Source organism: Amphiura filiformis, chromosome 6 (genome assembly GCF_039555335.1).
Source record: "Amphiura filiformis chromosome 6, Afil_fr2py, whole genome shotgun sequence".
Taxonomy (NCBI): domain Eukaryota; kingdom Metazoa; phylum Echinodermata; class Ophiuroidea; order Amphilepidida; family Amphiuridae; genus Amphiura; species Amphiura filiformis.
Window position 1 is genome coordinate 68,480,856 of NC_092633.1, and position 144,179 is coordinate 68,625,034.

General features: G+C 36.8%; 5 protein-coding genes across 5 annotated transcripts in view; 3 read left to right on the plus strand and 2 right to left on the minus strand.

Moving 5' to 3' along the window:
- Positions 1 to 5,515: 5,515 nt before the first annotated feature.
- Positions 5,516 to 59,060, minus strand: LOC140155910 (conserved oligomeric Golgi complex subunit 7-like). The gene is made up of 24 exons (XM_072178927.1): positions 58,911 to 59,060; positions 54,453 to 54,545; positions 53,930 to 53,974; positions 52,761 to 52,901; positions 52,152 to 52,241; positions 51,598 to 51,666; positions 50,857 to 50,892; positions 50,419 to 50,539; positions 49,809 to 49,891; positions 48,726 to 48,836; positions 47,763 to 47,915; positions 47,203 to 47,254; positions 46,562 to 46,689; positions 45,691 to 45,765; positions 44,166 to 44,231; positions 42,601 to 42,751; positions 24,374 to 24,494; positions 19,476 to 19,576; positions 15,090 to 15,220; positions 13,937 to 14,014; positions 13,108 to 13,222; positions 11,191 to 11,331; positions 7,747 to 7,837; positions 5,516 to 6,969 (listed from the first exon to the last, which is right to left on the minus strand). The coding sequence occupies exons 1-24, from the start codon at positions 58,911 to 58,913 to the stop codon at positions 6,891 to 6,893; spliced, it is 2,274 nt and encodes a 757-aa protein (XP_072035028.1). The 5' UTR covers positions 58,914 to 59,060; the 3' UTR covers positions 5,516 to 6,890.
- Positions 25,915 to 41,634, plus strand: LOC140154112 (uncharacterized). Its single transcript, XM_072176719.1, has 6 exons — positions 25,915 to 26,086; positions 27,542 to 28,390; positions 36,020 to 36,280; positions 36,779 to 37,613; positions 39,182 to 39,207; positions 40,796 to 41,634. The coding sequence occupies exons 2-6, from the start codon at positions 27,562 to 27,564 to the stop codon at positions 41,632 to 41,634; spliced, it is 2,790 nt and encodes a 929-aa protein (XP_072032820.1). The 5' UTR covers positions 25,915 to 26,086; positions 27,542 to 27,561.
- A 294-nt stretch (positions 59,061 to 59,354) lies between the features above and the next one.
- Positions 59,355 to 82,686, plus strand: LOC140154720 (uncharacterized). Its single transcript, XM_072177287.1, is given in 11 exon segments — positions 59,355 to 59,698; positions 67,253 to 67,622; positions 68,142 to 68,261; positions 69,316 to 69,340; positions 69,343 to 69,505; positions 71,220 to 71,285; positions 72,256 to 72,375; positions 72,775 to 72,897; positions 73,575 to 73,698; positions 75,110 to 75,487; positions 75,520 to 82,686. Coding segments are annotated over 11 exon segments (8,730 nt in total). The 5' UTR covers positions 59,355 to 59,477; the 3' UTR covers positions 82,540 to 82,686.
- A 13,513-nt stretch (positions 82,687 to 96,199) lies between these two features.
- On the minus strand, positions 96,200 to 113,069 carry LOC140155911 (trimethyllysine dioxygenase, mitochondrial-like). The gene is made up of 8 exons (XM_072178928.1): positions 112,996 to 113,069; positions 108,538 to 108,849; positions 107,700 to 107,815; positions 106,613 to 106,872; positions 105,038 to 105,186; positions 104,148 to 104,168; positions 99,852 to 100,076; positions 96,200 to 98,378 (listed from the first exon to the last, which is right to left on the minus strand). The coding sequence occupies exons 2-8, from the start codon at positions 108,846 to 108,848 to the stop codon at positions 98,105 to 98,107; spliced, it is 1,356 nt and encodes a 451-aa protein (XP_072035029.1). The 5' UTR covers position 108,849; positions 112,996 to 113,069; the 3' UTR covers positions 96,200 to 98,104.
- Positions 113,070 to 113,164: 95 nt separating this feature from the next.
- The window catches only part of LOC140155912 (tetraspanin-7-like), a 34,600-nt gene continuing 3,585 nt past the window's right edge, over positions 113,165 to 144,179 (plus strand). The window contains exons 1-7 of the mRNA XM_072178929.1: positions 113,165 to 113,388; positions 127,109 to 127,297; positions 131,086 to 131,160; positions 131,789 to 131,887; positions 134,012 to 134,206; positions 137,052 to 137,135; positions 140,251 to 144,179. The exon at positions 140,251 to 144,179 is cut by the window's right edge and continues 3,585 nt beyond it. Coding sequence (XP_072035030.1) covers positions 113,308 to 113,388; positions 127,109 to 127,297; positions 131,086 to 131,160; positions 131,789 to 131,887; positions 134,012 to 134,206; positions 137,052 to 137,135; positions 140,251 to 140,319 — 792 coding nt within the window. The 5' untranslated portion in view covers positions 113,165 to 113,307 and the 3' untranslated portion in view covers positions 140,320 to 144,179. The remainder of the gene's footprint in view (positions 113,389 to 127,108; positions 127,298 to 131,085; positions 131,161 to 131,788; positions 131,888 to 134,011; positions 134,207 to 137,051; positions 137,136 to 140,250) is intronic.

A 144,179-nucleotide genomic window follows, 5' to 3' on the forward strand; every position in this document is an offset into this window, starting at 1 on the left:
GTTTTATGTAGGCCAAAGGAGTTAAGTTGAGCATAATAAGTGCTCACATCCAATTTTTCTTCAAAACAGAGTTTTTGATATTCTCCTGTTATTTTACATGTGTATTGATTTTCATGATGAAGTGATGTTTTATAAATTGATTTGAACAGGTTTTCAAATTAAACCTATTGTTATGGTATTTTGTGTTTTGGCATATTTTAGATCATTACCAAAATTGATCCAATTTGCATGCAATTGTCAATCCAAAATTATCATCAAATCATCTGAATATTTGTATTTGGCATCAGTTATTTTAACAAAAGGTATTTTTCATTTCCATCATGATACCATCCTGAGTAATTTGCCAACCAATTTATTTCATAATTTATTTTTCTTTCAACATGTCATTTGATATGAGCTAAGTTATGAACCTTAACATTGTGTTCTATTATTGTGTTCAATAATCATATCATAAAGATTATGGTTTGCTAGGATTGTTTATTTGGTTCACTCTTTTGTTTGAGTAGTGTAGGTTTTATAAATTAAACCTATATTTTATTAATTATGTTTTTGGCATGAAGATCACAGAAAAAGATGATCTTAATTTGCGCAACATGTCATTACATTTTTTTTTTTCCAAATAGCTACTCACCAATGTTTTATTATTTTATGATATCATGTCTCATTCATCATCATGATATTGATTTTATTGGTTTGTCATCTACATGAAAGAGTTATTTGTAGAAGCACCAATCATTGTTTTCTATGTTGTTCTTGATTTAATTGTCAGGAATATTAATGATTTGTTAATTATGTATCCTCCATCTTAAGTTCATTAAGTTCATAATTATCTTGTCATCTTATAACTTGTTTGTTTTCCATCATGATCATAGTATTCATGTAAAGTTATTAACTTATTTATTTTTGATCTGTGTCATTTTCACATGACTAAATTAAAAGTAGAATCTCAAAAATATATTCTACATTGATGTAGGCCTTTATTTTCTTCCAAATTTAAGTCTTGTATATCATGTTTAATTCAAAATGAGTCATTGCATTCATACATTGCGAAGTTTTGTATCTTCCAAAGTGTTAATTGGTTTATCATGAAAAGTTTCTTTTGATTTGTAAGTCAGGTTTGGATGTGGTCATGAAAGTCATAAAAGTTGAAGTGTGGTTATTGATTCTTTTCTATTGTTTGGTATTTACCATGTTTACAACAAAGTGTACCTTTTGGATTTCATACCAAATTAGCAGGTCATAATGCACTTTATGTTGTAAAGAGATAATTGCATCACTTAGTATGTACATGTATTTTATTATTATGTTTTTGTTGAAATTTGTAACATTCTTCAAATTATCATCTTCCAAATTTCATTTAAAATGCCGAGACGTCATTTTCTCTGCAGCAGGGGTGAATGTAACGGGCACCAGAATGGTCGGTCGTAATAATAAGGGTAGGGTTTGAAATGTTAGGACTTAAGGTAATATCATTATTTACCATATTATTTTGATTTTGCCATTCTTAATTAATGTATGTAAATTATATTTCTATCTGTTGTGTAATTAATCGATCATAATCATCATCAAGTAAACTTATTTTCCATCGTAATCATCATTGTCTTTAAAACTGTTTTTAATAGATCATGGTTTATCTTTAATTTGGAAAGGTCATTCACCTCATGCATTGATAATGAACATGCTGCATCCTTTGATTCTCAATTTTATGAGTGCATCAAATGTTTTATGTCTTCATTGTTTATTGTCTTCCATTCATAGAAGTTTTAAGAGCTCCTTAGCAATTGTGTCCTTTTATATGAGTGTGTATTGTTATCCTAAAAACTTAGTGTGGTGTAAATTATTGCCACTTATCTTTTGGCTCAAGATGGTAGGAATTATTCATGAGAAAGTTTTATCTCTTTAACGGGTTGTGTATTGTTAAGAGTAGTCATTAAGTAAATGCTTTGTTAGGGATATTATTTATGCTGTTGTAGAGATGGTACTTAAGTTGGTTTCCAAGTGTTTTTCCCATAGGAACTTGTCTCTGATAATTTTACTTCACTTCCATCCAAGATTCCAACTGATAAACATCAAAACTTCCATCTTAGCTGCCAACTGGTCAACATCAATTCAATCGTCATCATATTTATATTGCATCCATCTTCATTTGTTCTATCATCATATATTAAAGCCGGAACATAACATTGCACATCTTCAAGTTTTCCATCTGTGTGTATTTTATTTTGTGTAACGGTATTGGACATTTATTATCGCCCGAGTAAGTCCCTGAATCCAGAAGTTGAACAAAAAGAAAATCACCCTAAAAATCTCTACCGTTACATTGGCGCCCACCGTTACATAGTAAATAGGCCTCCAGGAACAATCTAAGCCTAAAACCGCATTTATAAACCACGACGGTCTGTATGAATTCAAAGTTCTGCCTTTTGGTCTTCATAATGCTCCCACAACTTTCCAGCGAGCGATGCAAGAAGTATTGCGTATTTGTATTCTGTTACTTATATGATGTAATTATCTTTAGTAGAGGTTTTGAAGAGCATTTGGATCATTTAAAACAAGTATTTGATTGACTAAGAGAAGTAGGATTAAGGTTACAACCAAAGAAATGCACTTTTGGACAAACTGAAATCAAGTATTTAGGGCACATCGTTAGCAAAGATGGCATAGGTACAGATCCCGCCAAACTGCAAATTGTTAAGGATTATCCTACTCCAACCAAGGTTTCTGAAGTTCGTTCTTATTTAGGTTTTTTTTTGGTGTATTATCGCAGATATATCAAAGATTTCTGTAAAATTGATGATTACCTCACAAAATTAACCAAAAAGGAAATTCCTTTTCATTTGGGATGCAAAATGCATAGAAGCGTTTGAAACTTTGAAGCAAAACCTGCTGGAGCCTCCAACTCTGGCCTATCCAAGAAGGCTCCAAGATATGATGTTACTCAATTCATTCTTCAAACAGATGCCTGTTATGTGACCTGACACGACGAATCAGCCGTAAAGTCGGCCCCGGTCAATTTTGTTTTATTCCGTGTTTAGAAAATATATATCATAGGCTTTAAAATGGCATATCATTTGACTTCAAACGATATCCAGAAGCGGGGTTATGGTGTGTTGAACTCTGCTCCTTCTATAGAAATAGGTAGAAGCTTATTATCCTCTTCAGCAATAGGATTATTGATTGGTTTAAACGGTGTTCAAATGAGATAATTGTCGAACCAAATTAAGGTACCTATGAATACGACCTTCACGCACATATTACACTGTAACTCAGAATACAATTTGCCGACTTTACGGCTCATTCGTAGTGTACGTCCACATATATTAAATCATTAATAACATGCATCGAAGCAGCATCGAAGTTCGATCCAAAGATCGAACGAATTTGTTTCTGGTGCCTTTGCAGACTTAATTATGCATATTTAGACAATTGTACTTGCTGTTCTCATAGTCATTCCCCTGAATCCTTACAGTCAGAGTGGGGAAGGTCTGATGTTGATGACATGGCAGATAATGTTTTGCAAGAACCACAGTACGATTATGTTCATCCTCAAGTTGATGCCATAAGAAATTTGCACTTCAAGCATGGTAAACGGATGAAGATTGACGATGAAACAGCAGCACAAAAGGCCCCCTCCATTCCCAGTGATAGATTTCGGGAAATTCAAAGAGGCATTGCTGACGAATGGGTTTGCTAGTTCAATGTTGGCTTATTTAGATCGTGATGAGTTGCCTAAAGATGCATCAAAGGCTAGAGATTTTGTTCTACAGTCAGAACAATATTTTGCTCTCGCTGGTTGTATATCACATATGGCACACCTTGGCGAAACAAGGAAATGTCGAACGTCTTCATGTTCCCATCATATTTATTGATACAATTTTGAATATTGTCACGACCATGTACTCGCCGCTCATTTTGGTTTCCAACCAACTTATGATCGGATCCGTCAGCAATATTTCTGGAAGCGATATGTACTGAGATATAGACAATTGGGTTAGGTCAAGTATTTCTTGTTCACATCAGAAACACATAAAGTTTTGGCACCCTTAATCACAATGAAAATGCCGGGAGCATTTGAACTGGTTAGTGTAGATGTACTAGGACCATCTTCGTTCCACATCTACAGTGACTAGAGTTTCCTTTGACTATGTAATTTGTGAACATGGCTGCAGCTTTCTCAGTAAACTGGTACTTGAAGTATGTCGCATTATGCATATACAGAAACTAAATACCAGTTCATATCACACACAATGCAATGCAATTCAAGAAAGGTATAATGCAATGACATTAGATACTATTTCACATTATGTGAATCAATTTCATAAAGACTGGTATAAATACTTATCAGCGATACAATTTGCATATCGTACCACTCCTGCAACAAATTTTGTTGGTTTTAGTCCCTTCTTCCTATTGCAAGACTTCCTATTGATGTTATTTTACTGAAAGAATGTCAATATCCTGACAAGTACATGAGATTAGGCTTTTCCCCATTTCGCCATGAATAGGCACATACCCCAACACTCATTTCAACAAAATGTACCTTGATTATGGCCAACAAGGCACCAGTATGAACAGAGAAATGGGGCAATATATAATTTCACTCATATTTGACGATCTCCTGAAGAGGAAATCAATTGACAACCACGTTGCTGAGTAACCTGCACCTGAGACTATTATAATCTCAGCCTGCACCATCTGCGGTAAGCAGAAGGTCGTCACAACAACATCAGTGTTGAAAAAGAAAACCCGATTACATTTCAATACTACCATAGTAAGTGCTTTTTATTGGAGTAGAACAATGGATCTTTAATTTTTGAAGCCAGTATTGATGTTAGGCAATTTCCTCGAGGTGACAATAACTCTTGATGACTCCGGCTTAGATATTTCAGCCTTCATGATCAGATGGCAGGCTACCTATCATCCAACGTGATTTTTGATATCATGTGATTACTGTTCTGAACATTTGCCAAATCAAGGTTGTGGTCACGATTGTGGGTAGGACCCACCACAACCTGTGCAATATTTGATGGTGTTAACAGGTCTAGACATGAATGAGTATTTTCGAGGGATGGAAGAGGTTTTATCAGATTCTTTGAAGAACATTTTAGTTTTTAGTTAAATCTTTTGGGATGGTGGTGGTCTGTAGATAACAAAAAGTTGCATGGACTTACTCCTAGAGATTGGAGTAATATCTATGTGTTCAAATGAAGAGAACTAAGCTTCTTTCTTTGATATCAAATCTTTTGTCCAGGATAACACACTCATCACAGCTTGATCTATTGACAGGTGGAATGCGGTGTATGATGATATCTGGTAGAGCATTCTCAAGGTCATTATAAACTATTGTCCCATCCGTTGCCCTTTAGTAGTTTCTGTCAAGATGAGGTCAATTATTGAAATCGGTTTGGAACGACTTGCACCCTTTTGGCAAAAAAGAGTGCTTTGAAATGCAACAGCAATGAGACAATGTGGAGGCATTTCTGTTTGGGGAAACACTGATGTATTTGCATAACTTACATACTGGTATATTCCAAAGCTAGGCAACACATATTTATTGATTGACAAATACACAATATTTGAATATTATATTATATACATTATTTTATTTCATTAAATAATTAATAACCAGAAATTACTTCTTTCATATCAGAAATTGAAATAATACATGTGTCATTAGATTGTATTAACCTGTCCAAGTTAACCTGACATTCAGACCCACATTGTCCACAAACTTAACATTAATGGTTTCTTAACAAAATATTACAAAGAACAGTGGAAAGTGTGTTGCATTTTCATGTACGAAATATATCACCAACAGAAAACAATTAATTCCTTCTATTTTAGTTAGACTTTGTGTTTAGTGTGAAACTCTCAAGAAGAATATGACCAACTGCAATGAGTTTATCCCAGGCCAATGACACTCTATAGCAGGGGTGAGCAACCTTTTGGAAGCAGAGTGCCTGTGTCATGGATCTGTTGCTGTGAGCATTGGTGCTTCAACAGTTGCTGAACATAGTATTGCTGTATGCCAGCAACTAAAAGCAGACACTTGCGGTTGACAATACTCCTTCTATGTGTCAGTGAATAAAAAGATGCAAGGAATGAACTGGTGCTTAATTTAGTCAAACCTTATAGCTAATAAAAGGTGATTGAACTGAATTGAACGTTTAATACCAAAAGATTACACCCATTACCAAAGTCCTTCCACATTTTTCCTCACAGAAGTTGGGTTCTGATTGGTTGATTGAATCACATCATGCAATATTGGCAGATCACTTGTTGAACTAGCTGCATAGCACTGCATGCCCCTGGCATGAGCTATTTATTTTTCTTTCTGTCAAGCATATCTAGACATAAGCAGCTGAAATCTAGGAGATAATCCTGACTTTGGCTGGCCAGGCACAAGCGACCTGGTGAGGGGGTCACCGTGGCATTTTTTCCAAGTGTAGCCAAGAATCGGGCTTATTTACCTGATCAGAACCAACTGTAACAAGGTCTTTTATCAAGGGTCATCTGCCTCGCCTTTACCAGATGAGCCCAAGGGAGAGTGGAATTACAAGATTTCACATGATAAACAGGATGCATGCATTGGCAAGTGAAGTTCAAAATGACCTTGCCAAGGACTGTAAGCAAATCAAACAACTCACAGCAAGGGATGTAACCTGGGTGGTGAAGTGAAGTGGTAGACTACTCCTTAGAGAAATATTTTGCAGCAAAAAGCTGGATATTCTTAAATCAACTCTTATTGGCTACTGTTCCCCCTCTCAATGACAGTGACGGAGCTTTTGCTTCCCTATGACGATGCCTGATTCACAGGCTGTTGGCCAAATCAAGAATGTACAGAGAGCAAAAGGACAGAAGATTCTAATCCAGATAGTCAATTATCTACTTCACTTCTCTTTGGCACTTCTCATGGTGCCGATGGCATGAACAACTCTGTCTGGAATCTTGCCTTTTGTTTCACCATACCTGGAAAAAAGAAAAAGAAAAATACAAGTCTTTTTAAGATTTGGTCTTGACCCTTTGTTTTTATACATTGACTATTTACACACCATCTTGCTACCAAAGCGAGGTTCTACATGCAAATGTATGCCCAATATAGTGATTTTTTTTTGTTGCTTTATAAACACTTCCCAACATAAAATTTTATAGGGCATACACACTCACGTTCATTTTGGGAAGACCATGCAAGGAGGAGCAATGGAGTTTCATGGATGTGTTTTTATCACTTGTGATATGAGAGGCAAACTGTGCATAACAATGTCCTATTGAACAATTACCATACAATTGTCACATGATCACAAAGGTAGCCAGACAAGCTTGTTAAATTAATGTGTTTTGCAGGCTTATAAATTTTCTATTTCAATAAGGTTTAACCTGTAACAAATTGACTGTGTAACGTGTACCACCACATGATTAAGATAATGCAACTTGGTGGGTGCTTATGGGCTTGCTCTTGGTGACAATTCTTAAGGATTAACAGGTGCACTTTCAGCTGATATCTGCTCAAATTCAACCTTGCTATTGAATATCGAGTTAATAAATAATTATGCTAAACCACTTTTGACACACCTTAATTAACACAATCTAAACATTTTTTGCGAGATCAAAAACATGAATGAAGTATTTTATCAAAGTAGTGTCCATCCTTTCTGAGCAAAAGCATTGGATACATAGCAAAAATATGAATGTGGTTAAGATCTACACTAAAATCATTGTGAGAGCACCTGACAGTGTAATACTTACTGTGACAATGGAAGCTTAATCAGTGTCTCTACATCTTTGAGTGGCTTGGATGCATTGATACCTAATGCATCAAATACATTACACAAGTAGTCTGAAATACAGAACGAAAAAAAGTTGAGTCAAACATTCTTTACAGTTGTGTTTATATATAGTTTGATTGTTTACATGGTTACTGCCATCATCTGATTTTCATGCCCTGCCCAGGCCTATTAGTGGTATATAACTATAAAAGAAATAATTATGCTATACAGGATGTCCCTGAAAGAACTGTATCGTCTGAAAAGCTAACATTTGAGCCTTTTAATGGCCTGACTGAACAGAACTGAAACATGTATGATATGGAGCAATTTCGCAGCTATCAAAGGTTTTTAAAATTTTGGAAATTGGCCTTGTCATTCCTGAATTATAACAATTTGAAAATTACACCTCATTTTTCATCCATTCCACAAGTCAAAATTGCATTGAACAATTCATACCTACTTTCAGTAGTCGATTATTCAGGTACAGGTCATTGCTTTATTGCCGGTGAAAACTTAATATGTGATACGCTTCACCAGCAATCAATAAAAACCATCGATCCTCAAAAGTGTGAAATTTGATTACAATACTGAAAAATATTAATCTTGATCAAAGGTTAAGACCAAATTAATCGATGTTACTTAATCCCAAAATTACAATTGACGGCAGGTTTTTTGAATTACAAACAAGATAACATGAGTTCAGTTTCAGTCAGAAGACTGTTTTTCAGTAGCAAATAGATAGAGCTTTAGAACTGTTCAAAATGGTAACTCGACCCCAATTTCCAGTAGAACACCATGGGTTCATGACAAGAGTCTATTGGGAAACGCATAGCCCTGTGAAAGTTATCCAACGATTTGCACTTGAGTTCCCTAATGCACATAGAATTCCTTCAAAGGGACCAGTCACGTCCAATGCAAACAAGTTTGATGAACATGGCACAATCAGGAACAGGCAGTCTGAGGTGTCTGAATGCAGGAGAGAGGGAAGATCTCCACAGAACATTGATGCGGTCAGAAGGGCTTTGGAGCAAGATCCTACTATTAGCGCCCGTCGAAATCCAGTTCATCAAATAGGCAAAACAACTTTTAAAGCGGATTACCATTTATGATCTAGAGTGGTATCCATACAGGATCCAAGTACGACATGCTCTGCCGGGTGGTGATGCACAGCGCAGACTAGATTTTTGTCAGTGGTTGTTGACACAACCTAAAAGGATGCTATCGGACACCTTCATAGTCAGTGAAGCCAACTTTTACATGAATGGCAAAGTAAACACATCGAATGTCCACTGTTACTCCCCAAGAGGACAGCTTCCCCGTGGACTTGTGTACGATGTACCTTCAGACAGGAGGAAAGTTACTGTTTGGGTGGGACTTACAGGCAGAAACCATGTGATTGGTCCCGTGTTCTTTGACCGTAATGTGAATGCACAAGGTTAATTAGATATCATCAACGATGCAGCGTTTCCTGAGCTGGAACAAATTTAATGGTGCTTTGAGGAGAGTGTGGCTGATACAAGATGGAGCTTCCATCCATCGCGCTCGTATTGTACGTGAAAGGCTACATGAGAGCCATATTTCCCGGTCGGGTTGATGGCCTCGACTATGATGTGGAGTGGCCACCTAGATCACCTGATCTTACCCCTTTAAACTTTTTCCTGTGGGGTTATTTGAAGTCTAAGGTTACAATGGAGCTCGAAAAGCAAGAAAGTAGAAAGGTGTCAGTGCTTGACAAGTATACCAGTTCCAAATAAACAAAGTAAAATAGATGTGTAACCGTTTGCAGTCTTTCCTTTTGTAATGCGTTTCCTTTATCTTTTCCAATCCATATGTATTTGGTATTGAATTCGTGGAAAGGATGCAAAATGAGGTATCATGGCCTGGGATCATGGCATATTTGTGGATATTTTAAGAATGGAGCAACAAATTTTCAAAATTAAAAAAGTATAAGATAGCTATTGTATAGCTCAATCGCATAGGTTATTAACGCGGCAGTGTACTCTAGACATTGTTTCTTTCGCAAAATTGAGTTTTTTTGATATGTTTGTACTTTGTTATGTTTTTTATAAATACAAGGAATAAAAATCCAGATTTGTAAACTCCAACTGTAATATTTTAAGGATTTTATTTCCCTATTCCACTCGTGTTTGAAATTGAAAAGGAAAGAAAATCTTTGTTGTACCAGCAGGGTATTATGCAGCAATAACAACGCATCGCGTTGAGTATCGAAATGCGCTTACTGATACTGTGATGCTTATCTGCATCTTGTGGCGCATCTTATGGAAACACCACGGAAGCACTGATTTCACAAAAACCTAGTGGTCAAATGGCTCCTTTTAGCTGATAAAATGTGGGTTTTTCAAGTTCTTTCCCCGATTTAAATATCAAGTTATGAATGGATTTCGCTCAAACTTCTCAAGGGGCTGTGGATTAACCCGATGTTCCCGTAATATAAGGTAGAAAAACAAAAACTGTCGCATTCTCCTGTGAGATTCGATGAAAGTGCAAAATATGATCACTTTAAACTTCAATGGCCATTATTTCAATGTTCATTTTCTCAGTAAAATGACGATTTAGGTACACGATAACTCAATAAATACAGCATCTATAGGTAAGCAAATATGATCATCGTAAAAAGCATGATCGACTCAAAAAACAGTTTTCTCATTTTTTATATTTTGGTCTATTTCCGATTTTAGGCATCATTTTGTGCAAATAGGCCTTTGTTAATTTCAAAAAGTTCAATTTGATGCCTTATATGGTCAATATCTCAAAAACTAAGGCCGATATCAAAAAAATAAAAAAAACGTTTTTGGAATGGAGCCTCAAGATTGAGCTAAAAACAAAATAAAATATTTTGGAAAGAGTGTTTTTTTGTTATGAATATTGCCAAAAATTCACTTTTTTGTGATTTTCTTTATAATTGTTGTTTTTACCCCAAATCTGTATTTATATTAAGATTTATTGATGTCTTGCCCTTATAAAAATGTATACTTTTGTATGTTTTGCGCTAATAATTACAAAGTTATTGCACTTTTACTACATGCATGTCTGAGAGTACACAGCTGCCTTAATTCGTCATTAAAATACTCAAAAATTGAATTTCCTCATGATATCGTTCTTTCAGGGACACCCTGTATATGAAAGTCAATCTCAGCTTTTGATTGTCATCACATTTGCTAATTATTCGCTGTTTATTACATTTTAGGAAGGGATCATTTTGCAACAAATGTTTTCCACTTTTTCTTAACTAAAAAAACGGTTCGAAATGATTTGCTATAGCTACGCATGCAAGTTTTTTTTCCTTGGTTGATGTTTATGTGGTAGGTAAAAATAGTCATTTTTTACACCCAACACTGACACAAAATCAAATTCAACAACTTGGCAGCTTGACACTTTAACACAATAAATGGAAATTATTTACCTATATCTGTTGCAAGTTGCCTTGCTGCATGTTGTGTTAGTTCAGGTATTCTCAAAATGGCTTCTGAATAGGTGTGCATGGTTCCCCTAGCAACAGCCCCAAGCCAATGGTCAGCAAGATGATCAGACTCTTCCTCAGATCCTACATACAAGTGAACATCAAAGGAAATATTAAGGTTATGTGTGTATCTCACACTGTAGTTACAATGGTTTCAGGCTAGTCCTCCAAGTCATACCCCTTCATTTCTATAATTGCTGAGCCTACATAGTATTTTGGTTAGAAAAACATGGGTACTACTAGTACTACTCAATTTATTAGACCAGAGATTGCAGAACCTATTTAAAACTTGTACTCAATGTGTTATATTTTCTGACAAGTCATCAAAAGTACATATTGTATAAGTAACTCAAAGTTACTTTCTAGATCTTTATAGAATAACTTAGTATGACAAGGTAATTATACACATGTTTGCATTATTTTGTTTTAATTAAAGAACAGGATAGTTATCGGATGTAAGGTCAAGACAAAAACAAACTTGTTGTCAATTTAATGTTTAATAAGTACAATCAACCTCTCTTATCCGGACCTCTTTTATATCAGAGATGTCACAGGCTGACCCAAAAAATCCTGAACTTCTATGAGGCGTAGTGAGTGTAGCGGCGGAGCTCTCGCCCTACGGTGTGTGGTCCAGGGGCCGCTTAAGGGCCCCTGGTGGGGTCCAGGGGCAACGCCCGGCGGGGGTCGAGGGGGCGGTGCCCCCCTAAGCTCATGGGTTTCTACACAGAAAAAAACCCTCAGTAAGTCTTCTGGAAGAGCTAATTTGGTAATACATGTAATATTCTTCAAGGCTGTTATCTTGGCTTGTTTTCTCAAAATTATACCGTAAAATATGCAAATTAGGTAACTTAAGCCCATGTGATTTTAGCCGATTTAGCACCCCAAAAGAGACCATTTTTGACATTCAAACCTGTTTTAAATTATTTTGAAAAAATGCTTCCTTCATCCTAAAAAAAGTGGTTTTAAATGTTCAGTTTCCTATACTTTTGTACATAAGAGACATTCTTCAAATGTAAGCCAATAACATGGCTTACATGGCTGAAATTGATATATATATATAATGTGCAATATAAAAACGATGATTCATCAAATTTTTGACACCCACCCCCTCTTCGGGTATGTGGGAGGGGGCCAACAACATCCGGGGGCTTAATGTGCAAGTCAGAGGGTTTCTGCACATTTTGCACTGCAGAAAATGTTGGCCTACAAAAAGGGAAAAAAATGCTCTATTAATGATTTTAAAATGTATTGAATTTGTATCCATTTTGAAATCATTGATGCTATGACATGAACACAAATTATCACTTTGCATATTAAAAACACAAACAATATGTTTTGTAGGTCAACCATGAATGATCCTAACATTTAGTTCTTGGTCCAGGGACCAGACCAGAGACACTCCAAAATTTTTTTTTTTTTTTTTTTTTCTAAATCCGGAGCACATAAAAAATCTGGAAATCCGGATAAATCCGGAAGTGTGACATCTCTGTTTATATGAATCTCTCTGTTATCCAGCTGTGAAATCTTCATAGGAAAACATATTTTTGATGATTTAACACCTTAATTCCACACTCTGAATGCTTAGAATGACATATATTGCATGAAGCACTATAAAAGCTATTTTGTAGTGTTATTACCCAATATTAAAACAATCTTGTTGTCACAATTTCAGTTCTTGGGACAGTCAATGCAGAATGACATGTAATTCACTTTTCTGGATTTTTCACTTGTCTGGACAATGCTTAGTCCCATCATGGCCGAATAAAAGAGGTTGGACTGTACTTTTAAAGCTATATCAAGATAAGATCGACATGTTCCTGGTTTGACCGACATGTTCCTGGTTTTGTGTGTAACATTTACCTTCCTCAGGTGGGTATGGTAATTTGCCAACTTGCAGTGCTTTTTCCAAAGCCGGGTTTTCTTGAGTCGTGAATGGTTCCAATTGTTGTGGTAATGTCATCACATACTGACCAATCTGAGAAGAAATCATGAGATAAAAATGCTCTAAAATACTGACATACAAAGGTAAAAGTAAAGATCATCCCTTATGCTTATTTAAATGCTTATTTATTTATTACCCCTGTACTATCAAATCAGTGAATGCACCCAGGTCTTCTGTGTTACATTTGCTATGTGGAGCTCATTACAAGAAAATGCAAGAAAAAAAGGCCAAACCTCACCGTCAAAATGAGTTTGAACCTTAGACCTAAAATCACCATACAATTACAAATTTCCACTGCTGTTCAACGGCACTATACTTTATATAGCTACTAAACTGATGTTGTCAGGGGTATACTGTTATTTTTTCATTATTTATTACTTAGTGCATTCCTGTTTTTATTTTGGCAAAGTGCTTGCAACCATAATCACCAAATACATCCAATCTGATAAACATCTCCCACAAGTTTTTAAATGTCTGCCCATGGACCAAACAAAACAGGTTATATCTCATACAGTGGCATAGCATCATAGGGGTATGTGCCCCCCCATCCATTTGAAAATTGAGAAATTCCCATAGTAAAAAAAAAAAAAAAAAAAGACTTGTGCCCCCCCTCAAGCCTGGTGCCCCACAAATCATGGCTGGTGCCCCCCCCCCAGGATGAGTCATGCTACACCAATGATCTCATACATAATTCTCTTTTGCTTAAGATATCTCAGGAATGTCCCAAATTACACATGAGACTCTTACTTTTGTAATATATTCCAGTGGTGATAAGCTGAACATGGGAAGGTCTGCAGATAGCATGTCTCCTTCTGTTTGCCAAATCTAAACAATCAAATCAAAGATATTATGTCAGTGATCATTTTCAGAAAACACATGCATTATATTACATTTTAATTACAATTGAATTTAAAATGAAATACACACTGACTGCACTGGAGTAAAAGTAGTACATAATATATTATTTGCGCTTGACATACCCTTGGAAAAAAGTGTTTTCTATCCATAGAGAGAAAAACAATAAAAGTAAAATCTTGAAGAGGTTCATTAGGTTTGTAGAAACTCAAATACAATATTTCATCTTGACAAAACCAATTTGTTTTACTGACCTGACAGTTTCGACCATCTTGGACGATGGTCATCTTCAGAGTGATGTTTTTTTCGACTTCTGTACACCAACAGAGGGTGCACCAGCGCCCCAAAGTGGGTCGTACACATGACTAAGGTAATGGGCCCCTCGTCTCTGTTCATGGTGTTCAGTGCTCTCTTCCTTATCCAGATTGCTTCACGGATACGGCGGGCTCCCAAATTACATTCTTTCTCGAGGACTTGGGCATCTTTCCAATTGATAACATGATTTTGTTGTGCGGCGTGGTCCACAATCGCTGATTTGGACTGTTCACTGACCGATTGTTTCCTTGTTTGTCGAGTGAAAGTTCCTTTACTACGCGCTATTTTCTCTGTCTCTTTCTTATGCTCGTTCAGTCTTGTTTCAAAGCGACACCCAGTTTCTCCTACATAAGTACTGTCACAATTTGCACAGGGGATTTCATAAATGCAATCCGTAGTACTCATAGATAAGGAAGAGAGCACCAAACACCATGAACAGAGACGTCGGCGAGGGGGCCCATTACCTTGGTCATGTGTACGACCCACTTCTGGGCGCTGGTGCGCCCTCTGTTGGTGTACAGAAGTCGAAAAAAACATCACTCTGAAGATGACCATCGTCCAAGATGGTCGAAACTGTCAGGTCAGTAAAACAAATTGGTTTTGTCAAGATGAAATATTGTATTTGAATAAAAGTAAAAGAAAAAGTTTGCTACTTTTGGTACTGATCAAAGTATACCTTTGACTTGAGATATTTTATTCTTTTTGTGATGGGGCATTATACAATACATACCTCCATGTTGGAAATCTGAGCTAGCTGCCTTGCCAAATGATAGAACACAATTGTAAATGTAAACTTGTGAGCATGCTCATTGACCTTTGACATCTCCATCATCACATCCTGCAATAATGATGACCCTCCATCTATAAAAGAATGAATACAGACTATTTAACTATTGCACACCAACAAAAGTGTATTAAATTAAATACATAGTTTTACAATACAAGTCTTATGGGTATACACTTAGGCCTGGACAATGCCAATGCATGAAAATATGATGAAGAATTATTTGTTTATATGCCATCTGACACAGCTGCTTTAAATATCACTGAAAAAAATACCACAGCACAAGTTACATAGCACAATCAATTGCATTTTGGGGAATGATGCTTTAAAATGGTATGTTTTCTATATCTAGTTTGACTTTTTTGCCAAAACATTCATCAACACATTGGTTTAAGTAAGTTTGCTCCCCTGCCCAGTGCAACTCTCAGTATCACAGGTGAACTGTATTTATAGCTTAGTGTTAAAACATCTGGCATTGTTGGCTTTTAACGGTGAGAGTTCTGAATATGGGTAAGTTCTGCACCAAATTGGCCATTTTTCATTGACAATTCTGAACTAGGCAATTAGAAGTGTTTAACATTATGTGTGATCAAATATTTTATACAGAATGAAGCACAAGCATAATGGGGCCACTGGTGGGGGTGTATCTCGCATGTAAGTATTTTGAACAGCACAGGGGCACGGTGGCGCAGCCGGTTGCGAGTTTGAGCCCCGATAGTGCAATCATGTTGTGCACATGGGCAAGGCGCTTTACCTAGTCCAGGAGCAAGATCCCACAAGGGGCCTAAATAAGGACTTGGTTCACCCTCCACTACATACAAGGTTTGACACCATAGGTAGTTAGTATGGACCCTCTAGATCACTGCTAGGTAGGTAGTGGACTCAAATTGGGGAAATATAAATTATAGTTGTGAAATTTTAGGCCAGTTTCAAACCTCACACATGGTTTAGAAAAATCGGGTATCCACTCGATTATGGACTATATACTCCCAAATATGCTCAAATGAAACCTGTTTTGCTTAAAAATAATACTAGAAAGTTAGACAAATCAATTAGCTACATATTGATACCAAAATGAATTCAATATCATGAGTAAAAGTGGAGTTCTTGGAGTTTATATTTCCCCTACCCCTTAATTTTGTCCTATTTTTTGTGATTTTATGCGATTATCGTCCATACATAAAATGACCTGTAAAAAAAAGTGATACCACAATTTGAGTCCACTACCTACCTAGCAGTGATCTAGAGGGTCCATACTAACTACCTATGGTGTCAAACCTTGTATGTAGTGGAGGGTGAACGAAGTCATTTTTTTGAGGTTGCTGCTCCTGTACTAACCTGACTTGCCTATCTCTACCCAGGGGTAAAATGGGGAGCTGTTAGGAATATTGTCCATTGAGCGCAGTCCAAAGGTATGAGCATGTTTTGGGCGATGTATGGCAGCTGATATATTCTAATGACAGCGGTATAGGGCTTTGATACATGTCAGTTCGGGGGCACTGCTAATTCAAAGACGTCTCTGATATCAAAGACTCTTCAGTGCCGAGACACCTGACAGTATCATAATTCAGAGACGTCTCATAAATCACATACTCCCTAGTTTCAAAACCCAGCCGCAAACTTTTTTAGTACATGTTGGTGCACCGTGACCCGGCGCAGCGTCCCTAATTTTTCGAGTAGGCCTAATCAGGGTCATAGCTAGCCCAAGTTGAGTGTCTGCTAATTTTACTATCCAATTCATGAATTAAAGCGCAGGCTCAGGGTACACTCTTTATAGTAAACGTAAAAAATCGGGGAATGCCAAAAAAATTGTGTTGCTCTTTTTCATAACTTGAGCTTAAATGTTGCAGAATAACTTTTCTTCCTCGACGACATTTGGCAAACTTTCAATTCTCCGTACACATCAAAACTCAACATGTGGTGATGAATGCACCAAACTTCTACATTAATATTTCATAGATAGAGTATTATACTTGAACTGCAACATTATATGGGAGTAGTAAATTAATTGTTCAGGCCCAGACTCATGGAAACAATTTCAACCAATACCAAGAAGAAACTAGAAGCATTTTTATTCACTATTTCATTAAAACATTTTTATTTCCTAAAATTATTATCATCGTTATTATTTACAGGCATTTCTAGAGTCCGAGAACTGAACAAAATTTCAAAATGTTGAACAGCGGCGCGGCAGCGCCGCTAGGGTTGTCTGAGGCGATATGCCCCTCACCCCTCAATTAGACAATTTTTTTTTCAATGTGAAGGCCCAATGGAGCAATTTGGTGCAACATGTTTATTGGTTATTTTTCGGAACAGATACTTTTTACAGATTTCCAGCTGACCCAAATTTTAGTTTTAAATGAATCGTGTGCTCAATAACTCCTACAATTCAGCCTAAGTGTAGCCTTTTTTGTTTTAGCATGAAGGGGTGCTTGAGGGGATATGCTATAATAGGCTTATAGGCATATGAATGATAGGCCTGTAATTCATACAAATTTCCTGCGGACCTGACTTCTGGGCCGCAAATGTTATGGGTATGAACCTACTCAATTAGGCCTATATCATATGGATACTTGCAAGTTAGCCTTTTCTTTTTGACGGAGAAGGGTACCTGAGGGGGATGTGCTCCCTCAGATGTTGGGGAAATTTCAAAAAATTAATGAAAGGCACAATAAAGTAATTTTGTGTAAAAGTTTAAACTTATTTATTGGTATTATTTTCGGCATAATAGATTTCAACGGACCCGAGTTGTGAGGGGGGATATTATCCTCAAACTAAAAACATTTTATATTAGGCCCCTATTATTAACTTATTTTTCCGACCATCATGATTAAGCATAGCCTATAGGCCATATCATCATGTCATGATAATGCATAATATGTATTTTAGAACGGATTTCCAGTGGATGCGATTTCCGTATCACAAATTTCAAGCATGAACATATGATGCGCAATAACTCAGAACGTACTCTTCTTCTTTTCTTCCTTGTTTTCTTTCCACTTTTCTGCCTTTCTTTTGCCTGAAAATGCCCGGACATTGAAATGAGGCTAGGTGGCTGTGGCAAAACAAAATTTTCATCCCAGTTTTGCTAATATTTTGTGCCGATTTTTGTAACATTTTCGTCCCGGTATTGGTATTATTTTATATTTGTTTTCAGTTTTTGGTATATTTCTTTCAATTTTTGGGAAATTAGACCGAAAAAGTAGGCCTTTTCCTTTTCCCTCCCTTTTCCACCCCTTCGATTTTTTAGGGGGCACTGTCTATATACCTTACTGCCCCACTGGCTTTGCCAAGGCCAGTATGAAGGGGGGGGGGTCGTGAGATGTAAAAAAAGAAAACAAATAGGTTTTTTATGCTTTTTTAGTCAAATAAGTCTAAAGTTTTGGGTAGAAGGTCCACTTTTTACAAAATTGCACCACCCCCTGGAAAAAGGTTCACCTTTTAAAATCAGCACCCCTAAAAGAAATACTGCGTACAGGCCTGGCTATGCCACTTCTCTGTCACTCTCATCCCCTTCCCTCCCTCTCTTCCCTCTCCCTTCTCTCTCTCTGCCTCCCTCTTTTTTTTAAGACCCGGGGGCTGCAGGCCCCAAAGCCCCACCCCCTGGGCGCGCGCCTGGTTTACCGTAATTTGTTGATCTATTTTGAGCCACCTGATCATAACATAACCCCACCCCTATTAATAAAATACAAGTGTCCATATTTATCCGAATCCATCCCCATGCACGTGTGCAAGAAGAGTCAGGCCACGAGGTTAGGCCTGAACGTTTCCATAGGGGCCTACCATTTTTCCCCCCAAGTCATTTTTGAACATATTTTTGAAAAGGTGCCGCCAGCATGCCGCCACAATGCGTGCCAAATATCGCTCCCCTCCCCCCTCGTTGACTGGCGAAAAATTCCTTGTCCCCACATTGTTTTCCTTGCCAAATATTCACCCCTTCCACGTGAATTGGGATTTTTTACTTCAAAACGTTGGATTTGGGCCGTAAATGGCTCGATTTTGCAATCTAAGTATTTTCTGAGACCATTGTCAGAATTTGCACAGATAGATATGATGTTTGCACAGATAGATATTTGCTAAATATAGGAAAGCATATTCTGATACATTCACCTTCGTGCCGAATTGCTGCATCTAGCGCCGAACTGTCAAAAAAGCACGGCGTATGTGATATCCCAGACCCCCGTATGTGAAATCACTGACCCGTCTTTGATATCAAAGACGTCTTTGAATTAGCAGTGCCCCCGAACTGATGTGAAAGGTGCTGTATAAATGTTATTATTTTATTTAACAGTTGAATTCATTTAGAGGTACACAAACCTTTTTATGCCTTACCTTGTTTAAGTTTATTGATGATATCAATAAAAGCTGCATGTTGTACTGGGTCCTCTTTCACCAAATAATTGTACTCTTGGAATGGATTGTTGGCTGTGTGACTGTGGAAGAGTTTAATACAAAAGTTAGTATCCATCTCTGATACACTTTCATTTCAAAATATGTTTATCAGTCCAGAGTCCCATGGGAAAAAACAAGTAAAGAAAGAGAATTTTTTCAGTGTCAAATGTGATATCAAGTTCTTGTTTAGGGTATAAAAAACACCAAATATGAGATAAAACGTATCACTTTTCATACGAAAACCTGTTTTAGTGTATGAAAATTACAATGGGAAATAAAGAATAAGAAAAAGGTATAAGAGTGAAATGCAAATTTTTACTATTATTTGTTAAACATAAGTGGTGTGATCAAGCAAAATCAGTCTGAAGTTGGTCATATTCAATTTTCAGTTTCTTGTTGGATAGCAAAAAGCATTTACAAAGCTGCATTTTGCAGAAACCACATTGAAATTGAACAACTAGTTCAAAAGATATAAGCAATTAAAGAGTTTCCAAACAAAAGAAACAAAAGGAAACATTATTTTCCTTTCAAACTGTGTAGACTCTCATTCATCTGGGTATGTTAAAATTAAGATTTAATTTAAATCTGGTCAACCAGACATACCTTTTTGACTGACGAACCGGCGTTGCGACTGAAACCTTCAGTCTTCAGCTGGGTTGTGATGCAAAGCTGTCACACGGCTGGGACCGAATCATAAAGACATTCCTCGTCGATTGTCATCAATACCGGAAGTGTCCGTACTCAGGTCATTTGCATCACAACCCAGCTGAAGACTGAAGGTTTCAGTCGCATAGCGTCGGTTCGATCCGTCAAAATAGGTATGTCTGGTTGACCAGATTTAAATTAAATCTTAATTTCAACATACCCAGATGAATGAGAGTCTACACAGTTTGAAAGGAAAATAATGTTTCCTTTTGTTTCTCTTGTTTGGAAACTCTTTAATTGCTTAAATCAATATTTCTGACTTCAGACTGATTTTGCTTGATCATATTATATTCAAAACATATCATGCAGATCATAATCATACTTGGTAGGAAAAACAAACAGCAAAATACTTGTTTACAGTATGCTTTTCATACAGGGAAAGACTTAAGGGTGCATTTTGTGAGTGCTTAACTATTATTTGAATGAGTAGTGTGCAGAACATAGTTCAACTTCTACAGGGTAGAAAATACATCAAAATACTTAGGATATGCTTTTCATACAGGTAAAAAGACTTGTGCATTTTGTGAGTCCATACATGTGAATGATACCACATTGAATAACAGGTTTTCCCAGGGCTGTGCTTCATTCATGATCCATCTTCTTACCCTGATGTGATGCTGGTAATGCTTGTTGGTGAGAAGACTTCATCTAGATGGCACGAGGCACGATTCAGTAGACTACTTACCCTGATGTGATGCTCGTATAATGCTTGTTGGTGAGAAGACTTCATCTAGATGGCACGAGGCACGATTCAGTAGACTACTTACCCTGATGTGATGCTGGTAATGCTTGTTGGTGAGAAGACTTCATCTAGATGGCACGAGGCACGATTCAGTAGACTACTTACCCTGATGTGATACTGGTAATGCTTGTTGGTGAGAATACTTCATCTAGATGGCACGAGGCACGATTCAGTAGACTACTTACCCTGATGTGATACTGGTAATGCTGGCTGGTGAGAAGACTTCATCTAGATGGTACAAGGCATGATTCAGTAGACTACTTACCCTGATGTGATGCTCGTATAATGCTTGTTGGTGAGAAGACTTCATCTAGATGGCACGAGGCACGATTCAGTAGACTACTTACCCTGATGTGATGCTGGTAATGCTTGTTGGTGAGAAGCCTTCATCTAGATGGCACGAGGCACGATTCAGTAGACTACTTACCCTGATGTGATAATGGTAATGCTTGTTGGTGAGAAGACTTCATCTAGATGGCACAAGGCACGATTCAGTAGACTACTTACCCTGATGTGATACTAATAATGCTTGTTGGTGAGAATACTTCATCTAGATGGCACGAGGCACGATTCAGTAGACTACTTACCCTGATGTGATGCTAGTAATGCTTGTTGGTGAGAATACTTCATCTAGATGGCACGAGCCGCGATTCAGTAGACTACTTACCCTGATGTGATGCTGGTAATGCTTGTTGGTGAGAAGACTTCATCTAGATGGCACAAGGCACGATTCAGTAGACTACTTACCCTGATGTGATGCTGGTAATGCTTGTTGGTGAGAAGACTTCATCTAGATGGCACGAGGCATGATTCAGTAGACTACTTACCCTGATGTGATGCTGGTAATGCTTGTTGGTGAGAAGACTTCATCTAGATGGCAAGAGGCATGGTTCAGTAGACTACTTACCCTGATGTGATACTGGTAATGCTTGTTGGTGAGAAGACTTCATCTAGATGGCACGAGGCACGATTCAGTAGACTACTTACCCTGATGTGATGCTCGTATAATGCTTGTTGGTGAGAAGACTTCATCTAGATGGCACGAGGCACGCGATTCAGTAGACTACTTACCCTGATGTGATGCTGGTAATGCTTGTTGGTGAGAAGACTTCATCTAGATGGCACGAGGCACGCGATTCAGTAGACTACTTACCCTGATGTGATACTGGTAATGCTTGTTGGTGAGAATACTTCATCTAGATGGCACGAGGCACGATTCAGTAGACTACTTACCCTGATGTGATACTGGTAATGCTGGCTGGTGAGAAGACTTCATCTAGATGGTACAAGGCATGATTCAGTAGACTACTTACCCTGATGTGATGCTTGTATAATGCTTGTTGGTGAGAAGACTTCATCTAGATGGCACGAGGCACGATTCAGTAGACTACTTACCCTGATGTGATGCTGGTAATGCTTGTTGGTGAGAAGCCTTCATCTAGATGGCACGAGGCACGATTCAGTAGACTACTTACCCTGATGTGATACTGGTAATGCTTGTTGGTGAGAATACTTCATCTAGATGGCACGAGACACAATTCAGTAGACTACTTACCCTGATGTGATACTAATAATGCTTGTTGGTGAGAATACTTCATCTAGATGGCACGAGGCACGATTCAGTAGACTACTTACCCTGATGTGATGCTGGTAATGCTTGTTGGTGAGAAGCCTTCATCTAGATGGCACGAGGCACGATTCAGTAGACTACTTACCCTGATGTGATGCTAGTAATGCTTGTTGGTGAGAATACTTCATCTAGATGGCACGAGGCACGATTCAGTAGACTACTTACCCTGATGTGATGCTGGTAATGCTTGTTGGTGAGAAGACTTCATCTAGATGGCACGAGGCACGATTCAGTAGACTACTTACCCTGATGTGATGCTGGTAATGCTTGTTGGTGAGAAGACTTCATCTAGATGGCACGAGGCACAATTCAGTAAACTACTTACCCTGATGTGATACTGGTAATGCTTGTTGGTGAGAAGACTTCATCTAGATGGCACGAGGAGCGCGATTCAGTAGACTACTTACCCTGATGTGATACTGGTAATGCTTGTTGGTGAGAAGACTTCATCTAGATGGCACAAGCCACGATTCAGTAGACTACTTACCCTGATGTGATGCTGGTAATGTTTGTTGGTGAGAAGACTTCATCTAGATGGCACGAGGCACGATTCAGTAGACTACTTACCCTGATGTGATGCTGGTAATGCTTGTTGGTGAGAAGACTTCATCTAGATGGCACGAGGCATGATTCAGTAGACTACTTACCCTGATGTGATACTGGTAATGCTTGTTGGTGAGAAGACTTCATCTAGATGGCACAAGGCACGATTCAGTAGACTACTTACCCTGATGTGATGCTGGTAATGTTTGTTGGTGAGAAGACTTCATCTAGATGGCACGAGGCACGATTCAGTAGACTACTTACCCTGATGTGATGCTGGTAATGCTTGTTGGTGAGAAGACTTCATCTAGATGGCACGAGGCACGATTCAGTAGACTACTTACCCTAATGTGATACTGGCTGGTGAGAAGACTTCATCTAGATGGCACGAGGCACGATTCAGTAGACTACTTACCCTGATGTGATGCTGGTAATGCTTGTTGGTGAGAAGACTTCATCTAGATGGCACGAGACATGATTCAGTAGACCACTTACCCTGATGTGATGCTGGTAATGCTTGTTGGTGAGAAGACTTCATCTAGATGGCACGAGGCACGATTCAGTAGACTACTTACCCTGATGTGATGCTGGTAATGCTTGTTGGTGAGAAGACTTCATCTAGATGGCACGAGGCACGATTCAGTAGACTACTTACCCTGATGTGATACTGGTAATGCTTGTTGGTGAGAAGACTTCATCTAGATGGCACAAGGCACGATTCAGTAGACTACTTACCCTGATGTGATGCTGGTAATGCTTGTTGGTGAGAAGACTTCATCTAGATGGCACGAGGCACGATTCAGTAGACTACTTACCCTGATGTGATGCTGGTAATGCTTGTTGGTGAGAAGACTTCATCTAGATGGCACGAGGCACGCGATTCAGTAGACTACTTACCCTGATGTGATACTGGTAATGCTTGTTGGTGAGAAGACTTCATCTAGATGGCACAAGGCACGATTCAGTAGACTACTTACCCTGATGTGATACTGGTAATGCTTGTTGGTGAGAAGACTTCATCTAGATGGCACGAGGCGATTCAGTAGACTACTTACCCTGATGTGATGCTGGTAATGCTTGTTGGCGTAGAAGACTTCATCTAGATGGCACAAGGCACGCGATTCAGTAGACTACTTACCCTGATGTGATGCTGGTAATGCTTGTTGGTGAGAAGACTTCATCTAGATGGCACGAGGCACGATTCAGTAGACTACTTACCCTGATGTGATACTGGTAATGCTTGTTGGTGAGAAGACTTCATCTAGATGGCACGAGGCACGATTCAGTAGACTACTTGATAACTGCAACTCAAATTCCTCACCTTGAAGAAGTAGTTCACCTGTTAACAAATACCGACAATGATTGAAAGTCATTTCTTGCATACAGACCCATACTTGCCTTATACATCATAGCACAACAGTAAAGTGTATGTTACTAAAAGGTATCTAAAAAAGGATGCCTATAATATATTTTCAACAATTTCTTTACTTTTTTCTTTTCAAATTGTTCAGGTATTAGTGATAGATGATGCCCAAAATATTCACCAAAAATATAAGAAATGGAGGGGGAGTTGGGACCTGCACCAAATCAAAGTGAACATTTGAAAACTCCCATTGAAATGCAGCAAAATGGCAGGTGCCCCCCTTAATCAGTGGAATAGCTCGTGTGAATGACCTAAACAAGCTAATGGCAGCTATTGAATGGTTGTCTTCACATGACAAGCTATCCAAAAACATCAACAAGAGTAATCTATGAGGCTAATTTCCTATCAATTGATTCCAATAAGCGGATATGAATTTCCTGCTCCAGAAGTATTGGCCAAGATTTGACAGTATACCAAAATGTGGTCTGATAATTTTAATGTGTGGGCTAAAGTTGATCAAAGTTCAATTTTACTAGATTACATGACATGATATATGTGTGTAAACCTATTTTCTTACAGTAGTTTTGATCCACGGAACCTTATATTTTAAAAGGCTGTGCAAAAACTGTATACCTGTCATCATTATATTGATTATAATATTATTTTAAGAGAGTTGATCAAAAATATGAATCACTATGAAGGAGAAGTAGCACCAACATTGATTTCAGGGAGACATGTCAGATTGATTTCAGGGAGACATGTCAGTATATTTTTCAGTACAGCGACAAGATGCTATTGTCTGCTATAATAGATGATCCATGACAGTAATTTCCATAACAAAATCATGTTTGTGTGTGATTACCAGTGCTATTTTTATGTTTTCTCATCTTCTCTGGATCGTTAATAACCAAAGATATTCAGTTTAGTTTCAGTGTGACTTGGACAGTCATGCTATCATGAGGAAGATGTGGCTATACTGTTTGAATTTGTCTTTGGTGTTTACCCTTGATTTCCCAGCAGCCAATCGAAGGTGTACAGCACTGTGATATCGCAATGAAGTTGAACAAGATTTATCTCTTAGTGATGAACTGAAATTAATTGCATGATGAAAATATTCATCATGCCGGTTGTAAAAATGTGGCTCTAATTTCTTCGCAGATGAGATATTGCAGGCAATATCTCGGCTGTGATGATATACATTAGACTTAACTGTAAATTTTTCAGCAATTTTCAAACCCTTGATCCACCCCTGTCCTTTCACCTATTTCAACATTAAGTTTTGAGTTGATGAATGTTACCTTTAAAGGGTTAAGCACACCAAGTACCAGGATATTGCTACCGGAAACCTCCTTTCACCCACAAGTTTCTAGCTATAAGCTACATCCTCTTTAGTATTGGTGTAACTGCTATTGGATCATTTACACATACACTTTGGTTGTTATTAACTGAGAGAAAGTTTGCTTCTTCTATGTAACGTTGGATTTCATAGTTGCTTAGTTATTTCATAGCGATCTAGTGTCTGGAAGCTATATACATTGTATACCATTATACCAAATTCTTGCTTGCTGGTAAGTACTATAAATAGCTAGTAAGAATTGCAAGTTATTGCTATTTTTCTTTCTTCCATTTTATTTCCTGGATTTCTCCATAAAGGGGCATATTGTGATGTGGCATTCCTTCTGTGTGTGTGCATGTATGTAGGGATGTAGGTGTGTATACGGTGGATGTAGGGGTGCATTTGTAAATGCCTCCAAACAAGATCCTACATATGGATACACACCATAAAATGAGGACACACCTCCAAACGAGGACGTCCTCAGTTTGTTTCTATGACCAGGATGACGTAAATTATGCAACTATGCATATAAGATAGCATATAAGAGGGGTTATAGGACGGGTCACAGTTGGATAGTAAGTTGTCTGGTGTGTCTGTGTGAGGTCCACGGTGTGTCGATTAAATACAGGTGTGCGAGTCCTCGGTTAGATCCTCGTTAAGTCGAGGTCCTCGTTTGGAGGTATTTACAAACAGGTGTGTGTGTGTTTGTTTCATTTTTGTTAGGTTTTTCATTTTTCCAAATATCTAGAGATACGTAGGCTATGTGACTAGTGGCATTTGTTAGGAGGTAGCAGGACAGATGTTCTCAACCTGATTTTCAGTTTAAATTCAAATTTATGTATATATCTTTTTCTTCCCCCCCCCAATATCTGGAAAACTATAATGGGGTAGCGTTAACTTAGTAGGGGTAGGGATCAGGGGTTCTCAACCGGATTCCATTATCAGCACAAAATGTGATTTTTGATTTTTTTTTTCTCTTTTTAGTTCAGTTTTTTTTATTTAATTTCTTTTATTTTTACTAACTACAAAAGCCAGATTACAACTTGCCAATTTTCCCAGGGAATCACTCGCAACAAAACAAGTAAAAAGGGGTGTTTTTTTATGCAAAGCAAGTTACGCGTGTGATGCATTTAGGGTCTAAAAAACACTGATTTTAAGGAATAAGGGTAATTTCTGTAAAACATAGAAGGCAAAATGATCTAAAATTATAAATATTACCCAGATAAGGATATTTTAAGTTATAAATGAAATTCCACACTTTAAATAACAGCCTTGCAAAACATAAACAAATTGTACATATATATGTTAATTGATTTTCTGGTTGATTCCACATTGGGGGACAGGTGGGACATACCCCCACCTTTTAGTAAAATTGCCCATTTTTTGTTCTTTTCAGCCACTTTTTCACAATTCAGGCCGAGTGTCCCCTCCCCCCACATTTCAAGTCGGATTGGCACCAATGCCCTCGGGTGCTAGACACCTTGGCAGGCCCAGCTTTTTTCGTTCCTGTATGTCATGTCATGTCATGTCATGTCATGACGAAATTGGATATGTGGGATACTTACGCTTGCAGTTAAATTGCTTTGTGCATCAAGGGTTTTTGATGATTGGCAGGGATAGGGTTCCAAGTGATATTTATTTTGTGTCTAATTAATTTTCACCATTATTATGTTTTGTTCATTGACAGGACCAGCACAGCTCAACATCATGTCTGTCTTGCGTGTTGTCACCATTCTACTATTCACTGCAGTGTCACCATCCATTGGTACCGTTCCTGGTACCGTCACACCTGATGAAGGTCAACCTTCAACTATGACCTGCAACAGCTGCTGTCAAGGCCCTGCTGGCGCAAATGGTGTAAATGGTGTACCCGGCATCCCAGGCTCCCCAGGGGGCTATGGCCCTCAGGGGCCAGTTGGCCCAAAGGGAGAAATAGGTCAGCCTGGAATACATGTGAAAGGTGAAAAGGGCGAAGTTGGCATTCCTGGACTTCCTGGGGTAAAAGGTGAAGTAGGCATTAGAGGGGCCGCAGGAAAAGTAGGCCCTGTAGGAATCCAAGGGCCCCCTGGTGAAGATGGATTAGACGGAGCCCCCGGAATTGCAGGACCAAGAGGAGAGAAAGGAGAGTCTGGAATGATGAGATTTTCTGGATTCACTGTCGCTAAAACAAGTCCCCAATCTGGTATTGGTATTGTGACCTTTGACACTGTTATCACTGATGTTGCTGGGAATTTTGACACCAACAGTCACAAGTTCACCTGTCAGATCTCTGGCTATTATTTGTTCACATTTGCTATATTTTCACTTGATAATAATAGGCCTCTAGTGACATTAATGAAAAATGGCGAGAAAGTTGTTGCTATTTACACTCATCCATCCGGAACAAGCAATTATCGTAACATGGGAAGCAATTCTGCCTTGGTAATGCTAGCATCTGGTGACCAGGTCTGGCTATACAACCATCATGACACTATAGTACAAGGAAGTAGCTCATGGATGTGGACAACATTTTCTGGAATTTTGCTTCATGAGATATAGAGACACTTTTACAATGTAACAAAATCTAATTCAATCAGACCAAAAGACTATCAAAGTTGGAAATTGTACACATTATTAATGATTTAAGTAAATTATACCATAATTCACCATTTTGGGGTTTCAGTTGCTTAGAAAATGAAGTATAAATAGTCAAACCAGGAGTTAAACTTAGTACATATCGAGGGTTGACAAACGGAACGCCTTAACTCAAAAAGTGCCTTTTTGAGAAAAATGAGTAAAATAATATTTTGCATTGAGATGTGACCAAGTATTATTGTGTTATAGATGCAATAGGAAGTTGAATTGAGTTTTAACTCAATTCAACTTCCTATTACTATCCTTAAAAGGCTTTATGAATTTAAGAATCTGTGGGTATTACTAGTACAAGGAACTTATACGATGTCCTCATTCACAAACTGATACTATCTGTCCATCGTATAAGACTGTTACCGCACGGCAACTGGTTGAAGGAATATTACACAGTCAAGAATAGGCTCCATCATTTTTTTGTTCTGAACCCTCCCAGTCTCCCAAAACATCAAAACATCAAAAGCGTTGCACTTATACTTACTTAAGACTGTCCTTTTTCATATAACGCAGACAAAGTAGGGCCAACTTGCCTAGAAATGGTCAAATTTTGGCAAGAAATATCTCTGTGTAATCCTATGTAAGTCCCATCACATCGTTATCGGCGATCGAGGTTTTTTTCTTTTTCTGAAGTTTGGTTGGTACCCACCAGCGTCATGCATGTGACGTGACCCGGCTAAAATAAGCGACCGGCAATCGGGGATCGTTAAAACGTCAACAAATTTCAAAACATAGAAAGCAGTAAACTTATTGGCGACCGGTCCGAATTTTGAGCCATAAGTTTACGTGGTGAACTAGGGTATTACAGATTAGTTTGGTACCAAAATCTCAAAATGGCCAAAAGTGAGTTAAGGCCTTCTGTTTGTCAACCCTCGATATTTTGTCTTTCTGTAAAGTGCCATGCATTACGAATCCATATGAATTCCCCGTTTGATGTTTTATGAGAATCTTTGCGCGAATCGAATCGTGGATTCCCGTCGGATTACTGAGCCTGAACTGACACAACAGCAAAAGGCACTGACATGGAACAGCTATCTGGAATACATTCGCAACCCAATAAATGGCACCCAGCACAAGACGCAGCCACAGAATGACTGGCGAAAACAGATTTCACATTGCAGCCGCTACGGCATGGAATTCACTACCCGTGGACATAAAATCTGCTGCGACCACATCCGCGTTCAAGTCTATGCTAAAGACTCATTTGTTTTCTTGAACTGTTCTCTTGTTATTTGGCTTTTTGTGTATATTTTTGTAAGCGCCATGGTATCTTTGTGAATGGCGCCATTAATGCCTGTAAATGTAAATGTAAATGTAAATGAGTAAGTGGAATAGTGTAGAACAAGACCTTCTTGAAGAAAGTGTGTGGAAAGCAGAAATCGCCCGTTCCACACTATTTCACTTACTCTTTGAAAATTGTCATCTGTGTAAGGCTCTTATACGCATTCTCACAGATTTCTTGTGCTGGGTGCCAATTATTGGGCTGTGAATGTGGTCCTGGAAGCTGTTCAAAGTCAGTGCATTTTGCTGTTGTGTCAGTTGCACAACTGCTTGGTTACTGACATGTTAGAGTATTTGGCTTAGTGTATATGCTTTCTTGGATAAAGATGATGTGACCCCAAGGGATAGGCTGCAGTTAAGAAGCTGGATGTTGACATCCAACCTCTTCAACCAATATCAGATGGCCATTTCTTCTTTGACTTGTATGCCTTTATCCACAAGAGCCGTTGCTCTCTATCTTTGCAACTGTTCCAGTCTTACCATTTACAAGTGGCCGAAACTTAAATTTTTAATGCTTACATCGACGGTCCTTATACATAAGTCCTTCATACCTCGCCCAATTCCAACTCCAGTTTTACTATTCCCAATATGTCCAACTTACTAAATATTTTGTAATTCCCCCTACTTCAATTTGCATTCATTAGAGAATGAACATCTTTAAAGGTAATTATGACAACAAATAATGTTTCTTCTATCAAACAAGACCAGGGGCAATAGCATGTTGGGTACTCCATTCTCCTTCAGTGCCAATGAGGTTAAGAGAAGCTTTGGCCAACAAAATGCTACTCAATACAGTGAAGTGTGCATATGTAACAAAAATCATGTAGTGCAAGCTGATAATGCTTCGCATAAAAATCAGGGCCTTAGTAAGAGGGGTGGCGGGGATGCCATGGCCACCCCACTTTTGAGAAATTTGTTATGTTTTTCTTTATATCTTTATTTCAATTACGGCATATATTTGTATTTTGGCCGCCCCACATTTTTCAACCTTGCTACGGCCCTGTAAAAAAAGGCCTTACGTCCAACGCTGGTTAAGAAAATTGCAGTTGTTCCAAATCCACATTACATAAAAGTGTGCTGACATTCAAAACTCAGATGTCTCGTGGACAAACATTCAAACTGGGTGTCACTGTGTAAAAGGTGTGATATAAACAGAAGGGTAAATGCAAATTTCTTCATTTTTTCACACAAGGTCACAAATTAATATGTTTTAAAACTTAAACAGTTCAACCTGGTTCTAAAATAAAGATGGATTATTTGTCCTATTGCATTTTATTTTATTCACCCTGTATATAGCTACAAATAAATACCTACCACCCCAAGAGGGTGCAGACAGGGGTGCTAGCCTCTGTCATATCAGCAAGATAGTTAACTGTAAATTTTCTTCAAAATTTCAGCATTTTTCAAACCCTGGATCCCCCTTTGACACATTTATTGAATGTTTTCCAAATGAACATTACCATTATTAGGTCAATCACACCAAGTACAGGCAACCTGTAATATGATGGTTGGCATCCATCCAATCTTTTTCATGTTTCTTGCCACAATACATAGACTGCTTTGAAATTCCCTTTTTGATAAACAATTAACACCACCTATGCCATTCTATAAAACACACTCCCTGGCCAGTGACCACTCTGTCCAGAGTGTAGTATTTGTCAAAGACTATTCACGATTGAGGGGGGACGAGCAGCAAAAGCCGAAACTGTGACAATGGTGCCCCTCAAATAGCGAAACTCTTGGTTTCCAAGAGTGAGTGGTTCCCAGTAGTTTATCGCCCTATGAGTAATAAAGTTACATGGTCTATCACACAGATTACCTAGAGTGTTGCAGTTTTTGGATGGGAGTGGTTCTTGTTCTGAACTTGTAATCATTGTAAGATGAGTTGATATTCAAGTACTATAATTATGTACACCTTCCTCAGTAATTTAGATATTGTTTTTTTATTGTATCTCTAAACATAATGATGGTATGAATATAAAAGTATACATTTGCAGAAAGGAAATGATGCAAGGAATCAACTAAGATAACAGATTCCTGCAAAAATAAGCAGTTTCCGAGCGTAGACCCTGAGAAAATTTGATTTTTATTATTTTCCTCGAGGAATGCATACGGAATATAGTATGTATGAATTTCCAAAAGGGGCTATGAAGTAGACTATGTAATACATGTCACAAGGTTATAAACTGATCCTAGTAATACATGTAGTATCTAATGCTGGAGATCTTATTTCACCCACAAGTTTCTAGCTCTTTTGGTGTGACTGCTTTTGGATCTACAGCTAATGCATAAAGGTTGGGTGTTATTAACAGTGAGAAAGTTTGCTTCTTGTATGATACTTAGGATTTCATAGTGCACCATCACCATAACACAAGTATTCACTTGAAGTAGGTAAAACTGTAAATGGTAAGTTTTGGTGTTGTAACTTGCAAGTTACTCATTTCTGCTGACCATGAGATGTTTTCAGCCTATATGTGACATGATCAAGAGGAATGAGTCGGATGTCGCTAATATTGTTTTTGAGATATTGGCAAAAACAGTGTTCAATATTCTTTTGTTTTATATTGTTTTCAGCCATTGATAAATTGCTCTTAACTTGGTAACCAGATGTCCAATTTTTATGGGGTTTGCATCAAAATGTAGCATTCATACACTGCCAGAAAATGAGGTAAAAAACTTCTAATTGAAAATTGCCGACATGTGACTCATTCCCCTTGATCATGTCACATAACATTAGTCTTTCTTGCTTGCATTAACCTTTTTGGTCTTAAAGGTAGGCCTAAATATCTCGAACCTTGACATGAATAACAGAGTGACATGTATTGTCACTCAACTTTAGAAGTGACAGTATATGGCCTGTCATTAGGCCCCCTTTTTGAAGTCAAATATATCTGACGACCCCCCTTTTTTTAAAGTCATACCCAATGACCCCCTTTGAATGACCACCTTTTATTCTAGAATTTTATCAACACTATGCCAACAAATGTGAAAATGTTTAAATTTGTATTGTAAATTTGGCAAATTTGGAACAAAAAATAAAGTTTTGTTCAATATTTGTTATATAATTTTCTACCCAATGACTCCTTTTTCAAAAATTTTATACCAAATGGCCCCTTTTTTCATTTTGTTACACCCAAAGACCCCCTTTTATAAAACAACATTTTATACTGACAGGTCCTAATTCCTGATGTCAGTAGGCACATACCATATAACCCATCACCTATAAAGTTAAGTTAACCTCCCCCTGGACATGTTACTTTACCATGAAATTAGCGTTGGGACTTGCAAAATTACTTGCATCATTGCCATGAGGCAGCCATTTGTATGGAAACATTGTTGAAGATTAGAGACAGCTGCTCTCTGTTCACTTAGCACAGGCCCTGACAAAAACCAATGAGAGATGTAAGTGCATCTCTGACAAAAAAAGAAAGAAACAATCAGAAAGGCAAAGGAAAAGAAAAAAGGGCAAGGAGCCCATTTTTAGCCAAATGTCCAGTGGCGGCGCCAGGGGGGGCATGGGGGGGGGCAAATTCCCCAGTCAGAACTCTTGCCCACCTGTTGCCCCCAGAAAAACCAAAAATTACGAAAATTTCCACTTTTTGCGGTAATTTTGCCCAAAATTTGTTGATTTTGCCCCCCCCCCCCCCCGAAATTCACTTTGCCACCCTAATGCCCCCCCCCCAAAAAAAATTTCCTGGCGCCGCCACTGCAAATGTCACTCCGATCATGGCAAATATAGTGTATTATACGAAAATTTTGCATGCTACATGCACACATTGTGTACCAATGAAGCCTTTTCACCCTGATCAATTGCCAAAATAGTGTAAAATACAAAATTTTATAGAAGCTTTTAGACTTTACATGAAAAAAAAAGGTAAAAAAAATACATATGTAACATGAATCTCATCGATAATACCAGGTCAAAATGTCCTGATGACACTTTATTAGATTGTATTTAGTGCCAGAAGGTGATTCATGTACATACTATTCCATTTCTCAATTTTTTTAGCCTGTTGTTTTTAGTATAATTATTTTGTTGTTTTCGGGAGAGTGTAATCAGCCCTCAGGTTGGTCTGTCGTTTGGTTTTCTTCACATTTAACCTACCTTTTGTTTTTGATTCCTCTCTCTCTCTCGCAAACTTACATGCTTTTTTTTAATTTACATTTTTTTCTTAAATTAGCAATATAATACACATTTTATGACAAGTTATTAAAATCTGATATTTTTTATGTTTGGTATTTAACAGTCCTCAAAATAAACTTAATTAATCTAATGATATGTACTTAAAGTGTATGTAGCTGGGAGGAAAAGCTGATGATCATTTAAAAAATTTGATCTTTTGTATTGAAGATATACACATTTGTATCTTCAATACGAAAGAGCAAATTTTAAAAATGATCGCCAGCTTTTCCTACCACTATAAGTACATATCATTAGATTAATTAAGTTACTCATCATCATCATCATCATCATCATCATCATCATCATCATCATCATCATCATCATCATCATCATCATCATCATCATCATTATCATCATCATCATCATCATCATCATCTGTATTCAGCCCACTGCAGCGCGAAAGCCTCCCCAAGTTAGCACCAAAGATTCCTGTCATTTGCTTTTGCCATCCACCTGATCCCTATGAAACTTGATATCTCATCCCTCCATATGACTTTCTATCGGCCTTGGTATCTTGAGCCCAGCCAAAGCCTCCATTCTGTGACATTCTTTGTCCATCTATTATCTGTTGATCGATCTTGCAAGATGGCCAGCCCAATGACATTTCTTCATTTTTATTGTTTCGATTATGTCTGTAATTTCTGTTTGGCTCCTAATCCATGCCACTGTTTTCCTGTCCCTTTTGGTAAAGCCCATCATGCATCTTTCCATGCTATGTTGTGCAGTTTTCAGTTTTTGCTCCATCCTCTTAGTAAGTGACCATGTTTCAGCCCCGTAGGTCATTGGTAGTGCACACAAGTTGGCATCTTACTTTTCATGATGTCATTGAGCTTACCAAATGCACACCAACCAGCCCTAGTCCTCCTTTTTACTTCATCCATGTGATTGTGAGTCATGTTGATTAGTTGTCCTAAGTACACATATTGGTCTACCATTTCTATTTCTGTGTTCCCTACCATGACCAGCTGTTCTGTGGCGAACTGGTTGAAACTGACTTTTGACTTTCATGTTTATCTTTAGTCCCACTTGGTTACTTCTCTGGTTCAGATCATTGATCATTAGCATTGTCTGTTATTATGACTATGTCATCTGCGAAGCGAAGGTGACTAAGGTTGTCTTTGTTTATGCTGATGCCCTTACTTTCCCTGTCCAGATGACATATAATTTCTTGCAGTGCCACATTAAACAGTTTAGGTGAAATGGTATCACCTAGCTCCCAGCAAACACAAAACATTTTCAAAACGGTTTAAATTGGTTTTAGTTTGTTTTGTTTTTATGAAACGTTTAAAAAATGTTTTAAAAATGCTGCAGTGTAACTGTTGAATTCGTGATTGCGAATTCGTGATTGCTGAATCTTTGCACCAAAACGTTTTAATAACGAAATAATAACATATGCTACGGCTCTTAAAACAATCATATTAGAATGTCATTACAACGGTTATAAAACGTTCCAATACAACCAATTATTTTATAAGCATAATTTGTCATTTATCATCACTATCTTCATATCATCATTATCATCAACATCATCATGCATCATCGTCATCATTATCAGCATCATCATTCCATCAAAGAACATATTTTCATAACATGTTTTTATATACATTGTAAAGGTCCGGGGGAAATGGTTCATGTTAAAAATAATTTCTGATGATATTTTTGGTCATTTGTAAAATGTACAATTGAAAGTTACTTCCTCAAAACATATTTCATGTCTTATACTACACAAGAGATCAAGAAGTTTGAACATCGTATGATTCTGTGGAAGCGTTATTAAAGCGGTAAAAAACTCCACACTTTTACATTTTCAAAGCGTAATTTTGAAAGCGTTTTGAAACCAAAAGTGACACGGTTTTTGAAGATAAGAAAAACGTTATGATAACGTTTTTGAAACATTCATCGCGAACGTTATTTAAGCGTAATCAAACTCCACACTTTTACGTTTTTTAAGCGTAATATTGAAACATTTTTGAAACAAAAGTGAAGCGTAATATTAGCGTTAAAAAAGCGTGAAATGGTTAGCTGGGGTTGTCACACCCCTCGTTGGATAGATATCTTATCACTGTCCTTGTGTAGGTGGAGGAAGTGCCCTTAGTGTAGATAGTATTTATTATCTGGATGTATCCAGGATGGACACCTTGCTGTTTGAGAGCTGTGATGAATGCCTGGATCTCAATGCTATCAAAAGCTTTTTCGTCAATGAATCCAAGGCACAGTGGCTGTCTATATTCACCCATCTTTTCAACAATTTGGTTGATGATATGAAGGTGATTCATGGTAGAATAGCCGCTCCGAAACCCCGCCTGTTCCCTGGGTTGGTTGAAGTCAAGGATGTTGGTGATCCAATTTGTGAGAACTTTGGCGAAAAGTTTGTAGGTGTTTGAGAGTAAGCTGATTGGTCTGTAATTCTCCAAGGACTGTTAACTTCAAGTTAAAGTTTACTTCAAGGACTGTTAAATATCAAAAATCAATTTTTGATAATTTGCCATAAAATTTGTATTATATAGTGAATTTCAAAAAATCTAAATTATTGGATATCAGAAGAGAATCCCTTGTATTCAGAATGCAATTTGATATGTTTTATGTGCTCTCATGGCCCAGAAAGAATACTGTGCAAACATTGCTATAGTCTATATATCTACCCCCAGTCACCGGCACTAGTTTTGAAGTTGCGTTGGCTTAGCGTGGTTTCTTGCGTTCTTGCTAAGCTTACACATAACATGCTCAACTTCAAAGTTAGTGCCGGTGACTGTAGGTAGATATACATGTACTATATCCAAACCCTTAATGGGAAACTAATTTTCACCACCATTGTTATGTACTGTTCATTGACAGAATCAACACAACTCAACATCATGTCTGTCTTGAGTGTTGTCACCATTCTACTATTCACTGCAGTGTCACCATCCATTGGTACTGTCCCTGGTACCGTCACACCTGATGAAGGCCAACCTTCAACTATGACCTGCAACAGCTGTTGTCAAGGCCCAATGGGTGTACCAGGTATACCCGGCATCGCAGGCTCCCCAGGGGGCTATGGCCCTCTGGGGCCAGTTGGCCCAAAGGGAGAAATAGGTCAGCCTGGAATACATGTGAAAGGTGAAAGGGGCGAAGTTGGCATGACCGGACTTCCTGGGGCAAGAGGTCAAGTAGGCGTTAGAGGGGCCCCAGGAAAAGTAGGCCCTGTAGGAATCCAAGGGCCCCGTGGTGAAGATGGATTAAACGGAGCCCCCGGAATTGCAGGACCAAGAGGAGAGAAAGGAGAGTCTGGAATGATGAGATTTTCTGGATTCACTGTCGCTAAAACAAGTTCCCAATCTGGTGTTGGTATTGTGACCTTTGACACTGTTATCACTGATGTTGCTGAGAACTTTGACACCAACAGTCACAAATTCACCTGTCAGATCCCTGGCTATTATTTGTTCACATTTGCTATATTTTCACTGGATAATAATTCTCCTCTTGTGGCACTGACAAAAAATGGTGAGAAACTTGTTGCTGTTTACACTCATCCATCAGGAACAAGCAATTATCGTAATGTGGGATGCAATTCTGCCTTGGTAATGCTAACATCAGGCGACCAGGTTTGGCTATACAACCACCATAACACTCAATTATACGGAAATGACAACAAGTACACAACATTTTCTGGTATCCTACTTCATGAGATGTAAAGAGTACCATAGCATATTTCATACAATATGGCATTTCTGAGGCAATAAAATTTTTAATTCACTCTTGAATCAGGTTAAACATCAAGCGTGTGGATCGGATTCCAAATGAAACCATCTACAACCTGACCAACACCACTCCACTGGTTGCCAGAGTCAAGATTCATCAACTCAAATTTCTCGGCCATATACTGCGTCTTGAAGATGGCGAGCCTGTGATTGGTTGCTGACCAGCGAAGTACAGAATTTTTGGTCTGGTTGGCAGAACATCATACGCAAACTAGTCTTTTTAATTCGGTCTTCAATTATATCTTCTAATGAATGTTTGTTGATGAAAAAGTATCAACATTAATTATTTGGTGGCACTACTATTCGATATTGAATATTTAATGGCATAATAGGTCACAATCAATAGGACTGAATGGGTACTAACCCATTTCGCTGTGTTACTACACAGTGCAAACTATTCTTTTTTTGGATGTTATAACAAGCAAATAATTTGAGACCATTTTCATCAAAATCTGAGGATATTTTCTGTTTTGACCCATGTGGAACCCAAGTATTGACCTTCAACATTTTCGCTAATAACTCCTGACTGATAAGTCGTAGATAGGTAACACTATATTTTCTGAATCATTATTAAAGTTTGTTTGGCTTATACAATTGGAGAAATAAATGAGAATCCTAACATTGTGTATTGATATAGAATGGCGTACATGCAGTTTGGCGCCCTGAAGGGAATGGAGCACCCACTTATGTGAATGCGCAAGTTGGAACATTTGATGTGCGCAGTAACAAAAACTGAATAAAACTTCACCATGTTCACCCCTTCCTTCACCCGAATGTTTTGTATTATTAACATAAATAAAAATTTGCAATGAATTGAATTCCATGTTGTTATATTTTTCTGCTGTTCCACAACAATGGTACACTGACAGTTAACTTTAAGTTCTATCCTGTTTCCTTATCAAGTTCATTCTATACTCCAGCACTGTGGATATACAGGGTTCAACTCCCCTGGTAAACTCCAAAAAGTACTTAATCAATTCTCTTGTTTTAAAGACTTGTTTAGTTATGCATCATGAGTATGTTTTTCTTGCTACAGGGTGTCCAAAAAAAAGAGGGCCTTCATTGCGCCTTCTTTTTCTCCTATTTCAGAAAAGTTGATCAAGTATTTGTTATATTAGCTTTAATAAACCGAAACAATTATTTCAATCGGCTCATAACTTTTAAAGATATGCCCTTTTAAAGAAATGTACCCGTTTTTCACACAAGAAATTTTGGATTAAGAAACATATGCATATATTTTATGTTTTGGAAAGTTTGCCATTCCAAACCTTAGCAAACTGAACAAATGCTTTATAGGTGCATGACCCTTCAGGGGCAATTCCATGAGGTTGCACACGGGTGCTAGCCCCATCAAATCTGCATTATGTGGCAAATTTTGATTATTTCTGGAAACTAATTGCCAATTTCCCCAAAATGTCAGCATTTTTCAAACCCTGGATCCACCCCTGTCCTTTGGCACATTAATTTAACGTTTTCTATATGAACATTACCATTAAAGGTTAAACACACACATACAAGGAAACGGTAATGTGATGGTTGGCATCCATTCAAACTTTGTCATGTTCTTGGCTGCTATATATATCACAAGGATATAACTGGCGGAAATCTTGCTTCGCCTACAAGTTTCTAGCTGCATAACCTACATCCTCTTTAGTATTGATGTGGCTGCTATTGGATCTACATGCTTAAACATAAACTTTGGGTGTTATTAACACAGAGAAAGTTTGCTTCTTGAATGTAACTTGGGATTTTATTTAGCTAGCTTATAGTGCTCCATCACCATTAGTGTCTGCAAGCTACACCAGATTCTCACTTCTTGGTAAGTACTTTTAACAACTGGCCCATTCCATGTCAACTCCAGGGATGTGCACCGCAGCACCTCTTCAATTTTTTTCTTTTTCTGTGTGGTGGTAGATATTGATGAGAAAGTAAAATCCTGAAAAATTGAGCTTCATACTCCATTTCGTTTTCCCGTGGCATCAATTTGAAATTTAGGGGGGTCAGCGTAAAAAATGTGTCGCAACGCGAAAGACGATGTTTGGAGGTCCATAAATGTATAAAGGGAACCCTTTAAAACTTTGAAAGTATGTATCCTGGGGTACTTTTTGGTGTAGAAATCAAATCTGGTATCAGGAAACTTGTAACCCCTTTACTTTAAAAGATATAGGGCCCTCAAAATGCAACTTCGTCCAACCAGGACCAACTTTGGGGGTCAGAACTCCAAAAGTAAAAATAATTTTATTGTCCATTTTTTTGCCAGTCAGAGCCCTTTGGTAGGACATTACTCTTATCCAATATTGAGCATATTAGAATACATTTAGCTGAGATATTACCCATGCAAAACCACTTTTTTACATTTTGACCCCCTGAAAACCAATGTCAGACAATTTGCCCCACCATCAATTTCAGGTATGTTGAAGATATGTTCTTGGACAACATTTCTGAGAGATATTGGCTTGGGGTCTTGATGGCTTCAACACATTAGTTAGGTTTGCCTTCTCCATAGAGTTGTACATTAAATCATTATACATGCAAAATCAAAAATGTGTACAACTCTATGGAGTAAAAAAATGGCCAACAGAAAGCAATGCGCACAATACTGGAAACAAACATGTTTCTTTTTTTGGGCCTTATGCCAAATTATTTAAAACTTGAGTATTGTTTAGTGTAGTGTTTGCTGGGAATGCAATCAGTATACACATCAATATGCTCAAGTACTTCCAAAGTATATGGATGAGAGGCTGTTTTGGCCTATATTTTAAGGGCTGATATGTCCATTTAAAAAATTTGTATTATGATATCAAAAGGCAATCTAAGGCTATAATTGGATGAGTATTAGAGATTTTTAATGTTAATTTGTGAAACAAAGGCAGTAGCCTCACTGACTCAATGTGCATTTTACCCACTTTATGTGAAACTGACAAAAAGAAACATGAATAGAATGAAATGGTAATGTAGATCTCAATAGATTTTTGATTTTAGGTCGAACAGTGATTCAGTGGTTACAACTTTGTTTTTAAGATTTACAGTTGAAACCATTAACTGATATTTATTTTGTGCTATATTGAGAAATTAATTTTCACCACCATTGTTATGTTTTGTTCCTTGACAGAATCAACACAACTCAACATCATGTCTGTCTTGAGTGTTGTCACCATTCTACTATTCACTGCTGTGTCACCATCCATTGGTACCGTCACACCTGGTGAAGGCCAACCTTCAACTATGACCGGCAACAGCTGCTGTCAAGGTCCAGCTGGCGCAAACGGCGTAAACGGTATACCCGGCATCCCAGGCTCCCCAGGGGGCTATGGCCCTCTGGGGCCAGTTGGCCCAAAGGGAGAAATAGGTCAGCCTGGAATACATGTGAAAGGTGAAAAGGGCGAAGTTGGCACAAGTGGACTTTCTGGGGCAAAAGGTGAAGTGGGCATTAGAGGGGCCCCAGGAAAAGTAGGCCCTGTGGGAATCCAAGGGCCCCATGGTGAAGATGGATTAGACGGAGCCCCCGGAAATGCAGGACCAAGAGGAGAGAAAGGAGAGTCTGGAATGATGAGATTTTCTGGATTCACTGTCGCTAAAACAAGTCCCCAATCTGGTGTTGGTATTGTGACCTTTGACACTGTTATTACTGATGTTGCTGGGAACTTTGACACCAACAGTCACAAGTTCACCTGTCAGATCCCTGGCTATTATTTGTTCACATTTGCTATTACTTCTTATGATGCCAATTGGCCTCTAGTGGCACTGACAAAAAATGATGAAAAAATTGTATCTGTTTACACTCATCCATCAGGTACATCCAATTATCGGAATATAGGAAGCAATTCTGCCTTGGTAATACTAGCATCAGGTGATCAGGTTTGGCTACACAACCATCATGATAAACAAATACGTGGAGATGGTACATGGAAGTACACAACATTTTCTGGTATTCTACTTCATGAGGTGTAAAATTACTACAGTATAAATGATGGACCTACAATATATGAGACATTTAGTAACAACACTATTCTTTAAAGAGGTGTGAATTTCTAATCATAATAAGATTATGTTATCATTCTCAGCAGTCATTATGGTTTTTCTACAGGCTATAATTTGTGACACGGTGTGTAAAGCAGTCCTGCTCCATCAAGGTTGCAGAAGTAAAAATGTAAAATGCCATAAATAACTAAGGCAGAGGCCATGATATTCTTTCTTCTTGTTGATCATATTATGACACCTCAAGCATGTGACTGCTCACAGAATAATAAAAGGCCATTTTACAGCATGCTAGGTCACAATTAGATGTTCAAAAATGAAGTCACAAAGACGTTTTTGCGGCCATCTTTACTCCCATGGCAAGTTACACGCATGATGATATATAATTTAGAATTGCAACATACTAAACAAATCAGCCTCTGGCAATTGAGATTGAGAATTTCCACTCTTCTGTTCACTTGACTTGTTCTTTCTATATTTTTTCTTCTCTCTTCATATACGCCAGCATGCCTGTATATAGGATTTTTAGCATGGCTTGTGCGTTTTACTTGAGCCTGGTCCCATCAGGACCCAAGTGTGTCTTCACACTGTGCAACCATTTACACAAACAAGCAAACAAATATGCCATTACTTCATACATCAGGCTGGATCAAGAGGCGTCACTCACTTTCAATTATTATTTGTATATTTGGCACATACAACTTTTTCTACATCACATTATAGCTATTCTTTGGTTAACCTCAAATTCGGTAGTGACATCACTTCTTCTTCACGGTTGCGCTGCAAGTATTCCAGCAAACTGTCCTTGCACATGTGTATGTATGCTCTTTGCGATTAATATTCCCCGCACGGTTTGATATCGTGACTAAAGAAATACGCACCTACGTCACTTCCAAACTTGAGGCGAACCAATGTATATGAATTCTGGTACATACTTACCACAAGTTTGAATGATTTTCAAAGCATGCTGAAATTTACTCCAATCTTCTCCTAACTCTCCCTCTGGGGACGCCATGCTGTCCAACCCACATGCAGCGTGAAGCATGTTTAATGCACTGTCAAATTTCTTGCAGTAATTGCTGATCAGGGTCTGAAATCAAGAACAGAGATTGACAAGTGAGACCAGGGGTCCATTTCACTCAACTTTACGAAGATCCGTAATTCTACAAATTATTCGTAACTTTCGACATATCATAAGTTACATTTCACTAAACTTACTTAGGAATGGTTCTCTTTGTCAGTATTAGGGATTTACTACAGGGACCCGCCGTAAAGTTACGTCTACTAAATGGGTATTCATAACTTACGAACATTTACTTGAGTTACAAAGGGTTAAAAGTTTAGTGAAATATACCCCTGGGATTGATATACTACCAAACATATTGTAACTCTTCTATAGGATTTACATATTAGAGTTATAATGGATTTGGACTTATGACAGGTTAAAGGACTCACAAGACCAAGAACATGTGGGCAGGCCTTATATTGAGATAAAGGACTGGAAATGATACACACAATAAAAATTACCATTTATTTATCAAAGCAGGTGCAGTGTTAAAAAAGAAAGTGGACCCTCAAGCCAATTTAAAAGCTCCTGAAAGTTTACAAATGTCTGTAGGTTTCACACATAAGGGATCGAATGGGCTTTGAAATGCTGGCTTATTTCCAACAGGGACAAAGTGACTCCTAGTTACGGTTTGTAAACATATATTTTGAAATGTTCTTGGTTCTGTGGGAATGGATCACAAACATCTCATGCATTCTGTTAAAAGTCATTCCACTTTTGAACTGGGCTCAATTGTATGCAAGTAATGAATTTGTTGTCATTTGAAATGAATCCTATTATTGTAAAAAGATATATTATTAGCTATAATTATGTTAACCAAGTTGTAATGACATATGGCTGTTATCAGCTTAATGTAACCAATTACCTGATTTTATATTCAGAGTTGACCTGAATTATATACTCACTACCTAATCTATACTAACCCAGAGATGTAATGAAAATAAAACAAGTTATGTTCTACCACAATGGTTTGATTCTTGACAGTTAACTGGCTGATCCCTTTCTGCAATTTTCCAATTAAGATGATCACCTCAGCAAACATATTTGTGACATTTGGGTAACCTGGCAGTGAATGGATAATGTCACAGCCTATTTGGGTAACCTGGCAGTGAATGGATAATGTCACAGCCTATTTGGGTAACCTGGCAGTGAATGGATAATGTCACAGCCTATTGTAGACATATCAATCTATATGTATAGTTGCCATGACCCTTGTGTACTTGGCAAGCATAGTTCACACAGCCACCCCAGAAGACTGGACAAGTGTGTCAGGTAATGAATACCTAATGAGAATTATTTAGACTTTTTCTTCACTTGTACACCACCCGCAAATTTCAAACGGGATAACTGATAGAACCTTTAACAAAAACCATAAGGCTTAATCTATTTTTAGCCCTTCATTTACCTATGTCTTAAGATATGACAACTTGGTACTTACTGTCAAAGCAGTTAGCAAAGCAGCAACACCACACGCATCTGTAAGATTTATACACCTGTCAACAGCCTGTAATAAGGAAACACATTTGTTTTGTTTTTCAATTAGTGCACTTTGGGGCAGGTTCATTTTGTTGAAATCACAGGTGAAATGGTGTTGTCAAACACTTGGAGAACTTGTGCAGTTGCCAGCTTTCAACTGTATATGTGTACATCCACATCAAAACGATGCACTTGTCGGCTGCTACATGTGTCTCATTTCAACTGGCTAGAAAAAATACCAGACTCGTCGTAAGTGGAGGTCACTTCAAATCATCCCCAATGTCACATATGGCAAGGAGTGTCCTCTGTATTCCTAAAACATGCGACTTGGGAATGATTTGAAGTGATCTCCACTTGAGATGAGTATGGTGTTTAAACTAAGCTATTATGTAAAAAGAGACACGTGTAGCACCCGACAAGTGCATCGTTTTGATACGGATGTACACATATGTGTTTTTTCCCAATGCCCTTGACTATAGTCCATATGTGACCAGCTCCAACAAAACCCGGAACAAGTCGCCAGACATATTTTTGAGTTATAGGCCTTTAAAGATGATATTCTCATAAAAAAAAAATTAATTTTGGAATCCTTAATTTGGTGGTATTTGACTTGGGACTAAGTGGACTTTCAAATACTTGAAAGTACTTATTTCAAAGAGATTTATTTAATCAATAAATAACAATTGAACTATGATAATCCCTATTCAATCCAGTGTAATTGGCCTATTACTCCGAATAGCAACTTCGCAAAAATATAAAGGTATCCTTTACAAAATTATCCATATCTTGAAAAGTATTGTTGCTTTTTATATAAGTTTGGTATTATTTTAAAGCTTATTGTCCCGTGCTTACATTTTCATTAAAATCAAATCATGAAATGTTAAAAATGCGACTTGTTCCTGGTTTTGTCAGAACAGGTCACATATACCTTCCTTGAGTCAGCAAAGTAAAAATTTTCTCAAAAACTGTAAATATTTGCAGGAATCTGTTATGCTAGTTGGATTCCTACATCATTTCCTTTCTGAAAATGTATACCTTTATATACTTCTCATCATTACATTTAGAGATACAATAAAAAGCAAAATCTAAGTTACTGACCCAAGAAAGGTTTACAGACTATACAAGCTATGAAGGTAAGATAAGGACATTCCTGGCTCCACCATGTTTGAGTGATGCTCATGGACAACAAAACGAGGATTTTAGCAAATAATAAGTATGCACATGCTTGCCAAAGGTGTGTATATAATGTAGGGTGCTGGCTATGCCCAATAACTGGTACATGCACAAATCTTTATCTCACTCATGCTTTCAGACAGATTATTGTTTCATTTCGGGCATTCGCCAAAAGTGCAAGAGGCACACCTTGCTTAACTTCTTTGGTCATACTTTTTTGTGCTTGTCATGTGCTCAAGCATGATATAACACTTTTTCCATGAGAAATAATTGTGCGGAACCTCAGTGGCAGCCTAATAACTTGCTACTCTTACCTCATTTGCTAATCGGAATAATTTGTTGACTGAATCAGCTAATAATTGTGTGCAGTCTATCAGGTCACGCTTTTCCTGTTGTAAAAAAAGGGATTAAATAAGATTCATAATATCAAATCATTTCATGATGCATGTATAACAAACAAATATTAGATTAGATAAGAACATTTTATTAAAAACATTAAACATTGCTATGTGGGGGTAGACTTTGTGGCACATTTTATACAAATATGTTTGTCTCATCTTGCACTATTTATTGCCTCCAAGCTGGATGAGATCTTACAAGGAACCTTTTCTAGCTGGATCAAACATAAAATAATTCCATGTTCCATCATTACAGTTTGGTGGTGGTTGGCTTTGTTTGTGTGAGAGATTGAGAACCCTGCTTGTCTCTGTTCTGCATGTCACATGTTCTAATCCATTCAGGCAAAAAGTACAATTTTGAAAATTGTGTATTTTGTATCATATATCACTGTCTGAAAGCTATTAAAGTGGTTGTAAAGTCATTGTATTTCTATATATAGTTTTGGCCACTTACTGTAGGTATCCAAGTTTCTATGTAAGTTGGCCTATGTGCGCAAGATCATGACACACAATGATCCTTGGATAATACTGGCACTAATGCAGAGAGATACGTTAATCAACTTACCATTGATATAGCACCTAATTCTTGTGTTTGGCATATTTGAACAAGATCATGAGACACAATGATCCTTGGATAATACAGGCACTATGCAGGGTGATCCGTTAATCAACTTATCATTGATATAGCACCTAATTCTTGTGTTTGGCATATGTGTGCAAGATCATGAGACACAATGATTCTTGGATAATACAGGCACTATGCAGGGTGATCTGTTTATCAACTTACCATTGATATAGCACCTAATTCTTGTAGCAGATATTCTTCTTCCAGTTTGCCATATTGTAATAGGTATGGTACATACGGTGCATGGATAGCATTCACTAAGTCTTCTATGTAAGTACCTGGCGTTGACCCTGGGAATCATAAAACATTCAAAGTCAACTACAGTTTGATCAGCTTGTAATTGGCGGGCCTTATAACAACGCGGATTAATATCAATATATTTTATTTTTAGAATTGCCTTGTGACATTTCGCCAGAAGCATCACAAACTATTTTAATAGTTTAAAATTGAAGTCCTATACTTTTTCTACTATTAGGTCAACTATATCACATTTAACATCGGTCTACTTTCGGCATATTGATAAGAGCCTATCAATTCCCGCCAATTACGAGCTGATCAAAGTCACTTTGGGTGGGTGCTAATTTTTACATTGTTTCGGCCTACATTACGTAAAAAATGCCCAAAATATTCATCCATTATCATCAGTATGTCATATGTTTCAGACCATGATTCAGATTTGCATGGGCAGGTAATAAACTAATATCACAGTTTGCTTGTTTTAATGTTACTGGGTGGGCACTTAATGGAACAAATATAGCACATCATAAACATTACAATTACAACCAGATATTATCAAATCTTACCTGCAGTAGATGATATAGCAGTCTCAAGTGTTTTAGCAAATCTTGTGGTTATCTGATAGAAAAAATAAAAAGTTGTACAAAAGTTTCACTTTCAAGTTAAAGACAGACAGGTGAAACTGCATTTTGAAACAAAATAAGCAGCAGTGTATGTTGTCACATCATCAAAGAGGCCTTGATATGTTTATCCTTTTGAGTGATTGGCAGTACTTTTTCACGAATTATGTCATAGAGAAGCTCACTGAGTTCTGTACCCTTATATCTTACTTTATAATGAAAACAATTTGGATCAAACCCATACACAATTACACATGTAATATAAAGCAATAACAAATTTACTACATCTGTGTTACCATGTCACATCCCTTTAAAGGGTCCTCAGGTCTACCGTCTTATACCACTAAATGCTCATGTTTTAAGCAGTCTGGGTACCACCAAGCAAGAGCCTATCTTTACACAAGATCCCATCCTTAAACAAAACCCCACAAAGGACCCATTCAGAACAACCTGCTGCTGCAATGCATGAATGAACCCTACTCTTTACCTCGGTTCATTTTTCTTACCTGTCTAAGATCTATAAGGTTTATTAATGTGTTGTCTTCTAACGCTGTGTCCATACATGCTGGTAATGATGGCTGTAGGCTTGATAAGGTCTGAGTTAACATCTCACTTACAACACGGATAGATTCAGGAAACACCTGCTCACACCATTTCACCTGTAATTTACATACATTTATGGTAAATCAATCAATCAATCAATCAATCAATCAATCAAGTGGGATTTTAATGAATCATATAATCAATCAACCAATCAATCATACGATCTATCAACAACCATATAAACAATCAGCCAATTAATTGCATTCATGAATGAATGAATGAAAAAGGAAGAGTTCCGATACAAATGTGATAAATACCATTTTTCAAACCTTCTTGAGATTTGGCCACCAACATGTGCCATATATTGCCGGCTTTAAATTGACATCCTACTAAAAAATCCAAGGCAAATTTTTGAAAACACAATTAAAAGTATTACATATTTTCCATATATCTTCTTCATATTTGACCAGTTATATTTGCTAATATATCTGATTGAGAAAAAGGGACTATCTGTACTTCAATGGAAAATCAATGTAAATCTTATATAATCTGATCAGGTTGAGTCATAATTTTTTATTTCAAAGTGCAGCTTCCACAGGGCCGTTCCGACCATTAGGCCAGGTAAGGCGGTCGCCTAGGGCGGCAAACGTAGAGGGGCGCAAGAAAGGGGCGCAAAAAAGAAAAAAACGGGAATGGAGAAAGAAAAGGGAAGAAAAAATATCAATTTAAGACCGATATTCAATATCATTATAACCAAAACTAATTAGTGGTAAGCCCTATTTGTGCACATTTTTGCTCGCTCCGCGCGCAATTGTTTCACTTCCACTTTTTTGGTATGCTCTGGTGGGCGGCAGGGAGAGGCTTTGCCTAGGGCGGCAAAATCCCTAGGAACGACCCTGAGCTTCCATTTGATTCAAGTTCCTCACCTCTTTATGCCATGTTGCCACTAGTGTGTCATAGAAGCTAGCCAGCCATTCAGCTAATGGTTTATCTGCATTTTGTTCTTGTAATGTTTGCCATTGTTGTAACAGTGATGTCTGGAATTACATAAAATATTTAAATATATAAGAGTAAATAAATAATTGAGGCTAAGGTAAAGAGACGATCCTGTATAAACAGTGATCAGAGTGCCCATCTCTCTTTCATTGGGCCAGACTCCTCCATGTAATGTTGCTATGGTGGGATCGCTACATCTCCTCCATAGCGAGTCTGTTACCTTCCCAGCATTAAAGAATGCCGGTACACCCACGATCGCTACTTGGAAATTTTTAAGTTTTTTGTTACCAGCACTACGCTTGCGCGATTGCACAGTATAGGACCAGAACCAGAAAGAGGTGTTCCCAATTCTTTCTTATACAGGGGATCTTACTGCAACTGAAGGCCCGAAGTGCAAGTGAGGCAACTCAATTTTCCTGAGAAGTTTCAAACCACATCCTTATCTTGTACACATTTTGTAGACCTAGACCAAGTTAACATCTTTAACGAAGACTGCAGGTTGTATATGTGAGGAACCATGGAGGCTCTCTATACCAAAAAGGAATCATCACTCTAACACGACCGGGAATAGTTTAAACAGCAGGGAGAGCTTGTTATCAGGTCAAAGGTCACAAAGACTTGTATACTGCATTTGTGCAGTCAGTGCACATTTCACTCTGTGCAGCTTCAAAATGCAAGGGCCCACTCAAAACGCTGGTGCACATACGTCACTTTAGTTTAAAGGGCTTGATTAAGTGCCCTTGCGAAAAGGCAATCTTTATGCATTGACATCATCAGAGACAAAGCAGTATACTTATGGGTTTCATTTGTAGTTGACCAACTATATAGTTTGATAGCTACATAAGATCATTCTTCAAGACATAAAACTAGTTATGCATTACCTTTGAAGTTAATTTTCCTTTACAATTAAGCTTTAACAAAACACATGTGAAGAAACCTCTTATGTCATGGGCATGTGTTGATAATGTGACAACATGAGTGAAGTAGATATCAGGCAAATAACTTTGTCTCACCTTGTGGCATTTGTAGTAGTAATTATACAGCTGAGGTAATCTGTCAATATCTGAAAATATTTTCACATACTGCTGGGTTGATTCTGTAATAAAATAATATCATACAGTAATAAAACACACCATCTTGATCTCAACTGACCGTTGGTATGAATCTGTCATCTTGATACCAAAACAAGTTTCTTCCTGCAAATGCATATGCATAAAGTGCATTGTGATAATTAAACCATTTGTATGAAAGGTGTACGCACACACAACAAATGAACACTTGAAAGGTAGAACCTCATTTTGATATGACTGTGCAAGGATCAATACATACATTCACAATAAACAAACCTCTGTGATTTCCAGCTGCAGTTACTGCTACTTTAGTATAATGATCTAACTTCATCATTGAATTTGTCAATCAGAATAAATACAACACTGTATAATGAATAGTGCCAACACTAGGTGATTCACTGTACCGCTTGTGGCCCTACTCAACAAACAGTATATGATCATATTTATGCAAACAATTTGTGTGACTATTATATTGGGGAATTTCCTTAACTTAATGTATGATGCTATTTAAAGTCCTAATACTATGGTTTCTCTATCATAATCAAATATCTACCTAATGAATGTGTGTTGAAAGCGCTGACAAGTTGAGGGCTCAGCATAGCTTCCAATCTATTTTTCAGTGTTTCTAGATGTTGACATCTCTCCTCATAATCACCACAATGTGCTAGCATACTCTGGAACAAGAAAATGGAAAACAACATGTCCTTCAATTTCATGACATTTCTGAACAAAAATAAAGATGTATCCAACATTTCTACAGATATATGAATAAATTCTTGATGATTCATGTATTATATCTGATTTTGCCTGTCAACTTTTCCTACTATCAGTTTAGATTCAAGTCTCAATTTAATTAATCTTATTACGTCTATACCAATGTCAATGTGTTAGCTGACTATTTTGGTGCACATTGAAAGCCCTTTGTAATGGTATAACTATGTAAATGTATACCTGCTAAATATTAAGATAAAAATACCAAACAAGTTCTTACCAGGCTGTGCTGCATTGCCATAAGCTTATCTGCAATCTGAAGAAAACAAACAAAAAGACTTTAAATTATGAAAATAATGTTTGTAATAATTATGATAAAAATTAACAAAACTATACCAACAACAACATAATAGAAGAATAGTTCATGAGTGTATGAGAACACTGAATTTCTGTAGTTAGTATTTAAATTGTATACTATATATGACGCTTAACACTCATTTTTAAGTACACCTCTGCTGAAATCAGTCTTGGCTATCAAGGTGGTATGAGTTATGCACATTTCATACATGTACTAAGCAGTTACAGCCAACATATTTCCGTCGTTTGATCGGAAAAGCGACTGCCAATATATTGATCCGAATTTGCTAGCATGGCCCAACATCATCACAATTTTCAAGTAACACAGCTAGCACTAACTGAATGCTAGTAGTGTTGTACAATGGCAAACAGTGTTTGGTCACTATGAATTTTCCTATCACTAGCTGCAAATGCTAGTATGTTATTGGCATTAAACTGCTTGTGATTCACAGACTGGTATAAAAGCTTACTACTAATCAACACATCTGTTTTCACTTGCATAACAGAGTAATATACACACAATAAAATGTCATCAAAACATGTTGACTGACTACCACAGGGTCATGTATGATGTGATCATAATGTATCTCGGAACGATTTCAGCACTATTAAATTTTTCTGTTTGTAATGAATTGAGTTTGGTTATATTGATGCATATACTTACTGCTTGTATGTCCTTACTCTGGAAAACCTCATCCACATCAGCCATTAGTGTTGTCCAGTTGTCTGCTTCCTGTTTGTGTAAGTACAAATATAGGAATTACACAATACCCACTCACAACCCAGGGGACGGTTCGCAAAACTCAGTCATAAACTTACGACAGTCATTAGTTTTACGCAATGGACTTATCAAATGATGTACATATTAAAATATAATATATCCATTAATGCATAACATATAACTGTCATAAGTTTAATAACAAGTTTTGAGAACCGGCCCACGTGTCTTAATGGCAATGTCGGCTACAGCAAAAGATAGCTTTAAGTCAAATGCAAAACATACCCTAACAAGATAACAATTGAAAATCATATTTTCAAATATAAATTTTTTTAAAGGGAGGGAACACACATAAATGAAGTAACCTGATAAAAATCAGGAGGAACATAAATGTTTGAGTGAATGTTATCCAGATCCAAACAAATGCAATTCCCCCATTCTCTCACTGGTATAAAATTTGAATGATCCCTAAATCATGGTAATAACTGAAATGAACTTACTTGCAATGCATCTGATGCTGCCTTCATTCTTGACTTAATGGCGTCGATGTCTAATAACATCTTCATGGACTGAGATGTATCTTCTTCCACCTATAACACAATCACATGTATCATACATTAATGTGAGTGTATGGATGTAATATACATGGCACAAATTATTGCACACAATAAAATGTCCTTTTTCTCATTAAGGTTTTCAACAAGATTTTGAATTTTCTTGTTACATTTCCCTCAATTTTTTTCCAAAACTGAGCATTTTTGCTTAAATTTGACCTCACAGATGGATTTGTCAAGTCTTTGCCATTCTAAATATGTATACTTTTGACAACAATGTAGCAGTTATGAGGCCCAAAAGTTTCCATAATTCCAGTGTTAAGACCACCCTATGTCTATTAAGTATTCAGTGGATATGGTCCATCTTGTGAACACAAATTCTGATTGGACAATGGCATGACTTTGGGTGTTGTCCATCAGGTCATAGATGACCCTACGTCATTGTGGACATGTCAATTATTTTGATGGGGTGGATTAATTTCAAATGGCAATACTAAATAAAACTTCACCCTCCTTTAAACATCTAAACATCTGGCTTTATTTCACTCATCCTACCTTTTTGATATCTTCTTTAACCAGTTGCATCTGTTCCTTAAGAAATGACGCCTCCTGCCTGACCGCCTCCACCTCCCGTAGAACTCTGGGTAAACTCTGCAGCGCTCCCTGGCTTGTCTCCTCAAGGGAATTATTGACCTCCTAAATAAAAATTAATAAAATGTTGCTCTCTACAAAATTCTGAAATTATCGTTATACAGAGTGTGTGCAATTAATTTTACAAGAAAATAAATTAAATACAAAACAACAGCACCAAACATTTATAATGTATGCACATCTGCAAAAAAATACATATGGATCATGCAGAGCTAGTATAAAGCAAAATTAAAAACAATATGAGCAAAAAAATAAATGAAACCAACAGCATTGCATTTGATTATAAATAAGCAATTGTAATGAGTTGAGTATTGAGTTTTGACTTGAGAAGAAGACAGTGATTCAGAAAGAATATCACAAATCCTCATCAATTATAAAGGACAAATGGGAGCACAAAAATTATATGCTGGACCATTTTGACATTCATTTTTGTATTCACCTGATAAACTGCTAAATTAGAAATATTTGGCTTGACTCAGACCACCCATCCATGCATTGTATTTTTGTGCTTTCTATATCTCTGAGAACTACTAATTCAGAATCTGTCTGGTGCCACTGTGGTATTTAGTAAATAATTGATCACCTACATACCAGGGTCATACTAGGTTAAAATATAAGTGCTCCAATTTCACTTCAAAATATATCAAATTATTTGCTGAGGCTTTAGGATCTCAAAAATTGTTAAATTCTTCTCCGCAATGTGGCCTATGGTTCTGACTTTAAGTGGCTTCATAGGTCAGGGGTCAATTTTCAAGTTGTACACAGCTCCAAAATTTAAAAAGTAGCTCTGTTTTAATTGAAGCAATTTATTCAACTATACAAAGAGATTTATAAAAAAGAATAGTTTGCACTTTATAAAAAAGAATAGTTTGCACTATATCCACATGAAGACACTGTGGCCTGTCAAACTATTATCGCGATCGCCATAATGAAAATTTATTATTATATAGATGATAATAACATTATCGTGAACATGCTAGTTGATAGTGCAAACTATTCTTTTTCTGAGTCACTTTGAATAGTCTGATATTTATGGAGACTTGTATGTCTTAGTTATGAAATATTACACTTACCTGGATGAATAGCTGAAGTTTCATCACAAGAGTAGCTGCATGAGCCTGAAAAAAAATCATTATACATTATTTCTATGGCCTGCATGCAGCCTAGTGCATAATTATCCAGTTCGCTAATATGTATACTCAATGTAAAAGGACTCTTGCTTCCTAGTTTAATTCTTATTTTAAATACCCATGTTGTCCTTGTGGAATTCACATTAGCACATAAATGCAGAATACCAGTATGTTAGTAATTCATTTTTATCCTACCAATAACTGAAAATCAGACGGCACATATCAGGTCTAACAGTCAACACCAATTTTTTTATTATATGAAAGCTATTTTGAACATGTTCAAAAAGTAGCCCCTTGTGTGTGCTGTTTGCCATTGACCAATATTTTGCACAGGGGTTAATTTGTGAAACTGTATTGGGGAAAATCCCCTTGGCCCCTGAGCATTTTGAGTCCTGCACTGTGAAACTGTGTGGGGGGAAATCCCCTTGGCCCCTGTGCATTTAGAGTCCTGGCACTGTATACTCACATCTTTCTGTTCTGGCAAGTCTTTCTGAGTTCTGAAAGCACCATTAACCCACTCCTTCACATCAAAATTATCATCAAGAAATTTGGAAAAATCCTGAAAGAAACAAAAGCGAAACACAATAACAATCTGTTTGTTCTTTTATTGGGGCTAATGGCATTACTTTAACTATGTAGACCCTAATAAAGTATGGTAATTAAAACGTTATTAATACATAAGTGCATTAGGGTGGGGCGAAAAACGCTTTTTTTCTCGGATCAACTTGGAACTCTCGGAGAATTTTACTGGCGTACATACTACAGGGATGCCAATGGGTTTTGAAAAAAAAATCTGACAATGTTTTGTACTTTTCTAACAGCTTTTCAGATTGGCTGTTTTGATATAGGAGTGTATGAATGAGAGAACAAGCTGTACAAGATGGTGAGCTTCGTCTCCCAGATCGGGTGTGTAAAATCATTTAAATAAAACTGACAGTGCCAATAGCTGTGATGCAAAATGATCAGTGCAGAAATTTAGTTGATTTTATTGGCCGTATAAAGCGGCCGGGTCCTGAGGAAATTACATGTAGCTGGCCATAGTATATTGAGACCGTCCTGAACAAGACTAGAGTTATAAGGAATATGAAAAGCATTATAATTCTTATTTTGGTTTTTGGGAAAACATTTAGTATCGGTTTTGGTATTGATTTCAAACCAATATAAACCGTGAAATTTTGTGTATCGAATATGCATATCACTAGTATCAGGGTGAACAAGCTCCACAGAATTTTGCAAGATACAGTTTGAATGTTGAATTTTAAAAGGCCTTAGCATTGTTGACATTTTTTGTTTATATTGTGATGATCATTGAGTATTAAATAAAGGCGAAGGAAACTGCATTTTGCAAAAGTTTCTCTTAATTGATCTTTTTCGAACTAATCCTTCACAACATGAGGAAAACTCTTTGAGCTTTCATGAGTCTCCATTTTAATCTCTCTTCTCTTTCCTATCGCTGCCCATGCAGCCACCGTTGGTGGTGTGTGCCCTTATTATACCGGGGATACCGACTCCCAACAGACAGTGCGTGTCATGTTGAGTGTACGCCGACCAACGTGCTGACGCCTGTAGATGCGCTGCCTGTACTTTACAATGTTTATATTTGATACACTTTTTTTAACATTGTAATTGGTATCCGTTTGTAAATAATGCGGATGCGGCAATCGGCATGCGCCATCTCAGCGACAACTCAGCGTGAAAGTACGTTTGTTACGAATGAACAAACTAAAGGACAGGGTTATTTTGCATGAAGTGCTGTAGCTGTTTGCACCTAAAAATATTGACAGCGTTGACATCAATCAATGCAATGTCAACAATGGTCAACATGATCATGAAAAACATAAACAGCTGTAGGAACTCGTACGTGTCCTCTTATCCTGTGGGGAATGGAAGTACGTTCATTATTTTAAGAGATACGCGAATGGGCCTACAATCCATCTGGGTTCGGTTATCTTGATCTGGAGAGACAAGCGTGTGACTTGATCGAAAGACGTTAAGACATTCTTTTTGTTACTACTGTCGAGATACCTCTCTTTTATTACGATGGGCGTTCAGGATCGATGTGCAAATCATCCTGGCCCGTGCCTTAATGTTTAATAAGACGAGTTCTCAGTGTACTTCTCCTGCCTATAGAATCATGCCAATTTGAAACCTGTTAACTTCTACATAGTTAACTATCAGCTTTAATTACCAATTCACTTCACAGTGATGGTCTTAGCTCCTTCTCTGTTAGGTATAATACAAAAAAAATTGAACTTTTTTTGATTCTCATCAAAGTAATCTCATATTAAAGAGCTAAATGAAAGAAAACTGATGAGGCATAAATGAATGTCATACGACATGTGGTTGCGGAGATATGCTAATTTGAATGTCTCAATTTTTCAGCCAATTTCCTGTACAAACTTTTTGTGCATGCACATATTAAAATGCTTATAGGCCTATACTGTGCATACTGTACACAATTTTAAGAAACAAGCACTTGCTATTTACCGGTACTGAACTGTAAATGTAATCCTAGATTGATTGAATTTGTATTGATGTGAACATAAGGGCCTATCATTTTCTTTGGAAGGAGGGGTCCCAAATATACAGGGGGGGTGTCATAATTTTTGGAAAGAAAAATAGGGGGGTCATAAAAATTTTGATGACCAAAATGTAGGGAGTTGCAAGATGACCACAGATAGTGTATTATCTTATTCAAAAAGACTGAATACAATTTTAGCCTCTTCAGGGGGTACATGTAAGGTGTATCAGTGGGTGGTGTGGGGGAGGGGGTCATAAAATTTTGTTGCCGAAATAGGGGGGTTGCAATTTTATTGATGCTGACTTTTTGTAAATTTGGGAGCCCCCGCAGAAAATGATAGCCCCCTAATACTAAATGAACATGTATGAGTAACATTTTGTTTTATTTCTGTTTTCTGATGCAGATTCCAGCTTTGACAGAGGATGGAAACCAGGGACTGTCTTTGGAATTTGCAGGAGAGCATTGAATAGCTCTTCTAGAGCCTTCAATAGCTGTTTAGAACATTTACAATAAAATGAGAGAATGGTCAACTAAGGAAAGCTAAAAATCACTCTCCTATATCCGATTTAAGGAGAGCAGTAGAGAGCGATTGCTCTCGCTCTCCTCAAAAGGCAGTCCCTGGGAAACCACAGTGAGGGCCAACAGCACATATGCAAAAATAAAGAAAAACCTATTCAAAAAGATGAAATTTGTGTTGAAGTGTCTTATTTTTTATTTTTTTGTCATTGAAAAACTCACGGTTTTGATACTACCCACCCAGTACACCTTTTCACTGATACAAGGGGGGGGGGGGGGGAATTTGTTTGGGGGGGCACCCTTAAAAATGTTTAATTATCATAAGCACTAGCTGATCACCCCCCTCCCCCAGGAAAATGTTTTTGAGCAGGCACCCTTTGGAGCACTGGCTGGCGCATGCTCCCTATTCCGAAGATCATTGTGGAAACTCGAGGGCCAGTTCACTTGATCATCAGAATGGGGTCACTCCTGCTCAAGTATGAACCCCCCGCCCCAGCGTAAGTTTTGTCTTTGAGCAGGCACCCTTTGGAGCACTGGCTGGCGATGCTCCCTATTCCAAGATCATTGGAAACTCGAGGGCCAGTTCACTTGATCATCAGAATGGGGTCACTCCTGCTCAAGTATGAACCCCCCGCCCCTTCCACCAGCGTAAGTTTTGTCTTTGAGCAGGCACCCTTTGGAGCACTGGCTGGCGCATGCTCCCTATTCCAAAGATCATTGCGGAAACTCGAGGGCCAGTTCACTTGATCATCAGAATGGGGTCACTCCTGCTCAAGTTACCCCCCCCATGACGTAGGCCATAAGAGTACGTCCCCCATCAATTTGAACATTTAGAAAATCAAATAGGAAAATGGCCAAAAAACGGCCTGTGTGTCCCACCCCCCCCCACCCGGCCATCATACCCGATGTGTCCACAGTGATTTATGCACCTATAATAGCAAAAATCTGCTAGCGCTATGCATGATGGGATAGGAATAGGAAAGGTCCAAATTTGCTTCTTCCCCCGACTCATAGTCGGCACAGAATGAGAATCTATCCCAGCATCCACAGCATGAGCCCATTCAATTAGTATACACAAACCATGCCGGGTTAAACATGTTCACTCACTGGCAAAAGTCGCAATTCATACTACACAAAGTCCCCAGTTCACTCACTTTTTGCAAGGCATCCATCCAATCTCATCAAACCAAACATTTTATGTACAAAAACTACCTTTATTCACGCGTGCTCCATTTAACTTACCGCTCAACTCCGTTATTTAGATATTTGGAGAGTAATTTCGAAAAAAATTAGATCGAAATCGTCACTTTCAAACCCACTAGAAAGTCGCCAAAATTTGCCGCGACCACGTGCGAATCATCTGACCTCTTCCGGGTTATGATCAAGTTCAACCTTTTGACTTGACCTTGTAAGCTTTGGAACTGTTTTTAACTCAATCTAATTCCCCCAAAATTTTTTTTCAAAAACATCGCCGTAAAATTTACTACCGGTAATGAATTTCCAAAATGGCGCCGGGTGCGCGATTTCCCTATGCTGAGAGAGGCTGAATATTGCGCATGCTCAGGTAAGGAATGCTCACATACCTATCTCTGTTGAATAGCTACACACAACTCTGACTCTACAGTCTGTGTATCCTACTTTAGAATGGCATATTCTCCAAAGGAGAGGGCAGTAGCACTGAAAACACGTGGACTTAGCTAGTAGAAGCTAAGAGTATTAAAATGTCGACACATCACTTTCTTCCGAATCTGAACTATGTATGACCTATCTTATCCAGGTACTTCTTATATGAAGGATTATTACACAGCAAACCAATTTACCAAACTCATTTTGCTGCATCTTGTTGACTTGATTCAATATTTAAAACTGAAATTATCATTTACTCACCATTCTACCTAACGTGTTGTTGCCAGACTGTGAAGTTAGTAAAAACTAGTCCATTAAAAAATATAAGCTTTTACCATTATAAGCTTATAGTTTACTATAGAACAGTTTGGTCACTCAACACGACTGACGTGTCCCGTTGTAAACAGTGCATGTACATGTACATGTGTGAAAGTTTGATGACCTCTAACCCCCAAATTGCTTTTTGGTGTTTCTGTTCTTAGATCATTTATATCATAAATTTTGCACTATAGACAGACAATCTCTATTTTACCAAACTTAATAGAAATGTAGAAATAGAAATCATAATATCACAAACTTAAGATGATAATTATTTGTTTTATAAGTACAAATTTTGGTAGATAAAATTGGGCAAACTTAAAATAAAATTTTTTCAACTTTGAACTTTGGATGTACATGCACAAATTTACGTACACGAAAAAATGTTGTACCGAGTAAGCTGAGTAAGCTTAGATTTGGTCGTTAAAATACCGTGATTCAAGTTGTTTATTGAGCTCAAACCACCTTTATTTCATCAAGATGAAACGTTAATAGACTTAAGTTAATTGTATGATGGAGAAATCACTAATCGAGCGATCCATTGCTTTGCATGGATCAGCTCTGGGAAAACTTGTGGCTGAGGAACAGGGAGATTCTGGTGTTGTGCTACCCGTGCCATCAGAACCAACAAGCAAAGAGCATGTGCTTCAAAAGCAAAGCCGTTTGGGTATAAGTACTGATTCAAAGAGCAATGTGAAAAAACCTGCTTCACAACAGCCACTGGGAACAGGGTAAGGAACGAATATGATTAATTGATTATAAATAAATTACAACCATCATTTTGGCTTTTAAAATGGCTGACTCTCAATCTCAAATATCAATCTGATTTTCAGATTTACTCGAGAACTATAATGTTTTCCAAGGTTCCTTTGGCAGCGTTATCCATCACATATGTGCGTGGCGTCAAGCGTGTGCATTGGGCCTTGTGTAAAATAATACGCACTGGACGGCTAGCAGTACGCTCAATTTGTAAAAGGAAATCTGAATAACAAAATACTTTATACAATGTATATGTGTGATAGTCTAAGAATTTTCAGATGATCAGTTTTCTTCAAGCACTGTTGAGTGTTGGAAAAGACTAAAAACTACTGACAATGCTAATTTTACACTGGGGAAAAAGTCCTCCTTCCCTCATCAAAGTAGGAACCAAAGTATAGGTATGCCAGGCAAACCTTAGTTAACACATATCATTTGCTCAGCGAAATTCACCTAGACCAGGGACCAAACCAGACATAGACTTTAAGGTACATATTTCGAGGAGCATAACAAACACCAAATTGGTGTCGTATGACCTTTGACATGCATGCATTCTTTTGTCGAGAGTGACATGGTCTTTCAATTCGTGCCGAGTGTCCTTGGCAGAATTGACTATGCTTCAGTGGTCATGAAAGGATTCAATAGATAACCTCTGCCCCAATAATCCCAAGCTATTGTCTGGAAACTGCACCTCGAAAGATGTATCGTAAGAACTCAGTCCTCAAATGATAGTCATATAATGACCAAAAGATAAATGACTGACTATCATTGAGGACTGAGTTCCGCAGTCTAGGACCAAACACAATTCATATTTACATAGAAATTTCAATTTTTTTCAAGAACAGGTCGGTCAAGGAAACCTACATAAATATGTCTTCTATACTTCACTTGACCCAAATATATGATTTTTTATGGTGATGAGACACTCACACATGGAATTTTAGAGGATTTTGATAGCAGTTCCATTAAAAAAGCTGCTATCATCATGAGACTAAGATCTAGAGACACCCCGTAATGCTGTTTTGGGGAATTTTGCTAGCAGAATCTTTTTGATGAAAGTCGATCTTTGAAAAGATGTAATTCTTGGAACAGGTTCATCAGGTTTGGTAATTAACAAATGAAAAGTTTTTTTGTTTGTCAAAACCAGTTGAAGAAACTTACATTTCTTGCTGACAGTTTCGTCAGTGAACCACTGACTTTCTCGAAGCTTGGTGGTGTTGTGATGATCCAACAGCTGATGACTGGCGGGAAGTTATATCACTTCCGGTAGCTAGGTTAGTCTTGCTACAAGTCTCCAGCAGTGGATCATCACAACAACACCAAGCTTCGAGAAAGTCAGTGGTTCACTGACGAAACTGTCAGCAAGAAATGTAAGTTTCTTCAACTGGTTTTGACAAACAAAAAAAAGTTTTCATTTGAAAAGATGTAACTTTGCCACGGAAAGTGCTATGACAAAAAGGTTTTCAGTTTTGGCTTTCTTCACTTGATATATAAAATGATGCAGTTTGATGGTAAATTTAAATTCACCTGGCATACCTACAAAGTACGGCCAAAACACAAAAATACAGATTAAGGGTATACGATTCACTCGGTCGGACATCCGGGAACATTGTCCCCTTCGTCCCCTTTGCACAAGCGCGCGCATAGCAACCAGCTCGAGAAAGGGGAACTGCACATGCACACACTGGTTTTACAAGGCTATTTCCCCTTTGTGACGTCAGTCCGACCAAGAGAATGTATTGTTGGTCGAAGCAGCAGAAAAAAGTAGTTCACAGCATCTTGCGAATGGTAGTGAGCTTTAGCAAAATTGCATTGCACTGCATTCATAGCGAGCGTGTAGAAGAATTCAAATATCACAGATATACTTTTGTAGGTCCTGTGGTTCTTGAGACTTTACCCATAGACACGAGAAATGAATATGAGACGCACCACTTAATTTGCCACACATATCAGCATCAAACCGAATCAAGAATTTATTTTCGCTTAATATTTCTACATAAACAAACAACGATAAGCATTATCAATTACATAAGTATATAAAGGTTCCAGCAAGCCACATACATGTAAACAAACATACAAACATAACAAATTGCCACGGAGCTGTGTGATGCTACGCAGATCTACCTAGGGAAATCCTTTAGTATTCTAAGGCAAACATAATTGCTAGGGTGCATTGTATAAAGAAGGTTGCTCAGCAGATAAAATATAAATACCGGTATATAATATAATTTATATAACCGACTGCCACGGACCTGTGTGATGTTACGCAGTTCTACCTAGGGAAATCCTTTGGCATTCTAAGGCAAACATAATTCTTTTTTGATGAGGTATCTAAAAGTAATAATTATGCGCAAAAGCTAGGGTGAATTACTCTAAAAATTTGTAAGAGAATAGCTTCATACAAAAACAAATCAAATAAAGTTGCAAGAGCAAAAGCTAGGGTGAATTACTCTAAAATTTTGTAAGAGAATAGCTTCATACAAAAACAAAGCAAATAAAGTTGCAAGAGCAAAAGCTAGGGTGAATTACTCTAAAATTTGTAAGGAGCAGCTGCTTACAAATAACATCAAAAGCTAAGGTGCATTACAATACAATATATATATAAGTTTAGCAAAAGCTGGCAAATATGAAACAATGGCTGCCGAACCTTCAGAAATACATCAAATTAAGAAAATATGCAGAAAAGCAGAGGAATTACTCCCAACGAGTTACTAGTCATGACATGCTAGGAACTCATTAAACCCCCCCTCCCCCCGTTTGTGTTTGTTAAATTTTCTTATAACTAATGCAATTTATGACTCTGGAACTCATTTGCTAGCCCTGATCAATGGATTACGACTTAATTACAATTCTATATTATTACACCTTTCCCTTTAACCGATATTGTAATCCTTCTTCATAATGAAACACAACTTTCACGAAAAATTCATGACTGGATAGTACATGTATTAACTATTTTGATTTGTGAAATCTTTATCATGTTCATTGAGGACTTTACACAACTTTCACGAAAAATTCATGACTGGATAGTACATGTATTAACTATTTTGATTTATGAAATCTTTATCATGTTCATTGAGGACTTTAACTACTTGTTACTTTAACTACTTGTTACTTCAATGGCTAGCACTCATAAAGTAACATTTTTATCACCTGATTTAATACAGGAAATTGACAAATAATGTGATATTTACAAATTTATATAAACTCATCAAATAATAAATGGGAAAGAAAATAACTATATTTCAAGTACCTTATATAATTGATATAACTCTTCATGTATATAATTACATGCAAACATGATCCTAAGAATGATTATAATTCCACAGTACAAGTAATGATGCTTGTTTTGAATTGAATCAAATGGTGGTAACTATTTTAACTACCATACCCGATCATTCCACCTTCTGAGGAAACAAATAATTTAAGATAAATGGTCCTAACCTGGACCCTGCCGAAATCTTTATTGATAAGTTAGATGGCTAATACTGCTTTCCAAGCAGGCCCTCGTGCATAACATGAGATAATTTTTCCAAGATTTATCCAGAAAATTTACAAAATAACCTGATACATTGTATATACAAATTTATATAAAATCATAATAATAACTGGCCAAGAAAAGAAGAAAATAAATCTATTTCAAGTAAATCTATAAATAAATGTATACCACCATAAGTACATTATGTATGTAGTGATGCTTGTCTAATGTCTTGTTTACACAATTCTTGAGCCTGACCACTTCTATGATAATAGTATAATATTTTCATCTCCTTCTCCTTGTTCAGTTCGGCAATCAGCAATTCTGCAAATCAGCGGCATCCGGTATTTTTGCAGTAGAAAATCAATTTGAGCAGTTCAATCTTTAACCGTAATGATTATTTATTATAACGTACATTCCATAAACAAACCGCTGTAAGAATCGTTGGTGTTTGTAGATAGACTACGACTTCATCCCAAATTAATAGTACTGGTAGATGACGGATGATGGAACCAATTGTTGTAAGTTTGACACAAGCTCTCTTTTGACTAGGAGAGCAAGAACGACAGTGTCCTGCTTCATCGTTTTAATAATAATAATATCGATAGTAAGTATTTGGTAATGTTAACATTGGTCTTTTATTCCTGCACACGTACTCATTCTGCCTTTTCTTCTTCAACTGCTGCTGCATTAATGCCCATTCAGAAAATATCAATTTTAATTGTCTTCCAATATCATATAATATTCGAAATATGCGTATTTGAGCTAATTCGAATGCATGCATTTTATGGCTGCATCTTTCCAGTCCTGGACATCCAATTATGATTCAAGTTCCAGCGTTTCTCGTACCCCATCCTTTAGCATCTCAGCCCAATCTGCAATTCAAAAATACAAAGAAGAGAACTAATTGTGCCAATAAAACCCTTACTGTACGAATGAGCAAACAGTATGGCCCTATTCTTTTTCACTGCATGATTGTGCCTTGCAATTGGAATAGGACTTAATTATTATATTTGTCCTTTGACCCCAATACTCCATCGAAATTGAGATTTTTGTACCCACTGAAACTTTAACGCCGAGATATAAAAAAGAAAAGAAATTGATACCAAACGTAAATCCGATGTATAATACCCAAAGTGTATCCATTAATACTCTCACTATGGGCCGCCTATTATGTAGGCCCCTAATTGTTATTTGCTTCTCATAATTGTCCAACCGCACCTGGGCAAAAGCGTCTCAATTTATAGAGACTTACATGTGTATTCTGTAATTAATGTAGCCTTAATTTATCATTATGTAAAAAACGGATCCTGTAAAAACAAAACAAATATATCCAAATGACAATATTATGAATAATTCACAATGTTATGACTACTGATCAACCAACACCTAACCAGAAGAGCACCTTTGGCTTGACTGATAGCCATACCTCACCCGACAGGTAGACTCTGCTTGCTAATTAAAGACTCGTTTGAAATAAAAATTAAAGATCTAAAGCATTTAGTTTACGAAATGAATAACATTGAATAGCCACTGTTGTACTCACTGGCCCCGTGGGAGGAAAGTACACGCATCAATGATCAACAACTACCAATCTTTATTTATTCCCTGCAACTACGATGACTCGAAATTAATTTCATTGAGATCTAATCAAATATCAATATTCCTGACCCGATAACATGACACCAAGTATATTCATCATTAATTTTAAATTCAGTATAATTACATGTATGACAGAGCGCCAGCATAAAACAAGATGTTTTAGCTTGTTGATCATCAAAAGACCAATCCACCGTATCTAAAATGCATGCAAATTGATTAATTGCTGATATTTAAATTATAAAGCAATGAAATTCTATTCTAAATTTTATTTTATTAACTAATTAATTTATTTATTTAACCCAATCCTCCCTACATTATTTTAAATATAGTAATTAAATTAAAACTTCTCACCGAATGACTCGTCAATTCTGGAGTTGTACAATGTATTTGCATCGCAAATTGCGACCCGCCTGGGCCCCACCATGTACCATAGCCATCGTTGCGATGCCACGCCCACTTTTATGAATTGAATACATTGTCCCTGTACTGGTGCCGCTGTTACCATGGTTTCAAAGTCATACATCTAAAACCTCCATGCGCTGATGATTTGTTTTGACTGATCAGTATATCACAGCATTGCACAGATTAGATTGTTTACCTCGCCTCAATCACAATCGGCGATGATCCATTGTATATCAACAAGTTCACAACAGCACGAAATATCATTCGTTGTACCCTTAGTCCTCGCACCAGCCTCGAAGGTTCTTTATCAGCCGATTTTTAATAATTACTAGTCCATATCTTCCAAAAGTACATGCATTTTTGGTAGATTTTCTGCACTTCTGTGTGAAGTTCGAGAAATGCTTTTTCCCCGGGACTTTCTTAACTCCAATTTCACTGCGCATGGCCAATGACATTAATGATGCCATTTCATTCATAAAATTTATTAGTTCCCGCACCACGTTGCTATTGCCTTTCTCATCTGATTGCCAGAGTTCAAGCATATAAATCGCCGTCTTCGCAGCCTCGAAAGTATTTCATAAAGCCGATTTTTGAATTATTACTGGTCCATATCCTCCAAAAGTATGTGCATTTTTCAGAGATTTTTTGCACATGAATTTCAAGATATTATTTTTCTTCCTCAAATTTTCATTGCGCATGTCCGCATGTCCAATGACCTTGACGATGCCATTTCATTCATAAAAATTGTTGCGTGAAAATCAAAACCTCGATTGCAATTTGTGTTTATGCAGAATCAGATTTTTGATAAATGTTTTGTTTCCGCGCCATGTAGCTATTACCTGTGTCATCTGATTTCCATAGTCCCGGCATATAAATTGCCGTCTTCGCGAGGAATGTCCCGAAAATACAGCTACAATAATCCATGATTTGTTTATAGTTATACATGATTAAATTACGTCGCAAATCTGGCATCTTCAGTAACTTGCTCTGTTAATTTTTTTCTACTTCCTCTTGCGGCCTTCTCCATCACTGAACGATGCATGATGAAAAATTACCCCAATCTCCGGCAATATTTAGAAGGATAAACCTGTCATAATTATTTGTCCCGGTTATTGTAGAAGATATCGCCATACGCAATGAATGCCAATGAATACGATGCACCAAAGTTAATTGACAATTGGCCCATGAATAATTTAGTAAGCTTAAGTAGAAATATCGGGAAAATAAATTTCTCGATCCGAATTTGATGAAAGCTGAATGTGATATGAACCAAAAGCAAACCCGCATCAACATTAGGTCTACTCCCATTGGTTCATGGCTAGGCCATAACGGGCCTTACGATTGGACGTGGTATGATGCACTCGTAAACCATAACAACAAATAACCTCACGGTTCAAAACACAATGACCTTACATCAACAGTCATTACGGAAGCAACCATTTCTCTGCATGGGTAAACTGGTTTCTTCCAGACAAGCTTTCAGAAACGTTATTATGTTGTAAAGAGGGCTAAAACAACAACACTTTTGTAAAACGTACATACGGTAACTCATTAACAACAATAAATTAAGCAAGTTTTCAAAGTATATGATTTGTAGAATGAACTTTTGCATAACACTAAAGTGTTATTTTTCAATAATATATATTGATTCAGATAATGAAATTCGTTAAGACAAAATGAAGTTTGTTCAATTAGAATAAAAGGTATGTTTGTACAGCTAACATTGATGTGAAAGTTTACATAGTAATTTTAAACTAAGAAAGGGTCACTGATTTGTTAATAAAATAATTTTATAATACAAAAATGAAAAACACTACAGTCTACAAATTACAATTCTACATTGTACATGATGTAGGTCTTGGGCATAAATAGGGTATATCGTAAAATAGGTTTTAGATTTTGAAACAAATCTTTCAAAACTTGTGTTATTGTAAAATAGGTTTTTATCTTAAGCTGAGATTTTGAAACAAATCTTTCAAAACTTTTGTTATTTGGTTAAGTTATTTTGATGCCAATATCTGTTTTTCACTCTCTTGTACATGTGTAGCCTCCAAGCATCATATAAAATGCAGCAGTTCATCGCCAGGAAAGCAGACATGCTCTTCAAGAAACGAAAGGACCTGGAAGGAATTCCTACACCCACAACGCAGCAGTCCGAGTTGACAGACTACTATGCAATTCTGCCACCAATAGAACAGCACATGGCTGTCCCACCAGATCCCAGCAAAGAGAGACTCTTTCAACTATTACAAGTAGGGGATGTTGCTGTTGGACGTATTGTCAGTCTTAAAGAGTTTGGACTCTTTGTGCAGCTAGTGGCTATGTGTGGTGACAAGACTCGGTATTTGGAGACGTCTGATGTGATAGCTTTGCTTCCAGCGTCAGAGCTTAGTGATCGCTACTCTAAAGCCGTCAAGGTAAGTCCATCACTTTCTTTACTTGGGGTTCTACCACTTACCAGGGTCAGAAATTCGCAACCAAGTGCGATATAACTTTGCATGATAAACTGAAATATTTACGAGAATCCATTTAGATTCTTGCAATTTTGGTGACGAGAATCTTTGCGAGAATGGATTCTCGCCGAATTTCTGACCCTGCTAACCAGTGTTAAGTTTGTTGTTTGCTTGAAAAAAATAATCATTTTGCAAGTGGTTTGTAGGGTGACAGTGTTGTCAAGGCTGCTGTCAAGGCTTTCATAAATTAGATGTGTGTACATGTTGTTACATTTGAACCCATTTATTCTCTTTGTCTGTCTTTGTCCTTTTGTTTTGATTTGTCCTTTTGTTCTTTTTTATTGTTAGTACTTCCTGCATTAGTTTCCAAAGCACCTTTAGCACTTTTAAGGTATTAATAAAAGTACAAACTGATAATGAACAACCAAAGGATACAATGCAGTTATGACAAATCCATAAATTTATGTTATGTTTGAAATACAGGTTGATGATTTTCAGGTTGGCGAGTATGTACGTGGCATAATAACCAAACTAGATATAGAGGAGCAGAAAGTCATCATAACATTGAAGGCACCAGCGGAAACAGATCCTGATATTATCTTGGTAAGTTGCTGTATGAATTAGAAATCATTTGTAAAATATCATATCATACTTCTATCCAGCTCCCTATTTATAGGTTGAGCACTTTTCCACTGGATGGTTTTAAATTTTCTTGGATTATATTGTACATTCAACAACTCTTCCTATACCTTTGTACAGGAGCCAACCGTTGTTAATTCGTGATGAATCCACACTTTTACTGTAGCGTATAGGCGAACGCGAGCGAGACTACGCGTTACGCGAGAGCGCGTAAAATTTGTCATGCCTGGAACCTTTGTGCGTATACAAGCTTACAAGTTGAATTCAGTATTTTCAGATAGCGGCTAAATTTTGCCGTTTTATTCTGTAGTTTTATTGATGATATTAACAGAGAAATCATCGAAGTTTTTGTAAGGCTTAGTGACAATGATTAACTGACATTTCCTCGTGAAATAATCGTGAATTATACGATCTTTAGCTTCTTTTCGTTGTTGAAAGGATTCAATCATGTTTCACGTTGTTCATCACCGTTTAACAACTCGCGTCCGGTAGCGTCTGCGTGGTTTACTCGCTCGGGCAGCTTTAGCTGCCCTCGCAAGTAAACCACGCAGACGACGCGTCGCATCGTTGTTAAACGGTGATGAACAACGGTGAAACATGATTGAATCTAATACATTGACTTTCAAGACTGGAATTAGTGAGCATAGCGGTACATAATTATGTAGATTTTACCTACACATGTACAACAGAGTTTTAGATTGATCAACAAATATCAGCAAATACTCAGGTCTTTGTGTAATGCCTGGCAGGTTCCAAGTGGTGCATGATCTGTTATTGAACATTTCTATGCAGTCATTTTGCTTCACTAATTGGAGAGATTACATGAAAGAAATCCCTATCGTAGAGGTATGAGTATTATTTCTCATCTTAGCTTTACATTGGGACCCCCAGTTTTGGATCCCTGTTATTTATGATGCATGTAAATCATAAAGCTTCAGTTTCGCAGCTTAAAAAATTACAGAAAGTTTTTGCAAATGTATTTTGAACATTTTGTGAACTTCTTTTTTCCCATATCCAGGGCATGATTTCTGAAGCGGAGCTTCCATTCATTATCGCCGTAGTTTAGCCCTAGAGGATTCATTGGAAAGCTATGAGCAGATGCTTAACAATACCGTAGGCTTTGATAATCCCAACAATGTTGCTTACTTAACCAACTTACTTCAACTGGATGAGAAGAAACCAGCGTCTTTGATGAGAGGATTGCAGAGGTTTGTACATTTATGCTTATAAGATACTTTGATTACCACCAACTGGGAGTTCCATCACTGCCCAAACTATGCTTTGCCTCAAAACTAGCCATACGTTTATGTGTTTACCATGCTGACCAACATAGTAACCAAATCCAGAAATGAATTAGTTGGAAACCATGGGTTGTATCAAGAGAGGCAGATATTTGAACTTGGTAGTTTAGGGGAAAAGAAACTGTGGGGCAAGGAAGTCAATTTCGGAAACCATACTCAACACAGGTATACCATTTTTCATCCTGATGTGATACTGACGTCAAATTGATGAGGCAGCTGTTTTGCTTGTGCATATATGCAGCATCTTTAAGTGTGTGGGGTGTGTACACCAGCAGTTTGAGCAAAGCAAAACCTACAGATTTCAGGCTGCGCACAAAGAACTGTGCATTGATGTCATTGCTACATCTGGGTGGAAAATTGTATAGCAGAGGAGACTAAGATAGGGCAATGGACCCTTCAAGAAGGAATCGCTTTACCTATTTTCATGAAATCACAATTTATTGGTCAAATTATGGAGTAGTTAACAGACTATAAAGAATGGTGGCTGTTTTATAAGGTTTCTTCAGAAAAATCAGTGAGTGTTGCTCATTTTACAGGCTGTTTTAGAAAATACAGTGAGGAATCAACCCTTGTCCTTTGGACCTTGGCAGTAAGCCATTTAATATTCAATAACCTTCTGAACATGCCTATGTTAACTTTGAACTAAATATTAATGATAAAAAGCATTCTACAGCCTGTCTCAAAAAAAAGTGTGCAAGTGAAAAGCGTCCTTTCTGGCAATTAGAAAATACCGTTGTGACATAATGCTTACATCAACGTCAAGGCGTAGTCTTAGCTCTGAAATGCCGTTTGTTCTGTTCAATTTGCTTGTTTTAATCTCGAGATATTTTTAGTTAAAGACGAAAGGGTAAAATCACAATTGTGCCACTTTTACTAGGGAAGAGGGCTTTACATGTAACAGTGAGAGCATCAAGTTTATCAAGAGTTCCTTCGTGAAATCAAAAGAATGCATCAATAACACAATACAAATATTTTTGACTGTTTTGACTGTTTTATCATGATGCAGGAATGATGATTCTCTTTTTCCACTTAAAAGAGATTAAAAGATAAATAAATATTTCACATTCTGCTGTAAAAATTAAATACATGTGCATGTCAATGATTTTATCATGATTTTATCAAGGTAAATGCTGTTCTCTTAGTCACTTAAGACATGTTAAAAGACAAACAAATATTGCGCACTTATAAATGTTATAGGTTAATGAATGCGTATTACTTGTTGGGAGAGATATTAGACAAAATAATGCACGCGTGCTGATGTTGATGCGTCTAATGCATGCGCCCAGAAAGGAGGAGTGCAATAGACGCATCAACATCAGCTATCATTGATTTACATGTACAGCTCTCTTCCCTAGTAAAAGTGGCACAATTGTGATTTTACCCTTTCGTTGTTAATTAAACATATCTCGAAATTGGAGCAAGCAAATTGAACAGAACAAACGGCATTTGAGAGCTAAGACTACGCCCGTGACGTTGATGTAAGCATTATGTCACAACGGTATTCTCTAATTGCCATAGAGGGTGCTTTTCACTTGCACAATTTTTTTTGAGATAGGCTGTAGAATGGATATCATATTTATTATCTTTATTATCACATATCTTTTTGTCTTTCTTTTTTCAGTTTTTCAGAGACTGAATATGCTGAAGCACTGAGGAAATGGCAATCAGGAAAACTAGCAATGGAAAGGTAATAATAATAATAATAATAATAACAAGAATTTATATAGCGCATAAAGCATGGCATCAATGCGCTTTACACATTAAAATCTAAATGACATTAACAACATCTTATAACTTACGAATTACATATAAGCACATTCATACATTAAAAAGCATACAGCAAGCCTGCAAAAGCAAAATATCAAATGAACACAAGCTAAAAAGACCCCATTATACAACTACATATCATACAAGGTAAAATTGACAAAATAGTAACTAGTATATTTATCACATTGGAAAATGAGTCAACCCTTCACTTGTACCAGAATGAATGTTGGGTTGATGCTTTTGGCAGTTATTATGTCAGGCAATTTCATTATCACAAGGGTGATATGACATTTTCCACCATTGATGAAACTTTAAGGCTTTCAGTTTTTAACAGTAGCCATTTCATTGGTATTTACAGCAATCAATATCTGCATGTCTGATTTACTTATTTTACGTGTACCCAATAAATCTTGTACACTGTCATGATTGAAAAGGGTTTAATCTTACTATCCAAATGTAAGATAGGATTTATGCTTCCATTTGATGTCTTACATTATATTTACTTGACTATAAGTTATCAATCTTTTCAGTGGAACTTTGTTTTCACTCACATCAGCACAAATATCATGCAATGGTCCATGATTGGTTGAATTTGTGTGACCTACAAGTAACTGCATGTTATTTGATTTTTGCTTGTAGGTAGCACACAAGAAACCACTGGTTATTTGATCTCCCTAATTATTTGTAAAAAAAAACCAATGAGGATTTTCTTTTGTTTGACATCAAAAGATTAAGTCTTCACTCTGCCCCTTATGATAGCTTGAGCACAAAATACTTATGAAATACACTGCTTTTGTCCCAAAAGAGATATTAGCATCATATCAAATCCCCATGCAATGCATGCATATATGAGTCCAGGTGTCAAGACAAGTTTTGTTTTCTTTTGTCAGTGTTGCTAAGGGAGTGAGTCACTTTAAAGCAGGTCGACATGTTGAAGCCATGCAGCATCTGAAGAAAGCACTGGAGACAGACACTGAGAATGTAGAAGCATTTGTCGCAAGAGGAGCTCTGTAAGTGTTAATCTCTGTTTTATATGTTCAAATTTTGGCAATATAATTTTTGTTTTTTTCTTGTATGTGTGAGAGAGAATGCTGAGGTCTGCAGATGTTGGTACTCTGCTGATTTTGTTGTGTGCATGTATGTGTGTGTTTGAGAAAAAGATGGGAGAGAGAGAGAGGTGGGAGGCAGTCAGACAAAAACAAGGTGAGAGACAAATTATGATGGATCTTGCTACCCTGACCCACGGTAGAGGCAACAGGTATGCTAAGTTGTGTATTTGTCTGGTAGTGTCTGCTCTTCTCCTGATGAATCTGACACAATTGAGTATCTCAGATGGAGCATTACAATGGTAAAGTCAAGAAAGATGTCTAAATCTGTTGTTTGTTCATTATTATTTTGTTTTATTGCAGCTATGCAAACACTGGAAGTCTGTCCAAGGCGCTGCAAGATTTTGGTGATGCTCTGCGTATCAATCCCAACCATCGTAATGCCAACAAGTATATGTGTCAGACACTATTGGAAAGAGGAAAAGAGTAAGTCTGCAGAGAAATTATGCCTACAAATTGTTTAGTTGGTTTAAGAAGCTGGAATAATTAAGGTTGGGCAGCTGTCTTCTTTTAAACCAATGTATCATTGGATAATTCTGTATGAAGAAAATGGCCAAAATTATTCAAAATGTGAATATTTGAGAACTAAGTGTAAATATTGAAACTACTGTATTTGAAAAATGACTGTAAGATGGAGGAATGCGGGAGGGTGTTTGGATCGTCAGGGTCTTAAGGGTCAAGTGACTTACAACAGTGACTAAACGACATTTTGCCCATGTTATTGGCCATAGCTTAGTTGTACTATGCTTTGAGTAAAATGCATTACCTAAGGAAAAAAACAACAACAATGTGCAATGTAAAATGCAGCAAGTATAATGTGTGTAGCATGTGTGATGCCTGCTTATGTTCAAGTGTGACCCATGTGGGGTTCCTTTGGTTTTTGGATGAACAAAACCATTGATATATTTTCCTAATTCTCCCAAATTAGTACTTTGTGAAGTTAAGTATAAATGATTTAAGTTACCACCAATCTGCAACTAATGTAAACCAAGCAGCAAATTTAGTATCAGACAGGCCTTTACAAGGTGGTGAATGTGATATCAGCGTAGTAATGGGTTATTGTCAGTTTAGATGAAATGGAACATATGCTTTTGTTATTACAGGTTAGAAGAGTCTAAGAAACACAGCAAAGCAAGAGACTGTTACCAGAGTGCATTAGATATACAGCCAGATTGGTTGGATGCTCAACTATGTCTACAAAAGCTGAATGACAGAAAACCATTACAGGTGAGATTATTTGTTTGTATGAAACTACATTAGATATACAACTAGATTGGTTGGATGCATAGCTTTGTCTACAAAATCTGAATGACAGAAAACCTGTACAGGTGAGAATGTTTGTGTATATGTATGACATATATTATTATACAAACAGATTGGTTAGATGCCCCCAACTATGTCTATAAAAGCTGAATGACACAAATGCTGTGTGTATGTGCACTAGTTACACATAATGATTGGTTGGATGCACAACTATGTGTGCAAAAGAGTATTGATACTCCGCCAGTTTAGCTGGATGCCCAGGTTTGGTTACAAAGCCAAAATAAACACCACAAACATAATAAATTTGGTTTTTTGCACCTGCGGCATAAACCTGCGAACCCTAGCCCAGCTGTAATTCTGGAGGTTATACACCTTTTATGTGATATTTGTATAGGTAAATTCCTGTAGGTCTTAAATATGTAAATTCTTAATTGATTATTGAAAATCAAATTCTGGTTGTCAACTATAGCTCAGATTCTGATTGTGCCTGGGCTTGGAGCTTGTCTGGAATAGCTCCATTAGTAGTCTATTCAGACCACTGCATCAGACCTAATAGTAGACCAGTGAGAAATGGAGTAGCCCAATCAGTCCAGACTATCACTTATAAACCTAGTATATTAATTCATCGGCTCATTGAAAGTACCATAAATGCTGATCAATTGTTTTGTGTTTTATTTCATCCCGATGCCATCATGATCTCTGATGTCACCGTGACCTCTGGCGTGTGCTGTCAAATATCCAAAACCAAACCGAACCGTTGCTACATATTGATGCCAAACAACTTATCACTGAAAACAATTGTGATGTCTGCCACCATTATTACAATGTTGATGCTGTGAATCATTTGTGGTATGTATACTTGGGTATGTATCAAAAATGATTAATTATCTCCAATTAAACATGACTAATTCATTATTTGTCCTTGGATATTATTTAAATGTTACCATGTTTTATATGGATCATATCAATATACATATATCACCACTTTAATCCTGGTTATCATCTGTTGCCTTTACTTACTTGCTGTCTATGCTCTTTTATTTCCACCATTTTGTTTTTTTCCTATGATTGGCTTCATGACCCATTTTGTTTTTAATTTTCTCTATCTAACCTAATTCCTATGGTCTACCTTAATTTGTATTAATTTTCTTGTGCTGTATGTAATTTAATCATTTATACAATCATGTTATGTTTACTGCCTACATGCAACTAACTTTGTGTGACAATCAACTATTTTCACTAATTCTGATTACTTTAAAATCATGCTGACTTGTCATTGAATGTATGTGTTTTTATGATTTGAATGTTCTAATTTGTGCGCTCATCCGGTTATTTTTTGATACACCTACTTTGTAATTATTTTGGTTGTACATAGCCACGAAGTCCCTCCAATAATCCAGCAACCCCACCATCTCAAATGTCTGCCAAGGACCTCTTACAGATGGTGGAACAGGATGATTCTTACAGTGATAAGGAAGATAAGGATGGAAGCAGTAAGAGAAGGAGGAAATCAAGTGATAAAAAGAGAAGGAAAAGTGAAGGAAACTCAAAGAGACGTTCCAGGAGTCACTCAAAGAGTCAGGAACGTGACAGCAAGTCAAAGAGACGTTCCAGAAGTCGCTCAAGGAGTCAAGAACGTGAAGGCAAGTTGAGCAGACGTTCCAGAAGTCGCTCAAGGAGTCAGGAACGTGAAGGCAAGTCAAAGAGACGTTCCAGAAGTCGCTCAAGGAGTCGGGAACGTGAGGGCAAGTCAAAGAGACGGAACGTCAAGGAGTCGGGAACAAGTCAAAGAGACGTTCCAGAAGTCGCTCAAGGAGTCCGGAACGTGAGGGCAAGTCAAAGAGACGTTCCAGAAGTCCCCCAAGGAGTCGGGAACGTGAGAGCAAGTCAAAAAAGCATTCGAGAAGTCGCTCAAGGAGTCAGAGTGGTACAAGAAAGAATGAATGGGGGTCTTCAAAGAGGAAATCAAGAAGTCGCTCAAGGAGCCAAGAGAAATCCAATGAAAATAAAGGGGAGTTTTTGAAGCAAAAGAAAGGTAAGAAGTATTCAGGAAGTCGATCAAGGAGTCCAGACCAAACCTTTGGGAATAAAGAGGAGTCTTTGAGACAAAAGAAGAATAAGAGTTACTCAAGGAGTCGTTCAAGGAGTCAAGAGCGATCCCAGAAGCATGCAGAAAAGTCTGCGAAAAAATCGAAAAGTAGGATATATTCAAGAAGCCGGTCAAGAAGCCAGGAGCAGACTAGAGGATCTGAGGAAGAGTCGCCAAAGCAAAAGAGAAGCAAAAGGCACTCAAGAAGTTTGTCTAAGAGCCAGGAGCAATATAAAACCTATAAAAATGAATCACCAAAAAGAAAACGTATATCATCCAAGACAAATGGTGAAAGAGATGATGATAGGAAAAGAAGAACTTCAAATGAGTTGGCATATGATAGAGAGAAAAAGAGGAAGATGTCAAGGGAATCTGTGTCCTCTGATAAGATGTCTCCACCAAGGTTGCAGAAAGGGAACATGTCTCCCAGATATTCAAAGTCTGAGGAACAAAGGAAAGATGTCAGCCCTGAGAGGGTTAAATCTCCAAAAATGAAGTCAGGAAAGAGCAATTCTAAAAGTAGAACACCCAGTCCAGCAAGATCTTCCACAAGAAAGAAACATGAAAGAAAAACATCCAGTGATAGCTTCAGATCTCCAGTGAGAAAATCTGAAGGGACAAGAAGTAGGTCTCGAAGTGCAAGCCCTCAAAGAAGGAGAAAAGAAAGTGTTGAAAGGTCAAGATCTCCTAAGCAAAGATCAGGAAGTACTAGAGAAAGATATGAAAGTGGAAGCAAGTCACAGACCCGGTCAAAGTCCCCAGAAAGAAGATCGTCTGATGCGTCAAAAGATCAAAGGAAGAAGAAGAAGACAAATGAAGCACAATTAGAAGATGTGAGGAAGTCTTTTGATAGAGAAAGGTCACGATCTCCAAGGCGAAAGAGCTATGGCAATGATGATCACATCAGGGGATCTGACTCAACTAAAAGAAGGTCCAAAAGTGGAAGGAGTCAGTCCAAAAGCAGAACGCCAAGTCCTTTGCAAAAGAGGAGAAAGTCAAGTGTTGATGAACGCAGTAGGCCCCGGTCACGTAGAGAGAGCCAAGATAACAGAAGGGGCAAATCTTCAAGTCCTTCAGAGTCACCCAATGTGAAGACTAGACAGACAGAAAGAGATAGCCTTTCCCGGTCATCTTCACCCAAACAGAGATCAGAGAGTAAAAGGAGGAGATCTCATTCATCAACTGAAGATAGCATCAAGACAAAAGCTGACAAGAGTAAACCAAACACATATGAGGACTCTGGCAGTGAAATTGGGGAATTTGCAAAATCATCAGAGGATAAATCACAAATATCTTCCACCAGCAGAGATGGCTCAAAGAGAGGTAGACGTGAATCAAAATCATCCAAGTATAAGGATAAAGAAAGAGTACGATCATTATCAGGTAAAGGTTACAAGTCCAGAAGTAGGTCTCCTGTTGATGATACTAAGGGGAGGAGGAAATCACAAGCTTATCAACAATCTGAGAGTGATTCTGAAGATCATAAAAAGGGCACCATAACAAAGACAACAAAACTTGAAAGTCATAGAAAGCGATATTCAATTGATTCTGAAGGTGGTAAACATGCAAGCAAAGAGAAAAAGGCAAAAGGGTACCAGGTACCTGAAAGTGAATCTGATGATCAACAGACACAGACTGCAAAAAGAGAAAATGAGGCGGGCTTAAGAAGATATTCCAAGGACAAATACCCTGTGGATAAAGAAAGTAATAAATACATTGATAGAGAGAGAAAGCACAGAGCATACCAGGCTTCTGGAAGTGATTCTGATGAGCCAGATACAAGGACGAAAGATCCAAATCTGTCATCAAGATCTGCAAGAGATAATACTTCAATTAAGAAAGGCGACAGTCAATTGAGAGATAAAGAGAAGAAGACAAAACCATATGCAAGTGATAGTGATGATCAGAAACAGATGGAGACAAAGCAAGCTGGTGACAAATCACGAAGACATTCTAAAGATAAGAAGAGAAAAGAGGGTTCAAAAGAAAAGGAAAATAAAGATGACAAGTCTGAAGTGAAGCTAAGCAAAGATTCTCTTCTTAGAGAAAAAAGCAAATATAAGTCGGATAATTTATTATCAAGAGAATATCACAAGTCGGACAGTGACTCTGATGATCAACAAGAAATGGCAAGATCAAGAAAAGTTAGTGACTCCAAATCGGAGGGAAAGATGAGGCACAAGTCGCAAGACTCAGTAGAGACAAGAAAGCACAAAGAAAAGGCATATATTAAAGAAAAAACTTACAAGATGTCTGAAGATGAGTTGGATAAACAGGAAATGTCTTCAAGGTCAGATAAAAAAAAGAGGGACTCAAAGAGGTACTTAAGTGGAGAAGCTTATAATCAGACTGAAGGAAAGTCAAGCAGTGTTACGTCGAGGAAATCACAGGATGCACATGAAGATGAATTGCTGGTTACTCGGGCAGAGGTTTCTGCTGAAAATAACAAATATGGTACTGGACATAAACATAAAACAGGTGCACTTGTATCTCCTATTGATGAGGCCAAGCCAGACACATTGGCAAGCAAAAAGGAGTCGGAGATAAAGGAAGAGGACAGAAGTGTCAGCCCTGGTGTAACAAAGGCTAGCTCAAAAAAGAAGAAGAAAAAGAAGAAAAGAGCGTCTCTGTCGGATGGTAATCCTACAGATTTTTCAACTCCGTCATCAAAGAAAAAGGCAGCAAAAAAGAAGAAGAAGAAGCACAGGTATTCTTCCTCCAGCAGTAGCTCCTCTGATTCTGACTCTGATCAGCCTACCCCCAAATTGTCAAAGAAATCAAAAAAGAAAAAGAAGAAGCAAAAAGCAGAAGATAAGTCTTTTAATTTAGAAACAAGTGAAGATCAAGCTATCGAGAGGAAAGATGAAGTGCTGGAGAAAGGAAGAAAAGCTAGTTTTTCCACTGTTGAAAGATCAGCGAAGCCAGTGATAGATCCTACAGCTACTAGTCATGCTTTGGTAGAAGATAAGACTGAAGCACCCAAAACCTACTTGAGTAGAACTTCTGTAGATTTGGACAGGGAGGAACTGGTAGATGCAAGCAAGAAGCATGATAAGTCACTTCAAAATAAAAGTGAAAAACACAAAGAGAGAAGGAAATCTAGCCTTTCTTTACACAAGGAGGAATTAGAAAATGTAGAAAAAGATCAAGAGGTCTGTCAAACTGGAAAGTACTCATCAATAGAGCAATCACGGTCCAGAAGGAAATCATCTGAATCCCATCGTAGAAAATCAGGTGAGAAAGATGAAGATGCACATGTTACATCACAGAAATCAAGTAAAGGTATGCATGACAAGTCACAAAGTCAACCTTCCGATGATGATGTTGCAGCTGCACCAAAACCTGAACGTACAAGTTTGAGCCATTCAGATAAAGCAGAGCAGCCACCTAAATCTTACTCAAGATCTTCCAGCAGACATTTTACAGAGTCTTCAAATAAATATATTCATGATGATGAGGAACTGAAGAAGCAAGTACTAAAATCACCTTCAGTTGAATCTGCAGCTGTGTTACAAGATATCAAGTCTCCGACACTTGTGAATACTGGGAATCAATCATCTGCAGTCAGTGATAATGATAGTATGAATCCCGATGGATCTGGAAGGGAAAATACATCTGGTAAAGTCTTAGAACTAACCAAGGAACAACAGGCTATGCTGCGAAAGAAATACAGAGATCATGAAAAGGTTAGGAAAAGAAGTGAAGCAAATCGTAATGTTGACAATCTGAGAAATCCCACAGCCCCTGAGAAACCCCCTAGTCCTGACAAAAAGGAGTTTATGGCTTCTAGTCCTGATCCAGCAGAAGAATATGGCATTGCAGCTTCTGCATCATTTATGACTGATAAAGATTCCTCTACTGGAATAGGTGGTCTAGCTTCAAGCTATGAAGAGTTTATGGCCAAATATGCCACAAAAGATGAGGACATTGTCCCCAGTGTTAGTGAACCAGTTGTGGAAGATCAATCATCGCTGGAATTGAGAGATGATACACAGAATGTACCAGGATCATATGCACCAAAGGTATCTAAAAAGAGTAGATGGGATAGAAAGGAACCAGTGCCGGCAGATGGAGGCGGTGACCATGGAAATGTAATCAAGAAACCAGAAGGGGTAAGATGGGGTGGTTATAAAAAGCCTCAAAGAGTGCAGGAATCAAGTTGGCAAGCAAATGAACCAGCTCATAAAATGGCTGAATATGAAGAGAGCAAAGGTGACACTGGGAGAAGCAGTTTTGATAATGGTAAATATCTTTTTGATGATGGAAGACTTGCAAAGAAACAAGAGACAATCAGTACCATAGAAGAAAACATATCTGAACATGAAAGGCAGTATGGCAAATGGGGTGCGGATGTTGAGCCAGAGCAATCTGGGAAATTAGCCTATCAGCAGGATAGGTTGAGTGCTGCTTTTGGAGATCATAAAAGGCCGCTGAATAATGATCAGAGAGGGCAGGACATGTATCATATGATGATGAATTATAATGAGAGAAGTTTTGAATACCACCAACCAAAGATGGGTCAGTTTTCAGTAGATGGTAGTGGAAAAGGACAGAATGTGCCTAGGAAGGAGCAATTTCAGGAAAGACTGTATTCCACTTCCAACCCTGCAAGTTATTACCCTGACAGCCGTAGGAAAGTCCTAGATGATCCAACCTCCCACAAACAATGGAGAGAACAGCAAGATGTTGGATATCATCATAGTAATCACAATGAACAAGAGAGGCCAGATAGAATGCCAGGTCGTGATAGATGGTACACAGCATCGGAAACTCAACGATACAGAGAAAGGTCAAGATATGAGGAGAGGAGAAGCAGTCAGAGTGGGCGAGACTACTTTCCATCTGAAGACAGACAAAGACATGATAGTAATAGAAGTAATCGAAGAGAGCACAAGAAATGTGATGATGGTATCCATTGTGGCACAGATGATGAAGAAGACAGACGAAATGAGAGGCCAAGAAGTAAACAAGACAATAATAAAAGCAGGGGGAAAGAGCATGATAAGAATAAAAGCAGCGGAAGAGAGAGCAAGAAATGTGATGATGGCATCCATTGTGGCACAGATGATGAAGAAGACATACGAAACGAGAGGCCAAGAAGTAAACAAGACAATAATAAAAGCAAAGGGAAAGAGTATGATAAGAATAAAAGCAGCGGAAGAGAGAGTAAGAAATGTGATGATGGTATCCATTGTGGCACAGATGATGAAGAAGACATACGAAATGAGAGGCCAAGAAGTAAACAAGACAATAATAAAAGCAGGGGGAAAGAGCATGATAAGAATAAAAGCAGCGGAAGAGAGAGCAAGAAATGTGATGATGGCATCCATTGTGGCACAGATGATGAAGAAGACATACGAAACGAGAGGCCAAGAAGTAAACAAGACAATAATAAAAGCAAAGGGAAAGAGTATGATAAGAATAAAAGCAGCGGAAGAGAGAGTAAGAAATGTGATGATGGTATTCATTGTGGCACAGATGATGAAGAAGACATACGAAACGAGAGGCCAAGAAGTAAACAAGACAATAATAAAAGCAAAGGGAAAGAGTATGATAAGAATAAAAGCAGCGGAAGAGAGAGTAAGAAATGTGATGATGGTATTCATTGTGGCACAGATGATGAAGAAGACATACGAAACGAGAGGCCAAGAAGTAAACAAGACAGTAATAAAAGCAAGGGGAAAGAGTATGATAAGAATAAAAGTAGCGGAAGAGAGAGTAAGAAATGTGATGATGGTATCCATTGTGGTACAGATGATGAAGAAGACATACGAAACGAGAGGCCAAGAAGTAAACAAGACAATAATAAAAGCAGGGGGAAAGAGCATGATAAGAATAAAAGCAGCGGAAGAGAGAGCAGGAAATGTGATGATGGCATCCATTGTGGCACAGATGATGAAGAAGACATACGAAACGAGAGGCCAAGAAGTACACAAGACAATAATAAAAGCAAGGGGAAAGCGTATGATAAGAATAAAAGCAGCGGAAGAGAGAGTAAGAAATGTGATGATGGTATCCATTGTGGCACAGATGATGAAGAAGACATACGAAACGAGAGGCCAAGAAGTAAACAAGACAATAATAAAAGCAAGGGGAAAGAGTATGATAAGAATAAAAGCAGCGGAAGAGAGAGTAAGAAATGTGATGATGGTATCCATTGTGGCACAGATGATGAAGAAGACATACAAAACGAGAGGCCAAGAAGTAAACAAGACAGTAATAAAAGCAAGGGGAAAGAGCATGATAAGAATAAAAGCAGCGGAAGAGAGAGCAAGAAATGTGATGATGGTATCCATTGTGGCACAGATGATGAAGAGGAGAATGGAGATGAAGATATCGGTTTGGTTAGAGAGAAGGCTCTGATGACAGAAATAGTGCAAAACAATGGGATTAAACAGTTGCAGAAATCAGAAGATGCAGAGAGGGGAGGAGTTAGTAATGTAAGAACTAGTTTAAACAAAGAGTGGGACATTGGTGTCAACTCAGGATCGAGTGACCTTAAGGGAGAAGAAAAATCAACAAAGTTAGCCAATAGTTATGCAGAGAGTAAGACAGGTAGTGAATCAAACTCTAATACATTGCGTCGCAAGAAGGCAGATTTTAAAGACCAACACAAAGAACAGTTAGTGCAGAAGCAATCAAACCAGGATATAGGTGCAGGTTTGAGTTCTGATTCTGATAGCAGTACTAATAGCAGTAGTAGCAGTAGCAGCTAAGTGGTGACAGAAAACGAGTTAACAGAAGTAGCAGCAGGTCTTCAAGTACAAGCTCCTGGTCCACTTCATCATCTAGAAATAGCCGAGATCAACATCGGAAGGAAAGAAAGCACAGGGTTAGCAGATCAAGCTCAAGTTCAAGCAGCAGTTCCAGTAGGTCATCATCAAGCTCTTCCATAACCTCTTCAAGTGTATCAAGCTCCTCTGGAAAGGAAGACAAAGACACCAATAAATATGATGAAAACAAGAAAAGGAATCGAAAGAAACACAGAACATCTCCATCTTCATCATCAAGTGGACAAGCAGCTAAAGGTGACCTACATAAAAAATTAGCTGGTAAAGATGAAAATGAATCTAGTGGAAGTAGCAGTGACATCGATACATCTTTGTATGAGGTCACTACAGATAGTATTGAGCTATACTTAGATAGTCTAGGACATAAATTAGACCCTCCCCTAAGGAATGAATCATCAGGGAAAAGAAAACATTCTGATAGCTCAGAGGATGACAATACATCAGAGAATAGAATATCAGGAAATAGACGAGGGCATGCAGGTCAAAGAGAGAAAAGGAAATGGGAAAAGCGTAATCGGCGTGACATAGAGAAATCAAGATCGCAATCTCCTGAAGATGGTGTTCAAACTATTCCGCAACGCAAAAGAAAGATGAAAGAAAAAATTGATGTTGATGATAGGAAACGCATAGATGAAAGATCAATGAGAGATTTAAATGAGCAGCATCAAGGTACCTACAACCAGGAGTCCGACAGAAGATACAAGTCACACAATTCTGGCTACCATAGCAACCATCCTCATCAGGCAACACCTGAGGCATATAGACAAGAGCTAAATAGGCATGATGAAAAACACTATAATATGAATAGAACTGATAGATATTTTGATGGACACAGAGACAGGGGACATAATAATTTACCCCAGAGTGGGTATGCAGTAGATAATTATTCACATAGGTCTAGGCATGAAGTACATTCTGACAGACATCGGAGCAGACATGAAAATGTATCTGGAAGTAGACATGACAGGTCAAAAGAACACCACCACCAACGTCATGGTAATTCCCGGTATAGAGGTCATCGCCATAGGGATCCCGATTATGTACCTGTGACAGAAACCAAAGAGAGTAATCCATTTTTTTCACTAGCAAATGTAGAGAAATATCATTTGCTAGAAAAATTGTATGAATCTAGTGATACTGAGAACTCTGAGGACAACATCAAAGATTGGAACGAAAAGACAAATCGGCAAGGTTTTAGAACATGGTGGCTTGGTGGCAGTTAGTTCATGAATGCCTTGCGTGATTATTGAAGTATGATAAATAGTTTACAAGGCACAAGAAACAAATGTGTTTGATCTTTGGATCGACCATCGATGCTGCTTCGAAGCTTATTATTAATGAATTATCAGCTAATTAATCAGAATTAATGCTTAATTTATATTGGTCAATATCACTACAGGCCCAAATTACTATTTCATCACCACTAACAATAGTAAATTAATTGATTTTGTAAATAATAAGCATAGACCAAGCATCGATGGTCGATCGAAAGATCGAACCAATTTGTTTTTATTGCCTTAAGGGGTGGGGTATGAACCTTTGGACAGTATTTATTGTGGGACATTAGAGCACATCAGACATATCGAATTGCATTCTGAATACGAAGAATGTCCTTCTGATATCAAATAATTTAGATTTTTTGAAATTGGCAATGTAATACACATTTTATGGCAAATGATTAAAAATTGACATTTTTGATATTTAACAGTACTCGAAGTAAACTTTATAAATCTGATGATTTATACTTAAAGTGTATGTAGGTGGGATGGAAAGCCGACGATCAATTGAAAATTTTGACCTTTCGTCTTGAAGATATGGATTTTTTTCCCCAAAACACCCAAAAAAAATGGGTCTTTTGGGGAAAAAATTCCATATCTTCAATATGAAAGGTCAAAATTTTCAATTGATCGTCGGCTTTTCCTCCCAGCTACATACACTTTAAGAATATATCATTAGATTTATAAAATTTACTCGAGGACTGTTATATATCAAAAATGTGAAAAATATCAAATTTTAATAATTTGTCATAAAATTTGTATTATATCCTGAATGTCAAAAAATGAAAATTATTTGATATCAGAAAGACATTCTTCGTATTCAGAATGCAATTCGATATGTCTGATGTGCTCTCATGTCCCACAAAAAATACTGTCGAAACGCTCAAAACGCTCATTTCCAGATCCCTTAAGGTTTGTCACTTATTTAACAAGCCCACTTTGATGAAAATTCCAAGGAAGAATAAGATCCGGCCTGCAACAAAGTTTGGTATCCAGGAAGCTTAATTCAGGGGAAATGTTGGGATTTGGAAGGAATTTGTCCATCCCCGAAGAAGATTGAGCACAGCTGATGTCAAGCTTTCAGACCTGATATGTACACAGTGTGCAAACAAATTTGTTTCACATAATACAGAAGTGATTTCTTTAAGAAATGTTAACTACTAAAGGAATTGCAAGAAATCTCCATAGATGTGAAAAATGTAATATTTCAATTTGAATGACAAAAGGTTGGATTTTTTTCTTCAAGCACACCAACAATCTTTTTAAACTTCATACTTACAAAGATCCTGTTTGAAAAGGCATGGTTTCTAAAATATTACCCTCCATCATTCAAATGGCCAAATTTGACTCTTAATTTTGTATTGAGTCGAATGAGGTACCCAATTGCACAAAAGTACTAATCTGTAGCACTTTTACATTTACTGTATTTGATCTATTCGGAACCCTGGTTGCATAAGTAAGATATCTGGAGGGAGTACTTAATATTTACTGTTTTAAAGTCTAACTGGACATTTTCTATGCACAATGATACTGGAAAAATTTTTAAATGTCACAGTACTTGCAACTCAATGCTAAAATGATAAACTTACATTTTTAACCTAATTTTGCTTTAAAAGTGCACTGAACAGGAATGTTAAATCAATTTTAATTAAGTTAGCTAAAATCCACAGGGTACTTTATTAAAGAGTGTGGTTACTAGACATAATACAGAAAGTATAATTGTCTCTGAAGTATAAGAATGCTTTCTGGTCCATTGAGGCCAAAGGCGGCAAATTTGAAATTGAGTTAAAGACAAAGATACAATGTATAAAAACAATAAAATACATAAGAAAATAGACATCACAAAACTTCAGAACTTTAGAACCAAATATGCTAGACTTTTGGTGTTTTCTGTAGATGATAGCCTCATGTGTGAAAGGTAATATATACTAACTCAATTTTCAAACATGCCTCCTGTGGCCCCCCATGGAGCAGATCATGTCATATGTGGAGTATAGTGTTAATATTATGATGTGGTGTATAAACTTTGTACAATTTGATTAACCTACTTATCACTGACAAATATTTTCATCCTAATTATGATAATTGCATAATTCATGTTTAAAAAATACCTAAATCATATTCACCATTCATTAAAGGTCCATAGATATGGCATTAAAGGCCCATTCAGTGATTTGCTCATCCGGACGATCGTAAAAATCATCAAAATTCAGATTTTGGTACCTTTGTAATTGGCATAGATGTGCTAACATAGCCTGCTAGTGGTTCGGTCGAAAGCCGTGTATTTTAGACAAAATAAAGCATTTGCATGATTCTGGACTTTTGATACTGACAGTACAAAAAGTCCGACTCGAGATCGAAAGAAGCTCACTCTCCACGTACCAACACGCGATGCGTATTGTTTCTACTACTTATTACATCAGTAGCTACTATTTTAAACAAAATACACAATTTTAACTGTTTTTCATATTTGAATTGACCGTTAGTTTGCCTCGGTGATCTTTAATTGCTTATTTTGTTTTCTACTACAAAATTGTAGCTTAAAAGCGTCTGTTTTAAATCAATTTAGACTCTACTTCCCCGTGTTAGAAACACTGGACTAGGAAGTTTTTCCAGTCGACAGTGGCGCACTGTACGAAAATCTCGATTTTCTCAGAGTTGAAGTAGAAAACCTTTCTAAAACTTCTGTTTTTGACTAATTTGTCGATGTATTCAGGGAAAAGTGGTTTAATGAAATTCTGTAGACTTATTCTTTATTTCTAAGCAACTCTGACAAATTTCCATTTTTTTTAATGTTCCTGTGAAATCACTGAAAGGGCCTTTAATCAAAACCACCTGTAAGGTTTTTTTTTAAATTTAAGGCAGGTCGGATGTCAGGAGTTATATTTTTCCAGGTTAAAGGAAGTCTTCGCCAATCACAACATGCCTTATATGTTATACTTATCAAGCATGGATCATGTGGTTTTATTTTAAAAAACAAACTCATTTACCATAAAAACAGTCGTCTCTCAATGTGCAATATTCAAAATTCCCGGGCACAAAAAATTACTGGGGCAATGATGTCCCAGTAATACAATGATGTCCCAGTAATACAATGAAAGCTGGCGACAATTGAGCACAAATAGCCATGACGTCATTGCCCTAGTCTATTTTGGCGTGGAAATCATGTGTTGATAGCCGGCTGTTTTTATTCGTTTTTATAATCAATATGAGTTTGTTTTACCATGTGATTCATGCTTGATAATTATTTTTCTACATATAAGGGAAAATATTGTGATTGTCGGAGATTTCCTTTAAATACAAAACTGCAGTGTAATTCATAATATTACTACACTGATCTTAAAGCAAACAAGTCAAGGAAGCCAATAATAACATTTATATTTCCTTAGGTTTTGTGGTTCTTGAGTTACGGCTGACAATATCTCCTGAGAAAAATCATGGGGCAGAAATGACACCACTTATATCAAACTGTGGGAACCATACCTTATCTCTTGAGTAACCTCTTTGCTTCTCAATACATGAGCACACAGATGCTGCTAGGTTTTGCTCCCTTCTGACTGGCATTAAATGATTACAAAACATGAAGTGTCAGTAACTTCAGTATCATGTGGCACTGTTATGCAATTACCACATTAGGGTGACTGTATTCTCTTTTTAATGAATTATAATTTTGTGGAATTTGATTTTTGTGATTGTTTAATCAGGTTCAAGCTCATCAGGTAAACAAAATAGACTTAACTTTTGATACCTTTAATATTTCATAAAATGATCTGTAAAATTCATATTTGCAATGTTTTTTTCTTGTCTAATGTGCTGTCAGTGACATGATTCAGATAATTTGATCTGCCAATGTTATTTCAGTGGTGCTCCATTGCTGTGATTATTTATTTCAGTTCAGACTTGTGTTTTAATGAGCAATTGTGAGAAGTAGTTCAGCCATGAGCTTGGGCCAGTGTCAAATAATCCATCCATTCAAAGTTTTCAATTTTGTCAAATTTTAACTATTTTTTCCTCTCAATTATAACTAAAGTACATGCAAGGCCTGTTTTCCTTAGAATCAGTTCAGAATAGCCCTGGAATACACCACTGTAACGTTGGACGTGCCACAAAAGTACCTTGGTAAGAACAGATCCAGATAAAAAAATCCATAATGTTATATTTTGTGTACAATTTTTTTTTTATGTGTGATGGATTTTATAAGTAAGTAACAGGATTCTAATCTGAACACATGTACCAAATTGTTAATGGCAATAATTTGTAAAAGTTAGCTGAAAAGCAACTTCAAACACCCTTATGGTGCATGTTGGGGATGAAAACACCCCTTTTTCACATTAATTATCTGCAATATTGTGTAATGATAATTCACATTTTGTACATGTATATTAAGTTGCCTTTGTTACAACCGTCTGAAGCAAATCAACTTTATTTTCAAGCAAATTATTATTTTCTGAAGTCTTACAGATGCATAATTAGGCCAAGAAAAGAAAAAGGGTTGTATCTCAAACACGCACACATAGCTATGTGAAATCTGGTTAAGATATTTTGGGCCTTTTGTTTTAGTAGATTTTTTTTGACAAAAAGGCAAAAAACAAGTGGGCCTTATAAAACTATAATCAAAAAGAAATCCAGAATTTTGGATAGCCTTTTATACCATTAAAAATTGGCACAGCTATTAGCACATAGCTTTTTTGACACATATTTTTTTCTTTTCTTGGCCATATGTCAACTTCCATTTCTAAATCGGTTTGTCCATTATGTTCATACCTTAAGTGTTAAGGTGCTCATTAATGCCCATGAATTGGTATGAAGTGTCCAGAAGTGCAAAAATAAACAATACATAAAAGTTTGAAGTAAAGCTAAAATAAAAACTTGGATAAGAATAATGCAGCCTATACATGTTCAATCTTATTGATCAATATCAAAGACCCTAGATTTTGTATCCACTCCTGCATCTAGGGTCCCCAATATTGATCAATATTTTGATCGATGCATGGGCATAAGGGCCAGTGGTATGGCGTTAGTGAAACCAATCCAACACTTACCATTATAGCATATGGAGAAAATGGAATGGTTTTAGAACGTGCATACAATTGGACCAAAAGCATGTTCAAACTTTTCATACAAGTTAAGCAGAAAAGGGATAACCTAATGCACTATGCTAGATAATAGAGAATAGCCTCTTTGATTTTTAGATTTTATTTGGTGATGGGACACATTTGCACCTCTGAAATTGACAGCACATGTTAAGAAAAAAAAAGGTCTGATTTTAAACCCTTCCCAAATTTGAAGGTTTGTATAGCACAAATTGAACTGTATGACTTTTTAAAGTTACAGAACATCTTGTTGTTGACAACTACATTCCCAGTTTTTTTACCTACTAGAATTCATGGAATGTTGTTTAATTTATACAGAAAACACTGTATAAAATGAAATAATTGTGCAAGTATTGTTGCATCATTAAAATATAATTTTGACTGAAAAAGTGAGTTTCAAAGATGTGTTTTTATAATGTGTGGACTATTAAACAAAGATGATAATCAAAGTATTTTTTACATACACATGGTACGTGTACTTGTGGAATCATTATGATAGGTGTTGTCATACAAATATATGCTGCCATGAGAGGTTGTGGTTAAAACTATGGGCTCATATGGTGAGATCAATAGTACTATTTTCCTGATGGGTGTAACCCCAAAGGAAAATAGGACTATTGATTTCACTGAGGGAACACAGCTTTAACCAGAACCTCAAAGGCAGTGTATATTTATTGTTGTTTTATGCAAAAAATAATGATGTCGCCTATGAGACGATAGATGCACAACAGCGCAGTGTCGTAGCTAGCCACAAGTCTGGCCGTCATTTTAGACGGGTAGTTTGCACCTGGGACAGGCAAAATTAATGCCTTTGACAGATGCTATATTATAAACTGTATGTGTTTAGAAGCTAATTGATCTTTTAGTAGACCAGATTTGTAGGACAAGGCCATATCAGCACATATTTGAACTCTTTGAACCCCCAATGGGCTATTATTAGACATCTGGTAAATGTTTTAAAGGTCAAATGAGGACAGGCAATTTTATTCAAATGACGGGCAACCCTCAATTTCTAGCCAAGACCCTGCAACAGCGGCTAAAAACAATACCTTTATTCTCATTCTTAAACACTTCAATTCAAATAAAAGTATCATAAGTATACCAAATTGTAACCAAATTAAATCCTACATTTGACATGGAATTTCCATGAGCTTAAAATCGATCAGTCCCTTTGTTGCTATGCGCCTCTGGTTCAGAGAGCGAGTATGTGTATCGCATCGATGTACATCGCATCGATGGGTAAGAACCAATAAGATTGCAGGAACATTCTCAAGTGTTATTTTAAGAACACTTAAAAGAATAATACTGGTTCAAAAGAATGTGAATTCAATACTAGAAGTTATCATGTTCTTTTTTTTCAGGCTTTCTTTTTTTTTCAACTCTGGTTACTCTCCAAACTATGAAATACACAAGCCCATGGAAAACCTCTAACAAAGGGGATTTACAACTATAGAATTCAAAATTTAGCATTAGCTTTGGATATTTTATTATTTTATTATTTCCCCCCCCCCCCCAACTTGCCCGGGTGAAAAATCAATAAAATAATTAAATGTGTAAAGCTTATGTTAAATATGATGCCTCTGCCTAATGTGAAATAAAAGATGGGGGGTTAACTAATTACTTAAGTTTCCACCAGCGTGCCAATCTGGTAGTTAGTAGAGTGTAAATCATTAAGAAACTCTGATAATTTGTGTACGACAATCTTTAGGACATAAATCTAGAATCAGCTTTGTTATCTTTTGGTTCCACAGAGAGGTTATATACCACTGATTATGTGCAAAGGGACATTTTCAAACACAAGGACCCTTTCCAGTGCCTGATCATAAAAAAACAACCTTTTTACACGACTCTTCACTGTCCGAAATGTCCCTGTTTAATGTTGGCCCGAACAGATGACAAAGAAAATGGCTATTTTTTATACCAGGACATATGTCGCCAATCTGAGCCGCTCCGTCGAACATGACCGACTTTGGTCCTTTTGATTTCGCACCGCCATGTACGTGAACATCGCGGCGCAGCGATTGACTAATATTTCGATCATAATAATTAGTTTGGTCATTTTATTCAGAACTATATCACCTACGTACTATACTTTGATCAGCTCATAATCGGCGGGCCTTATAACATCGCGGATTAATATCAAAATATTTTATTTTGAAAATTTTCTTATCTCACCAGAACCATTACGAATTATTAATTCAAGCCTTATACTTTGTCTACTTTCTTTAACATACAAAATATAGAGCAGGCAGGTCAACTAATAGCGCTCTTAATGTGGGTCTACTTTTCGGCGTAGTGGTAAAAGCTTTACATTTCCCGCCTATTTAATACGAGCTGATCAAACTAGTTTTGCAGGGTATGCATGTTTTACTGAAGTACATTACAATTATGTAAAAAACAGAATTTTGAAAAATATTGAGTGCATTCTCTGCAGCAAATGTTATAATATGGCTTTAAAAGTGACAGAATAAATTATCATAATGTAATTCATGTTTCATATGATAAAAATGGCAAAACTCAGAAGAAAATATCAATTCAATTATATGTAGTCCCAAACATTAGCCAAATGTGACATTCCACCCTAATCTTGTGTTCGGTCTTATCACTTGATAACAGTATATAGCACATCCATCATCTTTACAAAAATGGTTGAATCTGAATTTTGATGATTTGTTTTATTTCCTGATTTAGCAAATCACTGGTACCTTTAAGCATGCAAGTGCATGTCTGAAGACATGCACCTCTGTGCCTAGAAATGTCAGGAGGGTAAAGTAAACTTAATAACTGCATACATGTATGTGGTGTGATCAAGCAAAATCAGTCGGGCATATTCAGTTTTTTCATGATTGTATAAAGCAATTGCAAAGCTCCATTTTCCAGAAACCCCCATTGCAATTGAACATTTAGTTCCAAAGATATGAACATTTGAAGTGTTTCCAAAACAATATGCAACAAAAGAAATTGTCTTTGTTTGGCTATATCTGAAAATCAATATATCCAAATTCCCCATCTGATTTGACTTGATCACATCACATTATACCTGGGTCCAAACTGAAAAAAACAAAAACTTGAGTCTCATAACACAAAATATGAAAACAAAGAGCTTATTTATATGTCAGCATTTGGTATTTATTTCAGGATTTAGCTTATGATAATTTTCTCAATATCAATTAATTATAAAGTGAAACTTGCAAATCAGTTTCCACATCATACATACAAAGTATATAAAAGCTTATAATACTATTTGGTTATTTACAGTCTATAATTCTCATTAATTATGTAGTCCTGTTGGCTGTTACTACAAATCAAAGCTGCTGAAATTCTAGCACAAGCTTGAGGGTGGGATAAGATATATACTTGGAAGGAATCATTCATTACCTTAAAAAATACATAATAATTATATTGTATTCAACCTAATTCACCTGGGTGGTGAAGTGACGAAGGATTGCGCTTCATATTACCTGGACATTTTCCAGGCAAAATAATGTTGAAATTCTAAATAACGATATACAGTAGGATATGTAGAAAGAATGTTGTAACTTGATACTAAGATTGTTGCCTGCGCTGGAATTTGTGCATTTTCTACCAATCATATTCAGCAAACACTGAAAAGGTACCACTTTTGTAGTGACAAAAGTGTTCATTGGATGCTGATTGACATAGGGTGCTGATTGACATAGGGTGCTAATCAGGTCATGTCAATGAAAAATGAACCAATTTGTCATGTGATCAAGCAAAATGGCTCTCTTGTCATCATGGTAATAGAGAATCACTTTTTCTTGTTCATTTTAATATTCCTGCCATATTCAAATTTATCAGTGTATTACTTGTTGAGAAATTTGACAGAGGCAAGTGCACTGGACAAGCATCAAGATTCAGTGCAGACTGCAAGTTCATTATTTAGTCTAACAAAAATGTTGGAACAATACAAACAAATATAATTGCATCCACCTCCAAGGAAGATGGATCAATCCTACAAGACATGTTTTGAATGCCAGAGAATCATACATTATCAATACCAGGCATGCGAATAGATTTCCATGACAAAACAGGAAAAAGTGTGGTAAAAATTTTCTGAAAAGGCGAAAATTTGGACAACAAGAAAGCAGAAATTCCTGCTTGGGCAGGAAAATTTTCATGTCTGCAATGCAATACACTCTTCATATTTTCTAACCACTTCTCTGATTGGCTGCGCTATATCGGATTGTATGAATACAAGTTAAGATGCCTAAAATACAGGTTAAGATCCTTAAAATCAGACTTGCAATTCTAGAGATAGGCTATGGCAATTTTATGCTGCTGAATATATAAAACACAACAATCCTTTTAGCCATATCTTCAATCAAACTTCACATCACCTTATAACATTAATTGTGTTAACAAATTACTACCGTAATTATTACATAGAATGAATGGAGGAGGTTCAAGTACTTTTTTGGCAAACCACAGAAGAGGCAAACAATTTTTGGCCAGTACAGGGAAAAAGTATTGAGGAAAACAAGTAACGAGTAACCCATCTTAAAGCAATATTGTAACATTTCTATTATTCTATGTATTTCCTTTGCCATTTTTTCATTGCCAGATATGTACTCTTTTAATTTTGACCTGAACAAAAGAGGGAAAACAAAGAAAATCGGTATGTTAGTTTACTAAGTACATTACAATCATGTGTAAATGAGAATTTTGAAATGTTTGGCTTCCTCAGCAAATGTCCCAAATAAACTACATTGTATATCTAAAAGCCACATATCCATGGTGATTATGACCAGATGGTAGGAGCTACTAGGCACAGCGAACTAGATGCCCCTGAATGTGTACATATCTGAACAGAAAGATGTACTCGTTTGACTTCACTATATGCACTGGTGGTTTAGACAGTAGTTTGTCTGGGGCAAATGTTACCATATTGCTTTGAGTCACAGGTATTCTTCACTTGATATGACTTATCACATGCATACATCCTCTGTCTGAAAAGAATCCACAGCAACTAATGTTGCACCATAGAAAGGCCAATAAAAATGTTTGTGTACCCTTATCCAAACCTCTCAAATATCTACATTACAAGTTCAAATAAAATCATATTCAAATTATTAAATTGCACCATATTATATTTTGGGAAAACTCAATGATCAACAGAATACACGGCAACTAATGTTGCACCATAGGAAGGCCAATTTCTCAACCTGTTTATTAATAATTTAGTACCTTCTTAGTAAGCAAATGTTGACATGCAATATATCATTACCATAGTAAAGATTATTTTGAGAAGAATTAGCTTGTTAGAGCCTATTTGTGGAGGATGGACACATAGAGATACTTTGCTTCACCTTGAGTTTGGTAGAGATATCAGTGCCTATATGCAGTTGTACCGCAAGCATGCCAACAAAACGCCTTTGTATGTGTGTTAGGATAATGCGCACAATTCGATACTAATCACTACTAAACTATGGCATACATGTAGTGGGTAGTTACTAGGGTGGTCTTAACCCTGGAATTATGTAAATTTTTGAGCCTCATAACTGCTAAATTGTTGGTCTAAAGTATGTGAAAGTATACATATTTGGAATGGCAAAGACTTGACAAGTCCATCTGTAAGGTCAGATTTGGGCAAAAAATGCTAAATTTTGCTCAAAAATCAGGAAAAGCCAGATTTTTGTCCAAATTATAAATATTTTTGGAGAAATTTATCCAAAAAAAAGGATCCCAGATATTGATATCTAGTTTTTAAAAATTAATAATTATTTTTTACTCAAGAATTATTTTTTGTAGCAGTTATTATATTAGGCCCACAAGTTTCCATAATTCTAGGGTTAAGAAAACCCTTATTATCACTTGGGCTGGTGTTCACACACTTGGGTAAAATTCACATCAATTTTTAACAAGGCTTAACTTTACAAAGTGCTTTATCATCGGCTTATTCTACATGAATCAAGGAACAACAACTTAGTTATACTATATTCCATTCTATAGTTAGGAATGAATGAATAATTAAAATTTCTCATACAGATGCTACTACAACTGCACAAATTAATTTTTCGATCAATTAAATGTTTGATTTTCTTGACCAGTCAATGGTAAAAATATAAAGGGCAGTAAAATACATTATTATAAATTTTACCAAATCACTTGGGCTGGTGTTCACACACTTGGGTAAAATTCACATCAATTTTTGATCCAAACAAGGCCAAACTTGATAAAGTGCTTTATCATTGGTGTATTCTACATGAATCAAGGAACATTTTAACATCAACAATTTAGTCATACCATATTCCATTTTATAGTTAGGAATGAATAATTAAAATTTCTTATACAATGCTACTACAACTGCAAAAATTCATTTTTTCGATTAAATATTTGATTTTCTTGACCAGTCAATGGTAAAAATATAAAACAAAGGGCTGTAAAATACAATCATAATGTTTTCAGATGAAAAACCACGTGAGTGCATTATTATAAATTTTAGCTTGTTGCACATTTGTTCCCATAAATCAAATTGGTATACATATGTATGCTGACATTGGCCTGATTCGTTCTCATTGAGTCTTGTATGTTGGTCTTGCATGTTACCTATTATGCACAACTAAAATCCGCCATAAGTCGCTGCGACTTTATACTCATTTCATTGAGTTGGTAGTTTCAAGATATTCGGTCTGACTAATTTGATGTTCTTTGTTTGACATCCTTTGTGAATGGGGCACAATCAGCCATTCACTAAGAATACTACTGGCTTGCACAGGTGCGCGGCAAACAAAGAACATCAACTTGGACCGAATATCTTGAAACTACCATCTCAACAATATGAGTATAAAGTTGCGGCAACTTGTGGCAGATTTCATGGGAGCAGGTCACAAATGTCAAAATTAAAAACTTGTGCATGCAATTGCAGGGAGAAGCTCCTTTAGATGGTGGATCCATGCAAAAGGCCAGTCAATCAATCCCAAAGTAGACTATACATCATGTACACACTGGTCTCTGACAGAATTACTGATATTAATTCAAAATATTACATTATATTTTACGAAGGTTTTTAAAACCCAACATTCATTAATTTGTTCAAATTATTACATATACATAGCTCACATCAGCTGCACATGTTCTTGATAAAATAATAAGTGTGTCGGTGCAAGGATGTTGGAAGTGACATTTTGGGTGAAAGTTAGTTTTTGCTGAATTATGAAAATATATATAAATGCACACATTTTAATCTATTTTTAGAAACAAGAAATTACATTTTAATTAAACAATTAAAATATTAAAACACAATAAATAAGTCAACAAATTGAAACCAAAATGTCTATAGTAAAAACTCATTAAAAAGTCACTAAGATGTAATTGCAGTGACACAATGCTATATAAAAAATGAATATTCCTATAAACGAATCCAACAAGCCAAGTCATGGTTAGGATAAGAGTTTGGCTGAATACAATAGTACTCCTGATTTCAAAATAATAATGAACCACTTTCATGAACATTTTCATATTGCGCTGTTACCTCTCAAAAGTCAATAGAATGATATTTGTCTCTTACATGTATGGCAAAACATTTTACACCCTTAATACTCAATTATTGAAAATGACTTCAGAAAAGTAATGACTTATGGATCAGGATTGAGGTATATTATTTATATTTTAAACATTGTTACACAAAGTGTAAATGTTAATATTGTTGTTTTTTTAATTTAAAAATCTTGTCACCTAGATCCAATACAACAGTCCATTTATATTGATGAATGTTTTCAGTCATCCAGTTTTTTTTATTTAATTCCAAACTTCAGTCCATTTATATATTTTCACAGATGTTCACTTAAGGTATATGTACAATTGTACATGGATAGAATGAAGTTCACAGAATGCAGTGTGTGCCAGGGTGTGTAACACTGGACACACGCCTGTATAACTTTCACTGGGAAGTTCATTTGTTAAGATTCAAGAAAATGTCTGAATCTTGAATAAATCTGAACAAAAGAATTTCCTAGTGTTTGTGGTCCTGGCAAGTGTTATTGGTTATTTCCTGTGGGCCATTCATCAGAACAGTGGAAGATGCATTTAAAAATATCTTGCAATTATTCATTTTGTTCTTAGAGCTTTAGTAACATAATCAAATTATGTTACAATAAAATCGAGATTGTTTGGTATAGTCATTACAAATCTAAAAACATTACTGTATTCTACCTAATTAGCAGCCTGGGTGATTAAGTAGGTCATCTGAAATGGGTGCTAAATAATATCAACATTTGGGGAGTAAAACAACATTTTTCATTAAATTTCAAGTGCAATTAATATTTTTAACCATTTTTGTGCTCAAATGTGCATTGAAAAGAACACTTACATCAAATTTAAGTTTGGAGAGGGATGCTAAGTAGGTATAATACAGTAACTTTTAAAGGATTTCTTTATTATAAAATTTCAACATACATTCCAAGAATCCAATTCAACAAATGCAATGACTTTATGTCCCTCATTTGATCAGCACACAGGGGAAAAATGTTAAGTGGATTCTTGGAATTCTATTTGAATCACCATTTCCTACATTGGTAAGTAAATATATAAATTAAGATGTAAGTAAATTAGAATAAAATCAATTGCACTTCTGGTACCTACCTTTAACCTGTGCCTTAAAAGAATATCTATTCATAAATTGGTGCATATGGATGGGAAAACATGCATTTCATTTTGGCATTCATGGAATGCAAGAAATAATATGTGACGTGGTATGTCAAAATGAGGCACTTAAGTGCCTGGGCGTGACAGTGAACGGAGAAACAGCAACAAAAACAGCCAGGGTGATTTTTATGGAATTTGAGTTTTGTGCAAATTTGTGATGCTACATGTATGTACTAATATTAAAAATAATGTCTGAAAGTTTTTCAGACAAAAATTCCCTTGGCAACTTGTATTTTTTTACACTTTTTGATGTAAACTTTGATCATTTCCCACAAAACATTGAACTTCAAAGGATGATATCTCATTTTTTTACTTTTAAGACATTCCATATCTTAGCTAAGGAATATCCTATTTCAACATGGGGAAAAAGTAGTGTTTAAAGGGAAGAAGTGTCTCCTTGAATGTTGACATACCGCATCACATATAATATGCTCAGACTAAATATGCTCAGGTTGACTATACTCTAATATTAGCTGCTGTGCGAAGTCTATTCAAATACTCGCATCTGGATACATAACATCCCGTCATGATGCGTTTCCCTGTGAAACCTTTTCTGCCATGCAGTACACGCCAGTTGTCAAATATCATCATTCGGCCAGGTTTCGGGATGACATAATAGATGCTGGACGGATCTCGGATCTCCTGGGCCAAAATACGGAAGGCTTTATAGTAAGCTGTGATGTCTTCTTCGGATAGGTGTGACAATGGACCTCGATCATACACATTAAATCTGTGAAATTAGATAGTAAAATGGCTGTTCAGCAATTTGTTCCCCTCATTTGATGATATACACCATATATATTGCATTGAATTCAAGAATATACCAGTGCCACATGCGAGTCAATTTAAACAATGTTGCTATGTCAGTTTGTAACCTTCCACATTGGAAATGATTTAAATCCTGAATGACAACACATGAATAATGTTTTCACAGATTTTGTGGAGAAATAGTCATTATTTTCATAGCCAGTATCTCATTGCATTTAGCTACACAATCTAGCCAAATTGTTATGCAACTGCAGAAAAGTATGCCATATTGCTATACAAATGTAATCGTTGCTGAATTTTTGCTACATTTCGGACACTAAATTATGGCATGATTATTTTGGTATATTGATGCAGCACTTTGCTAAAGCACAGCAAAACTTCAATGAAAGTGACAACATATCTATTTTGATAGGATAATATGTAATCGACCACTACTTTAAATAAGTGATCATGATATTTTGGTCTGCTTTGGACTATCTAGTGTGAGTCAGTGTTGTTACTAGCCTATTCTGATATAAGGGAAATTCAATAGTCTAATAAACTTTGGTTCACCTCGTGTTAGATAGGCATGAAGGTGCATATTTTGTGATCGCACCATCAAATCGCACATGATTAAGTTAATTGCCCAGACCATGCTTGCGTCAAAGGCAGACGTAAATGCACAAGGACAAAATCTGAAGTGTGGCATCTTCAAGGGCATGTAATGCAACAAATATGTGGCATGATCTGATCTATTCAAACCAAATCTACAATATTAATGAAATTGAGATAAAAGCAAAAAATATGAGCCAAAATAAAATAAATGTATTTTTTTTGCATTATCACATAGTGGTGTATTTGAAATATCAGGTGGAGCCATAGTGATCAATGTTAAGATATCATTCAAATTTGTTACCACATAGTAACATATAACTTTGCCGATCTATGTTAGATTGGAAGTACAATTTTACAATATTTTCATATTTTTGAAATAACATTCAAATATCTTAACATAAATGGCAAGTTGATAATCTATGCCCAATACAATTCACCTACTCAATCAACAATAAAATCCATCCATCACTGATGTGATAATACAGATGTGAAACACCAACAATTAACATAACTTTGCCAGGGTGTAAGGATTTCAACATCAGTAAGCGTAAAGGTACTGAGCAAGTTTTGTTATAGAAAGGGTAATAATGCGATTATCAAAATTTCTGACTTTGGTCTGTAAGTCTGTAACTGTAATTGGATCAGATTATGTCACATTTTGTTGTCTTTCCAAACTGAAGCTTTAAAATATGTAGTTCTTTACCTTTTCCCTAAACCCTCAGTTGTGGAAAGATATTTTAATCCACAACATCAGTACAAGCTGAGACTAAATAGGTATAATAGTCTCAGATACAAGCACACTGAATGTGCAACCTTTCAGAAGAAAATGTGCCTCACTCACCTTACATGCTCAATCTCATGTGTGATTGGATTCAGTGCAATAGTGTAATACGGTGTACTAAGATTCCGTGAATCACCTATGTATTGGCCAATCAGAGGGATTCTACACAATGTATCAAAGTGCTCTGGGTAGTTACGCCTTAAAGTGTCTACTGCACGAAAACCGTCTACCATGGGATTTTCACCTCCTGTGCCATCATGATGTAGACAGTGTAGTACCTGTAAACTAACAAGAAGAAAAAAACAATTAATCATGACTGAGGACAGGTCAAAGTGACCATCACACCTTTTTACGTCAAAATGCTATACATCCAGTTTTTCAATAGACTTGATTTGAACATCCTGTTGGCAATAGTAATAAAAAACATGTAATTATGCAATTGTGTATAACACAGAACATGTAACTGAACCAAATTCCCAAATGAACTCAAAATTCTCTTTCAAAATCTTTGTGATTTGGAATAATGAAATGTTTAAGTTCCTGTGTTAACAACAGAATAGTCAAAAAGTCAAATCAACAATCACTGAACATAAATATTAAACAAAAATCTACAGTGTTTCAGTTGGCACTTCAGTGAAGTATCATTATGCATGTATGATGGATTGATGGTGTGAAGGTTAGTGCAAATATGCTCAATAGTATACCATTCTATTTGCATTGATGCTGTCATTGATAAGAAAAGCTCTATGGATTTTCACAACAGTCCATGGTGGCACATTCTACATGACATCTATTACTGGCATGGGCGATACAGCTTTCCCCTTGAATGAATTAGACATCGCTTCTTGAATAGCCTCAATTGGTTGCTTTTTATCCCCTTTATTTAGAGGATTTAATACACCGTTTATGATCAAATTTGTTTCGGTGAAAGCATGTAGTGATGATAATGATGTGAGCTGGCCCAAACTTGTTTTCACATGCGAGAAGTTGCTAACACTTGCAACTGGTTTTCACTTACGACCACGCTTGGTCTGACATGGAGTGTGAATGTGCTCTCTCTCTCTTACTTTGCTCTTACTCAGGTGTAGTTAAGAGAGATTGCAGATAAGTATAAGATTGATACTCACAACAGCATATGTAAATGGTATTTGGCATGGATTTTCAGATGGAATTTTCGAGATTTTGTTAAATAGTTTCCTCTGGCATAAATACTGAGAACATTCCCAACATAATTAATAAGCACAATTGTATGGAATCATCTTATCAACTTCAGTTTATCAACAACATATCGACAAAACTGTTTAATGATGTCAGCCCTAACTTGCATGCAATTTTGTCAATATTATATTAATATTTGAAAGGAATATAACAAATTGTTATATTGGTGTAACAGACTGACAAAATAGGGTAATAGGCTGGGAAATTTTTGTTTTACACACTTTCTTTCCAAAAAAACACCTAAGTTGTGTGATTAGGGGTTGTATTTACCAATAATTTTTCAAATCACTCAAATTGGAATGCTTTTCTTGAGTCTATACATTTATTTTCCTCAAAAAATTTGGGTATGTCGGGTTATGCCAAATAAAACAATTTTATCCCCTTGGCCAATGGCCATGTAGTCAAGAACAAATTTGTTACTCAACTTTGGTTCACCTTAATTTCGGCAGTGACGTAGGTGCATATTTTGCTGGTCGTAGTATCGAATCATGCGGGTAAATTTCATTACGCAGAGATACACAGTCACATACAACGACGGCTTGTCAGCATACTTGTGACGCAACTGCAAAAAAAGCACTGATGTCACTATAATTTGGTTCACCTCAAGTTCGGTAGTGACATCAATGCTTTTTCGCAGTTGTGCCACAAGCGTACCGACAATCCACCCCTGTACGTGTGTGTACACTCAGCGCGTTTAAATACACATGCACGATTCGATACTGCCGCGAGTGAAATATGCATGTACCTCACTACCGAACTTGAGGTGAATCAAATTATACCGCACTGGTGGTGAACTAAAGTATACTCCTTCAAACAACAAATGTTAAACAAGTAAAGTTTAAATCTACTTTACAACAAAAGTAACAAAGCTGTAATCTCAATAAGTTAGTGCATGTCACCTAAAACACTGGTTAAATCTAAAACTTAACTTTAACCTCAATATGTACCGTATATTCTCTAATAAACTCCCTGCAGAGAGGCGATAATTAAAGGTCTTTTTAACAATGGAAATTCCCATTACAAACATTGCTAGTACCATCTGATAGTGCCGTACAAACAATAAGGAATTTCTACAAATACTGTCAGCTCTGTTGATAACAATAGCCGCACACATGGATATTGTGAAATCAGCAATCGCATCTTCAAAAATATGGGTAATGTATGGTATTTTGACAGTATTTATGGAACAGTTTGACTGAAAAAATGCTGGGAGCATTTATTAGAAAGGGAGCATTATTTGAGAATATATGGTAACAGAAAATGTGGACACAGGCGATTCCACGAAAACAGGGACAATGATTCAAAACATGAAAAATGTTCAGGTCCACTACGGAAGGTAGTAGTAGACCTACTGCAATCTTGATGAACTAAAGAGCAGGTGGTCATATGTGAATGAAGAGCTGAAGACAGCCGAGAAAGCATAAGAAGGAGCCTTGCACCTGCTTAATTAAGGCAGAAAACTAAGTAAGTACATTGTAACACACTTTGATATTCTTTGTAGCAAATGTTAGGAACACAGTGCTTCCAGAATGTCTACAAAATTAAGATGACAAACAAGTTATAGATGAGGTGACATCATACCAAACATTTGGTTTGTCATTGTTCTCTGACCAGCAGTATGAGCATGCATCATGTTTACTTAACAAGCCATGTTTTTAAGGCTGGTCTGAGGGGAACATGACCTAGTTGACACACACATAAGGAATGGTATGGGTTCTGTAAAGGCTTGATAAAGTGGAAACTCATTATAACGAAGTTGTCAGGGACAGAGAAATTAGTTCTTTATATCCAAATTTTGTTATATCAGAGTTGTAAAAACAATAAATTACAAAAGAATTTTGTATCTTGGTTCTGGAAAAATACTTCTTTATAACAGGGTTTTTCTTGTATCAGATTTCGTTATAATGAGGTTTTACTGTATAATCAATGTCATGTCCACCCCATGTTCATTTTTTTTCAGGAGTTGAAATGCCCTAAATGGTTTTGCTTTCATATATTTTTGGTCTTAACTCAAGTACTGCAAGACCTATGGAAATATTAATTTGGTTATTGGCTTCCTATAGGATCAATGTATTAATATTTAAAGGTATACTGCAGTTTTTTACTTATATAGCTAAAGCTAGGACAATACTGCTATTGAAGAGAAAAACTGTCATATGCTGTTCCCCTCAAGCGCGCATATTGATAAAACTGTTACTACTCTTTGTTTATAAATACAACAGTCACCTTATCTATACTAACAAACAAAAATGAAGAAATCAAACAAGCAGTGACATATGTTAGAATATCAACAAAAATACATAGCCTTTACAAAACCATGCAGCTTTGCGCAGAAGATAAATCTTTTTCAGCTTAAAATTATAGTTGAGATAAAATGACAGGCTATTGATGTTATTGAAAGCAGAATGTTCCCATTAGCAGCCTCACTGTCACATATACCCCAAATTTTTCTTAATCAAAATGAGGCTTTTGACATCAAGAAATAAATACCTTCATTTTCACCACAATAGTTGTGTATTATTTTTAATGGAGGATGGTGGTCCAATTGGCAACCTCCTCACACCATCTCCATAATTCCTCATAATCAAATTTTAAGAATTTGGTAGCTGTGGAAAAAATATCTAATTCTGAGTATAGACCCTTTACACAGTCATTTCAAAACAAGGTTCTATCTGCAATAAAAAAATATGTGTGTTGTGTGTACATACACCTTTCATGCGCATATTTCAATTACTGCTTATGCTTAGCAAAAGTCTTCTGATGCGTTGCCTAGAAAAGCGCTTTTTGCGCATGCGTTTGTAGGGAGAACCTTGTTTTGGTACCAAGATAGCGGATCCGTGCAAAGGGTCAATTGCTCTCAGCAAAATCTGACCACCTCCTTTATGATCAATCTAATCCCCTCTAATTTCTCTTTTCACATCAAAATTAGAAGCAAAAATTTATCATGCCTCTCCACAGTAAGCAGTGTGGATCCAAAGCAATTCAATCTTGAGTGCAAACAATTAATGGGGAGAAATTGCACCATCCTCCTCCATCATTTTAATCACATTTTTCATCTGGGCTAAACTGCATTGCTTTGATCTAACCATGCATAAAATGTAAAGATGCAATGAGAAATAGGCAAAGTAGTACAAATACCTAGGACAAACATTATTCAATCTGAAAGAAAAGAAAACACACAAAAATGGAAATGAGGGAGAGTGTGGTCCAATGATAAGGGTACTGAACTCTAAAGTCTGTCTCATCTAAAGTAATCGCCATGTTGGATTTTGCAGTGGTAGACTTGAATCGGTGCTTTTATGCGGTTGCGTTACCAGTGTATGGACAAATTGCCTTTCTACAACTGTGTATATGCCTTGCAGGATTTGTTTAGCGCACACAATTTGAATCTGCCACTGTGAAATCCAACATTTACTCTCAAGTTAGACGAGACACATTATAGTGCAAGAGGTATGGGTTTAACCCATGAATGTGAGGTATTGACGATGAACACCTAAATTTAAACTTGTACAACCTACATGTAAATGTAAACATAAAATTCCAATTAAAACTCTTTTTAAAATACATTAGAATTTGCACAATGAGAGTGTTGCATCCTTCAGGTACTGTGTGGGAACATGGTGAAAAGTACAGTACTCTATACATGTATGTACAAATATTGCTAGGTAGACATAAAGAAGGAAATACGACATGAAAAGAACATGATTGTGTTCATGAAAAAGTTACTTTTGTAGGTGTCCTCTCATTCAAACATGAAGAAACCCAAATATTTGTCAACAACTAGCATGCTTAAGTCACACAAATCATGATCACATATCAATGAAAGAAAACCTGCATTTTGTGTGTTTCAATCTAAAGTTGCAGTTAACAGGTGCATTGTTGATTAAGTTTAACTGAATGATTGCACAGGTTCTGACTTTCACTGAATTTAAATCACTCAACAATCTTAGAAGTAAGGTGCCTGCTTAACACTATAAAAAGGAAATCAAACTTAAGTGCTTCAAAATTCACCTGATTTACACACTTACCCAGCAGGCTCATAAAAGTATGATGTATCGGTGTGACTATCCAGATTTGCATTAGTGAATGCTGTGTCGGCCATGGCCAAGTCTGCTGTAAATGTCCACATTTTTCCATAGAAGGTATCTAAGATGGCTCCAATTCGCTCTACAGCTGTCTGAAAAAGTAATAGAAACAAAAAAGGCATATTATACTGAACTGCTAATAGGGGCACATGTGAAGGGTATATTATTGAGTCAGAAGTACTGTACTCTATAGCTTCAAACTGGACCACCAGAAATGTTAAAGAGCCATCATAATTTTAATGTCATGATTTCACTCACACTAGTACATGTATATCCTCATACTTCCACCCCCCCCCCATCTCTCTCTCTCTCTTTCACACATACATTCTTTATTTTTATCATTATGTCTTATCACAACTAACTCAGAAAACAACCAAGTTTGATATAAAATTGGATCGATTGAGCCCATATTTATTGGTCGAGCTATGAGTTTTAAAATATAGGATGAGATGTAGTCAAGTCCAATATTCTGAAACTCATAGCGAGACCAATACATATTGGGCGTAAAGCATCCAATTTTATCATTATTATGTGTTGGATCCAATATTTTCACACACTTGGATTCATCAAAACATAATAATGATCTATGGAGGACTCTCCTCTCCAGCAAAATCTTGCTTGCCTCCTTTTTCACCTTTCCCCATTTTTTCCCCAGATCTCCCTCATGAAATGCTGCTGTCATCCAAATTTCAAGATAAAACCCCAAAGAGTAGACTTATTAAAGTACAGCCTACACAATAAATAAGGTACCCATTTTGTAACATGATCCCACAGCCAAGGTGAATGTCCACAAGTTAGGAAACAATAACCAATAGAAGGTACAGATTCACAAATTCCAAATTTTCAAATTGCATCAACATTTACCGTAGCAAGCCCATTGTCAGCACTTACCAGTCACCATGCATGCTCTTGTATTGATTGATTTACTGATTGAATAGTTTATCATGTGGCACTCATGATGTGTACAAATTAATAAAAGTGATAATGAAAATTGCAACTTTTGAATCTGTACCTTTTTGTTTCATTGGTGATATCTGCATTATTTTCCGTCATTGATATCTCAAATTAAAGAAAACAGTTACATTGCGGTCATCTTGATTTGTAAGATATATCCTCACCATGGCTGTAGGATCAAGTATTACTTTCTGAAGGTTTTACCAATCTACATTCAAGAAGAGAATATAGAGATACAGAAGGATATGTCCAACCACTCTGTGGACTGATATATGCACCTGTATCTTAAGATCACATGAACTTTGGCACATGAGTAACACCTCAAAGCTCAAATTTGGCGCTTGCCAATTGGTAATTCAAAGTTGGAAATGTTTTGGGCTAGTTGTTATCCCCAGTGGAACCATCACCCATGTGTTCATGCACTGACTGAAAACACAACAACACAAGGTTGACTTTCAAAATTACCCCAATAAAGAAGGAATTACTTCGACACCTTAAAAGTACACCTTACCACAGATGACACTGTGTGAAAGCACTTCAGCAATTTCACCTGTATTTACTAACCTGAGTGTCTTCCTCTGTAGGTGGTACATTACACACAAATGCTATACCATATTTATACAAAGTTTCCATGAGTGTCTTGAGGGCTTCATCTGTACTGAGTAACTCATCAAATCCCACATCAGCTGGCAGCTGGCTCTGTAAAGCAGCACCATCCCATAACACATGTTTGTGATCTGTGCCATTACCATTGGCTAAGTGTTGACCAGGACCATTCTCTAATAACCAATCCCAAGGGTAACAAGTCTCATGATTATCAGGCCCTGCAAGATGAACACAAAATATATGCGATGATAACAAATCGCTATCATATCACTCCTGCAAAAATTTCAGACAATTTATTGCTCTTCAATCTTTTTGTTCATCAGCCATGTTACTATCATGCATATCATTACAACAATACTTTATACATGTAGGCCTATACCACAGTACACAAAATGTATGACCACTTACGCTGGACTAAATCCATCAGTCGTCTACACTACGCATATATTTGTATGCTTCGTAGTGATGACTGAATATGGCGGACCTGTGAAAATATATTTTGCGACTTTGGTTATGTGCCATAGCGTGACTGCCTAGCGGCGCCCTTGTACCACGTCGCGTATACGCACCATTGTGACAAGATCACGCTTTGAAGTTCTAAAAACAACAAATTTGGTTTTTGGACACAACTGCGCACTCTTAGTGAAAGTTCAACATACTTTGGTTGCAAAAGTCCACCACTTTTTTCCACATAGTTTTCTCAGTTGTCAATCCAGAAGGTTGACGAATGAGGGCAGCAGTCTACACTTATCAGTGCAATAACATCAAAAGTGACTGTTCAGTGATTTTGTGTTTTAATTTGCTCACTTATTTATTGTTCTGATATTTTAATTATTTAATTAAAATTTAATTGATTGCTTCTAAGGCTTGTAAAGTAACTTAAAATGTGTGCATTTAGTACCATACTTTCATAATGCATTAATTAATAAATTTTGCCCAAAATGTCACAATGTACAAAATGTACAATGTTTTTGCACTAAACAAAATGTAACATGAACAAATAAGTTGGTGTGGTTAGATTAGATTGTGTCCAATAAACACTTACACACAATATTCATTCCTTCCTCAGTACAATTTAATGTCTTTGGTACAATGTCTGGGTCTACAGTATCAGTTGCTACCAAATGTTGGTTTGTGTTCACATCAAAACATTCTGGACATCTACAAAGAGTGTAAGGAAGAAATACAGAATATTAACACAATATGGAATGCACCGTATTCAACTTAGTAAGCACCCCTACAAGGTTGTCAGACTTGAAAATGGGCAGTTCCTAATAAGTTCTCTCATTTTCAACACACATCTGGCTTGACAAAATGAAGAACTAATCCACTGATTCCACTCAATATATGAAGAGCTTGGTTTCAGAGGTTGTTGGGCACCAGTCCACCAAGTACTTATAGGTACCCTGATGATTGTACACAATACATTTTATGAGCGAAGATTGTTATTTTAATTTTGCTCTGCACACACACCAGTGTGACTTGATCTAAGCTGATTTTACAAATGTTACCTTTTAAATAAGTCTTGATGTCAAGTATATGAGAAGCATATCCAAGAACATGTAACCACAAAAATCCTCCTTAAAAATACACTGTGTTAATAGGTCATATCTGTTTTGCTCTATGCAGCCCATGGCCTTTGACCTCTTGGGTTGAGAATACCAAAAGATATTTCAATGGCCATGGCGCATCATTCAAATGTGTTATTTCTGAAGGTCATGACCTTTGGGGTTGAGTCTACTAATAACTTAAATCTAGGAGCAACAAGCTTTAGTCTACAAAGTATGGGCCCTGAATTGTCATGGAATTGCCCACAATTCAAATTCTCAACAATTAAGAATTAAACACCATTCCCATGCAGATAACAAGAAACAGTTACTTACTGGCAGTGATCTCTTAACCAGAAATAGCTGCAATGAAATGTCTTGTCCTGCAGCCTAGCAATCACATGGTCATCTGTCAGATCAAATGTTACTTTCTTCTCTGTGTTAGCAGATGAACAATGCCGGCAGATTGACCCAAAAGTGTGTATTGAGGACGGACATTTTGATAGAGTTGAGAACCAATGACGTTGATTTATTTGGAGCTGATAGGTCTGTCTTTGGCTCACAGATTTAAGAAGATGTTGCCTTCTCACAGATGTTGTCAGAGTTCTTGACAACCTGCGGAACAACAGTGGTACTAAGGATGCCATCCTGTAATGGAAGATAGAAAGAAACTTGGTTGACATAACTATCACACAACCGACGGAAGGCTTTTAGCCTTGATGATCGGTCACAAGTTGACATGATCATCATGGATTTTAGCAAGGCATTTGACACTGTCCCACATAACAGATTATTACTTAAACTTGACAACTATGGTATCAAAAACAAAACTCATGCTTGGATTTCTAGCTTTCTCAAGTGCCGTGACCAGCGGGTAGTGTTTAATGGTGAGCACTCAAGCTGGAGTAAAGTTATCTCTGGTGTGGCCCAGGGCACGGTACTTGGGCCGCTATTATTCCTTGCTTACATTAATGACCTCCCTAATTACATATCATCCACAGTTCGTTTATTCGCAGACGATTGCGTTTTATATATAAAAATGATTTCGATACATCAGAACTCCAAAATGATTTAAACACACTCATGAGCTGGGAATCAAAATGGCAGATGCATTTCAACCCAAGCAAATGTTTCCTTATGAGACTCACACACGCACGTTCACCCAAAGAATTTAGCTACAAGCTAGGTGAATCAGTGCTAAAGGAAACAACTAGCCATTCATACTTAGGTGTGGAATTTACCAACAACCTAACATGGTCCAAGCATAAACAACATCACAGCATCAGCAAACAGGTCGCTTGGTTTCATCAAAAGGAACTTACACTCTTGTCCTAAAAGCACCAAAGAGCTGGCATATAAAACCATTGTCAGACCACTGGTAGAATATGCTCCATCATGTTGGGATCCACACACTAAGAAAGCCAAAAATCAAATTGAAATGATTCAAAAGAGAGCAGTGAGGTTCATTCAGAGTGATTACCACTCATGCTCTAAGGGATGTGTCACAAAAATGACAGATGACCTTGATTTCACTTCACTTGAAACCAGAAGAACCAGTCATCGTCTCACAGTTCTCCATAAAGCTGCTTCCGGTCACCTATTAGGCTAATGAAAGTTGACTCCCAGTTTCCCGTTACCCGACTCCGGTCAGAAAAAAATGCCGATCAAATATTTCATTATTTTCCATAATTTCATTATTTCACATTTTTCAAGTTTTTAAGAAAAAAGGATAGTTTTAATGTCATCTTTCACGTCCGACACGTATTTTAAGCACTTTTACGCCAACCCTGACCGCCCGAATAGTCTTTGCAAACGCTGGGTTAAACTCACGTGGTAAAATGGCGATATCAGGGGCGCATTTACTGGAGACTAGGAATTCCCTGCATCTAAGTTTCTCCTACCACTAAATGGATAGACCGAACACAAAGAGAGGCAGCCAAGTTCGCGGGAACCAGCGTATGAACAAATATGAAAGCATTTCTACCGTGCACTATGTAGCGCGCTATATATAGACAACATCAAAATAAATAAAATAAACAAAATTTGAAGTCAAATTTATTCTGCTTTTCTTACAAATATTTATGTATTTAATAAAATAAACTTATAAATAAAATGATTTATTTGTCAATTTCTTGCATGGTTGTTTTATTATTAACACGTGCACCCTGTGATGATTTTTACCAGCAACCTCCAGTTTGTGCAAGTAGACAAACTAATTTCCGTATAAATATTGCTTCCAAAGATGTGCTGGTGGAGAGTAAGTTTGGTTTGTAAAAAGTAGTGTGCAATAGAACACACAGACACAGTGTATTTATATGGAAAAGTGGTTCTCCAAAGACTATCATGGACTTCCGGTGCTTTCATAAGTTGCACAACCTATAGGTTAATTTGAAGATTCCAAAGAAGATGTGCTTAATTAAAATTTGTTTTGAAGTGAAGCATGGTCATTACTAACTATACTTTATTATTTTATTTGGGCCTCAAAACATAGCATTCCGGAATTAACTTTGCACCGATAATGAAAGTTTGAAAATAATGAATAATGAATAATGAAACAGTCACCTACCCAGTCATGAAAAACTATGTAACGGGAAACTGGGGATCAACTTTCATTAGCCTTACCCGTCGGAAACCTGCTTCAGCCTCCTCTGCGTCAATCACGGCTCCACAACCATTCTGCTTATCAACAACTACACGTCAACAAAGACGTTTACAAATACGCCTTCCTACCCAGAACTGTTAGAGAGTGGAACGATCTACCAAATCATTTGGTTGACATTCTAGATCCCACTCAATTTAAAACCAACGTAACCAAACACCTGCACCTATCGCCGAACAACTGAATACAAGCACAACGTATGGACCAATATATTTTTGTAAACATTTTAGGCCTATAACAAAATGTATATTTCGTACAAATTGTACAACTACCGTATAGTTTCTACCCTATGACCTATAAAAGTTACCTGTTATCAAAGTGTCCGCAAAAAACTGGTCATCGCAAGTATCTTTGATGCTGAAAACTAATGATATTCACGCAGGGACAGGCCAAAAACCTTACCTCGATCGTAAAATCCAGCCGATGCATGTCATAAATAATTCATTATTCCATTGTGTAAATGATAGTGATTGTGTCCATGTATTGTTATTGCACATGCGATCTCGCGCGAGAGCAGTTGTCAAGCTGAATTTATACTTGATCGCTGGATCACTACGTGAATTCGCCTCTCGAAAACCTCTACGAGGTTGTTGCATCGAGCACGCTGACTGGCTTAGCAATTATCAAAGTAGTTTTGTAAACCAATCAGGTTAGACGTACTTTACTGGCGAGTCACATTAATTAATACCGTAAAAGGCGTCGCGTTCATTGATTGGCTTACGATTTCAAAGAATGGCTTTTGCAACCAATCACAATACGGGTTATATGGCGCCCGTCGGAAATTTTGCATCGTCCACGATGACGTCATGCCCCAGCGCCACGAGGCTTGCTTTTCTGCTAAAGCGAGCGAGTGGTATAAAGTCAGTTTCACACCTGTGATTTATGGAGCACATCCACAGCGCATTTGACAGATAAAAATGAAATGGGCAATTCTAAGCAACAGGATTCCATGAAATGGACGATTATGTAAGTTATTCTACAGGATCGGTATGGTAATAATTAACAGCTGGTCTGCTGTATTTGAAGTGCATATTGAAGTTTGTAAATTTGTGACTTCGTATGTTATGTGTACCGTAATTGATATTATAGGAAGCTTAAATTGGCAGGCTCTCATGCAATGTATCCGTCTCTTCTGAACATATATGGGCATTCAGGGCAAGTCATACTGAAGTATGACTTGCCCACACAGGGTATAAGGCCAAGTAAAAAATAAAACATGTTTCACGTCCGGTTTTGAAAAAAAGGAGGAAGAGGGGCTTTTTATTTTCTATTTTTATCATAAAATTGGTGTAAATACCCATACTTGGAGCTATTTTTTAGCGTGTACAATAATGCCTGGAAAAAGGAGGAGGCCCTTTTTTATTTGTTGTTCTGAGAGTTACACCCCCTCTAATGATCACAAAACCTTCCTAAAATGTTTCTTGTATCTTAACAAGGCTATAGAAAGCATCCCATCTTCCTGGACATGTTTTTGAAAAGTTATAACTGAATTTCAAAAAATAAAAAAATATTTGAAGAAACCTCAAAAAAGGAAGCGGGAGGGGACGTGAAACATGTTTATTTTTTTATTTGGCCTAACCTGCACCTACAAGAAATCAAGAAAGCAAATAGAGACTAATTCACATGAACCGCATGCATATGCGCATATCAACCTATCCGAGTGACTCCGCAAGGAGTGTTGGGCAGTATCTACATCAAGATCAAGAGAATGTGCATTAGCATTCATTGTCATTGACATTGTCATTGTTGGCATTGCCATTGCCATTGCCATTGTATTGCATATTGCCAACATCAGCGCTGGTAGTAAATTCCAATTTTCTTTGCTTTACCTCAGTCGTTCGTCTCAAAATTAAAAGGCGACATATCTGACAGTAAAAGCTAACGTTTTATGGAAAAGAAATACAAATCTATTTTTTATGGAAATGTTTCAATAACAATATGGCTTTTAACTTTAAATTAAGCTTAAAAATTAAGTTTGTAATAAGCTTACTTGCGGACGTCGTTAATTAACAAAACTGCTCTGATATTGTTCGTGTGACGTTGTTATCACACTTCTAACACTTCTTAGCTTATGTGCCAGTACTGATTTGCTTGCAAAAAACTTTAGATAGGTCCAAAGTTCAGCAAATACCAACCTTATCTTCTTCGAAAGACGACTCGGACTCACATATTTCTTTCTATTTTTTTTTTTGCTAATCACAGCTCGTACGACCGAAGGCAATTATAGAGGGCGCTCTCAAAAACTTTCACTTTTTTTTTTTTTTTTTCAAAAGAGAGGCTTTGGAAAACGTTTGAAGGAAAATACCAGGAACTGATTAAAATAAACAATCTGGCGAAACGTCAGCAGCAGCATCGGCGATCAATTGCTTGAGTGATCTGTTGAAATTTCGATAAAGCAACCGTTCTTCCAGTAAATTTACTTGATAGTTCCCCATCCATCTATTACAATGGCGCCTAAGAGAATGCAAACTACAGCTGCCATGGCAATAGTCAAGTTATTACTGACGATTTTCAATTTGATCTTTTGGGTAAGTTCAACTTCAAATTTCTCAATACTAAAATCTCAGTGATCTTCGAATTTTCCCTTGTCTACATACATGTTGAATGTTCTACTTCTCCTACATCTATGTTGATACTCATCATGCATTCATGGTCATGTACTGGAACAGGACCTGATAGTTATACTTTTTCCATGGTGGAAAGGTAACATCACACATGTTGATGTTCACAACTTCATGACTTCACAATCACATCGAAACACTCACATGATAGTCGATACATCTCGTCTTCCATCTCGTAGCTAGCTGCTGGGTGCTGTTTTTTTGGCATATGTTGTTGTCGGTCGCAATCATAGTGGGTGTAGGTGTAGGAAAAAATACGAGAAAAAACGTGTTTGAAAGATATACATGTTCATGTGTTATTAAATTAACCTGTATAGTGTAGGCCTATAGAGTCGATGCTCCACTAAACTCGCAGTGGCCCCGATTCCATTTGAAATTGTTCAAAGTTTATTGGTTCGAACAATTAAACTGTATCTTTAATAGTTTAAAGGAATAACTATTAAAAAAGTTTTATAGGATATAGCTAATAGCTCTAATATATGTACGTCACCAATCGGGTAGCGCTAGCTAGGTTGCTTTTTGGGGTCCCGGACCCACCAAAATAAAGTTCGGATCTAAATATTGTGCAAGTTCAGGACAGGGGTCCCTGCAGACCCCCAGTTTTTTAATCTAGCGCTATTGCAGACATGCTGCATTTGTGCAACTCGGACTCGCCAAACTCTACTCCGGACCCCCTACTTTGTAATTTTCTGCAAGTTCAGGGGTCCCTGCGGACACTGGAGTGTTTAGTTCTAGTGCTACCCGATGTAGTGAAACATGCCTATGTGTTGGGGGATGTTGCGACCAGCGATATTTAAGGACCGTTCACAAACACAAGTTTGTTAGAGCGGGCCTGATGCAAAATCTGGGGTTTTTGACCCTCCTTCGGGGGGGGGGGGCTGAAAAAATTGACCACAAATTTTCCTGGGAAAATTGAGTTTATATGCTTTTCTATGGTGTTGACCCATAATTTTCATGTCAAAAAGGGGCCCTGAAATTTTTGAGATCTATAAAGGGGGCTCCCGAAAAATTTTGGTGATGTGAAATTTTTTGGCATCAGGCCCCCCCCCCACAAGTATTTTGTGAACGGTCCCTTATGATATTGTTTTTGCTGGAAAATAAATCGATATTAAATAGAATTTATTACATCTCTAAAGAGAACTTGTTACGGTAAACATGAAAATGTATGGTACAAAAAACTACAACAAAGTGAAACTTATTTTTTTATGAGTAAACATACCGGTACCATATTAATTCCACAGCAATTTTCTTGAATTATAACATTTGTTTTGCCTGAAAAATGTCTCATTTAACTGTCAAATCAATTGCTGTGTGGGTCAAATAAGTAAATTTAATAGAAACGGTGCCTAAAATATCTCCAAAGACTACTTGCCCCCCCCCCCTTTCGATGGTATGACAAAGAATCTTTGCTCCCCATGTCCAGCTCCGCCCATCAACCCCCCATAATTCACCAGTGGGGTACACTATTTATTACACCACCCCCTTAAACATTTAGAACATTCAATGTCAAATGTGGTTTTTTGTGTGTGTGTGTGTGTTGTTGTTTTTTGTTTTACAAGCCAACAATGGCTGATAAGACAGGAGGGACCATACTTAACTTTTATTGTTTTTTTAATTCCTAAGGAATGATAAATTCGATGCATATTGAACATCTCCAAATGACGAAATTTTAAAACTATTAAAACAATGGCAGTTCAGTGAACATTTGGTGTCCACTTATCAAATTTTATACCCACTTTTCTTTGTTCCAAATTGTTTTAAAGTGGTCTAGTCCAGTCCAGCCTTTGTTATCAATCACAAACTTGTTTTGGAACTCCAGCAGTTTGTTTTTTGGACCCCAAAAAGTAATAAAAAATCTTCTTTTTTTTTGTTTAAAAAAGTGATGGTACAAACACTATAGAATTTATATAGAAAATAATTAAGTTAAAGCATCCTGAAGATTGGCAGAGGGAGAGGCTGGAATTAACCACAAACCACAAAAGACCGCTAACAACCACTGAAAATATGGATAGGCCTATCCAACTACATTGTAGATAGCCCGTAGGGCTATAAGAACCACAAACCGGAAAAGAAACAATAGCGATCAAGCTTAAACTGTACATTAGACCCTCCCCCTGATAGAGGGCTGGGCGTGAATGAGGGAAATTGCAGGGGTGATAGTTAAAACATTAACATTTACACCACAGAATGTTGAACTTTAACCCTTTAATTTCCCGCATTCTTCAAACCCTGCCTTCTATTAGGGCTAATTTATAGTTTAAGCTTGATCGCTATTGTTTCTCTAGTGGTTTGTGGTTCTTTGTAGCCTAGCGGTGCTATCTAGTTGGATATCCAAATTTTTTGTGGGCGGACTGGGCGCCTCTTTCGAGGTATGGTTCACATACAAACTACAAACCGCGAAAGACCGCTAACAACCGCTGAAAAATTATAGACACTTAAAATCAAAAAAGTCATAAACCCACTAAACATCGTCAAAAATGCTAGGATCATAAAAATACTCCTAAAATAATTTGAATTGAAAATGCGGGTTTGTGTAGCCCCTTTTCTACCAATTTTCAAATACTAAGGAGAAAGCATTGCCTGCATGTCAGATGTCAGCATGCTAGAGGCTCTCAGAGGGCTTTTGCACTTTGGGAAGACCCCTGCCTGGTCTTGAACATTAACCTCGTTTTGGTTAACCTTTTATGTGTTGAAATGGCTAATGGAATTTATCAAGCATATAAAATACAATTTATTACAGGTCTGTCTATTTTTGTGACACCCTACTTATACTTGTACATCTCTGCTACATCCACAATATAATTAATTATAATGTATACATAGAAATTTTTAAAAAACAAACTAATTATCACAATCAGGTCACTATATATAGCAACTTGGCATACAAGTATTTACCACAATAATCATGAATGGAGTCATTTCTGTCAGGTTTTTGAGACCTTGTTGATTTCCTCTCTGTGTGATCACAAGTTCACAATAGAACCATTCACTCAGTCAAGCGTGCATAGGGTATATAGGCATATACCTATAATACCATGATCAGCTCGTAATAGGCGAGAATTACTTGGTTTTTGTTGAGTGCACAAGTCAATAAAGTCAGAACTTACGCCAGCGTAAATTCACAACAGCATGTGTCACTCACGCAATGCGCAGTTTGCGTAGGTGCTGCGCCAAAGTGTGTGTATGCCATTCTATGTCAATCCACAATGTTATAAGTCCTATCTAGCCTATCAGAGTACTTACCGGTGGTGGGGTTTGTGAGAGCAATTCACTTAATCAGTGCGAGTGTCAACATCAACAGTTCTATCCTACAGATTTGCTGCTCTTGTCTGAAACAAGAAGAGTGAGGAGAGCGTGGCCTAGCGGTTAAGGCATAGGACTGTGAACCCAAGGGTCAAGGGTTCGAATCACAGGTCCGGCTCTTTGTGTCCTTGAGCAAGACACTTCACTCTACTTGCTTAGTGCTTCGGAGGGCACTTAAAGCTGTCGGTCCGATGTACATGCATATTTTCTCACATTAATGTAGTGTGCATGTTAAAGAACGTCACAGGCTATTCGAAAAGAGCAGGGGATCATCCCGGTCATGTTGACTGTACTTCAAAATACACTCATCTACTCTAGGTTCCAGAGTAAAAAATAAGTACAGCTTGGCTGTACGCAGTGCGACAATACTCATACATATGAGGGAGGCACTTATAAGGAAGAAGAAGAAGAACAATCTTTTACCAGAGTTACTAGTTAGTATTATTATTAGTATTATTATTGTTAGTATAGATGTGTGCCAATCTCATACAACTGAAGAGCTAAGGTCAATGACCTGCCTCACTGGTTGTGTGGTTGCATATACAGTGAAGGTGCTGAGGAGCACAAATGTGTACATCCATATCAAAACGATGCACTTGTCGGCTGCTACATGTGTCTCTTTTTATACCAGCTAGGAATAAATACCAGACTCATCTCAATTGGAGACCACTTCAAATCATCTCCAAGTCACATGGTTTATGAATGTTCTCTGTATTCCTAAACCACTTGGTAACTTGGCGATGATTTGAAGTGACCTCCACTTGAGATCAATCTGGTATTTATTCCCATGTATTATTTAAAAAGAGACACATGTAGGAGCCGACAAGTGCATCGTTTTGATATGGATGTACACAAATGTCAAGAGGAAAATCAACCAGCACTACACGATACAAAGTATTATATAGGGCACACCGACTCCGCCTGGCTAATAATTATTTGGTGCAGAAGGGACACTAAAATGAATACACGAGATCGATACACGTGAATGTGAATTGCTATGCACGATTTTGATATCAGACGAAAATCTTCTGATACCGGGTTAGAAAATGATGAATATCTCCCGTCATGATTTTTTTCTCAAGAAACCAGATTTGGTCTCATAAACTTGGAAATACGTGTTGAACAGATATGATAGTCGCTAGAATGCGCTTTGAAAATTGGCCGTGCGCTTTGAACTCAAAATTTGACCATTTGATATTGCGTTGGTCCTGTTATGGACTACAGCGTGCAGCGTGTAGTACAGCTGCACTCACTGTAGGCAGTATAAAAGTCGATGACCATTGACCTCAATGGGGTATACAAGCTTAATCACGCACAACCAAGATCGATTACCCGGCTATTGTGAGTAGCCTTAGTTATGTCCCTCGACTAATTATTAGTTTAAAAGAGCTTTAAAGGTTTGAACCAAATGGCTAATCGTGGCTGTGGATTTAACCTACCATGGCGATTCCTGCCATGAAGATATAGGGTCGAAGACACTGTGTAGGGTGGTGCGTTCAAAGATGGCCCACCATATTTCATTTTGTATTGTAAATAATAATAAACAATAATAACCATCAAAACATAATAATTTCATTTAGTTTTATTTACCTACTTATAAACTTATCACAATTCACTAAAATTGCTGTGAAATCACCAGTTTTCATGATTCAACTAGCACTGTGGAGGCTGTCATGTTAAAAATCTTGGGTTTTTTCTTGTGTTTTTTATTCTTCAAAGTTGGCCAATGTCGCTTCGCCCAAATGTTCTTTACCCACGATGTTGAACGATTTCTAGCTTTTAGCCACTTCAGTAATACTGTAGCCTTTCATACGTAACTTAATTACCCGATTACGCTCAGCTTGTTTACCCTTTTTTGCCGGCCATTGCTTACATAAAATCCTATCCCTATAAAATCCTACAACATGCAGTAGTTACTTCCGGTATCACAATTCACTAAAATCGCTGTAAAATCCGAAAAGCTTAACCAATTTTCATGATTCAACTTGCACTGTGGAGGCTGTCACCTTGTCTATGCACAAAGTAAAATACTAGAGTATACTGAACATGATGGGAGATAGGCCATGTTTAAGGGCAGAGTAATGGGAGAGAACATGGACCTTTTCGAGCTTCATTATGTCTGAATTGTATGCCCAAAGTATATAAAACTATACATTTTTGGAAAGGAAATGAGTCAAGGAATCCCATGGTGACGTCAGATTTGTTCAAAATTCTCCAGTTTTTGAAAAAATCACAAAAATTCACTTTTTACCCCAATTTTTTTGTGACAACTTAGAAAAAAATCCGTTCGGAGTAAAAAAAATTCAGTTAGCTTTTCATGAAGAAGAGACATGAACTTAGGGAAGGTTTTTTTATTTTTTTGAAATTCGTCTCTTTTTTCGAAATATTGAAAATAACATGTGAAAAAAGCCATTTTGTCACTCTGTTAAGCTAAAATTGCACATAATGGTGTATATTTTGTTTAAAACAAATATTTTGAAAAATGAAAAAACCTTCCCTAGACTTTGATGTACTCTAAAGGATAGTGCAAAAAGTTTACCCTTTGATTGCATATTTTTGAGTTATCTTGTCACAAAAATCGCATAATATTGTCAAAAGTGAACTCTGAGAAATCGACGTTTTAGTAAAAAATGTCAAAATTATGCACAAAACGCCTTAAATTTTAAAACGGTAAGACTTTCACACTTGTAAAAACTGTATCTGGTGCATGGGCTAAATATGCATCTTTTTGCACCAATGAATCTATAATGTCTGCTTTCAGTGCGCCAAAATTCAAAATAATTAAAAAATCTAAGTGGCATTTTGACTGCAAATTTTTGTTTTGTTTACACCACATTTGCTGGCGTTAACAACACACAGAATGCGCCTTGACTGCGTTGGACATACGCAGAGTTGCGCAAGCATCACGCTGACGCGATTCGCAGCGTAATCACTAATATTTCGCATTAACGCATTTCTGACTCATTATTTCCGCCAATTTACTAAGCTGTCTTGAGCCATGTGACTTTTTAGAGTTGAAAAGAGTGAAATAAATCAAGCAAAAATACGAATAAATATTAGCAAGTTGTATTTAATCAGTTTCAAGTGAAAGAATACATCTTAGTGTTGATAAATAGCAAAAAATCTCAAATTCGGTCGTGGACGAATGTGTCTTCCATTACTCTGGCCTTAAACGCACCACCCTATATATATTTATAATGGGCTATGTGAATATTGTAGGCCTATTGTAGTGTATTGTATTTTCTTTCCTGTAGCCTATTGTTACTGGGTCTGGGAGTCCAAAGACTGGGGTTCTCAACTTTGTTATAGAGGGGGCCAAACTCATTTCAAATATGTGAGGCGATCAAGCAAAATCAGTCGGAACTCGGAAATATTACATTTTCAGTTTAATATATATGATAGTAAAAAAACATTTACAAAGCTGCATTTTGCAGAAAAACCCATTGAAATTGAACAACCAGTTCCAAAGATAAGAGCAATTAAAGAGTTTCCAAAACAACAGGAAACAAAAGGAAATATTTCTTTTCTTTGTTTGGCTATATATCTCAAAATCAATATTTCCAAGTTCCTACTGATTTTGCTTGATCGCATCTCATATATGGAAACTGTACATGCTCACCCCAGTTTGTTATATCTCCACTGGAGGTTTTAAGTTTCTTGGTTGTCCGTCCATCATTCCATTACTCTGTCATGCCGTCTGTCTGTCGGAGGGTGCAATTTCTCGGAATGGGTAAGATGTTTAAAATTCTACTAAGCTTTGCTTATTTGCATAAATTTGCATTTTTTTATATTTTTTAATTTTTAAGAGAACCCCCCCGGTTTTCAACATGTACTCCCAGGTGGCCACTGGCCAGGCCACTCTAATTCTGTATTTTAAAAGTGCATTTTCCTATACTACATCTAGGGTAGGCTATAATAAATTGTAATTTCCCCACATTTATTTCTGCCTTTCTAAATTTTATATAACCTACAGTATAAAATTCAAATGGCATCTCAATTGGATGATCTTGGTTTCAGTCCTGAGTAAGTTGATATAAAGCCACATCACTTTAAAGATCCATTTACCCATGTACCGTTGTACCCCTTATGATATTATTGTCTGGTAATTTTATCAATGATATCTTGAAGTGAGCAGGTGTTCTAACCATGGCCTCATTTTATATAGTAACTTTAAAATTGATGATTATTGTGCAATTTCCACTTTTCCCACCTACTCATTGCATCACTTTTTCACCTGCAAGTAACATATTTCACAATACGTCTCGATCTAGATTGCGCTAGGGCGTGCTAGTCAATAAAGCTCAGTAAGTATAATAATACAAAATGCAAATGATGCTACAGCATCAGTGCAGTCATCAAACACAGACATCTAAAAACCTTGTGAACCATGATGAAAATATGATGAGCTCAACTCCCATAAAATTACCTATCATTTATGTTGCTGTATGAAAAAAATGTGTAAATGGTGTGTCTTTTTTTAAGAAAATGCGTTTGACCATCATCAAATTATAAACACAGAAATATAATGTGCATTTTATGCTTTAAAATAATTATTTGAATATGATGTGGGGGTATGTGACGTGTGTGAGTGCGCATTTGTAAAACTGAGGACGTTGAATAGAATACCCTTCTCCTGCACAGCAGACACTCGGTCAGCTGCTGCGGATGTCTTTGGTTCCTTTCCCCCACCAGCATACAAGACCATATCATTTGCTGGTTAGGGGTTAGGTTATGGGTAGATTGTAAATCAACTAAAATTCCCTAATTTTTGAATATTTTTGTTTTATAATAATGAGTCAATTTAGTCAATTAGTAATTTAGCAAAGAAGATACAATTTCCATATAAAGATCAGGAACAAAAAGATTGAATTTGATATGTCTTAAGCATAGATAGTGAAGGAGTCTCCTTCTATGGTCAAGTGTAACTGCTGTAGAATATGCAATTAAGGGATCTAAAATGAGCGTTTATTGCGTTTCGACAGTATTTTTTGTGGGACATGAAAGCACTTCAGACCTATCGAATTGCATTCTGAATACGAAGCATGTCTTTCTGATATCAAATAATTTTCAATTTTTGAAAATCACAATATAATACAAATTTCATGACAAATTATAAAAATTTGATATTTTTCACATTTTTGATATATAACAGTCCTCGAAGTAAATTATATAAATCTTATGACATATTCTTAAAGTGTATGTAGCAGGGAGGAAAAGCCGACGGTCAATTGAAAATTTTGACCTTTCATATTGAAGATATGGATTTTTTCCCAAAAGACCTAATTTTTTTTTGGTGTTTTGGGAAAAAAAATCCATATCTTTAATACGAAAGGTCAAAATTTTCAATTGATCGTCAGCTTTTCATCCCACCTACATACACTTTAAGTATAAATCATCAGATTTGTAAAGTTTACTTCAAGTACTGTTAAATATCAAAAATATCATTTTTAATGATTTGCCATAAAATGTGTATTAAATTGCAATTTCAAAAATCAAAATTATTTGATATCAGAATGACATTCTTCGTATTCAGAATGCAATTCGATATGTCTGATGTGCTCTAATGTCCCACAATAAATACTGTCCAAACGTTCATACCCCAGCCCCTTAATGTAAGCTCATCTGTATGACATTCTTGAGAAAAAAGTTTAAAGGGACATTCATCGATTTTGTGTACTGTGGTTGGCTGAATTTCCTATTCCATTTCATGGTATGATATGTTCCTAATTTATACCAAATGCAAATGTACATGTAAGGGGAAAATGTCTTAAAGCGCACACAATTCTTCTAAAAATGCTTTTAAAATATATTTTGTTATTATTTTTGCAAACAAAATTACAAAATTTTGGGGGGAACATTTGGGTGGCTAGTACTGGCTACATGCATGTATTTTCTGATTGATGGGGCAGCTTCGAGACCTTTTTCCCTAAATATGTTTGTTTTGACAACCAGCAAGTATTGTGATACTTCACTTAATATGGGGACAGATAAAATAACAGCATTAGGAAAATGTTAAAATGCCATGGATGTCCCTTAAGGGTTCCATTTTCCAGGCAATGAAGAAGAACCTGTTAACCTATGAAGACCCCCAAAGTCCCAAACCATGCAATTTTCTTGTTGTAAGCTTACTGGGAATTCCTTTAAATGTACCAGAATTCAAGAGTGGAAAGATGTAATCACTCATGTCTGGAGGAAGTGCTAAACTCACTTTTTTCTGTGCTGTTACCATGGCAATGCCTCACCATTGGATAATATTCTAGCACTAGCAGGGACTTTCTCCAAACACTAGTACTACATGTAGGTATATTGGTTTTCAATGTGCAACCTTCTGTTTGCATTTGACATCATGGATATGTGATTATGGGTATGAGTAATATTAATTGGAAAAGTGTGGGTGTATGTGAAAGCTTTTAAGCTTTATATTTAAAATTAACATGTTCACAAATACCAAGGACATTTTAGTAACAAATGTTTTGTCATATTTTCCCCCCATGAATTGAATAAATTACCAGATTTTGAGCATATAAAATTGGAATGTTGCGGGTATAGTCCGTATACCTTCCTCGAGTCAGTATAAAAGTGAAATCAAATCTTAACATTTTTTTAAAACTTTTTTGCAGGAATCTGTTATAAATGCTAGTTGGATTCCTTGCATCATTTCCTTTCTGAAAATATATATTTTTACATACTTCACATCATTTTGTATATGTACTTCTGTTTAATTTTAATTTAATTTAATTTTGTTCTATATATTTATTTACATTGTTATTTTTGAATGTTTTTGGATGCACCATCATATTGATGAGTGCCACTGATGTAAAAGTGATATCCGAATAAAAACTAAACTAAACTAGATACAATATTCCTTGAGGAAGGTATACAGACTATATTTCTTGTGGATAAAACATGTATCACTATCAGCAAATTAACATTGAATTTTGAGAAAAGAGCATGGGTAATTAACTTGAGTACTTTTAATAATTGTCAATATTTTATTTTCCAATGAAATTAATATACATTCATACACTCTTAGATAGCGAGAACCAATCAGAGCAAGCGTTAGAAAAATCCAAACCATGCATTGATTGTGTATAATGTACTACGCTCAGTGCTTTCGCACACGTTCGCGTCACATAGACTTGATTCATTTTCCGGCCGGGTTGATGCATCTATATTTGGTACTATTTTCCAATATTTTTAGTGATAATTTTGTTATAAAAACAGCAAATATCATGTGGTTTTTTTTTTCCTTTTCGTGTATGAAATAGGTTAATGAACGCGTATTTATTATACTAGTTGCTCGAGAAATTAGATAAAATAATGCACTTGCGCTGATGTTGATGCGTCTAATGCACTCCCCCCCCTTTGGAGCTCATGCATTAGACGCAACAACATCAGCGTGCCTGCATTATTTTGTCTAATTCTCTCCCAACAAGTAATACCAGTTCACATGTCGCCAATACGTACCACTCCTTCGGTCATGTTGAGGTACGACCCTTTGTTGTGTAAACGTATATCACTGTCCCGCACGCCGTGTACGTACTGTGTGTTTATATGAACATCGTGTATGCGTTCGACTAATAATTCCATCGTAATAATAAACCGCCGGTTCCGGCGTTTTATTCAAAATCTCGGAATTTGGCAAAACTACAGCACTTAGAGTCTTGATTTTTGCAGGGTATATTGGTTTAATAAAGTACAATTTAATCGGGTAAAAAAGGGAATTTTAAAAATTCAGTGAGGGCGTCTTCCTCAGCAAATGTCATAATATGGCTTTAATATTAGCTGATATAATGTAATATATTTCCCAGGAGCTTGAACAAAATGAAAATTTATTTTCTATGATGGGAACAGGCCTGGAAAAAATGTTCATTTCCCAGGAATGTAGACACATTTCTATTCAACATATCAGGATTTCCCACCATTGCTTATGTATTTCTTTATATAAAAAAAAGCATTATTTCCCTCCAGATTACCAAATGTCCTGAGAATGAGATTCATCAATTCCCTTTTTTTCCTAGCCTGGATGTGGATGTACTCAAGATTTGAAACTCTCTTTTGTGAAAATGTTACCAGGCTTCCAGACCTTCAGTTATAAAATCGTAAAACAGTCATGCATATATTACAGTGCATGCAGATTGATGTCAGTCATTTTATAAAAATTGAAATGTTATTTTCTAAATTGGAAAACCGTTCTTGGAATTAGAAAGCAAACTTGTAAACAAAACAGAATTTCAATGTATAAAAACACAGAGTAGTCATCTTGTACAATATTATGAGATTATATATGACTTGGCAGAAGGCAAGTTTCCTATATAGCAGTATTATGCAGTCAAAACAGGAAAATGTCATTAATAGAATTGAAGGTATATATGCAGTGCAAACCAGTCTTAACCATTTATTAGTCATAAAAATACATTTTGAGCTGTGACTGAAACAAGTACTTGAGTCTTTTATATTTTATTCATTTCAATATAATTTAAGTACTAAAATTTAGATAAGTAACAAGTCCCAATTTGATGGACATTTCAGGAGAATGTAACCAATAAAATGAGGGTGTGAATTGTGTGATAAAGTCAAGATGTAATTTCTTTGTATGTAAGATAACACATTTTTGTCTTGATCCCTTATTTATTCTGCAATCGCAGGGAGTAGGACTTCAGTGTCAGTGAGAAAATGATGAGAATAACAAGTAGGCTTTTCTGACGTATTCATTTGTATGATCAATTTTTTGTACGGTATCAAGTTCCAGTTTTTCCATCTTTTAACATGTAGATTAAAGAAGGCAAACTTAAATTTTATTTTTCATTCGGTTCAGTATACATGTATTAGAGGAGGAAATCAAAACAGGAAAAGCTGTTTCCTCCTCTTTATATGCGCTACTGAAAATATGGTAACACATTGATAGGTTCAGCAGTCAGCACTTGACTTGCATTGAAGTGTTCCCCATACCTATCTTTTTTGATGACAATGTTGTAAGGCCCGTCGATTACGAGCTGATCAAAGTATACACAGATTGAAGGATCTGTGTTTCCTGTCAGATCAATGTAGCATTATTTTAAGAAGACCAAGTTGTTTAGTTAAATGGCCAAAATGGGGAAACCATGACATCCCACTACTTGCCATACATTATTATACAACACAAAATCTATGTGGTTCACTGCGACACATTACTTAGTATTTATTATTTGAGTAAATACATATTTAAAATATTTGTTAACTCCATTGGCAAATCATATCAGCAAATATGTCTTGATAGAGTCAACTCAAATGAGTCAAATCAATTAAACAAATATGAATGATATAACTGATATTTGATTCAGTAATGGAGTATTGTACACTGTGGATATATGCTCATATTTGGGATGAGTAAATAATTATTGAAAATTACACCAGTTTACAATGGGCTAATGTGAAATTACATATGTATCAGAAATTCAGAATTTTACTTGATCTCATATGTTCATTTGATTTTTGAATTATGTCAAAAGGTAAAAAGAAAATGATACAAATAAGAAAATTAGTAATTTTGTAGTGAAGTCGGTTTTAAATTACCACATTCCAATTTTGGGGTACCATATGGATGATTCTGAAGAGACCTTTCTTTCACCAAATCAACTTTCTTTCACCAAATCAAGTTCCAAGTATCTAATTTTAATGTTAGGGATGAAGTTTGTATGTGGATTGATGTATTAGGCAACCAGGGGTTCCACTCCAGGATTTCTAAGTTACTTACCTAGTATTAAGGGACAAATTACACACAAATTTCTACATAGATCATAGTAATTGAATCAGTGAAATACTGTCCAAGTGGTTATTGTGATGAGATATGCAACATAACAGTGTACATGGTGTACTTGACAATTTAAGAAAATTACAACATTAGTTGAGGTGCCTTTTTCAATCATCTGAGAATTGTATTAATTAAAAATAACATGCAAGTCGAGTATATGGGTTGCAGCTACTTACTGGGCCATGGGAATGTATTGAAATGAATACTAATCCGTATTATTATCGTGCTTTTTTGACAGTTTGCATTTTGTATAACATTTCAATTTATACAAGGTAGTTCTTGAGATATTAAATTGTGTACACTGCTACAAACAATGAACTGTGAAATGAAACCGTATAAATGAACACTTATTATTATCCCACTTATTGCACATGCTTCAATTAAGACTTGAAACAAATGAAATCAACAAGTTCAAACCATAGACTAAATAAAATGGTAACAGGAATCAAACCTAGAACTTCCACATGTATGGCAGACAAATGGCGATTATTACTATTATTTAAAGGATATAATTTTCTTGTTTTTTTGCAGATTGTAGGTGTTGCTATTTTAGCAGTGGGTGTATGGGGTGTTGCTGAATTGAAATACTACCTTGATCTCTCTGAGACCAATTATACCAATGTACCTTACATGCTGATAGGAACCGGCAGCTTCATGATAGTAGCAGGGCTGATTGGCTGCTGTGCTATTATCAAAAATATTGCTTGGTTCCTCAAACTAGTAAGTATATTAGGACAGCCAGGGTTGATCCACCATCATATTTGATTAATAATGATTTTTCCCACCATTATGGTCCGTTTCAATTTGCCTCATGAAATGATGATGTTTGTGTGGGTTGTAATCTTGAGCAGCAACAGGTTGAATAAAACAGTGGAACAGTCTCGAACAGATTAGGATTTACATCAACAACATTTATTCAGGCATGAGCATTTTCAGGTTTAAGCCTGAATTCAGGCTTTTTTGTTGTCCAAATTTCCGCACTTTCTTTTAATTTCAGCCCGTTTTTGGCCTTTTTAGCCCAATTTCACGCACTTTTTTAGGCTTTTTCAAACACTTCAGGTTTTTTCATGGATAATCATTCTCATGCCTGTTTATTAATTATTGCTCTGCCCATTAGTTATTTGGAAGGCATAATTCCACATCATGAAAATACGACCCGTATATCCATGAATGTGATTGGTTTAAATTCTTGTGGCAGCGGTACGACAACCAATCATCAACTCTGGTAAAAATGATTTCATATCGTGAAAATAAATTACGCCAGTGTTTTAGACTTGATCAGCTGTTCATGTTTTATATACATGAGAAACTTACACAACTGCCACATTCATCATGTTTGAGGACTAATAATGTGATAGGACAGTTAATAATGTGATAAGACGGATCTTTTCACACAATCCACTAGGTGAAATAAGAAAATTACTTCTGGATCCACCATTTTGAAAATTGGCCAACATTTAATTAGGATTCATTTGGGGTGATATCATTCCAAAATTGCACTTGTAAGTATGTAGAAATAGTTCTTTAAATAAGAATTCTACTATAATTTGGCAATGAACTGGATGGGAGTTGAAATTTACAATAGGTTTAGTCCATCCAATTTTGTAATCAGACGTCCAATAAAATATGGCTGAATTCCAGTTTTAATGATAAAGCATAGAAATGGTTGCATTTTGATCACTTTTTCTTTCAAAGAAAAAATTATGGGATGATTTTATTAGAGGAAGGGGCATTTAATACAATAATACAACAAATATGGTCCCAAATTTAGGCAGAAATTTAAATGATTAGGTTTTGCGGCTGGCACACATCAAACATACTGGATCATGTGTGCATACATGTATGTCTATCAATGCAAGCAAAATGCAACGTGAGCAATGCAAGATATTATGCATACTGCCTGTTGCATTTCTTTGCATTTAAATGAGTTTATGCTACTCTACATTGCCAAGCCCGTTTGTGAGGCCCAACCCTGGACTTTTTTTTTTTTCTTTAATGTTTTTTTTAATTTAATAAAAATTTATCATACACAATTTACAGCTTAAAATATGTGTGTGTAAAAAAAATAATGATTTAAAAAAATATTGCCGACCGACCTACCCTAATTTTTCATTCAAACAATTTTTTTAAGGCCTAAACATGGTAAAACCATACGGTATCTACTGAATACAATTGACTTATATCTGGTAAATGACAGTCCACTTCTCAGCTTGCGTCATCATCTTTGTCCATTATGTCATATCCTCAAAGTGAATGTCATCTAATTGCCATGTTACATAACTCACATTCACACAGGTTCCTGTCAAGGGAATGTAGGATCTTGTATTACAATTAAGTTGAATCAGTCAATAATTACATGAGTTGGTAACCTTTTATTATGACTAAAGCGCTCCACAGACTCCGAGTATTAGACGTACAATATTATATGTACAATATCTACGTTATTTAATCTATTGCCATTCTATTTCCAGTAATGTTTAAGTTCTAACGAATGTTTGATGACGAAAAAGCGATAATATGTTACATACAATATCTAGTAGAAATATATTATCGATTTTATGTGATCAAACATTCGTTAGAACTTAAACATTACTGGAAATAGAATGGCAATAGATTAAATAACGTAGATATTGTACATACAATATTGTACGTGTAATAAGAAGTCTGTATACTGCTTTAGAACTAGAAGCTATGCAATTTCAAGTCTCATTTATCACAGTTTGTAAAAAGTGAGACTTATTGTCAAAACTCATAAATGATGTTGGAAACTGTCATAAAATATGGACCACTTTGACATGAAGTGGTAAAAGTTGAAATTTTTGTATAATAAATGTTTCATGCTTTGTCAATTTTAAAATGGTTTGACTTATGATTCTAAGCTACCTTACATTGACCTATAAAGGATTGGAATATATTTTCATAAAAGATAAAAGGTTGGTTGCTTGTCATCAACCCACCAACCCAAATTTTAAGGAACAATAGGGGAAAGTATTTACTGTTTTGAAGTATATATATTAATTTTGGGTATTTTAGAAAGTTTTTTCTCCCAGAATGTTGATGCTCCAAATTACAAAAATAAAGTGGTCATCTACCAGTAAATGGCAGTAATGGGCTGTAGTATTTACAGAGCTTGTTTGGAGATATGTTCCCTTAAATTTTTCAAAGAATAATTGAAAACAAAGGATTTCTCAAAGTTCTCCGTTACCAATATTTTACTATCTTACAAACAAGCAACAGGGACATGAACTAATACATCATTGTAAAGCTTATTTTGAGGAGAATTTGCCTTTCCAATACCTTGGATAGTGAAAGCGCTAACCAAACAGCCCATTTATGGTGGACGGTCTCAGATAGTTTTAATAACAGTCCGTTGATCCCAATTCAAAGTCATAAAAGGTGTTATATTAAAGCAATAATAAATGATTTGCATAAAGAATAGATTCCTATTTAAATGTTAGTGCTTTAAGTTTATTACATGTGTACAGCTTTTGACGGCACAATTTTTGAAAATAAATAAAAGATAAAAATCCAGTGACTGACCCTGCCCCAGAAAAAGCAGTGGCGTAGAAGCAAACCATCTATTTATTCATTTGGACCATAATGGAAATGGAGACTGATAGTGAGCTGTCATGTTAGATACAAAGTGATTTCTCACATTTTATTACTTGCCGTCCCTGTAAGAACATACATAATCATTGTCTCATTAATATTCGTATATAGGTTACATCAATGTCTGGGTCCTTTTGGCTTGTCTAGAGTTCCTATGGCACATAGAAAATATGCACAAGTGTACTACATGCTATCCATATGAAAGATGCCAAGTATGGGTACAAATTATGTAGATCACCCAGGGCTTCAAATCTTCCTATATCTTCCTATTGATTATAAAATGTCATATAATTCCTATATTTTTTTCCAAATTTAGGAAATGAACATGTTTTTTATCACTTGCCAGTGTGAATTTTATGTAAAATTAGACATTTCTGTGGGCTTTGAATGCAGATGCTGTGAATTTTCAGCAGGTCAGCGTGTAGATTTTACTAGCCTTAAAAATAGTTGCTGGTCTCTAATACCCACTATATTAGACTTCTGCTGTCCTATATTTTCATTCTAAATGTTCCTATATACTATTCCTATATTTTTACAAGGGCTGGCTTGAAGTCCTGATATGATGTAGTACCTGTAGGCTGTACAGCACTAAGATGATGTCCCTCTCATTAAAGGTCTGTGACCTGATCGACAGCCATTTTTGGTTATCAAAACTGAGATTTTGGTATCACTATCAGAAGAAAGCTCATATTTTTCTCTGGGAAATTTATTATTGACATTACCATTATAATAACTATCCATTTTCCCGACAAACACAACCAATTTGCGGAAAAAAAATCAGGTCAAAAAACAGGAACATTAATATGTAAAGGATTGTAAATGATGGCTTTTATGTCTGTTATGACCAAGGTATACAGATATATAATTAATATTGTGTTGTTTTATTCATTTGATTTCAGTATGGCTTCATGGTATTTGTGGTATTCATTGCATTATTGGTTGCTGGTATTACAGGATTTGTCCTTCGCAACCCAGTAAGTTTGGTTTCTTTCTTTGCTAAAATTGTCATTCTGTTGTGGTAGGCACTTTTTTAACAATTTAATTTGTATGTTGACAAACTGGAATAAGATCAAAGCTGTATGTCAGTGTATTGTCAGTTGAATGTTGGATATGCATAATCTGAGTCTTCAAGTTAAAGACTGAAAAAAGTACATGAACATCCCCACCAGAAGGTCAGATCTGAGGTTACGGACCACAAACAAGAATCGAGCACCCCCAGCAGAAACTCTAGTTTTTGTCTCGCATTAACTTTGTTCACAAACAGATTATACAATCACTATTTCTGTATATGTGTTTGTGCATGGATACTAATTTTGTTTAAATTTCGTAAAACTATTTGTATGCTAACAAATCTGTATCCAGAACATTGTTGAAGGTTAGTAGGAGAAAGCTGCTTTCTGTCCACTACCGAAACAGCTACTCAGATGTTAACATCAGTACCAGCTATTATTGATAGCTGTTTTGTGCTGCCACTAACACTAAGGTAACTATTAGGGTATCTACATGTACTACTGTACTATTAGCGTATTAACCGGGATATGTTGGGTTTGTACATATAGGTTCATTTAGAATAATACTGATTATGCTCTCTGTTCATTACAGCTCAAAGAAGATTTTCAGACTGGTCTTGAGAAAGCTGTCACAGAGTACACAGGAAAAAAAGAACATCCTGACTCATCTCTTGATGATTTACAAGAGCAGGTAGGTCATTACCATTATGCAGCTCTAATTTGGGTAAATGAATTAACTCAAGATAGTCAAGACAGACTTGTGTGCCTAATTAGGACTGTGCTGAAAATGTTGAAAAGTTTTAGTGCCTTCTTTTCTCTCCATGTGTCCAGCTAATTCAGATATATTTTAAGTTAGAGGTTCACCAAATTAGGACTGACTATTTTGTAGCACAGCCTTAATCAGGTAAAAAGTCTAGCTTTCTGCAAAAATATTTATTGAGGCTCATTTATACTTCACTACATTTGTTTACGGTGTGATACTATCTTCCACTGCAATACCCACAATTTACTGTAGGTCACTGCAAGTCAGAAGAGGTCACTGCATGCAGTAACTAGCGATGGGTTGCAGAAAAGTCATTGCATTGCACCTCACATCTGACCACAACACTAGGTAAATGTAGTATGACTGCACAATAGTAACACAATGCAGTTTCGGATAATTGAACCATTGTGCATCATTTTAAAATCTGTATTGGCTGCAGTGTTGTCGGCTCAATCTTTGTCATGCTGCTTGCCATTTTGTTGCTACTTGGGGCGAATCAGAAGCAAATTTTATTTCTTATAATAAAATGCAGCAGTAGTTTTACATTTGTATTGCAGTACCAGGGTTCGAATTTTTTTGCATCTAGCTGTTTGTGCTATGCAAAACACATATTTGCATAGCAGTTTCCAAATTTTGCTATGCAAAAAAAAATGTGCAGCATTTGGCGATGCAATATTGTGTTTGCGTAGCGAATCTACAACTTCTGTCATTGTCATCAAATCTCGGCTCTCACTGCCACCAATATTGTATTCGCGCATCACACACATTTCCCAAACTCACCTTGTTGCTAATAAAATATCAAATATATCCAAGAAAATACAGGTTGTATGTGTTCATCTTTTATTTATCACCAATAAATTCATGTTTGTGCTGGATTTTATGCTTAAAAGCCATCAGAATTCATGATTGTTTTCAAGAAGTCAAATTACGTGTAATAGCACCATTGACATTTCCCTCATTAATTATTCATGAGCTCATTATCGCGACTTAAAGTGGGTATTTTGAAACCGTTGCTCAGTAAACATATAAACAATTTTTATGCGCAGTTGGTATATATATATACAGCTTCAGGGGGTCTTTAAACTACTGGAAAACATCTCCTAGCAACGGTCAGAGGTCAGGTTTTTTTGCTGATAGCCGTTGATTTGACAGACGTAATTTTGCTATTGCAAGAGCTTGACAGATTCGGGAACCACCAAAATTGCTAGCTTGAGGGATATCCCCACGTGCGTTGTGTCAAAATGCCAAAAACAAGAGAGTTAACTGAGTCCGAAAAAGGGCAAATTTCTGCCCTTTCGGAGGATGCATTAGGGAACTTTTGAGGTAAATACGACGTGTAATTTAGCTCAAATTTATGTATAGCACTTTTAGCTATTCATTTTGGAAAAGTGCATAGCAGTTGATGGAAATTGCATCGCATTTTGCGATGCGATACCGTCGAATTCGACCGCTGTGCAGTACTATGCACACTGCAGATGGCAGATGCAGTGAGGTAGGAAAGGGCCTTTATCCTGCACTTTGTGGAAGTGAAAAGTTACTTTAACCCTAACCGCCTAGGGGCTTTGTGGCGACGGGAAGGGAAAGAAGGAAAGAATAAAGAGAGAAAAGAAGGAAAGAAGTTGTTTGCTCTGGGTGGGATTCGAACCCGAGACCCCTCGCATGCCAAGCACTCGGTCGGCGACACTTTGCCACGGGTCTTGGGCTTCGCTGGCCAGCAAAACCGTGCCTATATATCACTTAGGGCGATTGCGTCATCACACCACGTGGGATGCATGCACGAACAGCGCATATATCAAGTAGTATTTTGTAGTATTCAGGCGGGTTAGGGTTAATGGTTTATGGAATGATGTGGGCTGTGACAACCTGTAAAGTGTGCCGTGGTTTGTAGATCAATGTCTAGGTGTTGTGCCTGTGCATAGCCCACTATTTTTTAATCATTTATAAATGCAGTGATGCATAGCTGAAGTTCAAGCATGTTTTGATGTATAATAAATAAACCCATATTTTTGTGATCAAATGATATCTATCTTTGTGATTGATTACATTTTGTAGCTACACTGTTGTGGAGTTGATTTTTATGGAGACTGGCATGGTCTACCCAACACTAGTTGGTCCAAATTGCATTCTCCTGATGTAGTCCCGTTGAGCTGTTGTAACAACTCTGCCAATGAACATGCATGTGAGTCGGCCACGCATAACGAAATTGAGATCAAATCAAATAATGGTACACTACAAGTCTTCAATGAGGTGAGTAGTAAGAAACTTATACAGGTACAATACAAGTTTGTTTGTGATACATAGTTAATTACTCACAGTAATCCACAACTTAAGACTCTATTTACAAAGAGCCTGAAGTTGATTTTAGTCAAATTTGAACTCGACTATATTTGTTTTTAAACAGAGGGGTTGTATTTTGAAGTTGACTTCTAATAAAATAAATGTTGACATTTATATAGCGCCTTTCACATGTATCAAAGCGCTTTACATTTATTCCGCCGTCGTTAGAATATGTCAGCTGCCATACAATGCCCAAGGCATGCTCATACCTTTTGGCGGCGCTCAATGGACATTATCCCTAACAGCTCCCCATTTCACCCCTGGGTAGAGAGAGGCAAGTGAGGTAAAGTGCCTTGCCCAAGTGCACAACACGATGGCACCGCCGGGGCTCGAACTCGCAACCCTCTGATTGCGAGGTAGAGCCCGTACCGCTGCGCCACCGTGCCCCCTAATGACTACCCGGAGCAACTTCAAATTCAAACTCGACTTGATTTTGCAATGTGTATACGAACACACAATTAGAAGACAAGCTCAAAATGGTGAGCATAAGTGAGTACGTAAAGGGCAAATTCACTTCGGTTTTTTTTGAAGTCGACTACCATTTTCAAATAATTTATGCTAATCCTTAAACACAATCTGGATTTGATGTCGCAATTTGAAGTTGACTGCTCTCTGTGTAAACAGGGTCACTGAGTCCAGATATGTTCAAGATATAATCATACAATTTATAAGGAATAGTAGCCATGAGAGAAACGGGTAAACAAACCACCGTATTGCTAATGAGAAAATATGTAATATCATGTATGTTGGTAATTAGTAATTCTAGAACACCTGTCAACCTTCTAAATGCATGAATGCCACATGTGAGTCAATTTTGTTTTTACAAATAACCCTATTCTAGCACTTAATCCAAATGTATTTTAGTTTCTGTGGTAAATTATCATTATAATAATAGAAATGATATTTGCAATAATATTACTGAGTTAGTTGTTTTAGTTTGAGTGAAAAGATTGTGTAAGCTGAAACACCATCACAGTCCATTGAATTACACAGACATGGCAATTAATTGATGCACCAGTTACATCACAAAATGTGATTTGTCGAGTGTGACTCAGTATTAAGATGTATCCTATTTGTTGCTTTACTCAATGGGGACATGATTAACCACAAAGTAACACCTGTCTGGGATCGTTACTGACCAATTGTGTTTCAGACATGAAGAATCAAGGGTACAGAAATAGCACCCCAAAGTTTTTGGAAAAGGTCCCAACATAAAATAAATGAGAAACTGACAGGCAAAACAATCAAATCGTCTTTGTGCTATTTTTATGCCTCCACCGGAGGTATTATGTTTCCTGGTTGTCCGTCCGTCCATCTGTCCGTCCGAGCTTGCGGGTGCAATTTCTCGTAACTGGTAAGATGTACAGTGATGCAATTTGGTGGGGGGATGGTCGTTGGCGGTCTTCAAATTCCAGTAGGTTTGGTTAGTGGGTCAAGGTCACCTAGGGGTCATCTGAGGTCAAATTAGCAAAAACCGTCGTATGGGCATGAACCTTGGTGTACAGTAATGCAATTTAATGGAGGGATGGTCGTTGGCGGTCTTCAAATTCCAGTAGGTTTGGTTAGTGGATCAAGGTCACCCAATGTCATCTAGGGGTCATCTGAGGTCAAATTAGCAAAAACCGTCGTATGGGCATGAACCTTGGTGGGTACTGTAAACATTTAGAGCCAAATTTTTTTGAAGGTCATTTTGGGGTCATCTGGGGTCATCTGAGGTCAAATAACTTAAAACTGTCGTATAGGCATGAAACTTGGTGGGTACAGTCAACATTTAGAGTCAAATTCTTGGACGGTCATTTTGGGGTCATCCGGGGTCACCCAGGGGTCATCTGAGATCAAATAACTTAAAACTGTCATATGGGCATGAAACTTGGTGGGTACAGTCAACATTTAGAGTTAACTTGTTGGAAGGTCATTTTAGGGTCATCCGGGGTCACCCAGGGGTACTGTCATATGGGCATGAAACTTGGTGGTTACAGTCAACATTTGGAGTTAAATTTTTGGAAGGTCATTTTGGGGTCATCCGGGGTCATCTGAGGTCAAATAACTTAAAACTGTCGTATGGGCATGAAACTTGGTGGATACAGTCAACATTTAAAGTTAAATTTTTGGATGGACATTTTGGGGTCATCTGGGTTCACACAGGGGTCATCTGAGGTCAAATTACTAAAAACCATTGTATGGGCATGAAACTTGGTTGGGTACATTCAACATGATACGCCTCAAGGTGGAGGCATTGTGGCCGACGCTTTGCATCGAGAACCGCGCAAGCCGAGAACCGCTCTAGTTCACAATATTTAAATGCTTTTTCTACATGTAACTTTGTACACCCAACATCGTTGGTTAATTTAATCTAGTTTTACCACATCAAAGCCTGTTATTATCAAAACTGCTGCAAAATATTTCCTCCGCCAATTAAGTGCCCCTCAAGTTTGGTGCCTTTTATACCTAGTAAATAGTATATATCCTCCCCTTAACCCAAGCCGCACTATGCCACTGGCGCTAGATGAAAGGCAGTTCACACGAGCACAATATATATTTATAAACAAGATAAACATTATAGGTATTGAAATGAAATATACCAAAATGTAATTATTTTGACAAGAAACTTTATACCGTACACAAAATATCATTTGCGCAGGTGCGTATTCTAACAAATCAACATTACTACATAAGAAGATTTATTGAGGAGGTTCTTATGATTGCACTTGATGTTATCAACATAATCTTGTTTTATTTTATTCCTCTCATATAGGGTTGCTATGATAAGGTAGTAGATTTCCTTGAAGCCAAGTTGCTCATCATTGCAGCATGTGCATTCGGATTTGCATTTGTACAGGTAAGACGATTCAGAGACTACAATCAAGGAAATAATGTTGGCATGCTCTGACATAGCAAATGTAAATTGCCTCCCCTCTCCAAATCAATGTTAATGAAAGTTCTTTTGACAGGCTATACAATCTCCTCAACTTAGGGGGAGACCACTTAGGGGAAGATTTAGGGGGAATATGGGAGAGTTTGTACTTCTCATCAAACATAGTTATACTAGTTTCACTAAACTATTAGAGTGGTAATGAAAAGTTCCAACATATTGTCCAGGTGTGCCAACTATTTTTTCCTTGATTATAGAATGAGGTTAATACTGTGTGGACTTCAATCAGATTGGCTTTTGACTTTAGAAAAAATGTGCAAGCAAAAGGTCATCAAATATCAAGTTAGAAATGTAGTTCTGCCTTCTAATGTCCACTCAAAGCTACCTGTCATGTGAGAGTTCACAGGTTTAATAAAGCCTAGGGACTTGCCATGACAATGGGCTATTCCAGTTGAAATCCATACACCCCCTATGGAAGACATGACCATAATCTCCCACACAGGGGTGTAGATTTCAAATGGAGTCACCCATTCAGGTGACCCAATTTGAAATTCACACTCCCTGTGTGGAAGATCAAGGTCATGTATTCCATAGGGGGGTGTATGGAAACCACCTCAGCCTTACCAAATTCATGTTGGCATGTCCGATGTAAACCCACACCATTGCAGCTTGCAATTTAGCTAAATAAGTCTTTTGTTGAACAATTGTCAACTTAGAAGAATTTTTTAACTTCAACACTACTTAAATTTGATCACTTACCAGGAGCGCTTTCACAGTACCAACTGTGTCCTCAGCCGGATGTTATGGCTCTGATGATTTATGGCTGCCAACCTTTAATGACATCACACTTGTAGATGACGTCAATGGTGTTTTCCTTGTCATTGGTGCTGTGTCCTATAATCTTGCGCGATTTGTTGCGGAACTTATATCACCATTGGTAGGAAAAAACGAACATCACATCAGTAACACTCAGGCCTTTGTTAATAAGATCAAAGACTTAAAAGTAGAGCCTGATGAGTGCATAGTGTCCTTTGATGTGTTCGCATTATTCACTTCTATCCCGGTGAAAGAAGCCCTTGTCGTGGTTCGCAGTTTGCTGGAAAGTGATGGAACCTGGAAAGCAGGAACAGCAGAAAATCTTTAGGTGGATGACATCATTAATCTTTTGAATTTTTGTGTGAGCATCACATATTTTGTGTTTAGAAAGAAATACTACCAACAGAAGGATGGAGCAGCCTTTGTAGTCCCCTAGTGGCCAACGCGTACATGGAATATTTTGAAAAGTGAGCTTTGTCATCCGCTCCTCATCCAGCGTGCCTGTAGGTTTGTTATGTTGATGACACATTCTGGGTTATAAAAACTTTGCATGTGGATGAATTTGCTGATCACATAAATTCGCAAGACGACAACATTAAGTTCACCAGAGAGGAAGAGGAAGAGGGGCAACTTCCTTTCCTAAACACTCTGATCGTGCGGACTAGTGATGGCAGTGTGAAGGTCAAGATCTTTAGAAAACTGACTCACACTGACCAGTATCTAAATTTCGCATCACAGCACCCATTAGAACACAAATTAAGCGTCATCAAGACTTTATTATATAGGAGTGAAATTGTTACGGATCCTAAGGATAGAGCCGAGGAAATCGAACATGTGAAGGGAGCACTTCGAAACTCTGGTTATCGCGACTGGACCTTCTTCAGAACCCAGGAGATGCATGAAAATCCATCTTCACAGTTCATCACTGGATAGCGAAACTTCCAAGGGCTTCACAATAACTTTACCTTATTTTGAAGGAACTTCCGAGCAGTTTCGCAGAGCGTTTAAAACAGCTGGTGTCCCCACAGCTTTAAACCCCACCGCACACTCCGACAAACACACTCGTATCACCGAAAGATAAAATAGACAAAATTAAACTGTCTATGAAATCTCCTGTTTAGACTGTGATGCTATGTACATTGGTGAAACAAGTAGAAAGTTGGAAAAACGGCTATCTGAACATAGATCAAAGGCTGCCGATTCCAAATCTGCTGTACATGAGCATATCTCCAGGAGTAATAACTCCCATCAAATAGACTAGGAAAACGTAAAGGTGCTGGAAAAGAACCCAAAGAATTTTCCAGAAGAGTCCTAGAATCCATATACATCAGGAAAAAAGGGCCAAACTTGAACAGAGACACTGGGGTGGACTTAGATCCAGTTTGGGACAACCTTCTCATGCTCAAGACCACCACAGTGACAAGGAAAACACATTTGACATCATCTACAAGTGTGGCGTCATCCAATCAGAGCCATAACATCCGGCTGAGGATGCAGTTGGTACTGTGAAAGCGCTCCCAGTAAGCGATCAAATTTAAGTAGTGTTGAAGTTAAAAAATTCTGCTAATTTAGTATATACCACTACGTATGAATATTCAATTTTATAATTGTCAACTTGTTATTCAGTAGTATAGCCTATTTTACAAGTTACAAATACAAAATGCTGAATCAATGTATAGAGGAATCCAAATTCATGCATTCCTACACCTGACTAGCAGCCTTTAGTTGGGTGACTAGCCGTTGGCTACAATGCACTCAAAATGTGAGATGATTTGGCCTTAGCGGAAATTTTAAACTGCATTCCATCACCCGTTTTACACCTTCCGCGAACACACAGTTTCTACATGGTATATTCTCTGTTGAAGTGACATAATAATCGGATTAACTACACGCGGTATCTATGCATTGATGTACTTGCGAACAAAAGGACTATGTATGAATAGATGCGACGGGATTACCTCGGAATTATCTCCATTATATATATTATTAGCTATTATTCTATTAACCCTCCTCGTCCTTGCATCTTCTCTAGGTGTTAGGCGGCTTTTATTTGCACAATTGGACGATCAAAACACCAGGTTGGTGCTAGCGGCTACCCAAAGATGTCCGACCAAATCCTGACCATGACTTGGCTCGTTGGATTCGTCTATAGTTTATTTTTCCCAAAATTGACTTGTTTTGACTTGTTTAGTTGATTTACAAGTCCATCATACATTAATGATTGTAGCAACCCTTTTCCTAATTTCTCCTTATTTTCTTTTTTTAGATTGTGGGAGTTATTCTATCATGCTGTTTAGCCAAGATGATCAACACCAACAAATATGAAATGATGTAATACAAGCAAAATATCTTCAAAGGACAAAGTTCTGCATCCATTTGGCAACTGGTAAATTGACCCGACAGTTTGGTCATCATCAGAGATGGATACAGATGACTCAATCAAGCTTGGTTTCATCATGCAGCATGCACTTACCTACTTCTGTATGATATATGACAAGCAGTGTTATTTTTTTTGCATGCCAAACTTGTTTTACGGGCACATTCACAGATTTTGTGGAGGCGGTCAACTGAAATTTGTAGAATGTCTGTATTATAACTTCATGATGTGGTACATCATAATCTAAAATGAAATACCAAATGAATGTTGTAACAGAATTTTTATTTTCTCACAAAAGCACATTTTATGAAAATTATCAGATCGGAATATTTTTCTCCAGCTCTCACTCAAACATGTAGGCATTGTTCTGTGATAGGGTTTATGCTATTTTGTGTGAATACTCAGTGTTGCTGGGAGCTCATACTGATGCTATACAGATGAAGTGACAGTCAAATTTATGTTAGCTACAACCGCAGTGAAAGGTATAATTATGATTGTAATCCCAGTAGGGGAACTGAAGGCCATTAATAATAATATGATCAATGCGACATTCCAAAAAACGTTTTAAACATTCAAATAGGGTTGTTACAAAACAAAATTTAAACTCAAAATCTGTGAATGTCCCTTGATATGTGAAGATATGTGTCAAGATTTGCCAGAAAAATGTCAGACACCAACACAGGGTTCATGATATATGTGTGTGTGAATTTGCACGATGCAGGTGAAAATCCAAGAGCACTGCAAATCTGAGACCAATGGCATAGTAATTCTACAGTGTAAAGTAACTAGTTCCAAATGGGTGGGTCAATGCAGACACTGCAGTGTTTGTGCTGAGAAATGTAATGCCAGAACAGTAGCAAGAACACTTACTGTGTGGCTTATTAGAGGGATGCTCTATTCTCACATAAGTGGTGGCTATTGCCATATTGAATTTTACTGGTGTGATAATTGGTACTATATTTCCCACCTGTTTTGTGCTGAGTGTGTGCCTGATTGCAGCTGATTCACTGCACCTAAATCCACAAAGATTTACACTGCCAGCATGCCCAAACCATTGTATCTGAGTACTTGTTCAAGTCGCAACCACACTTCTTTCACATTATTTTACTGACATAGTCAATGTGTGTATTAATGTAGAATGACCCATCCTACTTAGCTCATTGGATCCTATCATGAACTGTCACCGATTCAGTGGCTGTTTCAGCAATGATCCAATCATGGTCACATATCAGCAGTTCTGGAAAGTTTGTGAAGGGGATTTGATGCAATCTAGGTGAAATCATCAAATCGGCTTCAAATATTCACACTGTCCAAGCTAAATATCAATGTTTACTAGTTCCTATCTGACTTTGCATTATTAGGCAGTGCATGTATATCCAGTCAGAAATTATGACCATTTCTGGGATTCAATTTCTATGTAATGATATTTAGTATGACATCAATGAAGTGAATCTTTATGATTTAGTCATTGACTGTAAAAATCGTAAGCATTGCTGGTTAAATACTTGTGGAATGAACAAAGAACCTGTTCTTTCTTATATGTTATTAATGTCAAAGCAAATTAATTCATGTGGTGCATCATATTTTAAATTCCATCCTTCAGTTATTTTGATATCCCAATTTGTTAGAGGTATTGCATAAGCAATGTAAGTTATTTAAGGGGAGTCCCAGTCATAGTAGCTTACACATGTAGGTGTCAAGTGGGACATTTCAAAAGAATGTCTTGCCTGTTTGTGTTCAACTCATTGTTGCAAGTAAGTTTAAATTGTTATACTTTTTACCATACACATTATTTGAATTCACATGTATTTAGAAGGTGCTTAAATTCATTAAATATCAATTATGTTATGTTTCCTGTTGCTTCTAAAGATGATGTCACCAAAGATAACATGGAATGTTGTTATGCCGATGTTTTAATTCTCGATGTAGATAGTGTTAGTGGAATGTTAGATACTGAACTTTTTAATTTGAGCAAACCCTGGCAATAAGCAAGCAGTTTTAAATGTATCTTATTATGTGCTCTTTTAATTGTACAGTATTATTTTTTTCAGTTGTATATATATATATAATAATTGGTTTATGTACTTGCACTTGTACATGATACCATGCAGTTTGCTAAATATCTTATAGGCTAATTTGATAATTCAGAACAGGGTGCATTTTGGGTAAAATTCTTGGATACTGAAGGGGATATAATAACGCAATCCTCTCATAGATGACTGTGGGAATGGACTTTAACTGATCGGAAATTCCTGTGATTTTATTTGTCATTTACAATACTGGTACTTCCAAGGTAGGTTCATACTATCTTTGTTTGTTATAAAAGTTCTGTGGGGACAATCAGACCCAACAAATGGAAAAAAAAATCTAAACGTTTTTTTAAAAGGTGCAAAGTTCGTCACCATTGAAATACTGTGTGAGTCCTGGCCGTGATATCCCATTAGACTTTTACCAACAATGCACTCTGTTCTGAATTATCGAACTTACTTATTCTAAGTTAGGGCCCATACCTAGTAACCAGTGTGCAGCCTTACTGCAGCTGCAATGCATAAGCTCCTATTGAATGATGGATTCACTAGCCAAGCTGGGGAAAGATGCACGTTGGTATTTAGGTATGGGCCCTTAGTTTTAAACTAAAATTAAAGTGAAAGACACCAAAATGAAATGTAACAAGCAGAGTGTATTGTAACCTTGGAAAGAAGACAAAAATAAACATGTTGTGTAATGCTGTGCATTGTTAGGGTGATAGTTACTGAGTAGGCATTCTGAGATCCATTGCAAACTTCCTACTTGTGCCCACCAACACTGCTTTTAAATGCCATAATGTATGATTTCTGTCAAATTTTGTCATTCTTTACCAAAGATGACGAAAGAGTATTAGTAATTACTATCAAGAAGGGGTTCTGTCCATTTTACACTGAAGTAATTGGGTCAAATGAGACAAATCGAAGAGAAAATAAGAATGACAAATGTGCCAAAAAAATCAGGTTTGAAAAAAAATAAGACAAATTTTTTTTAAAAGATCATGCATTGTGGCTTTAACACTGCACCCAACATTGCAACATTCTTAATGTAATCACACAGAAATAGTAATGTAAATTGGGACATGGATTTGGCAAATAGTGTCTAGAGGCTGTGAATCAAGTACCGTATTTCGTCAAATAAACACCCCCGGGGGCGTTACATTTTCCCAAGGGGGGGGGGGCGTTTATTCAAGGTCAATTTTAGAACGATGATTCCCGTTAAAATCATTAGGTAAACCTAAAACTCACGCTAAAATGACGAACTATGAACTAGAAACACTGACTTCTGGTTCACTTCGGGTTTCCAATCCAGATTTTCGCCAATTATTGACGCTATTATCAACCATGTGGGCAACTTGGTAAGCTTACTACACAAGATAGCATGGAAATATCGGCATTTTTGAAACATCTTGGTTGAAAAAAGTGGTGGGGGTGTTTATTTGAGGGGGCGACTATTTGACGAAATACGGTACATATATGGAATCATAATTGAACATGTGAGTGAATCATAAGTCAGGGAAATAAGTAGATATTTTAATGTTTATCCTACTTTATTGACTTATTACTTGAACAACAAAAATTAAGTGTAAGCACAGTTAATTTTGAATGTTTTAATGGGGTAATCTATAGCAGGGCCGTTGCAAGGTTGAAAAATGCTTGCTACGGCCCTGATCTATAGGGGATGATAAATGTGCATCAATGTGGTTTACAATCAATCTGTACATGTATAGGATGCTTTGGGACGGTCTATATGGTAAAACATGTAGCAATAGCGTTGCAAGATTAGAAAGCAGT

What these genes read in the sequence shown, in the direction of transcription:
- LOC140155910 (XM_072178927.1), bottom strand. An exon ending in CAGCATCAGATGCATTGCAA is followed by an intron (nt 51,667 to 52,151) that starts GTAAGTTCATTT and finishes TTACACAAACAG; the next exon opens with GAAGCAGACAACTGGACAAC. An exon ending in TATTCCGATTAGCAAATGAG is followed by an intron (nt 44,232 to 45,690) that starts GTAAGAGTAGCA and finishes TCCTTATTACAG; the next exon opens with GCTGTTGACAGGTGTATAAA.
- LOC140154112 (XM_072176719.1), top strand. Translation starts at nt 27,562, where the DNA reads ATGTCTGTCTTGCGTGTTGTCACCATTCTACTATTCACTGCAGTGTCA. An exon ending in AATTTTGCTTCATGAGATAT is followed by an intron (nt 28,391 to 36,019) that starts AGAGACACTTTT and finishes GTCCTTGTGTAG; the next exon opens with GTGGAGGAAGTGCCCTTAGT. An exon ending in GGTATCCTACTTCATGAGAT is followed by an intron (nt 37,614 to 39,181) that starts GTAAAGAGTACC and finishes TTACCATTAAAG; the next exon opens with GTTAAACACACACATACAAG.
- LOC140155911 (XM_072178928.1), bottom strand. Translation starts at nt 108,848, where the DNA reads ATGGCATCCTTAGTACCACTGTTGTTCCGCAGGTTGTCAAGAACTCTG. An exon ending in GGAAGGAATGAATATTGTGT is followed by an intron (nt 106,873 to 107,699) that starts GTAAGTGTTTAT and finishes TTCATCTTGCAG; the next exon opens with GGCCTGATAATCATGAGACT. An exon ending in CATGAGATTGAGCATGTAAG is followed by an intron (nt 98,379 to 99,851) that starts GTGAGTGAGGCA and finishes CTAATTTCACAG; the next exon opens with ATTTAATGTGTATGATCGAG.